Here is a 144,179-nt window from a genome sequence, read left to right on the forward strand (position 1 = left end):
CTGTGGCCAGCGCCATGTGACTCTTTGTTTCTGGAGTGGCGGGCTTTCTTGGTCAGGGCTCTTAAAAAAACAGGGGGTTCCACAAGTGTAACACTTTGAGCAGTGACCCTAAATAAGAAAGAATAGGAATAACAACGAATGGGCCTCATTATAAGTATGCCGGTCCCGTAACAACGGTGTGGGTAAGCTAGCGGCACCGTTGCTACCGGACCGGCATACTCCGAGTTCTGCGAGCGGGTGCCTTTCAGCGCGCCAAGTCTGACCCCGCGGGTGGAACAGGACCCGCTCGCAGACTTTGACGGATGCACCGGCACCATTCATTAATGGTGCCGGTGCATCCGTCCTCCCCATTCCCATTGAGTCCAATGGGACTCAAATGGGAATGGGGAGTAATTATTTCTGGCTCCCGGCAATAGGGAATTACTGGAACCACCGTAGCTTTAATGCCCCGGTGAGTCCCTTATGCCTGCCGCCGGAAATAAAAATACTCCAGCAGCAGCCGTGCCAGTATTTACTGGCACGGCAACCGCCGGACTCATAATGAGGCCCACTGTGTCTTTCTGCAATTCTATACAATACTTGCTAGACTCATTAAAGGTTTATTTCAGGCACACTTCAGGGGGTAAGTCACTGATTTAGTCTGTTCCTAACCACCTCGAATTCACAATGCAGAATTGTGCCCCAATTAATGCTTTGTTGTAATGTGTCTATCTTTCCTATCTCAATGTCATGCAGGTCAGTATGTTTGTTTGCATGTATGAGGTAACGAGTGCCCAGAGAATGGGAGACCGTGTGAGTGTGCTGCTTTCCCTGCGCTACTCTAATTTCTTTAATACACAGTTATGAACCCTCCCAATGGTATGTATTTTGCCAACCTCTGAAGATTAAAAAGTAGATCCACGCAGGCTTGACGTGTGGCCAACTTCATGCCAGACCTGCAGATGAACTGGCCTGATGTTAAATCCCAGTTACCAGTTTAATGGTATCCACTACAGAGTGTAGTTTGCTTTCTCACTTTGAGAACATTCAGACATGTAATTGCTAATTTTACTATAGCTGGTCAGATAGCTGTAGCCGGTAAGATAGCTCAGTGGGTTGAGCGTTTGCTGCTAGGATGTGTGTGTGATCTGTAGGTGACAGGTTCGAATCCCTGATAAAGCAAACTCAGCCTTTCATCCTTCTGAGGTTGAAAAATTAGTACCAACACAGGTTGGGTGATATTGTATGCATATTTGGTCTATATAAAGTGCTTAAAGGTGCTGCATAATAACACATCATTATCATTTGGCCTTGGAGGTCTGCTTGCGTTCACAGTAATTTGGTAATATGGGCCTATGCACAGTGATATTAACGATAGATGTGGTGATCCATTCTTGTATGAAATGTGTATCACATTACAGTGATATCATAACCATATATTTCGTAGTGCACGTAGGACCGATGCTATGTGATGGCACTTCCTGTTTTGTCAAGGGCAGAAAGGTGTGTTCTATAGCTTCCACAGCTGTCACTTCAGGGTGGGATCAAATTACATCACTTCCTGTGTTGTCATCAGAGGCCAAGGGCCGTGTGATGTCACTTCCGCTACCCCTGGTATTTGGGGAAAATTAGTTCCCTGCTAGGGGTGTGGGATTGGAAGTATAAAACATCTCTGCTTGTCACATAATGAGTAACCATGCAGCAAGATGGCCTTGCCTGTGGACATGTTCGAAGAAATATTGTCAGTTTTAAGTCAGGCAGAAAGTCTGCTCTTCTCCGCCTCTGCCCGGCCCATCATCGTCTTTTTGCAACTTTTCAATAATTAAGAACTGCAGGCTGGTGTTTGTTTTGGTACTGGGTGGAGGGTCTTGGTGGGTGGTGGTATCATAGCGACCTCCCCCATCCAGTGGTCGTAGTGGGCGGGAGTGGTTGGGAGTGGTGCTACTTCTTTGAATTAAGTTTTACTGTTCCCATTCTTTTATTTTAAAACCGGAATAGTTTCGTTTTAAAATAAAAGTGTAGGAAGAAATTGAAACTTGCTCTTTCAGCTGAGCATTCCCTTAAACTGCAGGAGCATGCGTTTGGGGTTTGTATTGTGTGTGAGAGGGGGCTTGGCGATGGGGTTTGTGGGGAGTGGAAGCAGGACAGTAGGGAACATAGTTACAATACTTCTTTCTGTGCACTTCGACCACTGCCCCATCAGATCTGAATTGGTAGTAGTCCCTGTCCTGCTCCAATCCCGAACTTGGGGACACCAAAGCAATTCCTAGGTGCACATGTTGCCGGCAGGGTGTCAGCTGTAGGATGGCACTGCCCACTGGTCAGTAGAAGCCAGTCGGTGGTGCAAGCACTTCAACCACCCTTATTACATCCTCTGGCAAGATATTGGCGGGCTTTGGATTTCAAATAAAGTGTTTGCACATTCCCCAAGTCTGGAGTGCCCTACAAATAATTGACTTGTGGTTCAAGGTAGAGGGCAAGTAATACTGGAACTGTAGCATGGGCAAATAGATATTTTCTACAACTGACCTTCCAATTAGGAGTCTCAAAATCAAGGAGAGTTCGACGTCAGGTTGGGAAGGGAGGGTCCCTTACTCTAGGGAGGGTCCCCTACTCTTGGCACTCATAATGGTAAACAAACAACCACTAATTTTTAAAGAGAGAGGTAATGGTTTCCGCCAGTCCTCACGATCTGGCCTTCCCTTGCAGACTCGGACTGGCCTATAAGGCAATGGGCTCATGGCTGAAACAAAAACACAAAATGCTTTCGTGGGCCCGTTTTTTGGGCAAAAGTGCGCCACTTTTGTGGTCAACGTAGGCCAGTTTGATGACTTACTTCACCATGCGGCTAGTAGTTTTGACCAGTGTTTCCGAATAACTATTCTTTAAACCGCACACATCACATTTCATCAAAAAACTCCCCCGTGGGTACTATTCAAACTGCGTCACAAAAGGAATGAATTACCATCTGCAATGGTGCCCGAGACAGTTTTATGGCCCAGTCTGACGCCGCCTTCCTGTGCAGAAACAACGAACAGAATAAAACAGCAACATCGTACCGGCAAGTCATTCACTGCACACGATACGTCGTCATTTTTGCATTTTTGTGTTCAGTATTTCAAGCACATTTGGTAATAAATGCATGGCAGCAATTGAGACGACCCACAGGGGAATTGGATTTGCGCGTTAACTTACATAGGAATGAGGGGTCTTTTAGGAGGAAGAAAGGAAGCATATTTGTGTCAATAATTTGGTCTAAAAAATCCGAAGACTCACCCATAAATATGGAGGGGCGGCATAAGTGAATAGAACAGATCATAGGTAGATTAATGTCTGTTGCCTTGTTGGGGATATTGCACACCGTGTTGTAAATTTACCACGGCACGCAGTTAAGTCTAGTGAAGATTGCTGGGCGATTATGTTGTGAATGCGCAGGTTGTAAAAGGTTCTGCCTGACAGCCCTGAATAGTGAAATCCTTCATTTCGATGCAGAACAGCTTAGGCGAGGCCCTTAAACTGTCAGCTCCCCTTCTGCTGACACTGAAAGAGTGCAGTAGCCTTCATCAACACTGCACGAGATGACTTTACATACGGGTCTCTGAAGTAAAGCCTGTCATGGTGGATACATATTGAGCAGCAGTCTCTTGTGCACCTTCTGGCAACCCCCATGCAGCTTTTTGTTTTATAGATCTGCGCCCCTACATTGATCTGCACACTCTTGATGTGCTGAATATCGACTGTGCATTTTTTTTATAGTAGGGGAGCCCTGTCCATCTCACCCTTACCCACATAGCACCCACTACCGTGCCCAGTCCCTTGGGGCTCAGTAGATATTTTGCACTTTTGTGTATCATCATGTGTCCTATCAGAACAATGCAGATTGGTGATTCTGCATTCTGCATTTCGCCGAAGCTGCAGAAATCTATTTCTTGCAAGTGGCAAGCTTCCTGATTGTTTGATGATGTGCACATTATGGAGATATCCACCGGGTCAGTTTTTCGGCCTACCCAATAACAACTACTGCTAAACTGCAGATGAAATCTAGGCTAGCCCTGGACACCATGCTGGATTCGAATGAAAAATGGCAGAAGAGAGGATAACAGCAAGAACTTCACCAATCAGTGTGGTAAACACTGTGAGCATGATTCCGGAGGGGCAACATCAAAAGCCGACAAATGGTGCTACTAATTGGGGAATATAGCCGAATATATGGGAAATAGTGCCAGAAATTATAGCACACGTGATACAGTAAATATGTCTACCTGATCAGAAGCTCTAGCCAAGTGGGAAATAAGACGTCTCTCCTGGAATACGAGGGGATACAACTCTTTCTCCAAGGATGCTCAAAACAATGTATCTTTCCCAATTTTGATCTGATCTCATTTCAAGAAACCTGGCTAACGGACATATTGGGTATTGAGGGTTTCTCTATATTTCAGCAACTTGCCAATTACAGAGGGTGATGTCACCCTAGTGGCGGACTGTTGTTGGCCTGCAGGAAAGACATTTTGTGACTGCTCCCCGATTTCAAACACAATTCAAGGTCTGTTGGGAGTTAGAATGCAGATCAGAGAACAAAGGACTATTACACATTGGGTTGTGGTAACATCATACTGGAACCCGTCAATGACTGAACTAGTGGTCTTTCTTCAGTCTCTATCTGATCTATGAGTGACAATTGCATCCTATTTCCATCTGATGAATTGCTAATATTGCACAATGTATTACAACAAAAAAAGGAGATTACGAAATATGGACATATGTGGGTTGACTTTATGAAGGAATGGAATATGACAATGTTAAATGACAATGTGAAGGAGGATATTCCAGGCGCCCCCACATGGCGGAGAGGATCTGCCTTTTCAACAATTGATTACGTCTTTGCATCAAGTAATCTTTTTGATAAATGTCTAAAACTGAATTTACTACAAAACAAACACAGTGATCATATAATGTTGAATTTGGTCATATATATGGAAAATGTTGTACGCAGTCCCCGATATATCCAATTGTTAGAGGGGAAGTGTGAGGAATGGGGAGAAATGGAAAGTGCAGAGCATAAGGAGAACAGAATAAATAAAAATGAATAATAGATACGTGCAGGAAGAAAAAGAAGGGGGGGCTGTATGGGTACAGATACAGACCCCAGTGCAAGGGGTGGCTCGGAGGCAGTGCTGGGGGGTGGCAGGGTGAGCAGAAACCTGGGACCAGAGGACAGAGGGTGGCCAGGTGCACAGTGCCAAGAGAGAACAGATCAGCAGGGGAGAGGGGGGCCAAGGCAGAGGCAAAGGTGAAGGTCTTGAGGTGCTTCCGGAACTGCAGATGGTTCTCCTCAACTTTTAGGGGTCAGGGAGGCTGTTCCAGAGGGAGGCCCCAGCTCGAAGACAGAGATCTACCCCCAGCTCGTTTCTTTGAAAAATTACTGACCGTGAGGGAGTCAGAGGTAGAGGAGCGAAGGTAGAGGAGCGAAGAGCTCGAGATGGGAGGTATTTGCGGAGGGATAGCTGAAGATATTTTGGACCCAGGCCCTAGAAATCCTTTTGGATAATGAAGAGGGTTTTGAATTTAATCCTTGCATCCACTGGGAGCCAATGGAGCGATTTCAGAGCTGGAGAGATACAATCCCAGGCTTGAGGCCAAAGACAAGTCTCGCAGTCTTGTTCTGGATTAGTTGCAGAGGGCGGAGAGTAGAGGCAGGTAGATTTAGAAAGAGGCTGTTACACTAGCCCAACCTAGAGAGAACCAGAGCTTGGGAGACAGTGAGCTTCTGGGGGAAGGAGAGGACGCGCAGAGTACCTCTGAGGAGGTGCAATAGGAAGTTTGACTTTTTAGAGACATCAGAGATGTGGGTGGAGAAGTAGAGTGTAGAATCAAGGATGACCCTGAGGTTCTTAGCCTCGCAGGTGGGGGTAGGAGGAGGGCCAAGGGAGGCCGGCCAGAGAGTGAGGGGAAATGATGGAGAAGGTTTGCCGATGAGGAGGATTTCAATCTTGCTGGCATTCAAAGATCATTGGCAGAACACCAATCTTGAATGACAGTAAGGCAATCTGAGATGAGAGAGGGAGAGGAGGTGGCCGAAGGCAGCCTGAAATGAGTTAAGTGTTATCAGCGGGGCACTGGAAATTTGAGCAGAAAATGGCAATGCAGTGGGCGAGAGCTGCCAGGTATTGGTTGAAAAGCCAGGGCGAGAGGTTAGACCCCTGGGGAACCCCACAGATAAAGAGGGAGACAGATGATAGGAAGGACCCCAATATGACCTGGTATAGAGTTTCCTTAATTCCCTATAATAGTACAAAAGCACTGAGCACTTTAATATAATGTGGATATGGGGTTTACAATAATGAGTCGGTTGACCAATTAATGAGGTACATCACAGGTAGTATCTCTATAGCAACAATATTCACAGTCATATGTAAAATTATCACTATGTGTGCATAGGCATCTAGATACTTAGAGAGATGTTAATAAAAAAGTGAATTAAAAAAGAGGGACAGGAATTATATCAACAAATGAAAGCAAATTTACCCAGTCCCTTTACTGTTTCCACTGTACCATATTCCATTTATAACACATTTGTTCAGTGTATTGTCTTTTGATGGATTTTTTTTAATCTATAGTTTTATACAAAATGAGGAATATAATTAAGTATGAGTGAATAAAGTATGAGTGAGAAAGAATAGTATAAATAATATACAACAATTGGATTTTAACATAAGATGAATGTAATACATATTTGTCTACCATCCTTAATTACCACTGCAGTCATTGACTGGTTTTCTGAAGATACATTAGAAAAGTGCATTAGCCACGAGGAGTAACATATAAAGTTCCTCATGTGTTGAATCAGTGTTGGTTTCATATAGAGTTGCCCTACTGCATGCTCCGCTATTACTAAAACCTACCCAATCTGTGGTAGATAGTACGTCCGCCTTCTTCATCAATAAGCTCAAATGGATTCAGTCCACTGTCACTGCCCAGACTACCAGGCTAGAGACACTTTCTTTGCATTGCATCCACCGGTCATTGGTCCTGCCTCTGCTTCGCAGTCTTTAATCTTTTCTCACCTAATAACATAATAACCTCTGTGAGTAAAAGTCCTCTTTCTTTTCCCACTAACCATGTTCTTTAGACAACCTGCTGTTCTCTCCCTCTTCCATAAATGTGCCGGAGAGAATGCCTGAGCAGGAGTTGGGAGGTGAGGCTGCTCCCTAGTCGGGACTGCCACTTAAAGCCACTCGTTTTAGACTTCTGTTTTACTTATTGTTAATTGTTGAAATAGATTAACTGTTTTATTCATTGATTTTAGACTGTTAAAAGTATATTTCCTTGCCTCTTACTCTACCTTTATTGAATCGTTGACTGAGGCTTCCCCCTTCCTCTGCCAACTTGCTTGCCGCAACGCGAGTCCTCTTTCTGTGCCCAATAACGGCGTTCTGTAAACGCCCTGCTGTTCTCTTCCTCTGGCATAAATGTGCCTGAGAGAATGCCGATGCAGGAGTTGAGAGATGAGGCTGCTCCCTAGTCGGGACTGCCTTTTAACACCTTAAGTGCCAAGGACGAGATGTCAGTCTTTCAAGTGCTCAAGTATTTGTTTCCACAATAAAGACAATAAAGTGCAATGTGCATCGATTCAGAGTCTGTATTTAAGCAGTAGTTCCAAAATTCATTTGTTTTGATGGAATCATAGTGGCTTACAATTTGGCCCAGTTTGCAAATGTAGATTGATCCCAGCTCTCTGCATTCAGTAAACACATGTCGAGCGTTTTCCTGTGTGTCTTTCAGCCTACATATTCGGGAATTTTAATTCTCTTTACTATATCACTATTCGCACCTTGTATTGCCAATAGTAGTAATTGGTGTATACGCAGCCGAAGTATCACATTTCGAACAGTAGTATTTGGGCTACGCAATAAATAGACTTGTGTTTTCAGATAAATATGTGTCACACATGCCACTAATTCTCTAAAGAATTCAGCTGTACATAAATGTTTCCCAGTCTCATCTTTCTACTTTACTAATAAAGATAGTTTTTATTACTTCAAAGCTGGTACCCCTTTCAAAATCAGTGGTCCACTCGATACATGCAAAGAAAATCCAGATTGAGCTGCACAAAACCAGTGGTGCTTTAGGACTCTAAATCATAAGTGTCTGCCAGCATATTAAGTATGCGACTATGGTTGGGTTCTTGATTTAATATGCAATAACTCTCTACCATATAAGCCATACAATCAAGTGAGATCTGACCTAGTCTAAGCGTAGAAATGCCATTGAGGTAGATGGGGTCGATTTAGTATTGTTCTCCAAAAATTACCCTCCAGTACATTCAACCATTCCAGGGCCTCTGATCCGTACAAAATGGCCGGACAGAAGCATTGCCAATGCAATTTGAGAATTCCATTAATGGAAAAACTTGTGGTTTGCCTTGCGAATTTACTTATCATGTGTGTTCATTGGCTGGGTTTATTGTTCTTGCATTCTATAATGCTGGAGTAGGACCCATTTGTCATCAGTTCCAAGCCCAAATAGCAGTATTTCTCCACGTATTCAATCTTTCCAATTTGGGTGTCCAACACCACTCGATTTATTTTGTGGCCAGCAATATCCATTGCTTTGGTTTTGCTCATACTAATAACCAGATCATTACTCAGGGCATACTCCAAAAGGGCTTGAAACGTAGCTCGGACCCCTCTAACTGTACGGTCCAGAAGGACCAGGACATCTGCATAAAGTAGAGAAGAGACTGATTGAATTCCCAATCTAACACAGTACCCCACAGTGTTTAACAGAACCAGTTAGTCTAACAGATAGAGATTGAACAACAGGGGAGCCAGCACGCATCCTTGCTTGACTCCCCTGTCTATCTTTAGATCCTCTGTTAGCGAATATGCGTCGCCAAGTCTTACCCGCACTCCTGTATTGGTGTGCAAACCTACCAACATTTCAAGCAGGCACCCTGGACAGTCCATCCCTCGCAGTTTCTGCCATTGGATAGATCTATTTACTGCATCGAACGCTGCGCTAAAGTCTATGAAAATCAGATACATGGTAGGGTTACCCCTCACTACAACCTCCTTAATCAGCTTATCTGTCAACCTGATGTTATGAACGGTGGCACAACCTGGCCAAAAACCTATCTGCATAGGGTCTAAAAAGAAAATCCCAGTCACCCACCTTTGGAGGGCGGCCAAGACAAAAACAGAAAAAGCAAACAATTTACCGGTCACATCTAATAATGAGAGCAATCTGTAATTTGTCAGATTCTCTCTGTCACCTTTCTTATAGACGGGTAGCAATATGACTTGTTGATAAGATTCTGGAATTGATGCTTCTTAACACACTTTCACAAATAAAATGTCTAGCACTCTAGACCATGACCCAGGCTCGGCTTTTAAAACTGCATTTGATGAGCCATTAGACCAAGGTGCCCTGGAGCTTTTTAATCGGAGTATAGCAGCATAGATCTTACCTGTGCCCGTTTCTAGCACCCAGCCGCACCTGTACAAGTACACTGGCAGACCTCACTGATTTTTGAAGATGATCGAGCCACTTCTGCGCACAAATGGGATCGGCTGTATTCGTTTTTCTATCACCCTTAGTGGCTGAGAGCATTTTCCATATTGCCCTGGGTTTTTTACTACAAAGGGCTGTGAACATCTGCTGCCACCATAAGTTTTATCTGAAAGCCGGTGGCGCTTCAACTTGGATCTATGCACTCTCCACTGGCCTGCGGATCCTTTAATTCTCCTAATCTGTCTTCTCATCTCCTGCTTGGCATCCCTGATCTCTATGTTTAATGCATGTTCATATTTAGCTGAGGGGTGGGATGGTCCTCTGCACACCTCTCTACCGTAACTGTAAAATACTTTAGGCGACCTTCCAGCTCATTCCCAGTTAGCTGGCGGAACCATGTCAACTCAGAATCAGTAATCTGCCTTATTGTTTTAGTTGCCTGTACAGTATTTCTTTGGGTCCAACACAAAGAATTACCTGCATGGTTGGCTACAACTCCCTCCACCCCTTTAATCCCAGAGAGTACATTACACAGGTTAGTGCAATTATGGAATGATCGCTATAAACTGTTTCATGCACTCCTAGCTATTCCACCCACTCTGCACATACATTAATACCAATGAAATAATCTAATGTGGAAGTCTTTTTCCATAGGCACCACGTGCTCTTTCCTGGACAATCTCTTGTAGTTCTTCCATTGAATATCAACACGTACCAGTCCTTAAAAAATGTCATCCATTGGGTGCCCTTTCAATTCCCACACTTCTTAACCATTGTACTGATAGCTTTTATATTCCTATATTTAGCACACTGTTTGGTATCTCTACATTCTGCATTCAGGTACCCCCCCCCTATTAAGACAATTAATTACCTGGGATTGCCTTCTAGGTTATACTTTTACAAGCAATGCACTCCCTTATAAAATCTGGGTCAGAGACATCAGGGGGAACATGAACATTGATCAACAGCATCTCTGTTGACATCTCTACCCTTTTAGCACACACCTCAATAGCCAAGATATTTCGGTTATGGAAGAAAAGTCTCGAGCAATACGAATGTAATGACTGCTTTATCCCGATAATTATCCCGATACACTTGTTAACAGCTAAACCTGACAACGTGCGAATAAGGCAACCCTCTCTGGTTGCACAAACACTGACCGCACACTGTGATGTAATCTCTTCAGGCGCTGTTAAGCTACCTCCTTCTACCATTTCCACAAAGGAGCTAATGACCGATTAAGCTCATTAAAAGCAGCAGTTGACACTTATCTATTTAACAGAATTTCTGAGGTATTGCCCGAAGCTGTAAATGTTAGTAATCAACCTTCTCACACACTTAACATTCAACATATCACTGAAAACGAAATTTCACTCCCAAAATCCCACATAGACACTTGCATAAAACCACCTTATTGTAATAGCCGTCACAATCAAGATCTTCCAAAACAAAACAGCAGGAAGAACTCAGAATCTTGCAATGGTGGATCCAAACCTCGTACAAATGATGCCAGCGTTGCACTGTCAAAAAAATGTAATTTGTTACACAGTCTGATTCTAAAGTGTCGAGATGGGCCGTTCCCAAAATATGACTTATGCTGTGCTAGTGTTCTTAACATTTTTGGGGACATAGAAGGACTGGATGCCATTTCCTCTACTGATTTAGATCGAATTGAGTTTCTATGTGATCAGAACCTCTCCATTGTTAGACTATGGATAAAGTCTGGAATTGTACGTAACACCTTATGGAATGCCAGAATGGATTTATTCAATCTTGGCTTTCTAGTAGCACAAGATCCGGCACGTCAGCAAATCAAGAAGGTTGACATTAATGAATCCACTGCAGGTACTCTCTAGGTTGGTGCTTAGAGACTTTAATGCCTGGTCAATAACGGCTAGTCAACGAGATCCAGCCCAAACAGGTTTTGTGGCTGGCTCCGGCACGGGTGTCAATTTAATTACCTTAAATGCCATAAGACAACAAGCACAGAATAAGAGACAACCCAGATATTTTGCATTTGTGGATATTCATTCCGCCTTTGATTCGGTATCAAGACCGAAACTTATAGATAAACTAATCAGGGCGGGATGTCCCTCCACTCTTGTTGATATCATTTACGCTCTCCACTCAAAAACTAAGGTCTATATAAGACTAAATGCTGAGGGCCTCTTATCTACCCCAATTTGCACTTACAGAGGGTTAAAACAGGGGTGCATTTTAGCGTCAGCCTTGTTTAATTTTTTTATTAATGATGTGCGCTGGATCTTTGATAAAATCATAACTGATGCACCCAAACGAAATGGCGTGAAAATTAGTGCCTTGTGGTATGCTGACGATCTTGTCTTAGTATCAAAAACACCTAGTGGCTTACGTAACCTTCTGTCAGCTCTTTGACATTACTTTAAAGAAAATGAATTGATAGTAAACACCGGTAAAACACAGATTGTCACGTTTGTTCCTAAAGGTCTACACAAGCATTTGTTAGATTGGCAAATTGAGGGCATCCCCATAAAGATGGTTCCAAATTATGTTTATTTGGGTCTCATTTTTGATGGCTGTCCTGCATTAGAATCGCATCTGAAAAAAATTAAACAGAAGTTAACTATGGCAATTTGTCAAACACGCTTGATTGTTTCAAAATATGGTACATTTTCAATCAAGGCTGCCATTACATACTGAAACCAGAATGTTGTAGCAACTATTCTTTATGGTCTTGAAACGCAAATCATTCCCATAGGTTTTCTAAATTTATTAGAAGCCAAGTTCTGGCGAGCAATTTTACATATACCACAATGTGTCCCTGGTGCGTTGCTGCGCTATGAACTAGGCTTAATATCCTTAATGGCCCTCCACAATTGGTGACTTTGTGCCTTATTTCGTAAATGCTTGCTATCCATATGTGACAACTCTACATTATCCTCTATTTCCAGTTATCTACTTAATTCATCAGAAACATTTCCTAAAAATTGGTCCACAAGTATTTTGAGGATTATGGTGAACGCTGATATATCACTTGATCTTCTCGTGTTCCATCCGGAACAAGCAAAGAAGAAAGTGTATATGATGGACTGGATTGACACTAGAGCTCAATGCTTAACTTACAAAGACTTTGATTCCGCAATATTTGGCCCTAAACGGTACAGACAAATTGCATCCTATCTATGTTTGGCTCCATCTGCTGCTATCAGAACTGCTACCTTACGGTTGCGACTCAACATCTGGCCCACTCGTGAGGTCAAAACAAGAAGGAAGCAAATTTCCTCAGATCTCAATTGGTGCAGATTTTGTAAAAATGCCGCTATTGTCGAAACTCTGCAACATATAATATTGGACTGCCCGGCCCTCATGAGCATGAGAAGTGTTCATTTTGTGAATCATTTTGCGTATTTTGCACAAATTGACCCAAGAAACAGATGGGCCGCCTTGGCAGCAACTGAATGTATGAGCATAAGAATTGCCACTATTAATTTTTTAAAGGCTTTGAACATGGAATGAATTCGGTGCTACACTATCTGTTTTATAATGACGAACTTGTCTGTAGATATTTAATCATATCATGAAAATATTTTATCAATTCTGTCAATTCATGAATTTAACTGGCTGATTCTTTTCTATTGTGAATTTGATGTATTTTTCTTTGTTATTGACTATGTTTATGAATTTTTCTATGTAAAAATTGAAAAAGTTGATATAAATTCAACTATATTCAATAATAAATAAAAAATAAAAAATGATCCCGATAATTAGACCACCGAATGGTCAACCTTTCATGCCCTTTTCAGCTGGTACTTAGAACGGGAGGTACCCCTCTAATTGTATGCCGGCGATAAACCAGGACTCTTGTGAAAATATATTGTTTTCCACCAATAATTTAAGAGACCCTTTATCTCCCAAGAGGTGGCTATGGCCATGAATATTCAAGCTAGCAATCTTCCAATTGCACTTACATTCGGTTAGTTGCTTAACCGGAAACCTCTTGAGCCATTCCCAACCCTGGGCAACCTCTGGTAGCACCTCTGACTTCTGCACCTAGACCTTACCATTTTCAAATGACCTACCGGGTGGTGGTTTTACCATAACTTTTTGACACACATGCCCCAGGTTATCCAACTCATAGCCAATTTTTTTCATTTCAGCTCGATGGGCACGGCATTGAACCTCTGCAAAGTTAACCCCGTTAAATTTCATGGGTCCAACAAAGCTGAAGTCGCTTGAGGACAAAACTCTCAGAGCCAAGACTTTTTGAAACAAAGGCATTCAATTTGATCTATTTGTCCAGTTATTAGTAAATGTCAGTGGCCCTCAGCCAAGTGTTAAAACAAGTGCATCTACTTCTTGTTGCCCATGGTTCTGCTCCACTCGGTTAGTTGTTAATTTGGTGTCGAGGTCAGGTCCGCCCCCTCGCATTGTGCCTTGGACAGCATCTGATTCAATTGCTGTCTGTCGTGTTTGTTTTTTGGCTTCTGACTCTGCGGGCAATGCTTCACCGACTTTCACCAACCAGCTAGTTAATGTCCCTGGTACCTATGCAGCCGCTTTTGGCGTTGGGTGGGTTTCTTTTTTGCTTTCTTTATTTTGGGCACTTGGACTTCAATGGTAGTTGAATTAAGTGGCTCAGGGACTAGTGGAAAAGGGCCCACCACTGCAGGATTGCTATTGGTAGTCAATACGCTCTGTATCCTCCTTTGTTTTGCTAATCACCTCTCCCTTCAGGTCAAGAAAATCGAAATTGTACGGAAAGTCCATTCAAGTAGCACGAAAACTCAACAACCTTCCTAAATATTTTAGGCTGTTCCCTAACTGGTTTTGTAAAGATCAGTTTATGAGATTTAGGCTGAACTTATTACCAACAAAGGAGTTACTCAGCCGAAGAAAGGGCAATGAAGGTACAACAACCTGTAGACTGTACAAGAAAGAGGACTCGTATGAACATCTGAAACATCTTGCATTATTCTGCCCAGAAACGAGTAGAATTAGATTGTCTTTATTTACTGAATTTACCATGAAATATGGCTCCCACATGATGGAAGAGTGGTGGGCAGAACTGTTGTGAGGAAACCATATTCCACTGACTGTGGCACTGGTAAAATTACTTTAAAAACTTTTTTCGGACATAAATGACGTGAAGTAAAATATTTAATGGTTAATTTGAGAATACAAAAATGTAATGGAGTTTGTATGCTTTAAGTTTTCTAAAAGGTTTGATAAAAAGGTTATCTTTATTGTGTAACCATAAAAAAACCAAAAAAGAAAAAAAAAGGTCGTGTTCAGAGTTTTGCACCTCCACTACTTGACAATCTGCTGGGTCATTGCCAACCGTTTTGCTCTTGTCCATAGTTCTAGATGACACTATTGTGTCAGATACCGCACTCAACATGTCATTACGTGGGGCCCCTACTCCCTGTAATCGGTGCTACAGAGAGAAGAGGCTCCACCTTCAACGTGTAACACCCCCGAAGCAGTTTTGGATGCATTGCTCATTCCAGTGGTTGTGCTACTAATTTAACGATTAGATTAGATCCCATTCTCAGCGCCCAGTTCTTCCCCTTGATTAACGTCAGGGAACAGATTTGGGGATGCAGATAGACGTGTTCACTGTCCCTGGGAGTGTACCAAGTTCTCCTCCCCTAGCTACAGTAATTCTCCATGTAGAGACAATATTTTCTCTGTGCCGGGTACGATTAGTGCATTCCCTGGTCCACCGGAAACAGTATCATGAAGTATGTAGCAGAGATCTAAAAGGGAATTATTGTCAATAGCCCCAAAATGTGATGAGGATCCTCTGTTGTCCAAAGGCTGAACTGGGTTGCTCACAGATGGTGTTTTTCCTGTGCATTTTCCCTCTTGTTGTGGTACATAGAAATCAGTGATTGGTGCCGATGTGGGGGGTGGCTTGATCACATGCTCCCTTGGAACGTTCATATGTGGTTGTGCTGTTTCGGAGGTCCGCTTTCGCATGTGGTTTCCCTTTTCTGAGATTGTAGTTACGGACTTTGTTCATGACTTTGCCGGGCATATTTTAGCTACAACTGATTAGAGTTGCAGCGCTCCAATTGTTCTCAGATAAAATGATATGCTACAATCGTACCTTGTTACTGCTTGCCGCAGGGTAAAAAATGATCACACATGCCTAACCGTGGTTGTGTCCTGCTAGCCTCCGGACAACAAAATACACACTGCGCACACCGCACGCTCTATGTAGGAGGGGGTTCTTAAGCCTACTCCTCCTCCAGACAGCAGTAAGCAGGGAAGAAAGACTTGCAATGCAGCTGGTCAGCAAAGTTGCACCTCCAACTACGGTATACTGAAACACACTGCACATGCCACTCGCTCTGCATAGGAGAGGGTTCTTACGCCTCCTGCTCCAGGCAGCAGTAAGCAGGGAAGAAAGACTTGCAATGCAGCAGATTAGCAAAGTTGGACCTCGAACTACGATACACCGAAACACACTGCACACACCTTGCAATAAACAATGTGTGACACTCTGCTACAAAAAACAAAAAAGCAATAGAATGTTTCTTTTATCAGCTAGCAGTAAAAATAAAACACTAGATAGGTGTTACAGAAATCTTCTGCATGAGATCAACGCAATTACTTGAGTACATCAATGTACACATTATTTAAGTGCGCTAGAAGAGTTTGCATATAATGCTTTCTTCCTATCTTGTGTTTATACATTATGTCCAGTGACACCAAGAAATTAACAGACACAGCTACTTTTCTGAAATCATACAAGGAAAAATGTTTCCCCAGCAAAACCTTAATTCAGCACATTAAACACTGAACTCAACTTCCTAGCTGCTGTCCCTTTCCAAGTACATTGCACCTGAAGGGTTGACAGGACACATCCTCTCCCAGCACAGATCTGACATGATGATGCTTCCACATTCTATTGTTGCATAGCTGTCCCAACCCTTAAAGGCCTTTCCTCAAATGCAGGTCTTTTGGCCAGGTGCGTATGCCACCCGACCTCTCGGCTCTCCTGTAGTACCCTGTAGGCCACACACCCTCAACTCCCCATGCTACCGAAGACTGGGTGATCCGCTCTCCACTGTTTCCTCCCCTAGTTGATTGCAGATTCCTGGCTGCCACATTGCCCGTCATCCCTATCCTCTGTTGTTAGCTCCCACCTCACTTATCCCCTGCTTCCCACACTGTGTTCTTCCCCGTATGATTGCAAAGTGCTCCATTGCTCCTCAAAGGTAGGTCCACGCTCAATAAATACCCTAATAATAATAATAATAATAATAATAATAATAATAATAATAATAATAATAATAATAATATGCAGATGTGTGCACAGATACAAACATTCTTTACTCTATGGCTGCACTAACCAGCATTGTGCTCAAACATGCAGTCCATGCCAAATGGACTAGTCTGTCAAATAATGGACTGTCAAATGGAATAGTCTGCCTGTAGATCTAAGACTAGAAACCAACCATCTGAGCTTCAGGAAAAAGCTGAAAACCTTCCTCTTCAAACAACTCCCAGAAACGACTTCATTCATAGTTCCCAGCCATTGTGTTCCTTTATATGCTGTCCCGTCTCCAATTAGTCTCTTTATGTCTGTTGAGTCTTCATATTGCGCACTGATACCTGCGGTCGACCGGCGCAATATAAATACATCAATAAATAAATGCAGACTCCCCCACAGACTGCACAATAGGAAGCTACGAGAGGCAGAAGACCTGACAACACACACCACTATGCCTAGTCTGCATTATGGGCAAGGCCCTTTATGGCAGGTGGTTGAATAATCAGTGACCGTGTGGTCTATGTGCGCATTTCAGGTGGTTATGGTCATGTTCCAGTAGGTATCACAGATTCCTTTTCGGATCCACCGTTTGATTCCTATTTATTATTTAATCTATTTGCTGCTCTTATATATTTTTAATTATATCTTGTTAATATCCTGTTAATGCCCTATCATGTGTTTCCGGTGTACAGTGATTACAATATACGTCTTTACCTTTTCTCTTATGTCGATCGCTCCCAGGAATTGGAATGAACCTGATGAAGATGGTGTCCTTGGATTAGAATATAGTAACATCACTCAAGGAACAGACATGAGAAGTCCCCAATGCTTGAAACTGTGGAGATAATGAAAAATAAATTAATGGGGAGAGGAAGTAAAAGTAACAAGAATAGAAGGAGAACACAATAGTAGTTGTGTGGATAAGGAATGGAAAAAGGTAACCCAACGCAAATGGTAAAAAACATGCAATCCCAAGAAGCAAGGATTCAATTCCTAAGTGTACTAGCTCAGAAGACAAAGTCATACTTTAAAACAGTGCCGGCTGAATAAGTGAAGGTGTGGTGTTAAACAGTTAAGGCTAAAAGAGTACAGGTGTATTTCTAACTCCTGCCATCTCAGGAAATAAAATATGTCAAGCAATACAGTTACACTAGTAAATAGTGCCATCTCTGGAAACAATGCCAGATCAAGCAATAAGTCTATATTACTAAATAGTGCTATCCCTGCTAATGACGACAAACCAAGCAATACGGCTATACTACTAAATAATGCTATCTCTGGTTATGATGACAAAGCAAGCAATAAGGCTACAATATTGTGTTAACACCCTGTTCCAAGGGCTGGAACAGGTTTAACAGCCTGGCAGCCCGAGTTATAGGCAAAAGTGAACCGAGGGCCTATAACCAGGGCTCCAGGATCTTACCCTCCTGCCCCCCACTCCAGCTTTCGGAACGGGTGTTAACTCTACTACCACCTGGGGTTACCAAAGCGGTAGCCCAAGGTGTTAAAAAAAATCATTTTCATTTATTGAACAGGACGCCGTGCGTGTCCCGTTCAATGAATGAAACTACTGTTTCAAGATGGCTGCCATGGTTATGGGAGGCGTGGCTCCATATGGAGCCCCTCTTCCATTACCAGGGCAGCCTGGAAAAACAAGCTGAAGGGAAGCTGCTGTGGCAGTGGTGCAACAATCAGGTAAGTGTGGCAGGGGGTGGGGGAATCGTTTTTAAAAAACGGCAAGGTAGGAGTAAGGTGGGGGCCGTGGCGGGGGAGGCTGCCTGCGGGTTCCATGGAATGTGGGCTGAGATCAGAGATTTCCACCTGCAAACCGTGGAACCTGATTGGATGTGCCTCCCACCTCGGGTGCTAATACTGAATAGTGTTATCTCTGGTAATGACAGATCAAGCAATAAGGCTATATTACTAAATACTAGTGCTATCTCTTGGAGGAGAGCTGCAAAAACGGTTGTGACATAAGAAATCACACAATCGCAATGTAACAGTCAGCAATTACCTGAAATAGGAAATGTCAGCACATACAGGGGCACTCCTTTTATGTGTACATCTCTCATTAAAGCAAAGCAACTGGATAGGATAGGAATTGTATAGGCATTTCTGAAGTTGATTAAGAGTCACTGTAGTCCCAATTGAAATTACACTAATTTAAAACGGTGACATTATTCTGAGCCTTTTCTTGGAATTATCAATGTTAACATTTAGACATTTCTAATTAAATGTCAATATCGATAGCTTTTGGTAATGCTTTGAATCTGTAGATAACATTTCCTAACATAAAAGCTGTGCTTGTCATGCCTTGCTATATGTAGCTTGATTGTGTTTGTCCCTCGCTAACCTGCTCAAAATTCCTCTTTCAACCTTATACTGCACTGCTTCCAGGTGCACCACTATAGTCTGCCCACTGAGATTTGCCCACAAGTGTAACTTGACTCCAGTGGCCCACTGGAATTATGACCCTGTGAGGTTTTGCTCTCGGGTGCCCCTCTGATTTCGCCCCTTGGTGTCATATGCAGTTAGTTCCCTACTATGTTTTGCTCTCTGCTGCCCAATGCACTTTGCAAGTCTGGCTCCTAGATTTCACAATTTACACTCAAGAATATTGAGTTGTTCCAATGTACCAAATGAGGACTCTGCCCTCTCTGGATTCCCTACCACTCTCAGGAATTATTCTATCCATTCTAATACCCTGCCTACTTGGTACCCACTGCTGCATGCTCCTTATGTCTTCCACTCCTCACTGTGTTCCCCACCTTTTATAAAGGACCAGCCTCTGCACTGTACATTGTCCACTGCCAAAGATACCAGCCCACTTATGAGTGTCTGAGAACATATCCACACATATGCCTTATCTCAAGGGCACCACTACAGGGTGGTTACCATCTCTACACCAGATGGATGCTGCAGGTTGCTCACCAGGCCATCCGCTAACCTCCCGCTAACAACCTTCTCAACCTCTAAGCTCTGATATACAATACAGATACCAACTAAGCCACTTACACACAGCAGTTAAATAGCCCATCCAAAAGACACCAATCAAGATAGCACTACACCTCTACAATCAATTTATCCAACGCGGTTCCGGCAAATACTTCCTTGCAACACAGGCATGCATGGCTCCTCCCTGGACACAAATGCCTCTATATTCCTTTGACGAAATGACTATTGCTCCACAGGAGTAAAAAGATGTATAAAACTGCTACCCACCCCATACTATTAATAAACCAGCAGCAAAACAAATCGTAAAGGGGAAACAGGGACAGGCCAAGGACAGGCTATAGTCATCAGGTGGGGCGTGAGCAGGCAAAGATGCATTCAAACAATTGTACAGTGATAACCAAAATAAAGAAAATGTTCAATCAATGTTCTATAACAAAAGAAAATTGGAATTGTTAATAAAAATGAAAATGCAAAACACGTGAATAAAAACAGAAACAACCCAAAAGTAAGATACAGAATATGCAGACTATAAAAGTGGCACTCTGAGTCAGAAGACAGGCGTAGAGAGGCAAAAGTCTCAAATTCCAATAGTCTCCAATTCCAATAGTTTTCGAATTCAAAGGATATGCTTTTTAAAACGTAAAGAGTGGAGTCTTAAATGTATCTCAGGTCTTTAAAGCCAGGCCAGGAGCACACACCCACTATCTGTATGTTTACCCTCTTCTTGACTAGCTCAACCACACTGAGTCTGTCTTCTAGGCATTTTCCATTGGGTCTAGTTGGTATTGAGATGGTCAAGTTGGCTGTTCCCAATGGATCGAGTTGTCATTGAGTTCCTTTGATGTGACTCAGCAATTCAATGGCATCACGTGACACACCATTGAGTAGATGATATCGGGGTTAACCAGGCTCTCAACATATATGTACATTTAAACAGAAAAAAGAAAAGAGACTAACATGAAGGAAATATGAGTATTCTCTTAATTGTGAGATTACATACTAACAAATTAGGTCACATGAGTTATTGCTCAGGAAGTTTGAAACTTTGCATAATAAGCTACAAACAGAATTCACCCATTTTAAAGTGTACAGCCTTGAAAAAGCCCATTTTGGAGCACAACACATGTTGGCATACAACGTTGTACAACTCATGAGGAGTACAATCTGCACTAAAGAACCTGATAAATAAATGACATTTGTGATTTCACAAGAATCAAAAGGGGATGTAGAAAAATAAATGCAGGAGGAAAATTGGATAGATAGGGAAAAGCAATTCTCCCAGGAAAACTATTAACTAAATGCTCTTTAACTGCCTTATTACCACCTTGCTCCTTAAGTGAATGCAAGTGTGGCAGTGGGATGTTGCGGTGAGAGGTGGGACTAGTCGTGTTGGTTTGATCAGATTTGCTCGTTGACCCATGCAATGTTTAGAGCAGGTGGAATAGGTAGTAATTCAGTGAGATGCTCCTTGATGAAAGTGACACAAGGTTCACTTTCTTCTCTAGAGAACCTAGGCTGCTAATTGTACTTGATGTGCTGGGATTGGACCACCTATGTCCTTTAATATGGGCCTGTCTATCAACACTTCAAAATTATAAACAATTATAGCCATCACCTGTTCAATGTCCACTCTCCGGATGTTTTTATGTCTGGATTCTGCCAGCTTCAGTGCACCCTCCAAACCTAGTAAAGCATCATATTTATTCTGGGTCTCTATGTCAGGTTGTGCACGGTTCACGGGCCTCATCAAAGGAACGTTCCACTGCCAGAATATCTGTAGTAGTTAATTTATCATTTGCATTAGATTTCTGGTTAGCACAAAATGTATCAAGCAATATTGAGATGTGCAAAGTCCCATGGGTCATTTACTAGTAGCATTTCTGTTGAAAGAGCAACCAGGACCATGTCTTAGTGAGTTGTAATGGCAGGGCTCTAAGAATGTTTGTTTTCTTATTATTTCCTTTTCAAGCAGACGAGACTGTTTTACCTGATGATAGAATAGTTGAATGCTCCCAATGGATCGAGTTGGCATTGAGTCACTTCGATGTGACTAAGCAATTCAATGCTGTCACACGGCACACCATTTTGTAGATGATACCAGGGGGAGAAGCAGGCTCTCAACATATACAGTACATTTATACAGAAAAAGAAAAGAGACTAACATGGAGGAAATATGAGCAACTCATAAAATTGTGAGATTACATACTAACAAATTAGGGCACAGGAGTTAGTGCTCAGGAAGTTTGAACCTTTGCATAATAAGCACACAAACAGAATTCAAAGATTTTAAAGTTCACAACCTTGAAAAAGCCCAGTGCAAACTACTTGGAAGTGTTGAGAATTTGATTAGCAAAAATATACTATTATGTTTTAATGGTATCACCAAGTCATTGACGTGCCAGACACTGAAACCCAACTGAATATCAATTAAGGGGTGGCGCAAACAGATAGGTTCAAGCCTGTTAACGATTGCACAATGCCGTCCTGCAGCTGTGATCATCTCAAATCAGTTGAAGGGCAGGCAGTCGATGGTTGAGTCGGCATCTCAAAGTGGTTAAATCGGGTCAAGGTTGTCCAGTGATGCAATGTCCGTTCTGCAGCTCAGATGGCTGGATCACAGACAGGTAAGGGTCCACTCACCGGTACAATGGCTCAAAGAAGATAAAAAATGCACTGTGTGTCCAAGCATCTCTGGGTGTACTGCAGCTGCTAAATAAAACTCAAAATTGGTCAAGTGAGCTCAAAATCAATAAAAGGCAGGAAAAAGAGTCCATAAGAAGAAATCAGTTTTATACGACGATAGCGATTAACAATTAATGTTACAACATAAAAGCTAGACGGACAATATTACAATTTAAAACCAGATCCTATTTTAAACACCTATAGTGTTTTCTAGAAAGATCTTCCTGGACTGTTAAATGCAGCTTTTACAAACATGCAACATAAAATACAAAATTCATATAATTAATATTCATAACCATAACTAGGCACATTGATTCCCTGGTCTCCCTAATCCCATTATTAATAAAAATGTTTTTTGAGCCATTGCCTTATAAGGTCATGCAGAGCCCAGAGATGTTCCCTACCTGGCCGGTTGTTGGGGAACCCCATCCAGACTCATTAGGTATAAATTGAACAATTATTCTGCCCTTCCAAGTCAGTTGGGTTGTCAAAGAGCAGTTGCCGGAGCTATCATCTCCAGGGAGTAGAATCGTGGTTCCAGTGTTCAGGCAGCATCAGAACTTGTCCAAAATGTAGTTCACCGCAAATGGCCCCCTGAGATGGGTGAGGCAAGGGTCTTGCTTAATCCTTGGAGTATTTATCTTCACTTCTATGGCAGACGAAGTTAGTTTTACTGTACCCCAATTAAGTTGCACATTAAACCTTCATTGTCTGATGTCCAAAGAAGATTGAACTAAAAGGGTGGTGGTTTTCAAGCTGCATATAGTCAGTTCGCCACAGTGGATTGATTCATTTCTAGCCTGCTGGAAGGGTCTTATCCTGGCTGCTGTGACAAAAGTATGTTCCTTGTGATGTCAGTCCCAGAGCGCTTTGTCTGCAGGAAGTGGGGAGGAGCTAAGGAAATAAGGGTGGCTGTAAAATCCCAAGTTGGGGGAATCCTCTATAGCCGACAACTACTTTGCTGAGCCACTCTAACTCCTCCTTCTCCCCTCTGTGTCCTGCATCATATGTACGCTAGTCATTGCTGCTATGGTGTGATCTCTTATTGTCTGGTAGGATCCGCTTTGAAACACTGGTTGCCAGATAACCCTCTGGAAAAGGTGAGCTACTGGGAGTGGACAGTCCCAGCAGAGAGAGACATGCTTGCTCTATACATTTGAGCCTGGAGAATTATGAACAATAGGTCTAATCAGAAAATCTCACTTCTGAGATAGAATTACCAGCATAATGCTGTATTAAAAATCAAAATAGCTCAGGCTTGTACACCCTCACTGATAGCATTCTGAAAAGGTTATCGATATAGGACACCTAGATGCAGTGCTCCTGATATATCTGGTCTGCACACTTCAATACAACAGCAAAGTTATCTTGCATTTCCCCACTCCCCCCACTAACTTCCCCAAACACTCTCCTTTAGATCTGCCATACACCGAGTTCAAATGAGAGAGGTGCACATTACAAATCCCTATTCCATACCATAAAATAACCAATGCCTCGGTTTTGATCAACCAATTTAAGATAGGTAGTTACTTTTGTTTAGCGAATACACTATGCAATAATTCTCCACTTGTAATAATTTTCTTGTTTCCATTAATTACTTATATTTAAAATATTGGCAATGTTCTGTGAATCTGTGACTGAGAAGTAGATTTAGGAAGACATTTTACTCTCCAGGTTGCCAAGTGACATTTTCATTTGTTCCATTTACCAGAGACATTATCCTAAAGCTCAAATCTGCCGAATCTCTCACTTGAGCTAAGTATGACTTGGTCTATAAAAACCTTTTTATTTTCATAAAATATAGACAAAGAATAACAGCTAAAACAGCTTTGAAGAGGAGGGTCTGCAAGTCCTTCCTGAAGTGTAGGCTGGAGGGATAAGTCTTAACTATTCAAGTCCGGAAAAAATGTCCAGAGAGCAAAACTGAGTTGCTTACAAAAATGTATCAAATTTTGATTTACTGTGATACAAAAATGTACATAATAGTCAATTAATGACATAATACTTTAGAGAACATTATATTACATGACACGACAACATGGGTAAACATAACACATGGCTCAAAATTATCCATCAACAAAACCAATCATAGTGCAGCATTCAAACCATACATCATTCATAGTGACATTCATCCAAACAACAATAGCTAAAAATGACACAATTATTTAACAATCGGGAGTGGGGTTCACAATCTCCGTATCCCGTCTGATTATTTTAATATTTAGAAGTAGAATAACATACAGCAATAGGAATAATGAAAACTGTCTATCACAAGGTTGGATCTGAAGAGAAAGATGTTGTATAGATCACATCCCTGGAGAAGAAACTCAACCGGTTTCGAAGAGAATGTATATTGCACAACGTCTTCATTAGGAGATATGGGACGAAAGACTGGTATGCTAAACCAATCGCATACACAATGAAAGAGAAGGGTCAATAAGCTGGAATCTGACCCGACATGGAACTGCATCTATTGAAGAGCTGCAAATGGAGGAGAGCTGTTCTCAGTAGCACCCTACAGTGGTGTATGGAGTTGCCTGCTAGATGGTGGATGCAGCACAGAAGGTCGTGTCAGCAGAAAAAATGCCAAATAAGTTGGTCGTCAATACGTGGGTGAAAAAAGCAGCTGCTACCAGTGTGGCAGTGGGAAATTGCAGTGAGAGGTGGGACCAGTTGTGTTGTTCCACTCGGATTTGCTCATTGACCCTCGCAATGTTTAGAGCAGGTGGAATAGATAGTAATTCAGTGAGATGCTCATTGATGAAACTGACCTGTTGTTCATCTTCCATAAAGTCTTTAAGCAGTGGTTCACTTTCTTCTCTGGAGTACCAAAGGCTGCTAATTGTACTTGATTAGCTGGGATTGGACCACCTATTTTCTTTCATATGGGCCTGTTTATCAACGCGTGAAGATCACAGACAGTTATAGCCATCGCCTGTTCAATGTCCACTCTCTAGATGTTTTTATGTCTGGATTCTGCCAGCTTCAGTGCACCCCCTAAACCTAGTAAAGCATCATATTTATTATGGGTCTCTATGTCAGGTTGTGCACAGTTCACGGGTTCATCAAGGGAAAGTTCAATTTCCAAAATATTTGGTTAGAACAAAATCTATCAAGCTATGTTGAGATGTGCGAAGGTCTGAAATGTATTTATTATCATTCAGTCTTGTCAATAAGTAAAGCCTACATTGCCCTCCAACCATACTGCCTCCTATGGTGACTGACCCATAGCAATGACCTTGAAGAAAGTGGTTATACTTTGACACACCACTGAAACCGGTCGGTCCAGTTTGTGGTTCCTGTGGTTTTCCCAGTATTAAGGAGACCAGCTTGTAGGAACATTAGTTTGCAGCAAATGGTGTACACAGCTCTCCAATTTTTTTTGCTGTGTTTTAGTTATTCTTTTTTAACTTAATCTGAGGTTGCTAAACATAATAATTAAAAGCAATTAAATCTATCCTGTATGTATGTAGCGCCTTCAAAGTGTTTTTAACTTTGCCATCTGGCAATTTCCTCTTTGCTCAAAATAGTTAGGGGAAGCCTCTTTTTGTCCCCTAACCCTAACCCTAGATAAGCGGCACACCACAGCAACCTAGGGTCTAGTCACTGAAGGATGGCATAGTTAATATGGTTGGAGGGCAACATAGGCTGTACTCATTGAAAAGACTGAATGATAATAAATACATTTCAGACCTGTTCGCTTCTTTGTGAGAATACGTTAGAGTATAGTTACAGGTCAGTTACCTATACACAGTGTGTTTATCGAGATGTGCAAAGGCGCATGGGTAATTTACAAGTAGCATTTCCGTTGAGAGAGCTACCAGGACCATGGGCCTCATTAAGAGTATGCCGGTCCGGTAACAACAGTGCCAGTAAGCTACAAGCCCCGTTGTTACCGGACCAGCATACTCCGAGTTCTGCGTGAGGATGCCTTTCAAATGGGAATGGGGAGTAATTTTCCCCAGTGCCTGGCTATGGGGAATTACGGAGACTGCCGGGGCTGTAAAGCCCTGGTAATTCCCCATTCCCAGGCGCCGGAAAAAAGACGACTCCGGCGGCAGCCGTGCTGTTTTTACCTGCATGGCTACCGCCAGGGTCGTAATGAAGCACCATGTCTTAGTGAGTTATAAAGACGAGGCTCTAAGAATTTTTCTTTTTCTTATTATCCTTTTCAAGCATAGGAGACCATGTTACTTCGGAAGATAGAAAAGTTTGAGATGAACCATATAATACAGGAATAGTTACCCAAAGGAATGCCCGAATGGCTTTAGAAATGCATTTAGCCCAAAAACAAACGCTGTGATACCAGTCAGCCAAAGTTAAGTACAATCAGACTCACTTTGAGGTACACTCTTAGTGGCACATACTGCTATAATGGTGAGTGATTCAACCAGGCTGGCGATACAGGTCTCCCGGTTCTCTGGGACAGAGTCAGTCACTTGTAAAGTGTTCCCGATGTAGCAATTCATCCTGCTGAGATGGCACAAATGAGAACCACTAAAGTTGAAAATATTACTGTAAGGATAATAAACAGCCGACATTAACAGCTAAAAAAGTCTGACGGGCGCTAAAAAGGGAAACCTCAGAGATGTTTGCTTTTGACAGGCACTTTGCATCTTCACGTAAACAACATCTGTGTTGAAGCGATGACAATTTAGGATTTCTCGTTCCCAGTTTGAATAACTGATCAAGTTGGCTACAGGAAAATCGAAATCAGCCACTCATACAGTCGCTTCAAGAACAAGTGCCAAGTTGATTTATGCACCTACATATTAGCTAATCACTTCATGCTTAAGGATGACTGTGCAACATAGCACTGTAGGCTTACTTAAAAATGGCTACATATCAATCTTCTGCGGTAGAGACCCATCTAATTTATAATTGCATTTTCTGTAAGCGTAACTGGAGATAGGAGCATCGTATGTAGTTATGTGCTGCCACAGCCTAAGGGTAGAGGGGCTGATCATAAAATGTTTCACCAAACTTTGCACCTCACAGTAGTACTTACTGTGCATCACCATGCAGTGGGCCAGTCCACACAGAACGCCGCGCACCAGCGCATGCAATCCTCCAGCATACACATTATGACAGTAATCCATATCTGCATTTACCAAAGGGCCAGAGTAAAAGCCCGAGCTTGCTTTGGGAATTAACAGGGCATTTTACAAGTCATTTGGGGGAAGTACGCAGTGAGATTGCAAGGGGTAATTTGCCTTTACACTCAGTATCACGTGTAGCATGATGTAAAGTGGCCTGTATAGTACCTTTCTGCCAATAATGTTCTAGATGACTCTATAAGACTGGTGGGTAGGGTGGGCTAGTCGCATAGTATGAATGCGGATGTGTAAACATGCTGTGTTTGTGGATGCTGGTCAGAAGTGCATGTTAACTGTGTGCCGATATGAAAATCTCTATGTTGTTTGTGATTGGTACGGGTTGGGGCAGGCTAACCATATGAGCATCGCTGAGGTTGTGGATGCAGAAATTTACATAATGTTTGTTTATAGAAGATGGGTAGGGTTTAAGTCTGCTAAATACACTAGACCTGTTCGGTCATCTGAAGGGGCATGGGAAGTGTAAAGTCCCACGGCTTTACCAGTAAGGTGTTAGTTGATGGATGCGAAGGGTGGATGAATAGGGGGAGGAAAGTTAGGGCGTTGTGGTTTCCTGACCCTTGGTTGTAGATTTACTGAGATTCAGGAATGGACCAGTTTCATGCAGCAGAGGGTCCATGAATCATATTGATTTCCCAGGGATGGTAGTGCTAACAGTTTCACAATTGCATCTCATAAAGTACTTCCAGTGTCTTGTGAACCGTATTAAGTAAACTGCTATTATCTTTCAGTGGCTGGTTGGAGAGTAAAGTCTTAAACTGCTTCCTGAAAGTCAGGTGGTTCACTTCTAGATACAGATGTTTGGGCAGGGTGTTACAGATTTTCATGGACAGAACTGAAAAAGAGGCTCCTTCTGTTTATTTTGAAGGTAGGGCCTAGTACTAGTGCAGTGTTGCTGAACCAAAGTGTTCTGGAAGGCGTGTACTGTTGAAACATACTTCTGAAGGAGAAAGAGTCCCTTACATGGGATGAACAATGGTTGATGCACAAGGTGATGAACGTTGCCCTTTTTTTAAGAGAAGCCAGTGGAAAATACTGAATGCTGGTGTTATATGTTTGAATTAATTCTTTCTGAGAAGTAGTAGCATTTTTAACTCGTTGCGGTTTCGTAAGTAATCTGGGTGTCTGAGATAGTGACTGATAGCATAATCTAGTTTGGATAGTTTTAGAGAAATGATGTCTATGGCCCTCTAGGTAAATTAAGTCAGATAAGATGCAGCGTAGCATGCATAGCTGGGAGAGACCGCTTCTGATGATGGCTCTCAGCTGCAATCAAGAGCAAGAGTATTCTCTATTATGGTTCCAAGATTCCTTACTGTAGTCTGAGGGATTGGGCAAGGGCCGATCTCGTCAGGCCTAGGTATTGTGGTGGACTTAGAACTTGTAAGATTGCAGAGCATTAGATCCATTTTGCTGGGATGCAGTACGTTTGCTGTCATCGATGCATCTGTTTGTAGAAGGCAATTTTTAATGTCTGGAGCATTTGGTGACAGGTGGATCACAAATGTGTAGATTATTTGTGCAGCATCCACGTAGTTGAAGCAGGAAATACCATATCTGTTGGTGAGGTCTAGCAGGGGTGTCATGATGATATTGAAAAGTGAAGGTGAGATTCTGGATCATTGGGGGACTTCAGAGGTAGGTGCGTGAGTCTAAGAATTGTGGGTCCCAAGATAGTGGTCTCTATTCTGCCCTTGAGGAAGTAGGTGATCAAGGGTACAGCTGTTTCATCAATAGCAATATCTTTCTGTCTTTTTAGAAGGATCTTGTAGCTGATAGTGTCCAAAGTGGCTGATATGTCCAGCAGGATGAGCACACCCCCTAAGTTTTCATCCACATTAAGTGTATCCCAGAACAGATTATGTACTCCTTGAACATATACATCTTTGCTGTGCCTCATCCAGGAGGTAATTTATTTTGATGAAATCCCTCAATTGTCCATATATGAATTTTTCCAGTTTCACAGACATTTCCTAATGAAAGGGGTGCTTTGAGTGGTGATAGCTAGCTGGGTCTTATGGATCAGCAATGGCCTTTTTGAGCAGAGGTCTAATATATTCAGATTTCAACTGAGCTGGGTCTCTTTCTGGTGCTGATGGATTCGTTGAGAAGGTATAGAAAGATGGAAGTTAAGTCTGGAGATTCCCTGATGGGTTTGTAAAGATTCTTGGGGACATGGATTCTCAGGAGACCATGATGGGTTGCATAAGTCAATGGTCAGTTGCAGATCCCCCATAGACCGAAGGTGGAAAGATGATAGAGAAGAGGTAGGAGGAGGTGTTGGTGGATTCTCGTGGTGGTGTGCGAGTGTGATAATCCTTTATTGTTAGGGTGATCCTGGATGTCAATGATATTTTGGTTCAAGTGTGCAGCAATCTCATCGCAGAGCTCTTGCGTACGGGTAGGGTTTGCATTACAGGATGTTGCATTTTTGAACTCTTGGATGATATTATACATTTGCTTTTCACTCTTGATGGTAGGTTGATTTGCATGTGTGTAGATTTGTTTTCCTCTAGATTTTCTCCAGTTTTTATTTTCCTTTTTTAAATAATTTTGTCTGGATGAGAACCATTAAGCTTGTTTCTTTTTTTGAGACTTTTTGAACGATTTCTTATGGGCAATGTAGTCCAATGCGGAAATAATGCAGTTGTGAATATTGTGGTGGTTCAGATCGAGTGTGGTTGGTTGTCTGTAGGGACGGTAGATGTGATTGCTTTTGCTATTTCTACTAGGGCGATATGTATTTCTTTCCATGTTCTGGTCATGCTGGATGATTCTTTAGAATGTTCTGCAAGGCACAGTGTCACTGTGAATATTGGGAAAGGAAAATATACATGTTCTCCCCAGTGGAGGTGAAATGGGGGCAGAGGGTGGCTATATTTTGATTATGGAAATGCCCTCCAGAGTGGGTCTGGCTATGTCGGTGGAACCCTTAACCATCTGTTTGTGGTTTAAAGCATCAAAGTTCACTGAGAAGGACTTTGAAATAGTAGATACATACACAAAGCATTAATTAGGAACTTCTTCTTGTACTACATGCCCGCAAAGAGTGCATGTATGTTTCCACATGTATGAAATCTGGAAGATTTCATTCATAGGTATGTTTTTGTTTTCTAGTACTTGTAGCAAGTAAATTAGAAATTCTTGTGGATCTTATTGTGAGTTTATAGTGAATTTGACCATTCCAGCACAGTGGTCTAATTAATGTCTTATTCCATGAACACTGTAAGTGTTGTCAGGATTGTTGGTTGCATTTCTATGAAGGACTTACATTTGGAAACACAATTGGCCTGTACCGTGTACCTTGTGATTTGATAAGACGTTGTGATTTGTGAATGGTGACTGCGTATGCTAGAATTACAGAAAATTGTTCTCTGCGTACATAAGCCGGTCAAGTGGCACAGCGAGTAGAGCGCTCGCTTTGACATCAGTGCAGAGCCTGCGAACGCAGGTTCGAATCCCGGCAGCGCCAAACTCAGCCTTTCATCCTTCCGAGGTCGATAAATGAGCACCACACACCGTGGGTAATAATAAGCAGCGCTCAGATACCTAAGGGTTTGTAGCGCTATATAAATGCCAAATTATTATTATTATTATACATGTCTTTGAAAAGAAGGAAGCGGGCAGTTGAGCATCCTATCCTTTTAACTTCATATAGTTTGTCAAAGAAAATATTGACAAATTGAATATTGTTGTCACGTGGGTATGTTTGAAAGCCAACAACTGTACCAAGTGCTCCATTAAATAGTCCTTGGTCCATGTCAAGGTCACGTTTAAGCATTACTCTACAGTTTAGAGATAATTTTAATATTATCTCTAAACCAGCTGTGTTAGAGATAGAGTTTTCCAAGGAGTTTAGCCTTGTTGTGGCTTGTTAACACATGGGCTTTGTCATACCATGTACGTCCAGTTTGTCTGTGGAGGCAATTTTAACTATTGGTTGCTTTTCTTTTTGTAGCATTGTTTCATTACATTTTGAACAGCTTGCAAGAGTTGGCATCAAGGACATACAAGTGACATTTTTGTGTGCTAATTGTGTGCTAATTGTTCCATGACATCAGTAGCACATGAGTTATGGCCATAGATCGCATGGATGTGCCTGGTTTTTAATATAGTTTGTGCTTCTTGAGAAAGTACACCAACTCTCATACTTTTTAAAATGTTGGCGTATGTCAGGTCTGCAGACTGCTGCATATCATCAGTTCATTCTCTGTATTGGAAATGTTGCCAACGGTTGCATTTCCTATGCTGCCAAGAGTTCTATGGCACAGTTTGTGCCCTAAGGTTTTAAAAATAGGTTCAGCTTTCACTGGTGTTAACTGAAGAAGATTCTCTGAAAACAATAATGTGTTTTCCTCCAAGGAGCTCTTCGTAGTCTGTTTTGAAGACATCTTGTAGTCTGAGGTGAATTAAAGCCAACATTAGATTGGAGGCCATGCTCAACTCATCTATTAGCAGCATTTTTATTTGTTTGAAAACTCTGCTTTGGTCCATTGCAGCTTCTGTAGAAAGTTTGTAATAGTCTAATTTTTTTTGGTGCTCTACTGGAAGGAGTAGTAATCAGTGTAAAGTCACACTGCCTATGTTGTAGGCAGCTAGACCTGTGGGGGCAGTTACAACAGCTGACAGTTTGTTGTTTGTCAATTGTTGGAGGAACTTGCTGATGATTTTGATTAAGAATGTTTTACCTGAACCAGATTGACCACTCACGTATAGCAGTATAGGTTTGTAATCATGGCAGGTACAGTTTTTATTTTCATGTTAAACACTGTGTTCAGTTTGTTTTGTTATTTCTTGGAAAATGCTATGATGCTCAGTGTTTAGTTGTGATTTCAGTACAGCAAAGTCTTCTGTAGATTGCTCATACTGACACATGGTGTTTTCTACTTCTGTCGTGGCTAATTCTGCCTCATTTGCTATTAGTGGCTTTTCAAGTGGTTATTGGCTTCTTGCTACAGAAGGCTGACTATTGTCAGGAGTGTCCACATCTAGTTGGGCCTGGAGTTCTTCTTCCTGTTGCTGTTCATTGTGCAACATTGTTTGGTACTGTGTAAAGTTTACGTTTCTTATAGTACTTTCATTTGCTTTGAAAGCGTCTTCATAGGAGTCATACGTATCCAGTAACTCTTCTTCTTTTCTCCATGGTTTAAAAAGTTGTAGCAGGGACATGTAATACAGTTCTTTATGTTGAGTAGTTTTTAATGACATTTTGATATGATTAATTAAGCTGCGCTTGGTAAGGTTCACTAAGCTGCCTTCACAATTTGCTACTCTGTATCTACCTTTCTTTTCATCTGGTTTAATATTATTTTTGTATGTGAGATTTTGGGCAATATGGTAGAGACACATGGTTTCCAAAGTGGTACACCTGTTTGTGTAGTATGTCTCTAGTAAATCGTTTTTCAAAATGTCTTGGGTGTTGGGGTCCATTTTGGCTATTGGTTCTATGTCCTCATATGATTTGAGAACTCTTTTTCTAGATTTAGCAGGACCAAGACTTAGCCATACTATATTGTCAGATTTTCCATACAAGGCAGTACCGTTTAAACGGTCTGCAGCTTCATAGCAGCCACATTCTCTATGAGAGAGCATTTTTATTCCTAAACTGTATAATTTCTGTGATAGTGTTTTATCAGATGATATGGCATCCCAGAGGTCCTGAAGCTCTGTTTTCTCTGCTTTGGTTAAGTAGGTTGTGACATATCGTGCAACTGCAATGGAATTGTCTGCAATGTACTGCACATCTATGTTTGCATTCCATAGGAGGGCAAGGATTGCATTGTAATCATTGATGTATTTTGATTCTTCTGTTCTTTTTATGTAATAAGGTGATTTACCTTTGACACTATGTGTAACTGAAGACATGAAGTTGTTTACTTGACCTTTTGTTGAAAATGGTCTAGGGAAACCAAAGCGGCATTTGGTGTAGTATTTCCCTTTGTTTTTATATTTGCATACAACACTATTTTCCACATTTGTGTCTTTGAAATTGTAAAATTTGTGCATGAAGGTCACTATGTGTTGTTTGTGAAGGGATTTCACAATTTACATATTTTTGGATGAACTACAAAACAGTGGCATCACTATCCTGACCAAATTTAGGAGCATCTTTAATCCACAAAAGCATGTAGATGTGTGGTGCTCCTCTGGCTTGGTATTCTTTTCTCTGAGGGGAGGAAAAGTTTTATTACAAATGAAGTGTTGCATAGCAATGAAGCGATGATGGAAATATCTTGATACATTCACAGGATCTAGAGAGCAGAGTTCTCCTGGTGTTTTTCTATCTATGTTTTGGTTGTTTTACAGGCCGATTCATGGAATTAATGTGTGCCGAAAATCGTCGCGCAAGCGCGAAAATCGCAGCGCAAGCGCGAGAAAGCCGTGCGTGTCGCATGCGGGCGCACACGTCATCAAACGCACATGGCGCGGCGCACACAACAAAAGTGGGTGTAACACGGGGCGTAACACGCGGAATGGGGAACAATGCGTGAAAATGTGGCCGTTACGGGGGAATTACACGAGGTAAATGCGCGGAAGGTCCACACGGGTACCTACAACACGTATTCATGGAATCGAACAGGGGAAACGCGTGCGCCATAAAAGATGCGCTAATCCGGAAACACGTACGCCAGCAGGAAGCAGGCGTACGCGGCCCCGTGCAGCATAAAAGTGCGCGCAAACAACAAACAAGCTCAGACGCTACCATGAATATACCGTTCCTCGCAGCAGTGGTCGTGGGACACCACAGGAGAAGGAGGATAGCCAGGCCCCACATTTTTACACCCAGGACCAGCCTTTTTGGGATGCCTGATGACCAGGTGTATGGGAGGTACAGGTTTCCACCACACATAATACTGGACCTGGTGAGTGAGTGGGAGGATGACCTCACATCACACACCCTATGCTCCCAAGCACTGAGCCCCTTGGAAAAGGTGCTCAATGTACTGCACTTTTTGGCCACTGGTTCATTTCAGTAGACAAGTGCCATAGTAGGGGGTTGTCACAGGCCACGCAGTCACGCTACCTACACCAGGTGTTGGCCATCATGACTGCACGCTCTTCAGTCCGCAGGCACATATTCATGCCCAGAACACCTGCAGAAAGGCAGGCTGCTGTCCAGAATTTTTACGGGGTGGCACACTTCCCCAAAGTACTAGGTGCCATTGATTGCACCCATGTGGCTCTACGTCCTCCCAGGGCAACTGAGCACATCTATAGAAACCGCAAGCACTGGCATTCCATCAACGTTCAGGTAGTATGTGATGCCAAGGGAATCATCACCTCAGTATATTCCAACTATCCAGGGTCCACCCATGACAGTTTCATTTTCAGAATGTCACCCCAAAACCGGGACCTAGAAGCTGGGTGCCATGGCGATACATGGCTGCTTGGTGAGTATAAATGCCTCTGCACATGCATGCATGTCAGATACTGAGTAATGTCACAACCCAACTAATGATACCCATCATCACCTCCCCAGCAGACAGTACCTACCCTTTGAGCACCCACATGATGATGCCAATTCGGAACCCCACCACACCATCCGAGGTAAGATACAACACAGCCCGTATTGCAACCCGGGGCATAGTGGAGCGCACATTGGGAGTGCTCAAGTCACACTTTTGCTCCCTTGACCGCTCTGGTGGGCATCTGCTATACGCTCCCCCAGTAGTGTGCAGGATCATAGTGGCAGCATGCGTCCTGCACAATGTTGCAACCCGCTGGGGCCTGCCGGTGGACATGGTGGTGCCCCCACATCCCCACCCACATGCATGGCCGCTGCGCATGGGAGGGGAAAGGGCACGTGGTGAGGCAGCCCGTACGCAGCTGGTGGCTGATTACTTCACCTAAAATCACACCCCTGTGGAGTGCACACAGCCCTGGCACATACCAGCTGACAATCAATGATGATGACATAAGGGACAGTCAACTATCACAACCATACCAGCCTGAGATTGGTCACCTAGAAGTGTTACATTGTGTGCATCCCTACCTACTGCAAGAAAACCAATGCTGTGTCACAAAAAGACACACATTTATGCTGCATGAATGACTACCCCCTTGCAAAATATAACATGAAAATAGTGCCATGTCACCAAACCCCTCCCCATCTCAGCTAACCAACACACCATGGCATGTCATGCAATGTGAAAGCAACCAAATGAATGCACAACACATGACACAAGTGTCACAAAGTGCACTGCCCCAAATGTAAACAGGCCACAGACAATATGCTCCCAGTAATCAATAACAAACAGCACACATGAACAAATACTTACCAGCAACACAATACAGCAACACAGGATGAAACAGTGGCAAAATATGACAGTACAAAATCAAAATAGTACCAGTCTTACAACCTGAATAAGCCAGCACATCGACCCCTTCCAACTGCAGAGTGTTGCTGTCAGGCAAATGTGTCAGTTTACTGCATACAAAATGAACTGCATCTGCAAAGGAGACGGCCTTGTGAAGACATGAAGAAGGTACCTGTGAATAAGGAGGAAGACATGGATGCATAAGCACATATCAATACACCATGCAGTGTTCAATACAACAACATTCCCCACTAGGGATGAACACAAAGTTTTGACTACAGACTGCCCACACAGCTCATGGGAGCCCAATGTCACTGTGTAAGTCACTGTCACTTGGTCACACCCTTTGCAAGCCCATGGAAAGGGGAAGCAGGAGGGGTGTGTGTGTCATGAACCCAAGCATCTAACCCAAAGACAGGACAAGCCTGCATGTGCCCAGCTGGAATACACAGTGGATGCCCACGGGAGCCACACAAGGCAACACACTGTAAAAAAAAAATACAAAAATCAGAAATGGCCATGTGTGGACCGGGGGGGGGGGGGGCACCCAGGAGGTTCGAGGACAGGGTGCACCACAACACCCACCTGCGTGGATGTTGGGAAAAAAATACCTCCATGGGCTCATGGCCTGCACAGCTACGCCAATGTGGGAGAACTGCTGTCGCTCTCTTCACCCTCTGCTGCTACATCAGGAGGTGGCGGTGCTATGGGAGGCAGCCCAGGCAAAGCCCTGGTATGGTCCTCCATGGCAGCAAGCATGCGGGTGTGGAATGTCTGGTTCTGGAGGATGATAGTACGGAGATCCCCATGCAGCACCTCATGGGTTGCCTGCATTTCTGCACGCATGGCCTCGCGTGATGCCCGGATCTCCTCACGAGTTGCCTGCAGCTCAGCTGAGAGCGAACGTGTGAGCTGCACCAGCTGCTGTTCTGACCTAAAATTTCGGAAAGCCTCAAGTTCACCCAGAGTCTCCCTGAGGAAATGGAGTTCTAACCTCAGGGCTTCCCTGTGGCCCTGTGACTCTACAAATATGGCTTCGCGCAGAGTCTACAGTGCCGCCCATCGGTCCCTGTTGGACGCCAACATGTCTTCCCTGTGTGATTCGCAAATGGAGTCTGTTGCCTGCTGTTGTTGCTCCATCTGCCTTTCAGGGGGGAGAATGGAAGTGGCCACCCTCTCCATTGCCTGAGCCATCATTTCAACCGATGCTCCCTGTTGTGCTGCTATACTGTAAATGGAGTTTTCCCATACAGTATTGCCTGGTGGCGTATGGTCACCGTGTCGGTGGGCACCAAACCTGTTTGGGGCAAGGTAATCTGCACCTTGCTGTGCTGGCACTGCCTGAGGCTGCAGGACTGAATTCCCCCTCTGATCAGCTGGCCCAGGAACAGGATCAGATGTAGTGGAGTGTGACCCGCATCCGTAACCGCCAAAGGCGGATTTACCATAGAGGGGCCTACCCCCGGTGCAGGTGGGTTGGACAGAACAGCATCCCTGCCAGAAACACTCACCTGCGACAGCACATAACTTCCACTGTCCGATTCAGCACCTGAATCATATAGGTCTGGGGAGGTGCACCCAGAGACACCCGTGGACAGTATGGTCTGCAGGAGGATAGGGTTTTCACCCACCACCACACCACGTCCTCCACTGGTGCCCGGTCATGGCTGAGATTCCTCCTGGGTCTGCACCATCTCCTCCAACTCAACAGCATCAAGTGCGTCATCACCTGCAAAACATGAAAGGCAACAAATGGAAACAGGCATGAGCACCATAGCACACACATAGGCGTGACAAGGCAGAGATCCAGTACATGAATAACACAGGTCCCACATGACTAAAACCCTGGCATGCATGCACTGTCAATGAGTTGGAAGGGGAGGCAAAAAGCAGACACTGAGGACTCCAAGATGGAAAAGCAACACATGTGCTGCATGCTGGATAGCACTGGCATCACAAATTAGCCTGTGAGTGGCATGGGCAATCCACATACATGACACATGCCCGCACAACGATGGTACGTAGCATAGCCATGGTACATTTGACAAGTACAGCCATATGTCAGTGAATGAGTACTGTCACCCATCCATGTGAGATGGACATGATGAGATGAAAAATGCAAAATAGTGTGACAAAATACGCATGTGCCACACACTGCAACACATCCAGTGTGCAATAACACAGTGATGGCAGGCAGATGGATACATCAATGGTTGGTCACCTCAACATGACAGGAAACAACAATCATGTTCCACATTCAAACAGGCCCCAAAAATTAATGTGAGCAGGCCCTTACTCAATCAGCCTGAATGATCAAATCATTCCCACAACAAGGTAATAAATGTGGGCCAATGTGGGTTGTAATCTATGACAGAAGCATCTCACATATGTGGCATTAGGGCAGAAAAATATGCTGCAAAAATGGGAGGATTGAAACAATCAGGCTGAATGAACACTGGAAAATCAGAACAATGTTGTTGCAAGATGACAGTTCAAGGGCAACTGCAGTAATGTGGCGCTAATTGGCCACTGTGGTCAGAAGGGATACTGTCATACCCAAACCCAAAGCCGGTGAATGGTTTGGAGGAAGCACATGGGTAACCCATACCACTCAGGAGTACACACCCTCACCTGGCACTCAATCATTACACATCACCCAAGAAACATACACATGGATTACACACACTTGCATGGGCACTCACCGGACAATGCCCCATAATCTGGTAGGTCTCCCACGCCTTGGATCTGTTCCTCTGTGACGAAGGTTCCAGCAACGGATTCATGTTCAGTGAGTTGGTCGTCGTCTGGTGGAGACCCACCGCCAGTCACCAGAGTAGAGGCATGATTGGAAGCCAGCTTGTTCTTTGCTCTGCGGTTAAGGTCATTCCACCGCTTGTAGCAATTATTAGCTGTGCGCCTCACAAATCCAAGGGCACTAATGTGGTCTGCGATGGTCTGCCAATGGGCCCTACGTTGAGCAGTCTTAGTCTTACAGCCTGCAGTCACCAACATTTCGCGGCTATGTGCCGACACATAGGCCACAAGTGCATCAAGGTCGGGGTCATGGAAGCTAGGCTTCCTTGACTTGCCGGAGTGTGTAGCCGTGTCTGGGGTCTCAGTGTCAGGATTAGTCAGGCGAGTACAAAGGCAGCGAATAGGGCAAGGGAAATGTGCACCCAGGAACTACGACTCAGGTATGCTAGAACCCAGGAGTGCAAATAGAGTGTGACATCAAAACCAATATATGAAAAGGGATGTGGGGTAAGCACCTGACCGCGAGGAAAGTCGGCAAGCGCCTTACCCCCAATTGCTGTTACAGGTACTGACAGCGCTAAACCCACGTGGAGGGCAAGCAATGACAGGATCTGTGTACTAACACTCTTGATGGTATTACAGAAGGGAACTTAAGAACTGTACTCACGAGGACGAGATAAACCTCTTGAATGTCAGCTAGCCCACGAATCCTGTTGAAGAAACTGGGACCCCGAAAGGCTAGAACAGCAATGGAAGGAAAACTAAATACCTAAGTGGGAATAGTGTCTACAAAATAGTGAGGAAAACATAAGCATTCACACAGGGGCTAGCTACTACCGCACACCACACCTAATAATCAAAGGGAAAATAAATGCAGAAGTGCAGTGGAAAACATGGAATGGATCCTCTAGAAAGTAAGGATCAGGAGCAGGGAAAAACGAAATAACCTATGCAAACTTCTCCCTACCCCTCCAAGGAAAAGACAGGAAACTAAACTAAGAGGAAGGCTAAGGCAAATGGGTAACAGCAGCAAAGGACAGAGTCAAAGAAATATAGAACACAGACAAACTGGGCTGCATCTAAAAGGGGAAAGCACTGAGAATTGCTGCCTGCAAACAGAGGAAGACAAAAAGGGAAATCAAGGGAGCAGAAATCAATTAGCTCATGAATCCGAAATTCAGGGCGGAGGAAACAAGGAAACAGGAACAAGGAAGAAGGTACAAAGGCAAGGAACCAGGAACCAGGGACTAGTCAAAAACAGGAACACTGCAATCGATGACCAGCGCTGGACTGAAGTGAGACTGAGGCTTTTAAAGCTGTTTAACGAGCACACGCCTCAGGTGTGCTGACTGCTGCACCTGCAGCCACAGGTGTTGCCTATCCTCCACCCAACCTTGTCCTGCAAGGGTGGAGGTGGAGCAGTGGGCCAGGCATTCTGGGAAGCACAGTCATTTGGTTAAAGAAGCATGCTGGCTGCCAAAAACCTGGAATGGATCCGGAAGGGAAGTAGTTTGGAAAATAGGGATTTAGCGCTCCCAATTCATTACAGCACTGTGGCATTAGGTTCGGAGGAAATGTCCAGCAAGGAATAAGCCCCAAAACATGCCCCCAAGTGGCGGGAACGGGAGCGAAGGGAGCGAGTCGTGACAGTATACCCCCTCCTACGGCCCTCTTCGGGTGCCCGCCACCCGTACGAGACTTCTTCTTTCCATGATGGGAGTGCTTTTTCTTTGGAGGTGGCACTGATGGAAATGGTGGCTTGTGGGCAAAGGCAGATGGGCTTCCATGATAGGAGTGTGTTGTCTTTGGAGGTGATACTGATGGAAACGGTGACTTCTGGTGAGGAAGAGACTCATGGTTCGAAGAAAGGCATGAAGAACTTGCAGGACCTGGAGCAGAGTTGGAAGGTCCAGGAAGCTCAGTCACTGGGAGTGGACCCTTGTAAGTCTTTGAGGAGGGAGGCAGGCTGGTGCAACTTGCCTTAGACGATGGTAGAAGTTCTGTTAGCCTTTCTGCCGAGAGCGGACCTGCGGGAGGTGAGGAAGTTGCTGGCTTCAGGAAATGTTCATGTTCAGCCATTAGAGAAGGTGGCGGCTGAGGTAGAGGTTCAGATCTTTTTCTGTCATCCATCTGGGAAAAGGCTTGTGGTTGAAAATGATTAAGGTTTGACTGCACATATTCTACGCCTTGGATGCCTGGAAGTCCCATGGGTTGTACGAGGCTGGTACTCCTGGTGACAGTCGTGTAGCCACTTTGTTGCACGTTGGATACAACAGCAGGGACGTTTGGCATACCGATAGGAGTGATAGACACAGTACTTGGTATTTCAGGCACACTCGCAGAAGGAGCAATAACAGACACATCTTGAACTGCAGCAGTCATTCCCTTCCTTTGGCTACTAGCACCCAACTGGTGCTTCTTGGCGGAATTCTGTTGCACAAGTTCTGTAGGTAATACGCCGGTCTGCACCACCCCCTGTGCACACCCAGGTGAGTGGTTCTGACTCACCACTTGGTCCAGCTTGATGACTCTGAAGCGGGAGCTGGAAAAAGTCTCAAACTCTGATGCTGCATTTTTAGGAGGCTCTGATGCTAAAGTGAAGCAGTTGGGAGAATCGTCTTGTGGAAAAGGCAGGCATTCTGGTGCTCCTCCTGAAGCAAAAGAAAGGCAATCTAAACGTTCATCGACAGTAAATGTTTGGGATTCAGGAGGACTGTCTGGAGCAGTAGAAAATATAGCAGGATCTGATGGTGTAGACAGGTATACCTCTGATGTTGGAAGCGAAGCTAAGCAGGATACCGGTGTATCATGAACTGAAGGCAAACAAGCAATAAATTCTGGAACTGAAGACATGCACATATGATGGACTACCGGAGGCTCTCTGGCTGAAGGATGATCTTCTGGATGAGTCACTGTAGCTGAAGACAGGCAGGCTAGAGGAAACTTTGAAGCTGAAGGCATGCGAGTTGGAGCCATCTCGGTAGCTGAATCCAAACATGTCAGGGTCTTTGGGACTAACCCCGTGCATGGTGGAGGCTCTTGATTAAATGGCAGACATGGCAGCGGTTCATTGATTGAAGACACGTGTACCAAAGATGACTGCAGGGCTGTGGATTGGATCATAGAAGAGTCAATGGTTGTAGGAGGACACACAGAAGTCTCAGAAGTTGATAGACACATTAGTGGCTCAGGAATGGAGGGCACCTTTAGGGCATTAGACTCCTTGGCTCCAGTAACCAAGGACTGAACTGTACCCTTGCAGTCCTTTTCTTTAGTGGGTGACACAGAGTCTCTTTCTTTGTGGAAGTCAAAATCAACCAGTGGAATCACCATAGTAAAGTCTCTGTTAATCAGGATTTCGTCAATTGTCCATTCCTCTGTCTTAGCTTCTGAAAGAGGCAGATTAACAATCAACAGTTCAGGAATCGCCTGCTGGTCTTTTGGTTCTGTATACTGTGGAATGAGTTCATCAGAACATGAAATCTGTACTGTCTCTGACTGTTCATATTGATCAGAATTGGCAGAAGGAAGAGTGAACCCAGAGGTAAGATCGTCTTCCACATCAGCTTTAACATCTACTTCAGTCTCAGCAGCTGTATCAAGAGCAGGACCTAAGCCTACTGTAGTGACTGAATCTGTGTATGCCACCTTTGTGTATTGTGTTTGGAGATCAGAAGCTTGTATGTGTGCTAGCTCAGAATTATGACAGACTGCTACACAGGAAACTTTAGGTAAAGGAGTGGCTTGTAAATCTTCAGCTAACTGCAATCCCTGACAATCAGCAGAACAATTGTTAGAAACTGTGCCCAGATTGAGCGCTGTGCTAGAAGAAAGACTTTCACTTCCAATAGATCTAACATATTGGCAATTATCATGGTTTACCAAAGTCTCTGCACTCAGGGGCTGAACTGTGTTCACTTCATCAACATCAATGGATAAAGTCTGAGGTGTATTCAGGAATGCGTGCAAGATCTTATTCTCCTCTTGTAAAGAAATGAATTCTTGTGTTAACTCCTCAAGCTTAGCTCTTAGCATGCCCTGCATTAACTGTACATCACTATCAGTAGGCACAGGGGGAGGCATAGTGGCATCAGGGCTGGATCCTGCACTAGCAATCTGGATGTGCACCGATTGTGCATTGTCCTCAACTGCTTTCAGGTTCTGAGATTTATACTTTCTCATACTAACTTGGTCTGTATTACCCTTAAGCAATCTATTGACCTTAGACCTCTTGACATTAGGCACTACCGTATGTACTTGTGCAAAGAAGTATTTGGACTGAGGGTAGAAAACTGAAGTTATGCAAGGAACCCCTCCATTCGTTATGTTTGTACCATGAAACTGTTCTATCTGAGGTGAAGCACAACTGGAATCATGGGGTTCAACAACAGAGGTACTCTTGTATAATAAGTCTAACAGTGTGTTGTTTTCTGCGGCTAAGGCTTGCGCTGACATAGAATCGGGATCAGAACAAAAGATCGAACTAGGATCAGGCAATGTAGGATGTGCCATCCTATGGGAAAAATACTTTGCTCGTAAATGCCCATTCGTGACAAGGAGTTCATTTAAGCCAAGACTAGTGATTTGATTGTCACAGGTAAATGTAGGGGAAGCTTTCTGTACTAACTTGTTAGAGGCCTTGCTGCCTTTCTTTCTTAAACTTGCCATATTCAATGGGAATTTTGGGCTGGTCATACTGTCAGGATTAGTCAGGCGAGTACAAAGGCAGCGAATAGGGCAAGGGAAATGTGCACCCAGGAACTACGACTCAGGTATGCTAGAACCCAGGAGTGCAAATAGAGTGTGACATCAAAACCAATATATGAAAAGGGATGTGGGGTAAGCACCTGACCGCGAGGAAAGTCGGCAAGCGCCTTACCCCCAATTGCTGTTACAGGTACTGACAGCGCTAAACCCACGTGGAGGGCAAGCAATGACAGGATCTGTGTACTAACACTCTTGATGGTATTACAGAAGGGAACTTAAGAACTGTACTCACGAGGACGAGATAAACCTCTTGAATGTCAGCTAGCCCACGAATCCTGTTGAAGAAACTGGGACCCCGAAAGGCTAGAACAGCAATGGAAGGAAAACTAAATACCTAAGTGGGAATAGTGTCTACAAAATAGTGAGGAAAACATAAGCATTCACACAGGGGCTAGCTACTACCGCACACCACACCTAATAATCAAAGGGAAAATAAATGCAGAAGTGCAGTGGAAAACATGGAATGGATCCTCTAGAAAGTAAGGATCAGGAGCAGGGAAAAACGAAATAACCTATGCAAACTTCTCCCTACCCCTCCAAGGAAAAGACAGGAAACTAAACTAAGAGGAAGGCTAAGGCAAATGGGTAACAGCAGCAAAGGACAGAGTCAAAGAAATATAGAACACAGACAAACTGGGCTGCATCTAAAAGGGGAAAGCACTGAGAATTGCTGCCTGCAAACAGAGGAAGACAAAAAGGGAAATCAAGGGAGCAGAAATCAATTAGCTCATGAATCCGAAATTCAGGGCGGAGGAAACAAGGAAACAGGAACAAGGAAGAAGGTACAAAGGCAAGGAACCAGGAACCAGGGACTAGTCAAAAACAGGAACACTGCAATCGATGACCAGCGCTGGACTGAAGTGAGACTGAGGCTTTTAAAGCTGTTTAACGAGCACACGCCTCAGGTGTGCTGACTGCTGCACCTGCAGCCACAGGTGTTGCCTATCCTCCACCCAACCTTGTCCTGCAAGGGTGGAGGTGGAGCAGTGGGCCAGGCATTCTGGGAAGCACAGTCATTTGGTTAAAGAAGCATGCTGGCTGCCAAAAACCTGGAATGGATCCGGAAGGGAAGTAGTTTGGAAAATAGGGATTTAGCGCTCCCAATTCATTACAGCACTGTGGCATTAGGTTCGGAGGAAATGTCCAGCAAGGAATAAGCCCCAAAACATGCCCCCAAGTGGCGGGAACGGGAGCGAAGGGAGCGAGTCGTGACACTCAGCCTGTAGTGCAAGAGCACCCTTCTACTTCTTCTTGGAAGGTGGTGTGGATCCTGAGTGGCTTACGCCGCTCTGGTCAGTAGGGGCAGAAGCGCAGGTGGACTGTGTACTAGAAGCCTGTAAAGGCACAATGACCATAGGTCTTGGTGCAGGCATTTGCTGCAGGGTGATGTTGGCAAGGCCAACGTCGGTGTGATGGACCTGGACTGACACTTTCCCGGCTGGGAGACTCAGAGCTGGGGTGGATTGAGCTGCAGCTGCCCCTGCAGCCTCCCCACCCTGGCTACTTGGGGCAGCAGATGACATTGCTGCCCCAGATCCACATGGCCTGGTGACAGCAACTTTCACCGCCACACGTGGATTAGACTTGCTGACCTGGAAGTCAGCCTGGGAGTCATCCTGTGCTGGTTCAGGTGACAAAATGGGCCGGTCCAACAAGGGCTGAGCTGGGATGGTGTCAGCTACGTTTCCCACAACCATTGGGAGGGGCATAGGTGGCCCCGATTGATCCTCCACACACTGGGCTCTAGGTGCACCCTGCAAATCCTGGCCACGTCCCCTACTGCGCCCACCACGCCCACCTTTTGGAGGTCGGCCACCTTTGCCTCCCTTACTGCTTGGTCACCTCCCAACCAGGGCACTGATGTTGTTGTGCATATGGGAGTTGCAGTAAACAATTGTCCTGGGCAATTGGGGTGAAAGGGGTAGGGTACTAGATGGAATTCGTACCCTAGTGCTCTAGCAAGGCTGTATGTGAGCCCTGGTCACGCAACGCACAGGCACCCCAAAAACAAAAGTACATGTGCACGCAACCCCTGGGGGAAAAATAAACCCGCACTATGCTGTGGCACCCAGAAACACAAAAATAAGCGTATGCGTGTTACACGCAGCCTACAATGAAGTCTGAAGGGGTACGCGGCACACGGGGGCAACCACAGTTGGAAAATAAGTGCGCGACTCACCGTCTGCCTTGAAAAAGAACGTGAAAAAGACATGCATGTGCGCATTGGCAACACCCACGCCAAAAGAAGAAAAGAACGCAGTCTGAGGAAACAGGGAGTACGAACGGGAAACGTTGTGAAGTAATCGTATGTGAACCGACAAGAAGTACAAGAAACACCCGCTCGCTCTCCACAAAAAGCATGTACAAGAAAATAGCATGATACTCGTACCTTTTAAGCCAGCACACACATGCAACGTCACTTATGCGCTTACGCGTTAAAGCCCTTTCCTCCAATAGCACGGTGACATGCAGTTTTCTCACGTGCTGATTCACAATGCACCTGTGTTGTGGGGAACACCCACGCGCTTAACGTCACTTACGCGTTTATGCGCTAAGGGTCTTTCCTCGGATTTCACGCTGACGTGCACTTTGTTCACGTGCAAAATCACTCCGTATCAAGCTGGCTACGCGAAAACACACGGAAGACCATGCTCCTGCCCAAAAGGCCATTTTCCTGCCCCCAAGAGCCCCGAACATGCTCCCACCAGCCATCTGCAGCTGCCTGCTGCCCACGTGCCCTGCTATTTGGTGCCTGGATGTCAGCCATCTGCAGTGGTCCAGTTTCTGTGTCCACCCCTGCTAGAACAGAAGACTCCCGACTGGGATACCATCGCTCCACAGCCCAGCCCTAGGACCCAGTTGCCCACCCACGCCTGCCTCAGGGGTCGCCATGTCGGGGCAAACACCATCTGAGACCACTGGCGACCCCCAGCCAGAGAGGCAGAGGGCCACCAGCTTCAGTGAGAAGGAAGTTGGTGTCCGGGTGGAGCATGTCCTGGGGCATTATGATGCCCTCTTCGGAACATCACGCGCCAACAAGGAAGGACGGGAGAGGATCTGGGAGGACGCAGTGGTTGCCATCAACGCGGAGGGAGTGGCAACCCTTGACATCTAGCACGTCTGGAAGCACTTGGAGGACTTCAGGTCCAGGACCCTCTACAAGGCCCGCAAGGCAGAGGATGCAGAGGGGTGCCAGATCAGCATGAGCAACATCCAGATGAGGGTCCTGGAACGCGTAGGCCCAGCGCTCCACGCCCAGATCCTTTTGGAGGCAGACCCGTCTGGAGTTGAGAGATGAGCGGTAAGTGGCCAAGCATTGCTGTGTGAGACAGTGCATGTTGCAGTGTGCTGATAGTCTGATACTTGCCTGTATGTGTGACATAGGCCATGTATGGATGTGTGTGTGCAGGGACATCATGGTCATGCATGTGAGACCAGTAATGTGTGAACCACATGGATGGTGCATGTGTTCCAATGCAACATGGGGAGCTGTATGCGGAATGCACACATGAATGCATGCCAGTCTATGTTCTTGGACATGGAGGGGGGTGAGGGATGGGTGCTGCTCTCATGTACATGTATGGTGCACATATGTGTGTGTCTGAGAAGTGTGTGTGTGACTTTGAAACGCCATGGATGCATGACACATGTCCGTGTTCATGTGTAGATTCACTCATGCAGTGTGGTCACCGTTGTATCCACTGTGTCTATCCACTGTGTCTGTGGTGTACAAGCCATGATGCATGATCCTCCGGTGATGTGTGTGCATGGGATCAGTGTGAGCCATGATGCATGTGAGTTTGAAGGCAACTTTTTGGTTGAAAGAGGCCCTTGTACATGGATGCTGATGTTGATTGCAGGTGCTGTGCCTGTTTCTGCATGTGTGTTGCGTGCATTCACCCATGTATTGTGGAGGGACAGGATGGAAGTGACATTTGACAGTGCCACTCATGTGTTATTGCTTCCTGTCTAAGGGAATATTGTACTGTACCCTGATGCTTGTGTTCTATGTCTCCCTCTACGCAGTGAAGAAGAGGGCGGAGACAGTGCTGTGGAGCCATCATCTGGGAGCGAGGTGACTGGTGCTGCGTCTGCCACTACGGCTGTAGCGGAAGGGCCAGGTGAGCCCCCACAGGGGCTTGCAATGGCAGAAGACGGTGTGGAGACATCCAGGTTGGTGGTCTCCACAGAGGAGGAGGAGCCCGCTACTGAGCCACACTTGGGGCCTGGTGGGGGTAGTACCACTGGTGCAGTCCAGGGCCATGGTCAGGAGGCAGCACAGGTCACTGCGGAGGGGCCTGTGCATGTCGCTGTCCTTGACCCTGTGACTGCACCACCATGCACCAGCAGGGATGCCCCATCCCAGGCCCCTCCGCAGGTAGGGGGGGGGTGCCACATCATCTGCCTCTCCACTACCTGCAGACGAGGGGTCCCATGAACGTATGGGCTCCGTCCTGATTGGTGTCGCGTTGCACGCGCGTGACATTAGTGATGACGTGCATGCTTCCGGGGTGGAGCACGCACGCCATCACGAAGAGCAGCGTTGCAACGTGGCACTGTTGGGAGGGGCCCTGGTCGGTGGGTTCCTACATGTGTCGCGCACTCTGGCGGAACTCTCCTCCTCTGTGGAGACTATGCACCAGTCGTTCTCCCTACCGTCTTCCACCCCAGATTCCACCAGGGCCCCCTATGGACCTGGCCTGACCAACACAGCCAGCTTGGTGGAGATCCCATCCCTGCCACAGTCGGGAGTCGGCGGTCCAGCAGGAGTGGACACCATAACAACTGGAGACCAGCTGATGGAGGATGTGCAGGCATCATTGGACAGGGCACATGGACAGCAGCAGCAGCAGCCTCTAGGTGGGAGCAATGATGGCTCGGGCCATCGACATCAGAGGGGCAGACATCGGCCAGAGGGCAGGAGGACCCTGGAATGGGTGTGTCTTCCGTGTGGCTGCGGTTGGGCCGACGTATAGATGCGGAGCAGCGGCGGGCAGAAGAGGCACGACTCACAATGGTCAGGGCGGAGAACTCCATGCAGAGGGCACTGAGGCGGGCCGAGTGCCTCGAGGCTATTCGCAGAGAGTTGGAGTCCAATATGGCATCGTCCCTGTGAACCCTCGGGGCCATGAAAGAGGTCCGCCTCCAGGACATTGAGCAGGAGTTCGATGATGCCCTGGCCCGGTAAATCGGAAAGTGAGCCGTCGGACTAGCCCGCCGCCATTGTATATAGTTTTTAGTGTTAGGTTTCATTTTTGTTTTCCTTTATTTTGGTCTGTTTGGACTTTGCCCCACACATTTGTATATAGTTTTTTTATTAGTTAGTTTTTTTCATAGGTTTCTGTTCTTTCGTTGGGCTCATGGACCCTTGACAATGGATTGTACATAGTTGGACAATGGATTTATTAGAACTTTTTCTTTGGATTGTGTGTGTGTGAAGGACATGTGTTGACTTTTGGTTTGTGTCTTGAGATAGGCATGTCAGTGTGGGGTGAATTGGGAAATCATTGCGTCTCAAGACTGGGGTGGCGTGCTGTGGTATTTTGGTGGAGATGTGGGCCATGATTGTGCATCTTTATGTCATGTAGGGGGGACATGAGTCAGGGCCTGAGGCTCACTGCTGGGGGTGGGGGTGCTGGGGGACATGAGTCAGGGCCTGAGGCTCACTGCTGGGGGGTGGGGATGCTGGGGGACATGAGTCGGGGCCTGCTGGCAGGTGCCCCTCAATGCTGGGTGGGTGGGGATGCCGGGGGACATGAGTCAGGGCCTGAGGCTCACTGCTGGGGGCGTGGGGGTGCTGGGGGACATGAGTCAGGGCCTGAGGCTAACTACTGGGTGGGGCTGCTGGGGGACATGAGTCAGGGCCTGCTGACAGGTGCCCCTCACTGCTGGGTGGGTGGGGGTGCTGGGGGACATGAGTCAGGGCCTGAGGCTCACTACTGGGTGGGTGGGGCTGCTGGGGGACATGAGTGGGGGCCTGCTGACAGGTGCCCCTCACTGCTGGGGGGTGGGGGTGCTGGGGGACATGAGTTGGTGATCACTAGTGCAAGGTGACATGTGGGCTGGCTGGGGGGCATGCCCATGGTGGATGGGCGGCGTGCGGGACATGACCTGGGGTACTGGGTAGTCCCCTGTGGTGTGGGCTGCCTGAAAAGGCCGTGGGGGGGGTAGAGGGCACACCTGGGAGGACCCACACTGCCAATTCACGTGTGGGACTCCCTGCGCACCCCACTGGATACATGTACCCCGCTCTGACAGCAAAATCGCATGTGAAACTGCCCGCGAACCCCCGAAATACACGTACCCCGCTCCCACAGGTCCAATCGCGTGTGAAACTTCCCGCGCACCCCCAAAATACACGTACACTGCTCGCACAGGGCCAATTGTGTGTGAAACTTCCCGTGCACCCCCGAAATACACGTACCCCGCTCGCACAGGGCCAATCGCGTGTGAAACTTCCCACACACCCCCAAAATACACGTACCCCGCTTGCACAGGGCCAATCGCGTGTGAAACTTCCCGCGCACCCCCGAAATACACGTACCCCGCTCGCACAGGGCCAATTGCGTGTGGAACTCCGTGCGAACCCCAGTAATACACGTACCCCGCTCACACAGGGCCAATCGCGTGTGATTCTCCCCGCGCAGCGGGGTACGTGTATTCGGAGGGGTGCACAGGGAGTTTTACAGGTGTTTTCATGGTTGGGGGCCTATGTGCTGGTCCACTGGCCTGTGCACCATGTACGGGATTTGTGCACTGTACATGGCGCACAGGCAGGGTTTGGGGGCGTAACTGGCACTGCTGCAGGGTCGCTGCGCCACTCTGTGCTACGGCTGGTAATGGATGTTAAAATCCATGAATACGCTGTGTGCTGAAATGGATTTTGGCGCAGGCGGCTGGCGCAGACTGTTGCACGCGCACACTGTGCGCCAGCCGCGTGTGCCACTTGTGCTCTGAATTCTATGAATTACCCCCTTGGTTTGCTCTACGTAGGAAATCGTGTCAATCTTCCCATGCATATTCTGCACAACTTAATGTCACAAACCAAGTGGGTGGGCCAAGGTTTCTTATTATACAGCGTACATCTGCATAGAGTCAGAACCAGTATTCTTTTGTACCACGCATGTTTGCTAAAAGATTTGTAATGCTTGACTGTAAAATCTCATCCTTTTCTTTCACTTTTTGTAGTAATTCCGTAGCTGACATATTTTGAAAATGGGTACCTGATTTCAATGTGTGTGAACCTCCGTAGCATAGAGTTGCTAGTTAACTTTCAAAGAGAAGGTGGAATATGTATTCCACCTTTTGAATCTGGGGTCTTCGGAATACATTCATAAAGAGCAGTATTCTGATGCTGTTATTTGTGTGGGTCTATCATCGTACCTTCCTCTTTTTCCAGTAGGAAGAATAGAGGAAAGCGACATGCTTCTATACTTTTTTCCCATATGCTGATTGGAGATCCTTTGGCTTGTCACATTTGGTACATTTCCAGTGCATCATCTATGGTGTCTTTGGAGTGTAATGGGTGAATTGTATGATGGTGTTACACTTCGGGCTTCGCCGCGGGCCTCCTTGCTGAATACAACTTCTTTACAAGCTCCTATGTGGACCAGATACAGGCTGCCATGGCGTCTGTACAAACTACGACGGACTCCGGGTCAGCTGACACGTCTTGGAAGACGTACAGCAAGACACGCCCCCTTACGACTATAAAACCACCGTCTTTCAAGAGGCTCGTTGCTGCTAATTAGCGTTACAAGCTACAAGCGGTTACGTCCGTTACTTCTACTTCTTCGTGTTTTCTCCACACGATTCCTCATCTGAATTCCTGGTTTCGACCCTTGTCTCCTCCTTCATTCTTGTCGTGCTCGTCTGGTTTTTTGACTCGGAACGTTACTAGATCCGGCTCCCTTCTGTCTCTTGTGGTACTTCAGTTCAGGTTGCTGCTTCTGCATACGGAACCAAAGCGGAGGACTTGCTGTCTTCTATCAGCACTTTTCAACTTCTATTTTGAATGCATGTGTGCTCAGGTACATACTTAATTGGCAAATCCCGTCTCTGCTACTATTTTCTCTCCACAACTTGTTTGGATATTTGACTTCTGTTGGATTCTGGGACATTGAGTGACTGTCTTTTGAACTTGTCTTCAAGTGCATATAAACGCTCTGCTGAAACTGCACCAACCCGGCACTAGTGCGACCCTCGTGCTGTCCAGGGCTACTTCCCTACACTAACATTCCTGATTGTTATTTTCTCCTTTCGTTGTTGTCAGTCTCCTGGATTCCTTTCCTCAAAATATCCTTATTCAGGTTAGTTCTACCAATTCGATATATATATATTTAAGTTGGGACTGATACTTCAAAGGCTCTTAAGAACATCCCACTCATTATGTTATATTTCTTGTAGATCCACCCCGGGGAAGCTCCACTCCAATACTTACCTAGGCAGTTTCCTGTAATAAACAACTGTTCTGATTACTTGGTTTAATTTCAACACTGTCTAATATCTTTGTATTCCTTTGCAGCATTGGTATTGGCTGTGTGTGTTCTCCCCGCTCTTTTATTCAATTGACACCTCTGTCTGTCCCAACTGAAACAGCAGAGAGGTAGATTGTAAAAAAAGAGCCCCTCTTTGAGGAAGCCTGAGTCTTGTACTCAGGGGAGCTAGGATGGAAGGCTGACTATCGATTCTTGACCACCATCATCTCCAAGGTCACTCATCCGCATCTTTGGCCTATTCAGAGTGGTGAGTAACAGAATTAGCAGCCATGAAAATGTCTACGGAGGCCAGTGATGCTTTGACTCAAATCGTGCAAATGGTCACAGATCTACGAACCGACTTGACCAATGCACAAGAGGCACTGCGCCAACGTATGGACGCCATTCAGGCCTTGGTTACCACACCAGCGCCACAGATGGCCGGTGCTGGTGCTACAGCATCAGGTTCAGGGATTCCACCTTCACAGCAGGAATCAAGCCTGATCATGCTTACAACACAGTTCCCTCTAGCTCCTCCTGAACGCTTCCTAGGCGATCCTAAACAATACCGAACATTCATTAACCAATGCAAACTGCATTTTTTGTGCCGTCCCGCTTAATTTCCAACCTCTACAACTAAAGCAGCTTTTGTCTTGTCACATTTAGGAGGCACTGCAGCCGCATGGGCTAACCCATTGTTAGAATCCAATAGTCATGTTCTCTATAATTGTGATGCCCTTCTTGCTATGATGAGTAAAGTATTTGATACACGTTACACTACTCAAGCTACTGACCTGGAACTCTTAAAGCATCGACAAGGGAACAACTCTTTATTGGTCTATTTGGCCTGTTTCAATCAGTTGGCAGCAGAAACTGACTGGCCTGAAGAAAAGAAAACAGCCGTCTTCTATCAAGGCCTCTCAGATGAACTAAAGGACATCCTCTCCACTGTTCCTGTTGTCCCCAAGGCATTCGGGGAACTGTTAGATTTAGTACTTCAGATTAATGCCCGTAAATCCGAAAGACGTGGCGAAAAGAAACCAGCAATGTTCAGCACAGTTTCAGCAGAGGCCTCGTCTTCTTCACTTCCTGCACCAGAACCTATGCAGATTGGTATGGTTAGGGGACCACTTACCCCTGCTCAACGAGAATATCGTAGGTCACACAATCTTTGCATGCACTGTGGGGCCTCTGACCACTTACTGCCTGAATGTCCCAAAAAAACCAAAAGAAAGGCGGGAAACGTCAAATCCCGACAGTAGACAGAGTCCGCATGTCGGGAAACTCATCTTTGGACTCTACATTACAGAATCCGAGTCACCTAGTCCGCCTACCTGTTACATTTTCCTTAAATCATGGTGTTTCATTCCAGACTACAGCCGTGATTGATTCAAGTGCAACAGGTAATTATGTTGATCAATGCTTTGCTTCTATGTCAAGAATACCACTGGTTCGCAAAGCCATACCTGAAACAGTGAATGCAGTGAACGATTCAATTCTTGTACAAGGAATGGTAACTCACCAAACGGTTCCACTACATAGGAGTACCGATGAAGGCCATACTGAAGAGATATCATTCGATATCATGAAAGCACCAGCCTACAAAGTCATTCTGGGTATCCCATGGTTGAAGCTTCATAATCCTGCCATTGACTGGTCGACATTGCAGATTCAGTTCCCTTCCAATATATGCAATACCCGATGTACAACATTACTTGGGATTACCCAGGATAGTCCGGTCAGGGCACTGGTTTCTCCTACTATGCATATTGGAGCTGTTTCTAAAAATGTTGTCTCTGTAATACCTTCCTAATATGCAGATTATGCAGATGTCTTTGATAAAGGGATGGTGGAGACTCTACCTCCACATAGAGCCTATGATTGCCCAATAGACCTAATACCGGGAGTAAAGATACAATCCGCCAGAGTGTATTCCATCACTCTCAAAGAAGATAAAGTCCTTAAGGACTCTATAGACAAGGCCTCGGCCATGGGATTCATTCGTCCATCCAAATCACCAATTGCATCACCACTTTTCTTTGTTCCTAAGAAGGAAGGGGATTTACGTCCCTGTATTGATTATCGTGCCTTGAATGCAGCAACCATAAAAAACCAATACCCTCTTCCTCTGATCTCTGTTCTCCTTGTTCAATTGGGATCTTCCAAAGTATTTACTAAGCTCGATTTCAGAGGAGCTTATAATCTCGTCCGTATGAGAGAGGGGGACGAATGGAAGACCGCTTTCAAAACATGTTACGGTCTATTTGAATACCTTGTCATGCCCTTTGAGTTTTGTAATGCCCCGGCCACCCATCAGGCATTCATGAACAATTTGTTTTATGACATCCTCGATCAGTTTCTTGTTGTCTACCTAGATGACATTTTGATATATTCACAAAACCAGGAAGACCACGAAATACATGTAAAAACAGTGCTCCAATGTCTGAGAGACCACAAATTGTTTGTAAAAGCCGTAAAATGCATATTTCACGCCTCAGAGGTGCAATTTTAGGGATATGATCTTACTAACAATGGGGTGCGCATGAGTCAGTCCAAAATTAGTGCTATCCTAGAATGGCCTGTGCCCAACTCAGTCAAATCTTTACAATCATTCCTGGGATTTGCAAACTTTTATAGACGCTTCATCAATAGCTTTTCTGAAATCTCTGCACCTCTTACCTCTCTGACAAGTGCCAAGGTGCCATTTGTATGGTCTTCAGAAGCTCAGAAAGCTTTTGATCAATTAAAATCAGCCTTAACTTCCGCCCTGTCCTCAACATCCTGATCCCGAGCTTCCTTTTTTTGTTGAAGCCGACGCTTCGGATTATGCTCTTGGGGTGGTGTTGTCACAAACCTGTCCTCATTCAGGCGAAATTCATCCTGTTGCCTACTTCTCTCGTAAATTGACAACTTACGAAAGGAACTATTCCATCACGGAACGCGAACTCTTAGCCATCAGAGACGCATTCTTGGAATGGACACATCACCTTCTGGGGGCCAAACACCTTGTAACGGTATACTCGGATCACCGCAGTTTGTTAGCCTTCAAATCTATGAAATGCGTTACAGCTAGACAGGCGCGGTGGCATTTATTTTTTTCACAGTATCAATTTGTTATCACATACCATCCTGCTAAATCCCAAGTTTCGGCTGATACTCTTTCTCGCCTACATGCGGATGGCCAGTCCCAACAGGTTGAAGCACTTCCTCTCCTACCGAACAAAGTTGTTTGTGGTTGTTCGGTTCAGCCCTCTTTGCGCTCAATCATCCTTGATTGGGTTTCTACCCATCCAAAAGAGATCATTGACTTCAACCTGGAAGTAATACAGGGTATGCCATTCATTCAAGGATGCGTCTATATACCCTCAGGTCAAGCTAGAGCTTTAGCGCTCCAGTGGTCTCACGATTCTTTGATTGCTGCACATCCAGGAAGTCAAAAGACTATTGAAGCCTTATGGCGTTGGGCTTGGTAGCCTTCCATGGTTTGTGATGTAAAGGACTACATTTTGACTTGTTCCATATGCACTCAGTGTAAAACCTCTAGAACCAAACCAGTGGGCTTGTTACAACCTCTTCCTGTTCCGTACAAACCTTGGCAGATGCTGTCAATGGATTTCATTGTGGAACTTCCTGACGTTCAGGGTCATGACACCATTTGGGTGATTGTTGATTATTTCACAAAATATGCATTGTTCATACCTTGCCCGTGCTTGCCTGCGGCTCCGGAATTGGCGAGACTGTTCTTGACGAATTTGTTTCGTTTCTTTGGATTACCCTCGGTTATTGTTTCTGACCATGGTACACAATGTACGTCACGATTCTGGAAGGCCCTTACAGCTTCTCTGGGTATTGAGGACAGGTACTCCTCGGCTTACCATCCTCAGACAGATGGGCAGACTGACAGAACTAACGCCACTATCGAACAGTACCTATGCTGTTTATGCCTTCAGTTGCAACAGTCTTGGTTTACTTCTCTGCCTTATGCGGAGTTTGCATATAATAACTGTATGCATTCATCAACTGGGGTTTCTCCCTTTTTTGCCCTGTATGGGGGTCACCCCAGAACACTCCCACTTGATCCGGTATTGCCGGCCGTCAATCCAGCAGCAAGAGACTGCATAAGAGATCTCGATAAGATCCATCGGTATGTACGCTATCATTTACTCCGAGCTCAAGATCGTGCCAAGAAGTATGCCGATGCGCATCGATCCCCTGCATGAGTCTATCGGAGTGGCATGAAGGTGTGGTTGTTGTCCCGTAATTTACGAATTGCGGGCAAACGCTCAATTCTGCCTAAATATGTGGGACCCTATGCCATTACTGATGTTATCAATCCAGTGGCGGTCAAGCTCTCCCTGCCACGCTCATGGCGGATACATCCAGTCTTTCATGTCTCCCTGATCAAGCCTTTCATCCAGGGGACTCGTTTGCCTACATGTCCTTCGCCAATCTTGGTGGATGGAGAAGAGGAGTATGAGGTCTCTCGTAGCCTGGACGGCAGGGTGTCTAGGGGTACGTTGTTCTACCTTGTGGATTGGAAAGGTTATGGGCCTGAGGACTGGACCTGGGAGCCTCTCTCCAATTTACATTGTCCGGATCTTCTGAGGAGTTTCCATTCCGCCAGAGGGTTGCCGGAGTCTTTGGGGGGAGGATGCTGTTACACTTCGGGCTTCCCCACGGGCCTCCTTGCAGAATACAACTTCTTTACAAGATCCTCTGTTGACCAGATACAGGCTGCCATGGCGTCTGTACAAACTACGACGGACTCCGGGTCAGCTGACACGTCCTGTACGTGGAAGACGTACGGAAAGACACGCCCCCTTACTACTATAAAACCACCGTCTTTCAAGGGGCTTGTTGCTGCTAATTAGCGTTACAAGCTACAAGCGGTTACGTCCGTTACTTCTACGTCTTTGTGTTTTCTCCACACGATTCCTCATCTAAATTCCTGGTTTCGACCCTTGCCTGACTACTGGATTGCCTTGTCTCCTTCTTCATTCTTGTCGTGCTCGTCTGGTTTTTTGACTCGGAACATTACTGGATCCGGCTCCCTTCTGTCTCTTGCGGTACTTCAGTTCAGGTTGCCGCTTCTGCATACAGAACCAAAGCGGAGGACTTGCTGTCTTCTATCCGGAACTTTTCAACTTCGACTTTGGATGCATGTGTACTCAGGTACATACTTAATTGGCAAATCCCGTCTCTGCTACTATTTTCTCTCCACAACTTGTTTGGATATTTGTCTTCTGTTGGATTCTGGGACATTGAGTGACTGTCTTGTGAACTTTTCTTCAAGTGCATATAAACGCTCTGCTGAAACTGCACCAACCCGGCACTAGTGCGACCCTCGTGCCGTTCAGGGCTACTTCCCTATACTAACATTCCTGTTTGTTATTTTCTCCTTTCGTTGTTTTCAGTCTACTGGATTCCTTTCCTCAAAATATCCTTATTCAGATTAGTTCTACCAATTCGATATATACATATTTAAGTTGGGACTGATACTTCAAAGGCTCTTTAGAACATCCCACTCATTATGTTATATTTCATAATAGGGGTAGCTCCACTCCAATACTTACCTAGGTAGTTTCCCGTAATATACAACTGTTCTGATTACTTGGTTTAATTTCAACAGTGTCTAATATCTTTGTATTCCTTTGCAGCATTGGTATTGGCGGTGTGTGTTCTCCCCTCTCTTTTATTCAATTGACACCTCTGTATGTCCCAACTGAAACAGCAGAGAGGTACATTGTAGAAAAGAGCCCCTCTTTGAGAAAGCCTGAGTCTTGTACTCAGGGGAGCTGGGATGGAAGGCTGACTATCGATTCTTGACCACCATCATCTCCAAGGTCACTCCTCTGCATCTTCGGCCTATTCGGAGTGGTGAGTAACAGATGGTCTCAAATATTGGATTCTGTAGCAGGATCTAGAAGTTGAAATTGACCATTTTCTGATGACTCTTGAATTATTTCAGTGGTTTCCCACAGGTTTTCTTCAATATTAATTTCTCTGTAGTATTCATTGTTGTCTTTTAGATATTGTAGGGCTTGTCTAACTTTATGTAAGGCCACGAGTTGTTGCCAAATGTTTTTGTCTTTTGTAGGTATGCCATTTACTAATATAATTAAAGATTGATCTATTGAGCGTTGCACTCCCACAGTGTGTACATTTTCTTTGAGATCTAATGGCAAATATACTACTTTGCCACAAATGTCTTTGACTAATTCAGAGGGAGGTAGTTTTGCTGTTTTCGATTGAAGGCGTATTATTGCTTGAAATTGGTGGACTGTTTGAATTATGATGATCTCATATAATTTAAGTTGTTGCAGGGGTTTTGGTAATGGGAATAATTCCAAGCTATTTGTGATAGCACATGAAGGTGTTTGGTTGTTGTCAAGTTTTGCAGTGCAGTAACTGCAAAGTATTAAGGGGTCAGTAATATCGTATTTGTTTTCTGCTATAAGATAGAGAGTTAATTGGAACAATTTGGAATCTTCATTGTTTTCTATTTTTTACATTATGTCTATAGTGTTTGTGCTATTTTTATAAAAAAAATCCTGCGACAACACACACACACACACATGGTTTAGTACTTCAGCAGATTTACTTTTAAACTTTAATATTTCTTTTTTTGTATGGGTGTAAAAGAAGGTTGCCATCTGTACAGTTGTTGCAAGTCTGTTGTAAATCTATTGCATTTTGTAAGTAGCTTTGAATTCCAAAATGTTTTTTCTGGATATGCTCTAATTCTTCGACTAGTTTTTTGCTGTACCATGTAGAAGATTGTTATTTAAATTGGCTAGTGCTAAAGCAGGACTTTTGGCATAGTACAGTTTATGGACCAGATTTCTTATAGTTGAATGATGTGTTGATATCATTTTGATATGGTGGAAGGTGCGTTTGCAAACAGGTCCACAAATGCAGGCTAATGAATGTCCTTGTAGTCCTGTGTATTTGCACACTGGACAGGGGGTCCATATTTTGTAGTAGTTTAATTTTGAATTTGTCTTTGCCTTTCACATACTGATTGAGGAACTGGCGTAAAGATTTAAAAGATTTTTTGGCAATGTTACACATTGATGTGCACGGCCATTTGTAGACTGGACGTATTGGCTTAGTGGAATGGACAGGTGATACTGAGTTTTCTGGGGATATTTTTGTGAGCAGCGTTTCTTGTTCCATAAGAGTATTGTTAAGTTTTTCATACCCTCGTCCACTGCTATGTATGTCAATTGGGTTTGTTTGCTTTTCTTTGTATGCTTCTTCATTGAAATATGGTTCTGTGCTCGTGGTGTGACTCCATTGACCTCCACAGATGTTTGTGAAGTTTTCTTTGTTGATATTCCGTTTATTCAGAATACTTTTTTGTAGTTTAGTACTAAGTTTTGTTAGTGGTTTCATTCTGTTTAAAACTAAAATAAATAATTTGCCTTTGAGAAGGATTGCACTGTCTATAAGAGTTTCTAGGATTCATTTTTTACGGTAGGTTTTAAGGGTTGTGCGTGATTTCTGTCCTGTTTTTATAAGGTTCTGAAGAACTATGTGGCGGAACATTTTTTGTAAAAGAATTTTTTTGGGATGCTTACTTGCCGCTACATCAAGATTTATAGGTGTAGTGTTAGCACTAGTGGTAGCTGCCGTCTTGTTAATCACTTTCTGTATCGTTTTACATTTTGAAAGAGTAGGCAAAGTTTCTATATTGGAAGCTTGTTTTGTTTCACTTAATAACTGTATTAGCTGTTTTGTTTGAACTTTTTGTACACATTCTGCTAGTGGTGGATGCTTATTTTGGAGAGTTTTAGATTTAATTTACTTTTGCGTTGCTTTCGAATGAGTTGCTTTTTAGTAGGCATTCTTTGGGGTCTGTTGGAGAAAAAAGGAAAGTGTGGGTTGGAATTTCGTGCAGTGTGTGTGTGCTTTGTGCAGGAGTGTCTGAGTATGATGGTAAGGGTGTATGTAGAGGTGTGTGATTGTGCAATGGGTTGCTACACCAGGTTGGGAAGGTTAATCTTGTATTTGTATGTTAATATTCTGCTGTTTGGATTGCAATAGAAAATATGGAGCTGGTGAGGGGAAGCACTAATATTGAATCTTATGTTGCAGGGTTAATACAATTGTTTCTTAGACTACTAGAATTCCACAGTGTTTGAGGAACAGTTAGAACATATGGCAGTATTGCACTTACTTTTTTGGATGGAAAGAGTAGGGTTCTTCTGAGTTCTCGTTCGTACTTCAGATGCTGCTGCTTTTCAGGATGGTGGTCATCACTGCAATTGTGAAAGAAAGAATTTAGTAAATATGTGGGTTAATAGCACAGCTGTTAATGTAGACATGGATAGCTTTGTTTTTGCAGTAGTAGTGGTTTCTGATAACTGTGCATAGCATGTAAATGCACTTTTCTTTGCCTATGCGCATTCTGTATATTTGATTTAGAATCTGTTAGATGAATGTGCTTTAGAAATGAGTACAATAGTAAGCGCACAGAGCACACTTGGCTTTGTAAGGCAGTGTTATTGGATGTTAGGAGACACTAGAAGTAATTGTATGCTTTGTTTGCTATTTTTACAGGGGAAATGGCATGAACTGTTTGGAAAAGTATGCAATGTATGTATTTGTGAAGGTGTGGGAAATAAATCAGAAGGATTTGATGGGGTCAGCAGCTTATTACTCATTAGGTGATTACTAAAGTACTGGGTGATTCTGTGGTGCATGGAGATGGGAGAGTCTGACATAAAGTAAGGGTTGCAAGGAAGGCCCTGGTGCTAGTGTTGCAGACTGAAGGGAAGGGGGAGATGTTGTATGTCTTGCTTTACAACACTGTACATAGTTGTAGATGATGTGATAGATATGACTGCACCTGTGCATAGTTGAATGCTATTGTGAAATCTAGAACGGAATGGACAACCAGCTGGAATGAGAGAGCTGTGTAGATTGGAAGACGAGTTGTATAGGCAGTGATATTGTTTCAGCTGGGAGGCTTTCAAATGATATTGGCTATCTGTGTGCATAAATAAAGATGCATGTAACTCTTGACCTGGCTGCGTGTAATTTTATAACACACTAGAAAGCCTTTTTCCATAATTATACTGTTATTTCTCCCATCTTTTAACATGAAATGGCACTTTGATAGATAGCTGTGTGTGTTGTGTCTGATTACTATTATAGTCATTTGTAAAGGAAGCTGAAATGATAGAATGTATGTGAAGTATGCAGAATGTATAGAAAGGAAAATGTATGTACATCTTATGCACTATAATGCATTAAATGCTATCATGGTTGAAATGTGGTTAAATACGTGGCAGTGGTTACAGAAATGATAGAATGAATGAAGAAAATAACAGTTTGCCCATTGCAGTTAATAATATGTGTAAATACAAATTTGGAGAGCAGATAACTTTGCAAGTGACATAGCAGATGGGAGAAATGACAGTAAGCTTGTTTTATCAGTTACACAGGGTAAGTGGCAGTTACTCTGTTTATATGCATTCATACAAGAGATGGACATTTTCCATACATGCCAATCCTCCTGATTTCGTCAGGAGACTCCCCATTTTTCTGTGAAAAATATAGTTATTTTTCACGTTCTACCGCCGAAAATACATCTTTGCCCAATGCATTCTTATGACACAAATGTTTGTCTCCCGATTTTTCTGAGGAAATGTGCCTCCAAGGTGGGTCGGAATGTTGGCATGTATGATGTACAGTACAAAAAATATTCATACCTGTACTTTGTGTTCATGCATGTGGATGTGCATGAATCTGCAAGTAGAAATGTTGGAGAGTTTACTAGTAGTTGCTGTAGGTGCTTTGCAGTCACAGCTCAATTGTACTCAGAGTAATAAACAGTACATCTAAAGTGCTGAATTGTGATGATCGAGTTAGCTGTAGAGGTCTTGCATGTGATTGGTGGATGGTTGTGTGACTGCTTAGCAGTAGCCAATGAGGGAATGGTACAGAGAGTGAAGTGGAAAGGGTAGATAGGCTGCCCCAGTGTTATTTACGCACTTCACTGACAGCGCGGCTGTTCGCAGAGAGGACAGGTGACATCCGGGTCTTCCGAGCATGAAATGGGAGTGTATTTTGAGGATTAGCCAATCAGGTGTTGTGGTTCTGCTTCGTATTGAGAGAGGCTGTGTTTAATGAAGATGGGGAGGTGGAAAAAGTCATTGTGGTGGTGCTTGGAGATATGTTTGTGAATGGCTTGGAGCAGTATGCAAAATGTGAGAATGCGGGAAAGAATTTTGATGTAAAAGGAGTGGAGGTGGTAGGGGGCACTTTGCCTGGTTTGAATTTGCAGGCAATGGTAGAAGTTTGCCAAGATATGGCTAGGGTTAACAGTCCACATGTGGTTGTCCTGCACTGAGGTGCTTTGCATTTGGGCTATGTCAGTACCCCTACTTTGTTAAAAGATCTAGAAAACTTGGTTCAGGCAGTAATGAAACTACTTCCAAATGCCACGGTCATTTTTTCTGGTTTGGTACCCAGGGCAATATGGGACAATAGTTCTGTTTTCTGTCCTCATTAAAATATAAAATATTGGTAGGTGCTTTTATGACTAGACCTGGCATGTTCTTTTGCAACAATGAGAACATTGACTATGGTTATGTTGATTACTTTAAAGAAGATGGCATGTCTTTATCTTTTATGGGAAATGCCATGCTGTTTTGGAACATACGGGTTGCTTTGGAGAAGCTAATTTGAAGATTTTTGGAGGAAAATAAGGAGGAAAAAAACAAATAATATACAAAATAAAAGGTGTTTCTGAAGAATCTGCAAAAAAAACCAAAAAAAGGCTCTTTTCAGAGCCAACCTCAAGGGGGACATGGGGCACACTATTTAAATGTTCATTCCCCATGCTCAGATTTTACGATTTGTCTGCGGACACCGCGTTTGTCCGCAGAGAGCGCGTATTACATACAGGGATTTTGAGGCTGAGAGGCATGCACATGAGACTGTGCAGAGCGAGGGATTAGTCAATAGGTTTTACTGGGTGTGATGTGTGAGCAAAGAGTTTGTCAGAAAGTATTTTTCCTGAGAGGAGAGGAGATATCTATGGCTGTGTGTTTCAGAAAGCAGATTGTCTGTTTTTGAGAGACTCGTGGATAAATTGGTTGGAGGTGCATGCAGATCGCTGTGGAGTGGCTGCACATCTTGGATTCCCTCTTGTGGAAGTGCACTGGCATGGAGTGAGTGGAATGAAGTGGCATGATTTGGTACCTCTTTGTGCTACTTTGGTGACACAGTGTCATCCAGACATTATTATTATTCATTGTGGAGGGAACAGTTTAGGACATGTCTCTCGAATCTCTTTGCAATTTGCAACGAAAGAAGGATTTGGGAAAGTCATGGACATGTTTCCAAAGTCCAGAGTAATATTTTATCATATTGCGCAGAGACAAATGTGGCCGCGTTCTTCTTAATTTGGTCCACAAATGGAGAAAGCAAGGCACAATGTCAACAAGGTTGTTTCTGCCTTTTTGAGAGATGTTGGCATATCCTCTTTTCACAATGAAAATATTATGGTTCGTAGTACACACATTTTTCACAGAGATGGAGTACATCTTACTTATGCCGGCAATCAGATTTTTCTGTGAAATACACAAAATGCATTGCAACCCTTTTTGGAATTATAGCAATCCATGTTGCAGTATGTGTTGACCATTTGAAGTTTTCGAAATACAAAAAAAAACACAAAAAGGCTCTTTTCAGAGCCACCACTTCCTCCAGAGAAAAATGCAATGGTTGTTACAGGGCAGCACTGCACAGATTTTAGATGTCCGCGGACAGTCCGCGGACTTCTAAAAATGCACAGGCCCCTGCGCATTTCATTGACACTTCTCTTTTTGAACTGTGAAAGGCGGCTCTGAAAAGAGCCTTTTTATTTTGTGTTTTTAAACACCACACACAAGGAAAGGAAGGGAAAGGAGGGTAAGGAAAGGGCACCCACCACAGGGATAAGAAAGGGCAGGTGGAGAGAGGAAATGTAGGGTGGGCCTTATTCAGGTAGCTAGCAGGTCTTCTGATGCTCCTTGACCACAGTCTCGAAAGCAAAATTCGGAGGTTCTCCCCTGCAGAATACTGTATCGCAGTCCATGCACAATACTGTGACCCTTGAAAGGTAATGATCAACAGCATCATGTATGGCCTGCGAGGCAGCTGGAGGAATGCACTGCCCCACAGGAGTGTCTCTTGTGGTAGCAGGTGCAGAAACGGAGGATGCTGCAGAGGAACTCAACCTGTTATGTTTATTGCAAGGTACAACCTTACGAGTAGCGCCACCGTGGAACGATTTTAGGTGACATTTCGTTGAGGTAGTACCATAGCTGTACAAACCCAGTTTCCCACGACTCAGCACCATCTTGCACGCAGGTCACCTTGTGTTCACATGCTTTTTGTACTCCATCAACTGTGGTAAATAACCCCCACACCCAAGATTCATGGTGAGAACTAGTAGTAGAGACTTCCACTACCTCATCCTCTTCATCCTCTTCATCACTCTCCTCTGTATCCTGACACCTGTTCCCCTCTGCAGGCCCTCGGGGAGGTGATGGTGGTGGAGGGGTTGGGTGTGTTGCTGAGACAGCAGTAGCACCAACACAAGCCATGGATGCAATCAGGATAGCTGTTTCAAAGAGCAAGAGCAATCCAATGCAACAAGGAGCAGTCTCTGTCCTGGAAGCCCAAAAAACAGGTTAAGGAGCAGCTCCCGGGTGTGGCCTTTTATAGGGGTGCTGGGGTGCGCATCGTGGACATCCGCGCTATCCCAGGACACTTTGAACACTAAGAAAGGGCTCAAAAAATTCCAAAAAGTATGCAGTTCGCCAGGGACATAGGGCCTCATTACACGGATGGCAGTGGACCAAGGTGCTATTAGCACCTTGGTCCATGCCGGTAAAATACCGGCACCGCCTTGGTGGAAAGGTGAATTACCGCCCTATTCCAAGGTTGGTGGGGCGGTAATTCCCCCTTCTCCCATTGCCCTTCCCCATTCCCATTTTTGCCCCATAAGGTATAATGGGAATGGGGAAGGTGCTAATTATGGCACCGCAAATTGCGGTACCGTAATTAGCTCCCTGTTCCCTTTGCGGGTTGGTTCTTAACGCCTGCAAAAAGCAGGCGTTAAATTCTCCAACCCGCAAAGGGACCTCGTAGTAAGGCGGTAAGGGTTTACCGGTACCAGTAAAATACTGGTACCGGTAAACCCTTACCGCCTACCGTGTAATGAGGCCCACAATGTGGGACAGGTGCAAGGGAGAACTTTCCCAGGAAAATACCTTGGATTGCTGAAAAAACCCCTTTTTAGGTGTTTGGGGGCCCGGACAGTGTTCGTTGCGCTTAGCGCAGGTGCAGTCACATGATGACGTTGAGGACACGTTGGCGAATGAGATGGCTGTCTGTAGGACACCAAATGCACGCGGTCTGATCTACGCATGTGTGCGGCTGTTCTACAGACATTGTTCCAGTCCCCAAACTAATTAAAAGTGTGACACAATTGCGACGGACAGTTGCGCACAGGCACGATGTTCGTAGGGACAAGGGTGTGCTACGCATGCACGTGGGTGTTCTACGGACAATGTTCAGATCCCAGAACAAAATAAATGTGCATCACAACTTTGCAGACAGGTGGACAGGCTCTGTGCTCTACGGACATATTAATTCTGGTTACAGACAATGCGAACAGGGGGAATATTCTTAGGACACTTTGTTTTGCATAACTATGAGCATGCGGACGTCTTTAGTGTTCTGCAGACACCCCCATTTTGACTACGGCCAATTGGAACATGTATAGTGTCCTTAGGACACTTCCATTTTAGTTCATTACGGACAGGCAGACATCTTACATTTTTCATTAACAGATCCATGTTTATCTCCATTCGCTGCAGTGGATTTTCTAATATCTCTCTTGGTATATTATTCTTAATGTCTGTATGGTCTGTTAAAAAATAATTTGTTAAGTACATATAAAGTAATGGTTATTAATTGGCTTATATAGAGAAGTGTAGTGTCTACCATTAGTATCACTGTCTTCACTCATTTCATCCCGAGGAACATTTTCTTCCAGCCATTCCAAAGTACTGGACATTTCTGTGTAAAAAACAATTATATTAGTTTTAGTGTATCTAATACAGAAAATGTATAAATATATACAATAAATGTAGTGTACTCACTAGTTTCTTCCTAAGTTTTGCTATTACTGCTACGTAGGTGTCCTGTTGATTTTTGCTGTGCAGTTTCTGAGAGGTAATTCTGTTGGAGACATATTTATTGTGCCTTGGTATATTCCACTATGTTGCATATGTTATGTAATTGGACTGTTAGTGTCTTACATACACAGTTTCATTTCTTATTTATTATTGAATGTAATTTATTTATGTGCTGCTTTTTCAACATGTTTAGTGATTTTTTTGGATGATATAACAATGTAAGATACCCCCTGAGTTTTTGGATAGTGTTGATGTTGTCTGAGTCTGTCCGCAAACAGGCGCATGATCTGCGGATATCAGACCCACTAGTGCAGGTAGGGGGTTCAATATGTTCTATGTTATATGTATATAAACTAAGGGCATCCTAGTAAACATTTATCAAATTTATATTATTTATATATCTATATTCAGTGAAATATCTTTGTTACAGGAACCTTATGGTTAATTTGCGCTACTAAAAACCTATGAAATTCAGTGAAAAAAACTTTGTTAAAGGGGCGTTATGGTTCCAAGTAAAACAGAAAAACCCCTGAAATTCACCAGTTATGGTAAGCTAAGCAAACATAAATCGCGCCACCACTGTGCACTGCTAAGACTAACACCCAGGACATCAAAGATGACATCACAAATGGCATTGATGACATCACTGATGACATCACATGTCTGGCTCCCTTTCTTTCCTATCTAGGCCAGTAACAGTCAGAAACAAAACATTTAAAAAGTACTATAGTTGTAGACTTATAATTCGAATATGTTCTTACAGTAATTTACTTGGGTTTCACTCACAGCATATGAAACATAAACATAGGGGAAAACACAGACTTGGAAGACAGCAATGCTTTCTATGTATGAAGATGATTAGTAAGGTTATCAACACTTTCTTATAGTTTTGCTGTTTTTTATTACTGTACTTTCTGTGGATTTGCTCATATTTGTATATATTGTACTCACACTACTTTCCTTAGGGTCCAGTCACATTATGTGATAGTTAAACATGGGGAAGTAGTAGCTTTGAAGCAGAGCAATCATTTCTGTGCATGAAGATAATCAGTAAGGGTATGAAGATTGTCTGGTAATACTGCTGTTTTTTTGTTTACTTCATTTTCCCTGTATCTGCTCATAATTGTATGTGTTGTTGTCTATTTGTGTTTTGTTTGCAATAATGCAATTGATATGATATGATATGGTATTTGTAACGCGCCTATACACAAGTGTTTCAAGGCGCGAAATTATGTAGTAAGTGGGTTTTATTAGGTACTTATTAAATGATTACAGTATGCAGAACTCTAATAAGAAAGCATTTATAATTTTAGTATTTAACATGGTAAGATTATTAATATTGCACTTCCATCATGTTTGCTGCACACTATACCTATGTTTCTACATATGTATCTTAGTATACTGGAAAAAACGTCATAATAGAATGCTATTTGGATGAATGCATTGCTTAATGCACTATGTACCTCATGATATTTCTTCCAATGATCCTTGAGACTTTTTTATTAACATTAGAATAAGAATCCCTTGTACAGACTTTTCATGAAAAGTAAATGCACATGTGATGTCATCAGTGATGTCACCAATGACATTTGTGATGTCATCTTTGATGTCCTGGTTGTTAGTCTTAGCAGTGCACGGTGGTGGTGCGAGTTATGGTTGCTTAGCTTACCATAACTGGCGAATTTCAGGGTTTTTTCTGTTTTACTTTTAACCATAACATCCCTTTAACAAAGTTTTTTTACTGAATATATATATATATATATATATATATATATATATATATATATATATATATATAAACATTCCTTTCCAATCCTAAATATTATAAACCCACCTCTAAGCTATATTCTCAATCCTATAACCACATTGCCGCTTATCAGCCAATGTATTAAAACTCTTTTCCATTAACATTTACATAAAACCAGTTTCGGTAGATAAATAGTAGATTAAAACTTGGATTTTTGTCATAACCATAAATAATTATTGGTATTAGAGGAAAATTGCATAGAAAAATGGCATTTGTATACAGACATTTACATACATACCCCCCTCCCTCAGTGTGACAGTGGGGTTGTAGATTTCTAACATATGTATGTATTTTGAATGTAGACTATAATGAGTTTCATCTAATTATGCAGTTTTGGGTTAGAAAAACATAACTATGAATTCAGAATACAAAGGATTTTGGTTCATTTAACCAATATAGAACAATTATTTTATAATGTCCTAATAGAAGGATAAGTACCCCTTCCACTTCATGAAGCAGATCCCACAGGTGCAGAGTCCTTCCCTACTGTAATGTCATGAGAGAGGAGGATATATTAATAGGTTGGTATAATTTTCTATCTATGACTTGCAAACTATCAAGCAATTCTGTATTTAGACTATGAAGCATGGCAACTGATTCACAGACCAACGTTTTAGACTATACCTGTGAATACCGCAGAATTCAATTTAATTATCAATGTTCCTGTTTCACACAGCAGGCACAACACAGAGAAAGCATTGTAATCTCCCTCATCTTTGGTGCAGTGGAGGCAAGACATAACTCACACTAGTAAACTGCAATATTCTATTCCTATTCTGTTAATATTGATAAGCCCCTGTTGGCTGTCGCAGAACAAGTTAAATCTCACTTGGCTTTAAAGATAATTTATTTATTTTTATTTATTTGCATTTTTAAAGCGCTCACACATCCCGCGGGCATTGAGGCTCTGTTACAGGAATTGTTTGTTTTTTAGCTGCGTAAATTTTTTTGTCTTAGTTGCGTATTTATAACGCACTTAAATACCCAGAGGTTTCTAAGCGCGAATCCGGGGATCGAACCTGTGTTGCTTCGTGTCGCCTTGCTTCCGAGGCGAACACGTTGCCACTGAGCTATCATCCTGGGACTGGGATAATGAGAAAGTACTGTTGTATGTCACACAAAATCTCAAGATATTCTATTTCGAATGAGCACCCCCTAGTAGAAACTACCACCCCAATTGCCCCCCACTCCATGGACTTAGCAGGGAAATTATTCTAGGGGACTTTTATAATTACATTAGAGGGAATCTGTATACCCACTTTGAAGTATGATTTAAAGTGCTGAGTCTGAATGATCCTGCATGCATTTTCAGTGAACTCCCAGTCACCTTCTCCTCCCTCTACAAAGCTGTCCTGCCCCAGGTAATATCCTCCTCATGGGTAATGCCCAATTCTACAGATAATGTCCAGGTTCAGCACTCATCTCTTTGGAACAGGTGATATCCCTTTTGTGTAGCATTTGATTCCAGAGTCAGATCCCTATTATCTGTTTATTTCTGCTTTTACAATAACTCATATTCCCATGATTATGTCACTCTTTTTGATTGGCCAAGTCTTTACATTTGCTTTCTTAATCGACAGACACCCAGCGAATACGCACCTCCAAATTCCATAGGCTAATCTTAATTTTGGCATGACAAGGTTGGGATAATCACCTCTCTCTCACTTTGAAATGCAAACATCCATTTTCTAGGATTTCTAGGATCAGCTGGCCTATTAATCTTTCAGTTTCAGATTCAAGTTTTGTTTCTTTGGATTTTTAAGCCATGATCTTAGAAGGCCTGTCAGCCAATGATTAACCTGGATCTGCTGACCAAGGGCCTTCATTGTTTGAGTGTTCATTAGGCTGACCATCTGGTTGTATTTTATGAGCGGCCACTGTCTAAAAGTAACACTTTAAATGCAGTTAAGTTTCTTTACAGCCCAGCCATAAACGAAAAGGCGATATTTGTTTCAGCCAGCGCACTGTATTTCGACCTCTGCTAGTATTTTAAGATGTATTTATAAGAATATCTTCTCCTTGGATGAGTTCACAAAGGTGGAGGCGGCTCATTAACTCAGAGGGCCTGTTCCTCAGGCCCTTTTGTTGTTCTGTGAACATGTATGTAGTGAATATATGAGTTTGTCAGAGATTTCACTGTAAACTAACCAGCATTACCTACGCCATCTCAGAACATCCTATGCTTTTGTGTGCATGTTGGGCTCATTGACTTCTCAAAGTGTAAGCCATTCTTATCAAATAACAGTTCGCTGATTTGATTCCTTTGTGTTCGACATATTCTAACTATGAATAATTTTGCAGTTTAAACATTGCCAAGAAAAAAAAACTTGGTACACTGTGAGGCTTCATTTTGAACATATACCAGCATTTTACTTTACAAAATATCAAATGAATGCATAGGCTATTGTTGTCTTCAACATTAATGTTTTTCCGGTTTGCAGCTGGAGTCGGTTTTCATTAGGTTTCGGTATGTTGTTCAAATGTGATAAGGCACCACTTTACATGAATGCAGACAGTTTTATTTTATTCATGTTTTCAGCACTTCTGGCTGTAAGTTTAATATTCAGTTCCAAATGTGGCTAACTCTGTGCGATTGGGAAGCAAAGTGAGTGGGCACCACTACGGAGTGAATCCACTTATTTCTGGTCTTCAAAATTTGTAATAGGAGAAAATCCTTTCAAAAAATATTTGTGCATAAAACTTATAAAGGAGCAGGCTGTAAAAAGGTTTGGAGACACCCAAGCCAAGAAAACAAATGAAGCAAAAGACAAGGTAAACTACCAAGTCATACAGCCACTCTCTAGTGTACCCAACCTGGGTAGTGGTAACTTTCAAGATTTGTGCTAGTTCAAATTGAATCTCTGTATCAAGTCTCAAAAAAATTTGAAGAATCCGTTATTTTTTTCAAAATCATATTTATCTGCAACAATGATAAACGTCAAAAAAATGAGTAGTCACTAATAATTTCTTAGTGAGGAAGAGTTTGCCACAATTGACTAATCAATCAGACCAAGTTATGCCAATGCATTTCGGAAAAAAATCCTTCATCGGGGCCAGTCTAATCATGATTCATACCAAAACATGCATTAAGTTAACAGTGCAGAATAATAACAATGCAGGAAAAACAATTCTGAGGAAACAATTGTAAGAAATTATGGTAGTAAAGTACATACAATGAAAATAAAAATAAAAATAGAAATAAAAACATACCAACAATTTGTGGTCGCAGTAGCAGAAGAGTGCAGCAGAAGAAAACAAAAAGAGAAAGCGAAAATAACTCATCAATCGCTATAGCCCAACAGTATGTGTGTATATAACCATAAGTATGGTGCCAAGAAGTAATGAATTACCTGGGGCAGGTGGATATCAGGTAACACGTGGCAAACTAAAGTGCGGCTTGTCAGATGGTGACCAAATGAGCTGTCCGAAATAAATCAGCACAGTTTGTAAGCCTGCAACGCAATGGCTGTAAGCAGGAAAAAACCTATTAGTGTCAGTAAATGACATCCGTGGTTAAACAGAGCTAGGAGGAGTAAATGGGCTTACCGTATGGAAAGCGGGAGCGGAGCAGTTCTCTCAAGGTCTGCAAGCAGCAGACTGCCGTCCTCGCATCGGCGCGTTGCCAAGGCAATGTGCATAAATACGACACGTGACGCGCTCGAAGGGCACGCTAGAAACTAAGGCAGCATTACGGCCCTAGGGCTAGGATTAAGAGCTAAAATTAAATTGTCAGGTCTCCTAGTGTGTTAACAGAAAAATAGGTGATGAAAATAACATTAAGTGTTAAATATCATAGGGAATGGAAAGAGAAGAAATACTGTATTGTGCACAGGCCAAAGGGCTAAAGCATTGCTAGATAAAATAATTATAGGGCCTCTCCAGGAAAAAATAGGAATAATCAGAGAGAAAAAATACAAAAATTAAACAATGAACACAAAAGATGTGCTGTTCCTCATGAAAGTAACCACCTGCATCTCGCAGGTGCACCCTTGTCATGATAAATGAAACAACACACCAGTCTCTATTTGTCTTTGGTTTTCACCTACATATTTCAGGGTTCGAAAATATGATTGGATAAGCAGGAGCTGAAAGAAGCTCTAGGATAGTCAGCATTAACCAGTGACCAAGATCTGCCACTGGGGAATGAGGCGCTAGCACATAGTGTTCTGCAAATCAAACCTCCATATACGTTGTAAACATCATTGTGTCCATTATTTATGAGCCCTTAAATGCCACATAGATGCATCCTAATGTGTATGTATAGACTGTCCTAAATGTACAAAGTTCACGTATCATTAGTGTGTTTGTTTGTTCATTGTCAGTTGTCCTGGTGAGCTAAAAGTAGCTCTTCTAGTCTAAATTCAGGATCTAAGCACCCGCCAGCTCCCCTCAATATATTTTGAACCCTAAGGTCTTTGTGAATCAGCATGTGTGGGAAATCGGTGTGTGGCCAGAGAAGCAGTTTGAACCTACTGCACTTTAAACTTGCAAGTACATTTCTAGAATTGGCCCCTACATTGGGAATGTTTTTTTTAAACAAAGAACGACAATCGTTACCTTGTCAGCACTTGTGCCTGCTAGTATCCCCTCAGAGTGTATAAGAATACCACGTAATGGCAGCAATCATGTGTTGATAACTGTATTATATTATAACGAAGAATAATACTGCAGCTGCAATTACCCCAGAGCCTAAAAAAACGTAACACCAAAGGAAGGATGCAATTGGTGATTGTCTGTTAGATGATACATCATTGGCCTCTACTGTTCACACCTGTGCTTACATCTGCCAAAGTTGGCAGTTTATCGCACACTATATTGCACCACCATCATCCATTAAACCGCATAGGATGAGAGAAAGAAAAGCAAAATAGACACCTGCTCAACAGAAACATGCTGATCATGTGAAACGAGTTATTTGCCACAAACTTGGATAAATACTAGGAATTACACACCTATTAATTACTGTAAAACACGTAGGTTATGTAGGAGAAAACGTGGAGTGCTGTTTTAAAATCAAATTCAGTTGTTATTGTTAGAAAGAGATATTTCTTAATCGCTCCTATTAAAGTAAATCGCAAATTTTGAGGTTAAATCCGTTTTCCTCTTTCTTTTGAGGATGCCCTAAAAAAGCAATGAGTGGAGGTCTAACAATCTGACCAAGTCCAAATATTTCAGAAACTCTGCATCAAAGTTATTGCTCATAGCAGTGTGCTTCCTATTCCACCAAGAGAAAAGTCTTGCGTGGTTTCCAGAATATCGACAAGAAGTATGTAAAGGAAAAAATGAACTTAAATGCAATTTTTTTTTGTGGTCATTCATTCTGAAAATTGAAATACATTTATTTATTCAATGATTCAGCAAATCCAGTCCTACTTCTATCTCCTTTCTTCTTCAAGGAAAGTGAAATGCATTAGCAATGTTTGGATGCTTTTCTCAGCTCCTTGTTACTAAATAGAAACTCCCACAGCATGTCATTGTGAAGGAGGTTAATTGTACACTTTGGTAAGAGCTACTGCGTCTGATTTTGCAATCCAGTATTTGCGCTGAAGCTGCATTAGGTGCCAAAGACACTTATGATGTCAACCACTATGCTAGGCCCTGTCTTTAACAAACTTTGTCAAAGCCAACAGTTTGGGCTTTTGTGTAGACATCTGATTTGCCAGTTACTGCCTAATGGTTCAATTTAGCGATAAAATACTAACAGCTGCAAAATGGTGTGAGTGCGTGGGCATTATGATAGCAGTGCCTGGCAAATGCCTACAGAAGCCAAAACACTTTACCAATCCCTGTTTTGAACACAACTTCAGTGGAAGGCCACAGATAATGCCTACTAGTCAAATGCCTGAAGACATTTTTATTACCCCAGTAGAGCATTTTTTACTGCAATAAAGTTATTCATCCTCTCGAAGACTGCTTAGAAATAACACTGGCAGACACTTATGGTAGAATGTTTGATTTTATTACTTAAATAATCTATCTCAAGGAGATCACAGAAGAATAGGCCGCATTGCAAGTTTGGCAGTATTCCAGTGCTAAATCCACTGAAATGCTGCCAAACGGAATTACTGTTACAGCCATTTGGTCTGGTAGAATTACCGCCAGATTTCAAGTGGTGGTATAGCCGTTTTAGTGCCCATTTATGAAATCCATAGGACTCCATGGGGAGTAAGGCGGTGGAATTGCCTTCAGGATTTTGCTGGAGGTTTTTACTCCCCCTCGCCACCAAAGTTGTAGTATGGCGGTGCCTTAATGCAATGGTAACAGCATCTGTTTGATTTTAACGAATAAAGCCACCTGTTTCCCTTTGTTTAAAAACCCATCCCACCAGATTTAACCCTTTACCCTACCCCCACATATATTTGTAATACAGAATTCTGTATTGTGTTGTTTTTATTTGTTAAAAAAAAGCATTCTTTGGTTTGTATTAACTAAAATCACTGGATGCCCATTACTACAATTTTTTAATGGTAGTCAATGAGTGGATAAAAAAGGAAACAACACATGCACTGTACTCAAATGCAATAGTTTGCACCACCTAATAGCTTAACGAACAATTATAGCATCTGCATTTACGAATAACCCTCTCTTCTGGCTCCTACTTTGTTCCCACAGTGTCCTGCAGAGGCTGGGTGTCTGCTGACACCAAAAAATGGGGCGCCACCGTGGAATGGCAAATTCTACTGTAATTGTTATTACTTTGCAAAGGGATACTGAAGAACAGTTATAGCTACAACATTATATAACATTGTAACCAAATACAGTAATTATTTACATCAATTCTAAAACACCTGCACCCAGATCAATCATTTTTACAGCAGTATTTACACTAAAAGCAGATCTTCAACATTTTAAAGAAAATCACACTACCTGCTCTGAGCAAGCAACAGCATGAAGAATGGAGAGTCTTTGCAGGAGATAAGGCAACTCTGCATGTTTTAAGTATGTTAGCTTAAATGTTACAATTATGTGTTCCTCAATGGATTGAGGAAAAGACCTGGGCACTCAATTTCTCAAACGCCTAAAAAATCTTAGCCAAGCTGATTGAGGTGGTATTTAATGAAAAACTTCATGTGCATAACACGTTGTTTCATATGAACCACACAAATAGCATGAATTGTTTTTTGCACAAAACAAATACTTTAGGAAATATACAATGTATTCACAGTATGAAGCGATGTACATTAACAGAAAAGAATAAAGTTTTGATACAATTCACAAAAACTTCTCAAGGAAAGTAAATAGTTTTTTAGAAATGAACAGATACAAGCAACAAGAAAAATGCATTCCAACATGGGATTAGTGTCTCCTCTGGTGTCTTCTTGTGCATTAACTAAGCGTTTCGGGCAAAGGGGCCCTTCGTCAGGTAAATGATATCTGACTTCCTGAGTGAAATACCAATAATATTGTGTGTAGATGTCAAAACCATAAGAATGAGTCACGCAAAACCTGTAAGGGAAGCGGACTAACCAGTCAGGGGAATGACGCCATGTTGAATCTGTCTGTCATAAACAGAATTCGGATGACCACTGGAAGTATCTGGGACTTCGAAAGGAAAGATACTTGCTGAAAAAACTGTGGGTAGAGTGAAAAAAGAGAGTCTCATTTAAACATGGGGTAGACACGTGAAGGACAACGTGTCTTGATATTAAATCCCAGGCATGGGACGGTCGCTAGGAGAAAGCACTTTATCCCACGCCAGGTGATGCTAACAATATGACAGCAGGGCAACTGTGAAAGTGAACCAATTTGATTATGTTACGAAAATTATGTGAAAAATGTAAAGTGGTCTTCTATAGTGCAGGCCTGCCATTTTGGGGATATTGCTGCGCATAATTCAAAAATATAAAAGGATGGGGGTGGTGTTAATGAGAAAGGGGGAGAGGCAGGTGTGAATTATGTGGTGATGATGCTTACAAGCTACAAGTTCCTGACTCTTGAGTCCCGGGTATGATTCTAGGTGAGTAGTGGTCAAAAGAACCTTGAGATTTTGTTTAATGGTGATGGGAGAGCCCAGCGTTGAAACAGCTGAAATCCGCACTGCAAAAACCATGGCACCTGTATGGGACCGTGATAGTGCCAGAGCTGTAATGTTGCTCCATTATATGCAGTTGCTGCTTGTTGTGAGTGTTTGTTGTGTGAATAGTGTAAGGAAGAGAATTATGAAGATGAGCTACTGTTCAATGGGGACATGGGGGTTAACTAGGGGAAAGGGATCCATTTGGTTCTGGACTATTCATCCAGTGTTGTAGAGGCGTTTGGTTATCATCTCCGATTTTGCTCGTCTGGTTTGTCTTAAAGGGCGATGGGAGACTGGTCTGAATGAATCCCATCTCCTGTACTTATTGGTTTGGGCCTTTTATGGTGGCCGACTGCATCATCAGAAACATCTGGATGATTATTTTTTAGGGGTTTAGACGAGACTGACCCAATAGAGTCTCATCTCCTGTAGTCCCTCGCAGATGAGTTATGTGTGGATGTGTCACATGTTAATGCTAGGCAGAGGAGCTTCATTCTGATCAATGCTACCGAGAATGAGTCATTTTTATTTTAGGGTGTTGTGCTGTTCTTGTGCAGGTTTATTTTAATAGGCAGATTTTCGGGGATTTTCTGAAGGCCAGTTGGATTTCCTCTGTGCACAGATGTTTGTGCATAAAGTTACATTGTCTGGTAGGGAGGAGGGAGAAAGGAGATTCTCTGCAGCATTTCCATTTGAAGCTTGGCACCATTACTAGTGAAGCTTTGATAGGTATGGTGTTCTGTCTTTCCCGCATCCCTGTTTGAGTAAGGAGGATGCAGGGAGTTAGCAGAGAATGGGCATTTGGGGGTGGGGAGATCAGTGCAGCTGCTTAGGTAGAGGAAGGGGAATGGCACAGAAGCAGCAGGTAATTTTTTGTAGGAGTCTTTTGAGTGGGGGAAGGTTAGGCGGTGGATGGAAGGGGTGGAGCCCCCCTTCGTGGGTGCAACGGGAAGGGTATCAGAGGTGTAGGGCAGGACTCACCTTCCAGGTGGTGGGTTGGGATGGGACTGGTGGAGGGAAGGAGCATCAATGTGTAGATGAGCAGACGTACACATCCGAAGGCGATCCTACCCCCATATCACTGCTGTATTGGAGACATGAGACCGTGCCCTGTCTAACATCAGCTATTGTACCAATACTGCAGTGAGTATTTGGAAGAAAGTATCCATTAAGACAACCATATTGCATGTACTCTTAAACTGATGACAGCCTCCGGGAGGAGATTCCTGAAGGAATATGAGAAAGAGTTAAGAGAATTAACTGATGATGTCATAAGAAAGTGTGCGCACCGTCCTGAAATACTGAATGAAGACGATGTATGGATCATAGAGAGGAAATGACGAAGTAAAGAATCAAGTGAACCTTAAAAGTGTAAAAGAAGAAGATTACACATTAACAAATGCTGCAGAAATCAGAAGTATAATGAATGTAAATACTCAGAAACGCAAGATAGATCAAGTCATCGTATAGTCTAGTTACAAGTAGTAAATAGAATGCAGACGGAGCCACCATTGTACAGAAACTGGACATTGGTATCATGAAATAATTAAGGCAAAGAACCATGGAGAGACATTTAAAGGCTGTGTTGCTGTAGAATAGCAGGTTGGTAGAGCTACATTGGGAGGCTGTCTGGCCTGAAGTCAAGAACTGAGAAGTTGCGGTTAGCTATCTACACTGAAGAGAACCATGTTCGCAGAGTATGAATCTTCTCACGTTAAGGTGCAAGAAAGAACACAAAGGATGCCAAGTCTTAATTCATTTTAAACATTTTAAATCTTGGTCTCTTGTCATGTGAGTCCTGGCTGGAAATAGGGCTTGAACTTGGAGTTCCAGACACAATAGTAAGTGCCCTCACTCCCGCTGCATTGCTAGGACAAGAATACTCTGCAAGCCCAAGTACAAAGAGATTTTCATGGCAGAAGGCATGGGTGATGAGAGATGTTGGGCAAATTGGTTGGTAGGGCAGCTTCATGTCCTATCTACTTGCACCTGGGTCTTGTCTTATGTGCTGTTAATTGAACCGAATGTTGCAGATATGGCACAAACATGCCAGAGCAATTGTATTAGTCCATATAACGAAGGACCTTATAGCTTGAGAAATCAATGAAACACTGTGTAACTGATTTTTCTTAAAATTACACGTTTGAAGAGGTAGTCATGAGTTGTCCACCTGATATCGGACAACCAATAACAGACCTAGCTCCTATAAGATTTTATATCTAGATGTGTCCCTTAACCAATCTCAACCCTTGATAGGTTTTTCACTATTGCCACATAGCATGATGTCATTCTGATGCACGAAGAGAGCATATCATTGTTTTTCATGTGGAAATCCCTCAGAATGAGCGTACGTCCGTTGATGTTCGTTGTAACTCCCTGTTTTAGATAATTGCTAATAAAACGGCAACTTGCCATCTTCTTGAGTTTGTCCGGTTATTTGGACTCAGCGTTATTCTGGTGTAATCCTATCCAGTAACAGATGCATGTTCTAAGGGCCATAAACGCGAATGTATTAACTGTGCAGGAAAGACCTGTTCAGTAAATACAGGTGAAGTGAAGACATGGAACTCTAGCTGGAAGTTTTCTGTATGGTTTGTAGAGAATTAACTTCTTTGCTGTGGATTCTGGATCCATGCCATGGAAGGTGCAACGGGAAGGGTATCAGAGGTGTAGGGCAGGACTCACCTTCCAGGTGGTGGGTTGGGATGGGACTGGTGGAGGGAAGGAGCATCAATGTGTAGATGAGCAGACGTACACATCCGAAGGCGATCCTACCCCCATATCACTGCTGTATTGGAGACATGAGACCGTGCCCTGTCTAACATCAGCTATTGTACCAATACTGCAGTGAGTATTTGGAAGAAAGTATCCATTAAGACAACCATATTGCATGTACTCTTAAACTGATGACAGCCTCCGGGAGGAGATTCCTGAAGGAATATGAGAAAGAGTTAAGAGAATTAACTGATGATGTCATAAGAAAGTGTGCGCACCGTCCTGAAATACTGAATGAAGACGATGTATGGATCATAGAGAGGAAATGACGAAGTAAAGAATCAAGTGAACCTTAAAAGTGTAAAAGAAGAAGATTACACATTAACAAATGCTGCAGAAATCAGAAGTATAATGAATGTAAATACTCAGAAACGCAAGATAGATCAAGTCATCGTATAGTCTAGTTACAAGTAGTAAATAGAATGCAGACGGAGCCACCATTGTACAGAAACTGGACATTGGTATCATGAAATAATTAAGGCAAAGAACCATGGAGAGACATTTAAAGGCTGTGTTGCTGTAGAATAGCAGGTTGGTAGAGCTACATTGGGAGGCTGTCTGGCCTGAAGTCAAGAACTGAGAAGTTGCGGTTAGCTATCTACACTGAAGAGAACCATGTTCGCAGAGTATGAATCTTCTCACGTTAAGGTGCAAGAAAGAACACAAAGGATGCCAAGTCTTAATTCATTTTAAACATTTTAAATCTTGGTCTCTTGTCATGTGACTCCTGGCTGGAAATAGGGCTTGAACTTGGAGTTCCAGACACAATAGTAAGTGCCCTCACTCCCGTTGCATTGCTAGGACAAGAATACTCTGCAAGCCCAAGTACAAAGAGATTTTCATGGCAGAAGGCATGGGTGATGAGAGATGTTGGGCAAATTGGTTGGTAGGGCAGCTTCATGTCCTATCTACTTGCACCTGGGTCTTGTCTTATGTGCTGTTAATTGAACCGAATGTTGCAGATATGGCACAAACATGCCAGAGCAATTGTATGAGTCCATATAACGAAGGACCTTATAGCTTGAGAAATCAATGAAACACTGTGTAACTGATTTTTCTTAAAATTACACGTTTGAAGAGGTAGTCATGAGTTGTCCACCTGATATCGGACAACCAATAACAGACCTAGCTCCTATAAGATTTTATATCTAGATGTGTCCCTTAACCAATCTCAACCCTTGATAGGTTTTTCACTATTGCCACATAGCATGATGTCATTCTGATGCACGAAGAGAGCATATCATTGTTTTTCATGTGGAAATCCCTCAGAATGAGCGTACGTCCGTTGATGTTCGTTGTAACTCCCTGTTTTAGATAATTGCTAATAAAACGGCAACTTGCCATCTTCTTGAGTTTGTCCGGTTATTTGGACTCAGCGTTATTCTGGTGTAATCCCATCCAGTAACAGATGCATGTTCCAAGGGCCATAAACGCGAATGTATTAACTGTGCAGGAAAGACCTGTTCAGTAAATACAGGTGAAGTGAAGACATGGAACTCTAGCTGGAAGTTTTCTGTATGGTTTGTAGAGAATTAACTTCTTTGCTGTGGATTCTGGATCCATGCCATGGAAGGTGCAATGGGCAATTGTAAGGCAGACAATCAGACAGTGAAACACACTCCTTTAAGGAAAAAAGCTGACTGCATCTCATTGCAAGGAAAACAATGTTTATTTTGTATACAAAAAGGAAAAGGGGACAGAATGTCCTGTAGAAACAAACTGCAACACAGCTCCCTGTTAGTTCAAGGCAAACATTTTAAGTGAGAACAGCGCAGCTCGTGATGTAAGCAATGTACAGTGTTAACCCCCACCCTCATTGGCTCATACCTATATACCTACTACCAGTCCCCTATACCCCCTTGACTGATTGGCCACATCCTAATCTACCCCCAACCCTCAAATACATGGCCCCCCTACTCCGTCATCTTTGTTTGCTGATACCTGATTGGCGAAGTACCTGGAATGTTACCCTCCCCTTCGGCTTAGTCACGTGGATTGCACCTGGTTGTTAAAATGAGCTCAGTGGATAACTCCTAGTTCAAATTGGCTCCTTAGAATAATGGTGCACTTCTGTTGATGCCAGACATGCGAGCACTCCCACCATGCCTCCCCGTCGGTGATCTAAATTTGTTGGCACAACCTCCTGCTCTGCATATCAGAAATCATGGGGTGTTTTATTCCCAGCTCCCCCCTTATAAGCTACCCCTCCCTGGAGCTTTTCCTGGGCCTTTCAAGGACCACACTAATCAGCCAAATTCATATAGATTTAGGTATTTGGTTTTAGGACATCTGGCAGTTCAAATAGGATGGCCATTATCCCAGAAGGTGCTAGTGCCCTAAATCTAGACTGGACATTTTGGAAGCTCAAGACCTCTACCATGGGTTTGGCCTTCGGGACCGGTGCAGCCCTGCCCATGCTCAGCCATTCACATTCCTTTCTGGTTTCTCAGGCCTGCAGCTAGATACAATAACTTTTTTGTCTGTTCAGCCTGAGGGCTTCTATGTTCGGTTTCACATGTTTTCCTGGGGTACTGCAAGCCCACGTGCCACAGTGCCAAAGACCTATTGGGGATGGTGAGATCCTGGCCCTAATTCAAGGCAGGAAGCAGGATTTAGGGAGAGCTGGTTATTTATTTATTTATTTATTTATGTATTTATTTATTTAATGTGTGTTTGTACTACATGACAAAAATGCAACTACTTCAGAGTGCACATGTCACAAAGAGTAAATGAAATGTAAAGTGAAATCAAATAATACATTTTCCCATCACAACACCTGGTGGGGATTTCCTCCAGGGAGATAGGTCTTAATAGTTTATAATGCTTCTGAGGTCCTTAGAGGGGGTGTGAGTGACTGATTGCTGCCCCCCTGCTTCCTGACTGTAGTGTGCCTGGGGGGTCAGGGGATGTGTGTGTGTGTGTGTGTGTGTGTGTGTGTGTGTGTGTGTGTGTGTGTGTGTGTGTGTGTGTGTGTGTGTGTATGAATGTGGTGCATGGGAGGGGGGAGTATAAAGAACGGTTGTCAAAGTCGGAGCACAAGATACATGTTGGCATGTATGGGTATTGCCAGTTTGACAATGTCATCCTACAGTGAGAGTATAGGCATTAGTGGGTAAAGCCGAAATGAATGTGCATTTAAAATAGCAGTACTGGCACTATTGTGCAACGTCAACACAAGTGTGTACCTACAGTGGTAGAACTGCTAGTATTGGCTAAAAGCCAACACAAGTATGTCCTTACAATGACACTAACTACATTATTGTGCAAAGCTATCATGAGTGAGTTCTTACAGTAGCAGTACTGATATTATTGGGCAAAGTCATCACAAGTGTGTACAAACAGTGTCAACTGTGCTATAAGATTTGTGTTGTGATAAACCAGAGCACCAGCAAGTGAAACCAGATGGTTGCATGAGTTAGCATAAAATCATAAAGATTACATGATTTTTTCATGCAAGAAGTTACAATCACACAGTGTAAGCCTTAATGAAGGAACATACAATCTCAGAGAGTGACGTGTTTTTATGAGATGACATAAAATCATAAAGAGCAATATATATTTTCATGAGAAGGTAGAAAATCAGAAAGAGATACATGCAGTGCATAGTTTGAGGGGGTGTTTGAGCCCCAGCACTTATTTTCTCTGACTCTGTATGATTATGATGTGGTGTTTTTGCAACTTCATTATTTTAAATATCATTCTATAGTTGTCACACAACAAGCAAATGTGAACTGAGCACAGTCTGCTCATCCTAGGCCGTCTCATTGTTATTCATGAGTTTTGATGACACAGGTGGGCAGGACAGCGCTAGTTATCTATTTCCATGGAAAACAATGAGTGGGAAAGTGACAAGGCTGGGTGTTTGTGCTGGCCATGCCCACACACTGCTCTGGCCATCCTGAAAAACATTGGCGTAACTCAGCTACTGCAATAACCAGTAACACTATCACAATAGTTTGGGTTGACAAGAGGACATTCACTAGCCAGCAGCACCCACAAAGGGGCAATGCCAAGTAACCACTGCCTAACAGGAGTGTCTGTCATTAGTGCCAATTTATACAAAATGATTTTGCTGCAAGGTTTGGCAGGCAAGTTGAACAAGTTCAGGAATTTTTGTCATGCATTTGTCAATCAATTTACCACAGGAGTAAAGCAAGTTTGCTTATATTTCTCTGTTGATAGATGGTCAACATGTTCTACTTGCCCTATAGAATCCGTGCAAAATGTTAACAATGATGATGCGTATAATGAAGCACTCAAACATTTGCCTTCAACTAGTGTGTTATTTTATGTTACTTGGTTTCTGAAAAGTGCACATCTGCTATGGGTAGTGCAACTATCACCCACAATAGGCAGCGGGAGTTGCAGCTTTAATCCTGAACATCTGTAATGTGGAGGAACTTTTTGGTATGGAGATATCTTTGAGGTGTACCTTCGCGACCTGTTTCTGATTGCTTTTTTGGTCCAATTATGTCTTCTTTCTATAATATTTGCTTATTTTTTTATCATCTTTTAATGTTGGGTTGTCGCATGGGTGTAGGTCAACACGGAGACACAGTGGCCCTCATTACGACCCTGGCGGAAAGTGACTGACCTGACCGCCATAGCGTAAATAGCGTTTCCGCCATCGCACGACGGAGCAAAGTGCGGCCAATTCCGACCCATTGGGCACGAGCACTACGCCATGGCGGAAGTGCAAAGTCTGCGATGGCGGAAATGTCCCCAAAACGCGCCTCACCGCCGTCGTACGGCACCCTAGGTGCAATTCCGCCACCCATTTTAGCGGTCACCGTAATGAGCGGCAACCGGAAAGTACGGTGACCGTAAACATACGGAAACGGAAGTAAAAACATGGGCCCGGAACGGGAAACAGCACGCCGTACACCTATAAAATCAGAATTCCCACACAACCATTAAAAATACTACCCTGAGACACATCCCAACCCGTCATCCACCCCAGTGAAAGCAATAGAAATGGGAAAAGTAGCGAAAAAAGCGTGCGACCGCAAGCGGCAGGTCCACTTCTCCCGTGAGAAACTCACCGTGCTTACAGAGACCCTCCAGGAGAATGCTGCCGTCGTCTTCTCCACGCAAATGACCAGGACGGCACTTGCGAACAAGAAGGCCATATGGGCCCTGGTGGCACAGCGGGTAAGTGCGGTGGGGACCGCACCCCGCAACCCACTGCAATGCAGAAAGCGATGGGACGACCTGCGGATACGCGTACGGAGCATACTATCCGCCAATCGCAACATTGCCACAGCTACCGGGGGAGGATCGGAATCACCCATCAAGTTGACCCCCTGGGAAGAAATCTGTGCCTCCACCATTGGAATGGAGAGTATAGAGGGAGTCGGAGGGATGGAGAAAGGAGTGCAGACATCCGAAGAATCCGGTAGGTGGGCCAACTAATACAATGCCAAATCCACAATGTCCAATCATGTGAAGTACCATGTGTCCACATAGTGCAACAGTAACACATGTCCAGGAGAACGTCCACATACATTGGCCTGACAGCGCACTTTAAAACTCACATTAAATACATAAATAATTAAAAACCCTAAAAACACCCTCTACACGTGCAGCAGGCACACCCTAACTGCAGGCTGCAAAACAACTGCATCCTCAATCCACACAAAAATGAAACCACCTCCAAGGCCCCGACCCAAATCACCCTCAGGTACCACCCCAATGCATGTGATACATTGCCATTCCAATTTCCACAGACCCATAAATAACGCTCGCCCTCCTTTACTCCACCACAGGGTCCGATTCAAACAACGAGCTTCAGGACACCCCTACCAGCACACCTGCAAAGAGGGCCAAGACCAACGGCCAAAGACCCTCCACCTCAGCTGCACGCATCAAGACACGGCAGCAGCTCAAATCAAGTGGCAGCACACAGGAGGGAACATCAACAGGCACCCCAGCAGCCAGCATGCCCACAACAGCACCACCACAGGTCCCCCCAATGGATGCCACAGAAGGCACTGCCTCTGGTGGCAGCACCACCATAGGTGACACCCCATTAATGGCAGCATGCTCCGACACAGAAGACGGGGATGTCGAAGTAAGATCCATCCATGACCTGTCTCAATCCCCCGGTTTGTTTCATCCCATACACCATGAGGATACCACGCAGGAGCACCCACAAGACGACGACTGGCCATCCCCCACAAGCCCTGTGGCAAGGCAACATGAGGTGACCAGCCCCTCTGTGACACCACCGCAAATGGCCATGGCACAGCAGAGGCAACAGTCCCTCGACCAGGTCATCGTGCAACAGCAGCAACTGGCCACGCTCCTCAAGGACCATGCTGATGAATGTGGGGGTACTAAGGCAGCCATAGAAACATCAACTGAGACGCTTAGGGCAGAAATGGAGAGAAGCACCGAGAGCCTGAGAGTACAAATGGAGAGAAGCACCGAGAGCCTGAGGGGGGAACTGCATGCGACGTCCAAAGACGTATGGGCTGAACTTGCCGCTGTGCGCCGTGTGCTCACTGAGCTCTCACAAACCCTTAGGGACATGCATGGACGTGAGCAGGCAGAGACATCATCCGTTGCAAGTTCCGTCCAGGGCAGCCCCCAACGTAGATCTGGGAGGAACCTGCGCTCCACAGGCAGGGGTGCCCCTGATACCCGGAGAGGGGGCTTGCAATAGCGTCTGCCCACTGACAATGAGCATCTGCGGACACTGGTGTTCGGGGGGGAGGTAGGAGGGTGGAGGGGGTGTGTTGGGCTTACTTGGGTGGCGGGTCGATGGGGTGTGTAACATAATTTCACATATGCTATAAACATTTCACAATCATCCAATGAGATGTGTGGACATGGATCTTTGTGTACGAGGCCTTCATAGGCGTACAGTCCATATTGTGCATGTTCCAGACACACACAGTGCCACAAGTCCCGTGTCCATGTATCAGCCACCAGGCGTGAGTGCTAGAAGCATGAATCTATGAGCATCTGACGAATGTCACGGCCCTCCTGTGCCTCGCGGACTCCTTGAAGTGCTGCCACATCCCCACCCTCATCATGACCATCTTCAGGTGCTTGCAGTTCTGCGTCAGGGGGCATGGGCACATTTCTACGTACGCACATGTTGTGTAGCATGACACATGCCATGATCATCTTTGCAACCTTCTCATGGCGGTACAGGAGTGCCCCGCCAGACCTGCTGAGGCAGCGGAAACGAGTCTTCAGTAGGCCGAATGCCTGTTCTATGACTACACGGGTACGTGAGTGGGCATGGTTGTAGTCCTCCTCATGCTGGTACTGTGGGTTCCGGAGTGGTGTAAGGAGCCATCTCTTCAGTGGATACCCGGCATCACCTGTATGTGGACAATAAAGGACGTTTGTGGAATGACATTGCTACGTACGCACCCCCCCCCCCTTCCTGCCAGGTCATTGCCGCATCACATACCCCACATTATCATGCATGAAATGAGACTCACCGAGTAGCCAGGATCTGTTCCCTGCGTGTCGCTCCATGTAGCGTGGTATTGTAGAGTTCCTCAAGACCATAGAATCATGGGTTGATCCAGGAAATCGGGCACAACAATGTGTAATGATCCTGTTGGAGTCAGACACCATTTGTACATTAAGAGAATGAAATTGTTTTCGGTTGCGGTACTGGGCCTCCATGGCATGTGGGACGACCAATTCCACATGGGTGCAGTCGATGGCACCAATGCAACCCGGTATGCCGCCAAGTGCATGGAATCCCACTTTTGTGTTCGTAATTTCCTGCTCCGAGCGTGGTAGAGAGATGTAGTCGTCTGCGTGCTTCAGGAGGGCATCGAGCACTTGCAATAGTGTCCGTGAAAACAGTGGCTGTGAAATGCCATGCAACTGTCCGACTGTGTGCTGGTAGGTGCCTGTGGCCAGGAAGTGGAGTACAGACACCACCTTCAGTAGGGGTGGGATGGCGGTTGGGCTATCTATCATGCTGACAAGGTCAGCCTGTGTCATGTCCACAATGGCGGTTATGGTGTCCCGGTCCAAACGGTAGAGGGTGTGGATCTGCTCAGCAGTGAGGTTGAACGGATGAGCTCGGAGGCGTGGGATTGCGGGCTGCCTGCGTGGTGGTAGTGGCTGTGCTGGTGGGCCTTGCTGGCCCTGCCTTGCCCTCCTCCTCCTCCTGCGTCTCCTCTGTGCGGCCGGTTGTTGTAGTAGTTGGTGTTCGTCTTCTTCTTGGAGTTGGAGTACTTGCAGTGCTATCAGGTCCCCCAGGGCCAACATCGCTAGTCCTGCCGGTAGCATTTTGGAGTGGTTGTGGTTGTGGGAGGGGGTTGGGTGTGCAATTTATGTGTTTTCAGGCTGTATAGCCTCCACCTGTGGTGATTCATTCCACCTGTGCCAGCTGCAATCCCCTTTGGGCGAGCACCGTACCGAGGTTCACCGACGGGCGGGGCGTCCCATTTGTGAGTGAAGCCAGTTGCCATTTACACACACTGCCGCACTACATGGATGAATTTGTGATTTCAAGCGGTCACAGATGCCTTTTCGACGTGATGTTGCAAATGAGGAATTCGAAGGACAGCGCTTTCGGTTTTCAGCTAGCGGCGAGGAGACGCCCACAGGTCTGACTGCAAATATAACGTTCTATTGTTTAATGTCCTTGGGGCAGGGGCCATGGCGAGTATGCTATGATTGATATGGATAGTATGGGATGCGCAATGGCGTAGTGGACAAAAAGGCAGGACGTTCCCAAATACATGTTACTTCACAACACTAGGATTCCGGGCTGGAGAACAGTGGATTTTGCAGACTGCATTACGCACAGACTCAATGGAAGTTTCAAATGTGATGTGAGTAAATAATCAGGCGTTTTCATACCGGGATGAGGGAATGATGTATGGATGCATGGACAGATGATTTGATGGAGAGTTTGCCATGTACAGGGCTTTTTGGAATCTATCCACCTCCCCTGCGCTATGTCATGCAGAGCTGCCATAGTGGGACCATCGTCTTTCTGCCCTTGTTGGACCCTCCCTGTCTCGACGCGCCTTCAGGCACTTGTGTCTATGCACGTTACTAATCCCATCTGATGGATTCTGTCTTCACAGACGCATGCACACAAACACTCGTTTGTAATGCTGTTTTCACCTCGATTTTTATGGTTGTGATTCGCAAGTGATTTTTGGGTGGGTATATTCCTTTTGAGTGGGCTAGCATGCATATGGCTGTAGATTTTGTGTGATCATTGAAGTGAGTTATACAATTGTAGTTCTGATGCCCATACTATTCTTTTTCATTTCATTTGGGTGACAGGTATCTCCTCCCCTTTTGCCGCTGCCATCTGTACGCCACTCCTGCAGATGGCTTTTACTCCCGACACCTGCTGCTTCGTGTCAATCAGTGGAGCACCATTACGATTTTAAGGGACGATCGCCAATGGGCCACATGCCCTTACGCAGTGCTAGTGGCTAGGAGCAACATATCGTCCTTTCTGCTGGACTAGTGCCTACCTGATGGGACGGCCCTGCGGTTCTAGGCGCTTCCGTGTTGCCTTTTTGGACGTGAATGTAGCCCCTGTGTACCATGATGGAACAGGGCGTCACACAGGCAGAAGCTGGTCATTTCTTGCGGATGCAGCCCACAATACTGGAATGTATTTAGGAGTTCATGACCTAATGGCTGTATGGCCCTTGGTGGTTTTGTGGTGCATTAAATTTCTATTCTGTTTTTGTTTGTCTCATTTTTCTGCTCATGTTGCTGTACTTGGACCTTCATATGCCTGTGCTGCATCAGTGCGGCAATGGTGCCATGGCAGATATGGATGCCCACTCACAAGGCACCTGGAGCCCCTGGATTCATTTGTTTGTTGGCATGCATGGGTGACTTGTTCATTTCACTGGTTGCATAGTGTGACTTCATTGCACCTACGAGGAGTTGTGCAATGTGGCCAGGGAGTGGTGTACAGGCACTCAGTAGGGCCGTTTACGGTTGATTCGCGATGCCGTACTTCTCACCATGGCGGAATGGTACTTTCCGCCATGCTTGATGGCGTTAGGTACATGTCCGCTAGGGTCGGAATTCGCGTACCGTTGCGCCATGGTGGTAATTACGGTTTGGCATGGCGCGCGTGCGCATACTTGGTGCAGTTAGCGTTGGCGTACGCTACGGTGTCGCTAATGGCATCGTACTTTACGGTGACGGGTCGTAATCGCACCGAGCGCTATTCGATGGCGGTATTGCATTTCCGCCATCGTTTTTCGATTTCCGCCAGGGTCGTAATGAGGGCCACTGAGTTCCCCAACTCCGTTTGAGAAATATGAGAAAAAGACAGTTTGTGCCTGCACCTCTTTTCGCCAATTATAACACGTAGTAAGAAGTCACAAAAGTCGGTTCACTTGAAAAAGGTTTTCTTAATTTATTTGACTTGTCGTTTAGCCCTTGTTGGATGACACGTGTTTCGGCGTGTATCTCGCGCCTTTTTCAAATCCGGGCTGTTTATATAAGTAAAAAGTAAAACAAAACCAAATACAGTTTTTGAGTGATTTGTTGAGTAACATCTTCTTCAATTCCTTTTAACATTGTACAAATGGTGACTCTCATTGGTGCCGCAATACCCTCTATAGCAATTGCCCAAAAAAGTTCAAGCAAAATGACACCTTTGCCATTCACCTCGTGCATTCCTGTGTGTACTAATCAAAATAGATAAAATGAAAGTATTTGAATAGATTGTATCCGTTACAGAGAAAAAGGAGGATAAGTAGGATTTATATTAAATCTTGTTGGCTGAGCCAGTCCTTACCCTTTCTATTCCGGTTTTAATTCCCCCTCTGGGATAAGTCTCTCATAATTGATCAATTAACCGAAGTCTTAGGGCTCAATCCCTCCTAAACACATAAATTGGTATAATGTTGTCAGTTTGTGCTTGTCATTACATAGTATCCAATATTGTTGTACTGAGTCCCAATTCATTAATGTTATCATTGAGCCCATGATTAATCCTTCATGCATAAGCTACTTTACTTAATTATCCAAAGTCACTCATAACAATCCCTCTATCATTTGTTTGTATATTTCATATCATTCCCGTAATTCTGAGGCTTGGTTTAGATTACCCACTTCATCATAAGGACTCCGTGTGGTACAATATGATGTTTCTCCCCACTGCTCCGGGAGAAATAAACATGCTGAGCACGCGTATTTAAACGTTTGCCTCCTTCGCGACTTCATTTTTTTCCCGTACTTTATGAGGCTTGGTTAAATTACTCACATCGTTAAAGAGACTCCGTGTGATACAGAAAACATGGTGTTTCTCCCCACTGATCCGGGAGAAATAAACATGCTGTTAACGCGTACTGCCAACATTAGCCTCCTTCGCGACTTTGTTTAACCCAATAACAAATTAATTGAAGCACTTCTGAGAACGTGCGCTTGTTTAGTGTGGGCTTCCCACCCAGATTTAGGGCTTACCTGAAAACTATAGTGCTCACTCCTCACACGTCAGGGGTCCCATCTTACCTGAAATGGACTCCTTGTTAATATGGAGTCTTTTCCTCTAGTCCCTCTTCACTCTCAATCCATGTTTTTTGGCGGCCATGTTTTGGGATACCTGCCTGTATTTCCTTATATTTCACGTTACGTATACTTCTATTTACTCCTGTTAGTTCCTATTTTGAGTCTGTGTGTTTAACTAAAGTTGGTTTACTAAATTGCAGTGATATTGTGTTTACAATTTTGTTATTTTGATGTTTTATAAAAAGACGGGGACCTTTCATTTGGAAGATGCCCCACGTGAGAGTAACTCCACACTGGGTGTGGAGGATTCTGGTTATAGTAGTCCCATTATCTATTGCGTATTAAGGGGGACTTCTCATTTATAAGTTGCCTTACATAAATACACCTCCACGTTGGGTGTGGAGGATTCTAGTTATCGTAGTCCCTTGACTGTTACGTATTATAATTTCTTTCGAATCGTTACATTTACAAGGACTGTCTTATTATTTTTCGTTCCATATTCTCACAGTAAGTAGCGCTTTGATATTCATTTTGTGTGAACCCTGATACTTGATGATATTGCAAAGAAATCTAAAACGATGTGTATTCATGGGAAAACATAGGTCTTGTGTTGGTCATAAACATATCTGAGGATTAAGATCTCACAATGATACTTAAAGCAGTTACAGAGACAATAACATTTTTAAATAAAAATATCTCTAGATTGAGTTCCAATTCCCATTTCCTTCAAAGAAAATGGACCATTTCATTGTCTGAGTTTAACCCTTGTTCCGCAGTTTTGAAACGGCAGATTAATCTGGCTTCTTCCTGTCGTAGGCATTGTTCTTTATTTCCTCCTAGTTTCCCCAGCTTTATTCTTTTCAGAACAATGTACCTTATATCTTTTTTGTTCTGCATCTGGTGATATTTTTGCCAATGTAGGGATAGCGGGAGGTTCTTATCTTGGCTTCCAATAGCCGAAATATGTTCCCTGATCCTGGTTCTCAACTCTCGAATGGTGCTACCAATGTATATCATGTTGCAAACACATATCACCGCATAAATGACATATTTGGATCTACAGTTGATTTGCTCTTTCATCCTTGTTTTCACACCCTCTTGGTTTGCAAAGACATCTGTTTCTGGTACCGCACATAGTGACGCATTGAACAAAAGCCACATTTTCTAAAACCTAGCTGTGGTCGATGTAACCATGCCTGTGGTCTTATTTCTTCTTCTTTGTCTGGCAAAAATGACGGATTTAGCATGTTTTTTAAAGTTTTTGCTTTTCTATATACTATTGTTGGGTAATCTCGTATATATTCACATATATGTGCGTCCAGCTTTAATAAGTACCATTTCCTCTTTAGTACTCTCTTAATTTCTTTGTTATTAGCGCAATACGCAGTAATACATTGAATCGTGCTATCTTGTTGTACATCTTTGATATTTTGAGATAATGTTGATTGTCTGGTCATGCTTTTGGCTTTCTTCTTTGCATTTGTGATTGATTTTCTTGGGTATCCTCTGACTGTAAATCTATTTGATAGCAAGTTGCACTCTTTCTCAAAGTGTGATGATTCTGTACAGTTTCGTCTAGCTCTGATGAACTTCCCTTTAGGAATATTCTGAAAAACTGGGTTGTGGTGGCAACTGGTTGCATAAAGTGTCAAGTTTACTTCTGTTTCTTTTCTGAATGTTTTTGTGTGTAGTTTGTCTCTGGATACATAGATGGTTAGATCCAAAAAATTGATTTCTGACCGACTACTCTGTCCAATGAACTCCAAACCAAATTGGTTCTCATTTACTTGATGTAGTAGGGACTCTAGTTCTTCTGGTGTTCCATTCCAAATAATCAGTACATCATCAATGTATCTTAGCCACTTGATTATCTTGGTTTGAAAATCTTGCAATTGATATATAAATAGGTCTTCAAACATTCCCATCACGATGTTTGCGAGGGCCGAGGCGTATTTAACCCCCATTGCAACTCCATGAATCTGGCGGAAGAATTGATTGTTGAAGATGAAGATGTTATTTTCCAAAGTTGCCATAAGCATTTCTTTCAGCATGCACGCGTGGTTAGAATAAGAGGCAGATCTGTCTTTGAACGTGTAGTCAATTGCATCTAGTGCCAATTTATATTCAATAGATGTATATAAGGCTTTCACATCCCAAATTGCCAGCAGATAGGTATCTTGCCACTGGATTTCTTCTACAATTTTTATAGCAGCTGTAGAAGTATACGTAACGTGAAATATAAGGAAATACAGGCAGGTATCCCAAAACATGGCCGCCAAAAAACGTGGATTGAGAGTGAAGAGGGACTAGAGGAAAAGACTCCATATTAACAAGGAGTCAATTTCAGGTAAGATGGGACCCCTGACGCGTGAGGCGTGAGCACTATAGTTTTCAGGTAAGCCCTAAATCTGGGTGGGAAGCCCACCTTAAACAAGCGCGCATGTTCTCAGACGTGCTTCAATTAATTTGTTATTGGGTTAAAGGAAGTCGCGAAGGAGGCTAATGTTGGCAGTACGCGTTAACAGCATGTTTATTTGTCCCGGATCAGTGGGGAGAAACACCATGTTTTCCGTATCACACAGAGTCCCTATAACGATGTGGGTAATTTAACCAAGCCTCATAAAGTACAGGAAAAAAATGAAGTTGCGAAGGAGGCAAACGTTTAAATACGCGTGCTCAGCATGTTTATTTCTCCTGGAGCAGTGGGGAGAAACATCATATTGTACCACACAGAGTCCTTATGACGAAGTGGGTAATCTAAACCAAGCCTCAGAATTATGGGAATTATATGAAATATACAAACAAATGATAGAGGGATTGTTATGAGTGACTTTGGATAATTAAGTAAAGTAGGGAATGCATGAAGGATTAATCGTGGACTCAATGATAACATTAATGAATTGGGACTCAGTATAAAAATATTGGATACTATGTAATGACAAGCACAAACTGACAAAATTATACCGATTTTTGTGTTTAGGAGGGATTGAGCCCTAAGACTTCGGTTAATTGATCAATTATGAGAGACTTATCCCAGAGGGGGAATTAAAACTGGAATAGAAAGGGTAAGGACTGGCTCAGCCAACAAGATTTAATATAAATCCTACTTATCCTCCTTTTTCTCTGTAACGGATACAATCTATTCAAATACTTTCATTTTATCTATTTTGATTAGTACACACAGGAATGAACGAGGTGAATGGCAAAGGTGTCATTTTGCTTCAACTTTTTTGGGCAATTGCTATAGAGGGTTTTGCGGCACCAATGAGAGTCACCATTTGTACAATGTTAAAAAGAATTGAAGAAGATGTTACTCAACAAATCACTCAAAAACTGTATTTTGTTTTGTTTTACTTTTTACTTACATGAACAGCCCGGATTTGAAAAAGGCGCGAGATACACGGCGAAACACGTTTCATCCAACAAGGGCTAAACAACAAGTCAAATAAATTAAGAAAAACTTTTTCAAGTGAACCGACTTTTGTGACTTCTTACTACGTGTTATAATTGGCGCAAAGAGGTGCAGGCACAAACTGTCTTTTTCTCTTAATCCTGAACATGCTGACACTGTGGGACACAGCTGTGAGTTGTGGCACTATTCGACGGCGAGTTGCTTCCCTGATATGACCCAGATGTGCTAGAAAATATTTGGGCCCTGCCACTTTTTTGTGTTGCAAATTAAGCATTGGATACATGCTTTTTTGTGCGAGAACATACAATTACAGAGGGGGGGCGCATTTTCTTTTTTTCAAGCAGGCATTAAATAACCAGTGAGTGAGGCCTGGTTGTAACCCTCTTGTTTTTTCTGGTGTATGAAGCTGGCGAATTATATAGACCTCCATCGATTTTACCCTTGCATGAGTATGCCAAACTGGTGTAAAAACATGTGGTTTTGGAGGATGAGTGGAAAAGTGAGGCCGAAAGGTAACTCCCATTCTGCACATCCAAAAATCATGAGCATGCAACGGAGTGGGGGGAAAAGGTTTTAAGTCAGGAGTAGCACCTTTACACCTTCTTTCAGCACATTTTTTAAGCAGCATGGACTTGGAACATGCGCCTCCGGTGAATGAAATGATTGGCACACATTGCACAGCAAGTTCCAGACAGTTCTCTACCTGTGTTTTCAGTCTCTTCACTCTGAGCAAGCAATGGCTGCATGTTGCCACCTGCACTCTGTGCGAGCCAAGGGTGGAACCAACTTGGGTATCTCACATATCCTGGCACATATGAAATGACAAGTAGTACATGTTTGGAGCTGAATCCAAGGACAATAAACAGCATTCCTCTCCTGATATGTAGTCACTGGAAGAAAAGTCAATTTCACTACAGACATGTGGACAAGCTGGCAAAACACTGATTACAAGTTCACCATTGCACACTGGGCCACCGTCCCTTTTTCTTGCTAATCTTAAGAAATCCCTAGTGCTGCAGACTGGGTATGCTATTCTCGAATAGCTTACTATGTGCAACGATGGTTTTGACAGCAATTGCCACTATGGAGTGGACCTTTGGAGGAAGAAGGAAGCGATAGTGAAGCAAAGGCCTGCATTAAACAATAAGAGGACCCATGGCACACAACCTAGACAGTGGCCTGCTCCCAATACTTACAACTGTGCTTACTTGCAGCTGACAATTTGTCCTAAGTCCTTCTTTCACTAATGTGGGTTCAAGCCATTCATGTCACTTTGTATGCCCTTATCTTCTAACTTGTGGTGGAGCATTTATTCAGCCATTGGCAACCCCAAGAGGCCATGATCGCACAACGCAGGAGACCTGCTCTCATTTCAGCTGGTAATAGAGTGCAAGAAATGTAATTTGCACTTTTCAGGTCCTCCACGGGTTATCATGCCATCAACAAAGACACTGATGCTGAAACGGTGTCATTTCAAACTACACGTGCCGGAGCCACCACTTGATCAGAGCAATTCAGTGAGAGACTTTTGCTACAGTCCAGCATAGCAACAAACATTCCTTACACAGACTCAGTGGCAGCGTCTAAGTAATGTCGAATCTCTGACACAGTATGCAGTAAGGGCAAAAGAACCCTCTTTTTTGATGGGGCCTGACTCCGGAGGGTTTAGGCAAATATATCGAAAGAAAATGGAGTCAAATGCTACCCTTGTCAGTGACTCTAAGGTGGTTTGTCTAAAAGGGTGCAGTGGAGCTTTGGATAACGTATATCAATATGCTCTTCCAGAAAAAGAGAGACAGTTAAGTTCTGCAATTTATTAGTTCACATCCAATAAAAGAATATTTAAAACAATGACATATGCCGTCCTGGGCACAGAAAGATATTGTATATAGATCACAATACTTTGTACATATTTCAGTGGGTTTGTACAATTCAAGTGACTGTGATTTTATGTATTGTTAACAATAATGCAATACACAAGCGTATGTCATTGTTTTAAATATTCTTCTATTGGATGTGAACTAATAAATTGCAGAACTTAACTGTCTCTCTTTTTCTGGAAGAGCATATTGATATACGTTATCCAAAGCTCCACTGCACCCTTTTAGACAATGTGTGATGGGTAGACGATGACACCAAGGTTACGAGCAGAAGCAAATTAAGCAAGGTATGAGAGAGGAGAAGAAGAGGAGGAGAGGAAGAGATATCCTGTTTGGCTGGGAAGTAGAGAACATCAGTCTTAGTGGAGTTGAGCATGAGCGAATGAGAAGCCATCCAATATTTGATGGTGAAGAGACAGTTTGAAATTATTGACAACAGCTCATCGGATAAGGAGTGAAAGGAGAAGATCTGGTGCCACCAGTGAAGAGTTGATAAGAGAAGCCGTAATAGGATATCAGGGGGCCAAGAGCTGAAGTATAGAGATTAAAGAGAAGTGGACCAAGGACAGGCTCTTTTGGGAACTCCAACAGTAAGTGGGTGTGTGGGGAGGTATGGTTGTTTCAGGACACCTGAAAGTGCCTGGGGGCAAGGTATGAAGCAAACCATGTGAGGGCCATATCTCTGATGCCAAGGAGGGACAATGTGGAGACAGTATCGAAAGCAGCAGAGAGGTCGAGAAGAATAAGAATGGATGAAAGGTTTGTATGCGAGCCGAAGATATGCAGTTGCTGACATTGAGGAGAGATGTCTTAGTAGAATGCAGAGGTTAGAAGCCAGATTGAAGAGGGTCCCAGAGTTTCTGAGTATCAAGGAACTCAGTAAGTCGATTGAATACTACTAATTTTAGGATTTTGGAATAGAGTGGTAAAAGAGAGACAGGGTGAAAGTTGGCAGGACAGTTATGATCTAGATCAGGGTTCTTAAGGAGAGGGATGACATTAGTTGTCTTATAGGATGAGGGAAAAGTGGCATTGTCAAGAGAGGAGTTGATGAGGAAAGTAAGATATGGAGCAAAACTGGGAGCTATGTGCTTCACATTGTTTGAGGACAGTGGGTAAGTGGTGGCACAGGAAAGGTTAGCCTTCAGGACTAGGGCAATCATTTCATCAGGGTTGGTGTGGGCAAAGGAAGACATAGTAGAGGGAGAGGAGGGTAGGAGTGGTGGAGAAAGGTGAGCAGGAGGAGGGGTACAAGGTAATTAGCGAGGGTATTATGAATGGTAGAAATGTTAGAGGCAAAGTAGAGAGCAAAATAATTTGCAGAAAGAGTTCAGGAGATGGAGGTGGGTTTAGGTGTTGAGAGAATGTTGGAGGCGTCTAGGTTAGGAAGAATGAGATGAAATAAGAGAGAAATAGAAGTCATATTTGGCATAGTCAACAGTAGAGGAATAGTTTGGAAGAGCCGTGATACAGAGTTGGAGATCAGATTGGCAAGTTTTTTCTGTATTGTTGTTGTCAGGGTGTGGATTAAATGTATAATCCAGAGCCGTGGTGCGGAGGATTTATGAGTGAGTGGTGTAAGAGGGTAGTGAGAGGAAAAGGGAGCAAAAAGAGCAGTGTTAAAGTTAGCAAAGGCTTCTTCAGTGGATGGAAAGCTGAGTTCAGAATAGGAGGAGGGAGAGCGATGATAGTCAGAGGGCTAATCAGAGTGTTTGGAGGAGGGAAACCTGCGCTTAGTAATAGTTGTAGTAGATGGAGAGAGCAAGGAAAAAGCAGGAGTGGAGATTGAGGCAATGGTGATAGAGTGATTCGAAGGAGAAAGCGCTTTGGAGATATTAGAGGTGGAGAGTGGGGAGGAGATGAAAATAAGGTTGTCAGATTCTCCCTTTGAATGGGTGGGCAGAGAGTGGACAGAAGAGAGTGATTAAGTAAAAGCGTGTTAAAGTAAGTGGATAGAGCTGGAATGAGAGTGGGGAGGTTGACGTCATCAATGACAATGAGGTGTTGATCGGGAGCAATGGCTTGTAGGCAAATAGGCTTGTCAACGGCTGTTCTTCACCCTTCACTGTTCCACCCTTAACTGTGACACCCCCATCTGGACACCCCTAGGGAGTTCAGAAAGTATCAGACATGCTCTTGTCACCTGATCACCTACTCCATCAGTGGTTGGTCTCTCTCATATTGTCTTGTTGTTGCTGGTATGAGGCAATTTCTTCCTGATTGGTGTTCCCAGAGGAGCATATCATGGCCTTCAGCTGGCGATAAGGCTGATCCAATAATTCCTTCCCTAGTTAGTCATGATCTATGCACTTGTGCCTTGAACAACCTACTTCATTGGTCCTAGATCTGCATGGCGAGTGGAAAGTATCTGCTTGACACATTCCATCTGAGAAGGGATGATGATACACTACGCCTCTGCCCAGAAGCGCTTGTCCAAATTGTTGTTTTGGAAGCCTAAGCTGCCACCTGCTATTCTACAGTGCAAAGGCGTTGTTGTTGCCACATGTGCTACTATATCTGAGCAAAAGAGACACTGTGCATTAATGCTGACCATGATTTCAAGAAAACATACTCCACATTTGATTAGTCTCATGCATTCCCATTAGTGTACATCTATCATTTATTTTGCACAGTGATCACCATTTGGAGTGGACCTCTTTACCTCTTTGAGTCCCATTTGAAACAATTGTCATTCATTAAAATGAATGAGCAGCATAACCTGCCAATTTAGATTACCTTTTTATTTTATTTCAAGGTAGAAACAAATTGTATAGGGGTAATGGGTGGTGGTAGTGAGCTTGACACTGATAGCAGTGAAGAAGCATAAGAGAAGAACAAATGTCATGATGATGACATTAACTTGGGTAATGTTGACTAGAGTGAAACGTGAGCTATATTAGAAACCAAAGCACATGACATTTTCCAAGGAGTCACACCTGCAATTTTCCTGGCTCTCCCACAGAGATGAGCCACTTGCAGAAATGTTCAAACATTCCCACAGTGTAGCCACACTTGTGCTATTTTTCAAGCTCTCCCACAGCGATGATCCACCAATGTAAAGTTTTCAACTTCCCAAAGAGTGGATCCACTCCTAAACGTTTATATGGTTCTCGATCAGAGGTCAGTTACTCCCTTAGAACTGGCAATTTTTCTTCCTCTTTCCTTCTGCCTTGCTCAGCCACCTGAAAAGGGAAGGATTTATCATCTTTCTGGGCTAACTAGTACAGAGAACAATTTTGTTGGAGCATGTGACTCTCCACAGCATCACTCATGGCTGTGTGATCTAGCTCTCCCTGACTTCACCAGCACGAGACAATACAGTTAATGCACAAATGTCTCCTCCCATATTCATAGTAGCCTCAGAACTTACTCACTCTTCCTGCCCTCCCAACATGGTAAGCAGCATTAGCTCTTCCTCCATTAACAGATCAACTACCCCATGCCTAGGACAAACATATCGGTCGTGCTTAAGCACTAGAACCCAGATGCACATCCCCTCACTCATCAGACCCTTACTCGGTGCATCCAGGAGATTGAGACTCTCTTCACAGAGCACCGCTTCTCACCATGGAAACTGAGCAGGACACCATCCACTCTCTGCCTTCACCCATCAACATCACATCCCGTATAAATAAACCCCTGACCCACAAGCAAACCACAATTTTTAACTCTCATCAATGTAAACCCCAGAACGCCCACCCCAAAGTACAGCCCGCCGGCTTAGCCCACATAGACATGCCCTAACCACCTATACCGCAAAACTCTTCCCCAACACGTCCCTGAAAAGTGCACTTCTTAATGTGCGCTCTTTAGGTGCACACGCCATCGACACACATGGCCTAATCCTAGAACACCAACTAGATTTCTTAGTCACAAATGAAACCTCAGGTCCTTTAGTATCACTAGCTATCCCGCTGGATTACTCCATTCTGAGAACCGACCATCTAGATGCCACGGGAGGAGGAGTAGCCATTATTGCTAAAACCGCTTTAGAATTCAGAGCTTGCAAAACTGACCAAATAGAAGGATATGCGATTCTAGCCCTCAAACTCACCACCGACCCTAAAACTACTATCAATTTCCTTATAGTCTACAGAGCGCCCAATTCCACCAATCCTCCTGACATAGACATTCCTCTACTCATCACTCCTTTACTGAAGCCTAAAACTCAATTCATCCTACTTGGAGACAACAATTTGGGTTTTAACGATGAGCGCGACCGCAAAGCCACAGCCTTCCACACTGCACTACAAGAAATGCAGTTCTCACAAATTTGCAATGCTCCCACGCATGATAAAGGCAGAATCCTAGATTGGATCCTCTCCCTAAATATCTAAATATCCCTTGAAGGCATCATCAATATCTCCTGGTCTGATCACCTACTAGTTTGCTTTAATGTCTTAACCACAGAAGTCTACGACCCACCCACACTACCACCTATTCCTACTATGGTGAGAAATACTCGTAAGCTCACCTTAGACAACCTGGCCCCTGTCCTCGTAAAACTATTTGAAGCACAACCTATATTGAATACCAACCCTGACAGTATTGCCCTCTGCTATCACACCTGCCTAAATTCAGCTATTGATGAAGTAGCGTCACTCAAGTCCAAATTAGTCGGACCTAATAAACGCAGGAACTCTTGGTTTAATGATGAACTGATCGATTTTAGAAGAAACACAAGAGCCCTAGAACACCTAACTACAAACAATGTGTCCACAGAGTTGATAAATGAACTACAGGCAATCTAAAAAAAATGCAAACTCGCAGTCATTACCCACAAAGCCAATACTTTGAATCATCGTATCACGAATGCCGCTTCCACCAGTAAAGAACTGTTCTCAATTCTCAGAGAACTGGAAACACCCATCACACCTCCTAGCCACATTATCGCTAGTAAAGCATGGTGCACCACCATCCAGAACACTTTAGCATCCAAAATCAACTCCCTCCAAGGCAAAATCTCATCTAAAAGAAAACAGCTAACTCTTCGGAGCCCTCCCCTAACAATACAACAGACAATATAGCTACATCAACCCAATTTAATTTCACCCTAGTTACACAAAACCAGGTACTTAAGACCATCGCCTCTCTCAAACCCTCTAATTCCAAAGGAGACAATTGTTCTGCCAAACTAGTCAAGAACTGTGCACCCACGCTAACACCTATTACTACTAAATGTATTAACTCTGCATTCAGTACTAATTCTATCACATCAACTATCAAAGAATCATAGGTTATCCCATTACTGAAAAAACCCACACTCGACCCAACCTTACCCACAAACTACAGGCCTGTCACCACAGTGCCTTCCTTCTAAAAATCATTGATAAAATTGCATACACCAAGTACAAGCACACCTTGAAAACAAGCACTTGTTAGGAGATAGACAATCTGGCTTCTGCCCTAAACACAGTACAGAGACAGCATTACTAGATCTAAAAATCAGATGGATGTTATCAGAGATTCAGGGAATCTTTGCTTACTCCTAATACTAGATGTATCCACCGTGTTTGACTTGGTGGCCAATGACAAACTTTGCCTAGCATTTTTCAATAATTTTCCGTTCTCAAATGAATGAAGCAACATCCTGGATTAAATCCTTCTTATTTGACCACACTTCCAGAGTTGCCATTGGTGAGGTAGCGTCCGACCCAATTCCAGTTCCTCTGGGTGTACTGCAAGGATGGTGCCTTTCCCCTACACCATACAATGCCTACATGAAACTGCTTTTTGCCTCATTAGGCAATATGGGTGTTATCTACACAAACTTTGCAGATGATTCACAGATATTCATCCCAATCACCGGCAACCAAGACCAGGATTCCATCCTCATAAACAAAATGTACTCTTTTATCCAAAACTGATGGCAACTAACAGCCTATGCCTTAACGGTGAAAAGACTGAGATCCTCATTGTAGGTTCTGCAGCTCAATTGAAAACATTACACCCAGACTACACTTCTATTACTATAGATGGTACTCCTATTCCTATCGTAAAACAAGTCAAAACTCTAGGTGTGTACTTAGACTCACACCTCACCATGAGTAAACACGTCAACTCTCTAGCATCTTCTACTGCCTACACAGCAAACTCATCTTCCTCAGTCGATAATTTCTCACCCCCCAGAATTGTGTTACCTTAGCAACAGCCCTTATTCTGAATAAGTTAGATTATTGCAACTTACTTTAGCTAGGCACCACCAAGAAGAACCTAACTAAATTACAATTACTGCAAAATAAAGCACTAAGAGCAGCATTTGGTATCCAGAAAAGGGACCTTATCTCACAGACTCGGAGAGAGGTGCACTGGCTACCTCTAGCACTCACTTACTCATACCTTGCTTAAAGACTTCAAGAGCAAGTGGCTTCAGTTTTACTGTAGCAGCCACCAGAATTTGGAGCTCTCTCCCACTAAACATAAACAATGAGCCTTCCCACACTCACTTCAAGAAACTGTTAAAAACCTGGCTATTCAACAAATTCTAATCTGTCCACCTCTCAAATACATCCATAAATGCACTGCCCACCACTTTAGTGGAACTATGGTTAGCCCATTCTATTACTGTCACTGTGTACTTACACTGTAATGTTGTTAATGTTGTTCATCTCATCTGTCCTTACTTCCCATGTAACTAGTAAGCTTCATAGTAACCTTATAACCTACGCCGTGATACCTATGGATGTGGGCATATTATGAGATGCAATAAATAAATACAAAATATATAAGGCACATACACCGGACCCACCAATTAATGCCAAATGGAGGCATGGGCACACCCTCTCCCAAAGGGTGTTCGGCATGCAACACATCTCTGCTCATGCTTGATGACAGTTGATGTGCTCAGGGCAGTGGGGGTCAAGTCTCCCTGCGTCATCATGATCACTGACATGTTACTTGTCCAACATCCTGAGACATGCTCTTATTTGCCTCACTTCTGCCACTGGGAGTGTGTATTGGAGATGCAATCAATGGGGAGAAGGACGCATATTTGAAATGTGGTTACACATGGCCTTTGTGCCCACTGCAGAGTCTTCAGATCTCTGAGCCTCCAGACTGTCTTCATTTGCAGTATTCACAGCATGATGCAGCATGATGCAGTCCTTCCCCTGGACAGTGTTCAGCTCAGGTAGGAAGAAATACTTTGGCACCTAGGTTCTTGTTATTTTTTACCGATGTGCGGGGACCTTCCAATACTCACATATACATAGGTGCCTGTTGCAGATGCTAAAATGGGAACTAGAAGTCTACCTGTGCAGGATGTGCTGGCTTAACACTGAAGTAAGAAGTGTATTACATATTGGAAAGGGATGTGAAGTCAATATGAAGATTTAAGGGGGCATTAAGGACTTTTGAAGTGTCTCATTGTTAAGATGGATTTCTAAACTCTGACCTGGTGGGCAGAAGTTTAGGAGGCCACCCTAGTTTAGTGGAACATGGAAACCTTCTGGACAAGCCAGACCAATCACGGTAGCTTGGCAGGTGGTCAAGACTAAGTCTCAGGAGGGGTGAGAGTGATCGGAAGCCCACAATGAGCACACACAGTAAAACTCCAGAGAATCTGTTTAGACAAGTTTATGTAGTTACTATATATAAAAAATACAAATACATTTATTATAGGCCTTAATAATTAAACATGAATAAACCACAGTAATATACAACAGTTACCACCCACGCCTTTCACTATTTAACTTATATACAGTTATGTTTCGCCTAATGCAGTAAAGGGGAAAACACAGCCACAACCTGCAACAGAAGGGTAGGTTAGCACAAATATAGCATTAGGCAATTCTTCAGAATCGATCCATAACTTAAGCAGTCCAGCCCTACGAAGTGGGGAGCCTTATGCTCAAAAGTACAGTAGTGTGTTGCAAACGCACGGTCATGCGTAATGAGAGAAAGCGGATCCTCTTCAGGGAGTTAGAGCAGTTCACGAAGGGGCTTGAGGTGATTAAGAACAGTGTCCTTCTATTTGAAGAGGGTCTACCCCTGCAGGTAGAGCAACTTTCAGGTTTCAGAAATAGCTATGGAGCGCAGGCTAGCCCAGCTAAGGTGAGTATCTTTTCAGGGATTCTCATGTGTAAAGAACAATGGCTGTGCCAGGGGGCCACCAGTAAGTGATGCAAGTTCTCGCCGACCCTCGACACAGTCGAGGCCAAACTTTGCCAGTCTAGGCCAAGTTGCTTGTAGGTTCAACCCCTGCAGTAACACACTACTCCACCTCTCACTGGCTGTGGGAAGGGACAATCGTCTGACAGTAGCCTTTTCTCAGCTCTCGATGAAGAAAAGAGGATGGTTCTAGTGCAGCAAATCCCAGGGCACACAGGGGGCAGGTAAGCAAGGCTCCTACAATGACTGTCACTACAACAGGGCATCACAGAGACCCCAGATACTTGTGGCATGGTGCACTCTCTTAAATCATGACTCAGAAGAGCAAGGACTATGGAATTTGGCAGGAGAGATCCCAGGACCACAAGCTGCTGATTCCCTAAGCCTCGAGTGTCACCTCGGGATGGCCGCACTCCTAGGCGATATCTCAGGTTCGAGCTGGTCAGTTTGCTGGATGGCCCAAACACACTTTCAAGGAGGCTCTATTGGAGGGTAATCAGGAGGTGCCGAGAGTAGTTGTTCCCAGGATTCCAAAGGGTCAAAGCACCCTTGCAGGCCTTCAGTGATCGATGCAAAAACAGTGGTCCAACGGAACAACAATGGGCTTTGGGAGGCGAGATTGGTTTTGCGCTCAATTCTGGGATAACCAATCAAAGATCTGCTCTTTTGCATTCACGCCACACATGGACCAATCATGGTCCACGGTGGTCCCAGTCATTCCGGAATACCAGACATACTAGCACCAGTAGTGTGGATTGGGATCAGATGGTCCCAATCCTCTTCCTGGGCACTAGCACACATGGCATGCAGGGGCCCGCAAAAAAGTTGTGTTTTTTCACAGGAGGCTTCATGCCCAAATATGCAATTCCCAGGTCTGCTCGACCTGCTGGAAGGCAAAGGGACAAAATGGCCAAAGGGCAGAACAAAAGACTTTGTGGCACAACCATTTTCGGCATCATCCCACTTCCATGTCTTCCTGTACCCCATTCAGCATAGAGATGCAATTGTATGAACACATTCTTAATTACAAAAAACAACATGATTAGAGAACATATCCACAGCACCAGACAAACCTCAATAGCTGCCTTCATCACTATACACAACATGCCAAAATGGACCCTGTTTCAGAATCTCTCAACAACCAACCTTTTCATTACATTCATATCCCTCAAAGCAAACATGTGTGAAGATGAATTCCTCCCATCACCCATCATCAAGACCCTGTATGGAGAAGCTCCAAATTGGGTGATTACTAACTAGCCACCCATCTGCCATTCCGGGGACAGATAATAGAGCGATCAGTGAAATCCTATCTGCGGCATAGAATCAACAACCACCAAATCCTACAGAATTTCCATTCTTGCTTTGTGCCATCTTCAAGCACTAACAAGGGGATGATTCCGTTCATAGACCAAAGGCTCAACATCAATGACAGGAGCAATGTCTGTCTCCTACTTGCCCCTGACCTCTCAGCTGCAGCTGCATTGAACACAGTTAATCATCAACCACTACTGAAGACACTCTAAAATATATATGGGCTTGAATTAAACTGTGCAGGTGGCCCCTACAGATCTCACCACTTACCAGCCATGTATGGAAATATACAAGGTTTATTATCCTTTCCACCATGAACTTCAATCTTTATATGTAACCCTCTGGGGAGTGCTTGCCAACCTCTGAGTCAAAATTCGCCAAAATGCAGTCAATACTCAGCAGATTCCTGCAGGTCTCAATAGGCAAGGGTATTCCACTGCTTACAGGATTCCTGACACTCACTCATGCATTTATATATAGTACCTACTATACCTGCATTTGAACACCACAAATACAATTTCTTATTTCTTTATCATTGTCAATAACACAGGTCCAGGTTAAAGCCTGGCTCACGTAATTCCATGCAGCTTTCCATCCAGGCTTGCAGACAATGCCAAATCACTAGCATTCTCCATTCATAGTGAGTTGTCCTTCAAGACCCACATTACCATATCACCATTTTATGATAGGCCCAGATATGGGTAAGATGATAGTTTTTCAAGAATGTTTCCTTTGATTTCGAAGGGCAACTCTTCGATCTTCTTTGCTGGCACCCCTTTTGTCTTTATTGAAATTGTATCTTGTATATTTCATGATTATTGTGAGGTACTTGTCCTTGCATTTATAATCTGTTGTTTATAACAGTGCCCTGAGAGCATTTGGTGCTCCTGCCAATAGCAAAGAGTCATATGCAAGTACGAGGATTTGCACCTTAGCTTCCCTCATCTTTGGAACATCCTCTGCTTTGTCATCTGGGGTGCTCAGTTTGCCATTTGTATACAGGCTGAACACTGCTGCAGGCATGAGACAATGTTGTTTTGCAGTACTCCTATGTTTATCTGAACAAGTTAATTCCTCTAATACTTAAGTGCTCGAGTGCTAGGTTTTGGTATACAGATTCATAATTGTGTGTAGAAGTGTCTGATTCAACTTATATTGTGTAGCTTGGCCCAGAACCAGCCTATATCTATTATAGCGATTGCCTAGATATAAACCAAAATTCCCACTTATAGGGATATTTTCTTTATGACGCTGCAATTTTTAATGTTGACACTTTTGACACTTTTGTGGAAATGCTATTTCAAATCCTCTATCTACAGGCAACAGGATTCTATTTTCGGTGGGCCAATACTACAGGATGTCACAAGCCCTTTACATGTAGAGCTTTTGATCAGCATTATGCGTTTGCTAAGATCTCCTTTCTTATAAATCTGCATGATGAGGCTGTTAAACATGATTTGCAGGTAAATACAGGCAAGAACACAAGAGACATGCAACTCCTGGTACAATCCCAATCTGTGATCCTCACCCCTTCTAGAATGACTCCTCTTTATACCCGTTTCACTTAATTGGTTTCAATGCAGCAAGAGAAATATTGCTATGGGCTAATTGGGGTCGGATGGTCTTCTTCAAGTAGGACTGGGGATCCCCTTAATTTTGGATTCATATCAGCTATCTGTCCCTTCTTGTTGCTTTCACGTTAATTTGCCCTTCCTACAATAAGGGTCCCTTGTTAAGCTGCTGGGTGTCAGTTTTGGAGCAAGTTCATTGTTTTTCAATTGTTTTCAAATTATATTTACTGCAAAAGAGTTCTACTGTCCAGGTGACAATGGATGTACCATTGTTGGTGCACAGGGAGCAGAATTTAACTACAGAGAGCTGTAGTGAGACCTTTGAGGATCAGGTGACTGTTAGGAAGGTGGGTAGGTAAATGTTCGTAAAGCGCATCATGGCTCTCTAATATCGATGCTCATGCCACCCATTGATTGTAACAAAAGCAGATATCTGGGGAACAAGGGTTTCAAATGACGGCTGAACTCGAGGTGGTCATCAAGAGAATGAAGAAGTTGTGGGAGTCTGAAGGGTACTTCAACGCCCCTTTTGTGGTTGAACATGCTATACATCTTGCTGCCTGAGAGTCAGTCCCTGTTTTAATCCCTGAGGCTGATGATGATGATGATGTTGTTGGGGGATATCCTGACCTTAGGTGTCATTCCTCCTGTTGTGACGTCCGTAAAGAGGGAGCAGCTATGCAAACATGTACAATAGATTTCCGCTGTATTTAACCCCTAACACGTAAATGTGGGGTAGGTGCTAATGTTGTTTTGTCCTGTCCAGCTCTACAGGGTCTGTAACCATGTTGGGAAGGATGCCTAGAGTGAGAAATTCAGATTGTGTTTCTAACTGCTTTCAACTGTAATTGGTGCATAAAACACAATTGTGAAGCCTTTGCTGATGTGGATGAGGCATGTCTTGAGATGTGAGGGCTCTTTCCTGTCCCAATAAGTGTTAGGAAAGATTTCATTTAGGTGCCATTTTCCCTCCATTTATGGACCCCCAAACTTTTTGCTTTTGTTTGCCTAACCTAACCTGACTATTTACAGTAAAGCCCAGCCTTCAGCTGCGCTTCTCTGGGCTTTTGCTCATCTGTTATGGGGAAACTGACACGTCCTTCAGACTATCAGTACTGGGAAACTATGTTTTTCTTAGTCTTTGACTATGTTGCCATTTCGTAGTAACCTTTTATCTATGTGCCAAGTACCTTACAGTAACGTGCATAGGGGTTCTTTTGTTTTATAGCACAGGCACCCTCTAAGGATTTCTTGGTGATTGTACGCCTAGGACGAACTGGTGGCAGCACTTTACTTTAAAAGTATTTTGACTTCTTTTTAATGAACTACATTGCGTTTACCGCATTTGGCTCAAAACTTGTTCAGATAAACATAGGAGTACTGCAAAACAACATTGTCTCATGCCTGCAGCAGTGTTCAGCCTGTATACAAATGGCAAACTGAGCACCCCAGATGACAAAGCAGAGGATGTTCCAAAGATGAGGGAAGCTAAGGTGCAAATCCTCGTTCTTGCATATGACTCTTTGCTATTGGCAAGAACACCAAATGCTCTCAGGGCACTGTTAAAAACAACAGATTATAAATGGAAGGACAAGTGCCTCACAATAATCATGAAATATACAAGGTACAATTTCAATAAAGACAAAAGGGGTGCCAGCAAAGAAGATCGAAGAGTTGCCGTTCGAAATCAAAGGAAACATTCTTGAAAAAGTATAATCCTACCCCTATCTGGGCCTATCATAAAATGGTGATGTGGTAATGTGGGTCTTGAAGGACAACTCACTATGAATGGAGAATGCTAGTGATTTGGCATTGTCTGCAAGCCTGGATGGAAAGCTGCATGGAATTACGTAAGCCAGGCTTTAACCTGGACATGTGTTATTGACAATGATGAAGAAATTGGATTTGTGGTGTTGAAATGCAGGTATACTAAGTACTATATATAAATGCATGAGTGAGTGTCAGGAATCCTGTAAGCAGTGGAATACCCTTGCCTACTGAGACCTGCAGGAATTTGTTGAGTATTGACTGCATTTTGGCGAATTTTGACTCAGAGGTTGGCAAGCACTCCCCAGAGGGTTACATATAAAGATTGAAGTTCATGGGGGAAAGGATAATAAACCTTGTATATTTCCATACATGGCTGGTAAGTGGTGAGATCTGTAGGTGCCACCTGCACAGTTCAATTCAAGCCCATATATATTTTAGAGTGTCTTCAGTAGTGGTTGATGATTAACTGTGTTCAATGCAGCTGCATCAAGTAGGAGACAGACATTGCTCCTGTCCATGATGTTGAGCGTTTGGTCTATGAACGTAATCATCTTGTTAGTGCTTAAAGATGGCACAAAGCATGAATGGAAATTCTGTAGGATTTGGTGGTTGTTGATTCTATGCCGCAGATAGGGTTTCACTGATCGTTCTATTATCTGTCCCCTGAATGGCAGATGGGTGGCTAGTTAGTAATCACCCAATTTGGAGCTTCTCCATACAGGGTCTTGATGATGGGTGAAGGGAGGAAGTCATCTTCACACATGTTTGCTTTGAGGGATATGAATGTAATGAAAAGTTTGGTTGTTGAGAGATTCTGAAACAGGGTCCATTTTGGCATGTTGTGTATAGTGATGAAGGCAGCTATTGAGGTTTGTCTGGTGCTGTGGATATGTTCTCTAATCATGTTGTTTTTTGTAATTAAGAATGTGTTAATACAATTGCATCTCTATGCTGAATGGGGTACAGGAAGACATGGAAGTGGGTTGATGCATTCCTTGAAAGCTTTGAAAAGTGCTCTGCTTTGTTTCATTGCTCCTGTCATGGAGAATTAATAATAAATGGCTTCAGCAGAGAGGATGAGTATTGGACCTTCAGTGTGACAGGAGGTCAGATTTGTGACATATGTCTTCTAGTTTGTGTGTGAGGCCTTTGCTATTTGTTAATTCATGTATTTACAGTACCATGATGCAGATGTTTTGGGTTTAGTGATGCGTCCTGTAGCTTCCCTGATGAAAATACTTCCTCAATAGTTTTCAGGATGCGCTTCAATGTTTCCATGAAGATGTTGACAGCAGCCTTTGTCAGGAGTGAGGCAGAGGTCTTTTTGCTCTGCTTTATTATGTTGATGGCAAAGTTCTTGATGGACCAATTTTGTTGGGTTAGGGTTTGGGATGGATGTGACTGTTTTATTTTGCATGATGCATACAGAATAATATTGGCAAGCAATCTGTCAAATCTATATTGATAGACGGAAAGCAAATGAGTGATGTAAGCGTGTTGAAGATAAGGTCAAGAGTGTTGCCCATGTGAGTTGTAGCAGTGATGCGCTTTCTGATTTTGAGTGTTCTAAGAAGGTGCTAAGAAGGCCTAGAAGTACTTTTACCGCATTCATGCATTCATGGTGGTGGAACACTGTGCAGGATGAAATCCCCAGGCAAGATTGATACAATGGTGGGTAGATGTGGAGGTAATGAGGGTAGGGATTGCCTCAGGTAATGCGCTGTTTTATCTGTAGATCAAGTGGTAGATTAGGAGTTCTGTGGAGTAAGGGGATGTCTTCATGGTCACATGTATTTGTTGATTATTATGAGGCCTCCGCTTGTCTTGTGGTTTACATTGGCTTTGTGACAATTGTGCATGAGGGTGTTTGAGGCAGTCTAATGGAGGTGGCATTGTCTGTGTGTGTCACATGGTAGAGACTTAGTTGTGTTACGTTATATTTTTAATCAAGTATTTATACTGTGCCTCTCACCACTGCAGGGGTCTTGCAGCACCTGACCTTGTCCGGGAGATAGGTGTTTTATGAGACCGCCAATGCTCCCGTCCACACCATGGTGTAATTGATGGACAAGAAGGTCTGGCTGTAGGCCCTGACAGGCCCAAATAGGTACAAAGAGGGGGGGGGGTTCTATTGTGAATTACCCTTTGCTTGTTTTCCCTTTACTTGGAATTGCAGACTAGGCACTCAAGGAATTTGGAACTCGAGGAGGTGTTCCCATAAAGTCATAAGTCACATGACATCGTGGCTCCCAGAATTCCCCCAAGCTACTTTCACATTGTCACTAGAAAATGTTCCTGATCCTTCTTTTATAATGCCCTGAACTAATTGCCCCATGCCTTCTAGTTAGGTCTTTATTGTACGTTTCCAAATACAAATAAAGAACAAAACACAATCTCCAAATGTAAGCAACTCTCAAGAGGAAGCTTTTTCCTACCAATGCTTCTAGAGCAACGATGACATAAACCAAATAAACTCCATAAGTGGTAAAATATCGTATCCTACCTGATGTATCAATTCTTGACCTCCAGAACCCTGTCATTACTTTTTATTCATGGTACTCTACTAAAAACCAACAGCCATGAGATAATAATTTCACATTGCCCCAATTACATTTCCCTGTTGCTGTTTTCATATTAACCCCGGAATTCCCTCTTCTCACTTTTGCATTGCCCCTATAACATTGCTTCATGCCACATTCACATTGGCCAAACATTTTTCCACGTGCCTCGTTCATATTCCACCAATATTTTAGTATGCCACTTTCGCATTGCCTCCAGAATTGCCCTATGCCACTTTCTGCCTGCAAAATTGACCCATATCACATTTGTGGTGGATTATAACATTGCCCCTTACCATATCTACATTATCCCCAGAATTGCCTCATGCCACATTCACATTGCCCCAATATTGGTACAAACGCTAGGTCACACCCTCAGTCGCTCCATTGCCCGATGGCCAGGCAACCCAGGCACACATATGCATTATGCACAGACATACATGAATACACATTCTATCATATTCACACACCCCACATGCAAATACACACACATGCATTGTTGCCACTAGTACCCACTAGTACCACAGCTGTCTTTCTCTAACTGTTCTGGCTGAACTCTTCCCTAGGCAGCGGTGAAATACTTACCCATCCAACAATCGGTCCTTCCCTTCACTATGCACTGCTCTGTCTGTCCTTGTGCATCAGCCTGGGTGCGGGGTCAGCTCACTATCAGGGACAGGATGTTTGATGGAGACCTGTCTCCTTCCTTCGGGACATTGTGGGGTGCTCATGACAGGGAATAGGGCAGGTATATCATCGGCTGGCTTTCTTGTCGCATGGGAGTCTTACTTTCTACTGCACTCACTCCTTAGTGTAGCTTAGGAAGGTCTCAAATTGATTTGTAATCATGGTTGGGGTAGAACCCTTGCTGCCCCTCATGATGAGTTACTCTTGATCAGAGGGGTGCACTGGGTGTGCTCCTGTTTGTAACAGTTCTTTATAGCATTCAGACACAAGTGCCTTTTCGCCAGCGCGTTAGTTAGGTCGCCCCAGTGCTTTTTACAGCTCTCAGTGATGGGCCGGAGCATTTACCCAGTTTGCAATCTACACAGACGTTTGGACTTTTAATGTGTGATGTTTTTTTGTAGCTAGTTTTCCATAAGAACACAGATTCCTTCCTAAAACCTCATCAACATGTGCATTCTGAAATCCCTTCCTCCCCCGGCCCCTAATGGCTTGTCTCCTGCTTTGTCATCATGTCATTTCTCTTTGGTAAATTTGGCCTTTTTCATTTGATAGTGATGAACTGTGATTCACTGAAACACAACTGCTGTTCGATGTTGCCTGGAAAAGCTGCATTCACCACAGTACCGCATGGCGGCCATCTGTAATTGTGCATACATTATTAGCCCAAAGACCCTGCCCTTTCTTTAAATCTGAGCGACTAATTATTAAAGCACTGTATTACTGTAAATCATCAGACTTTATAGCAACAGCACTGATGGGATGTAAGACTGCCTGCTTGAGGATTTAAACATGCTTTTTATCCTAAAAAGACAGGGCCGACTCATAAACAATTCACTCTAATTTACCTTTAATTTAAACCTGGAGTGGGCTATTGGATTCACAAAGAAGGTACTATGAATAACTATAGTTTACTTCCAGCATATTCCCACTACTCACAGTAACTTCTTTGATATATCAAATATCCCTCTCCAGATCATACTCAAGGATAAGTCACAACTACCTATAGGAACTTCTCTATGAATCGTCCCCTAAAGGTGGGTCCTAGTTTTGAAAAGGGTAACTGTGGATGTTGAACTGTGCCTATACAGTATACATCGTACAACATCATTGCTATCGCGGGGATCAGTCTTCTCTTATGTGATGGATGAACTCTATCTGTATTGCCTTATTGGTCCACATGGCTTGTCTCTAGTGCGCTTTCAATACAGACACTGGTTCTAAATCTTGGTGTGGTCCATTTATTTCCTGCCACGTGGAATCCAAATCCACTTCATTCTTCTTTGTTCTAGGAACGGTAGCGAAATGGCCGAGGCTATCCTCGTAAATCAAATCTTCTATTTGCATAATTAATATGTTTGCTCTTCTCCGCACCTTCCCAAAACCATGGAGGGCTAAATTTACATTCTCAAGAAATTACAAACACCGCTGTATTCATCACACGAACCAGGCCCTAATTTGTGATGTTTGAAATGGCCTAAATAATTTACCTCATCATAAGAACATTGAATTTGATTTTTTACAGTTGGTGCTCAGATTATAAACAAATGCGGTGTGTTAAAAAAATAGCCTTGTCATCGCAGATCTGCGGTTGCGGTTTGTAAACGAACGCCTTGCTGCTGGATCCTCTCGGAAGATACATTTGTTTTCATTTTATAAATTCAGTTCTGTCTTTGATTGATTTTTCTCTGCAAACAATAAACCCATTATCCACAATCTCTACCTACATCATCTAATCAGCGAGCAACATTTTTCAGCGTAGCTGCCGGAAGCGATTGCTGACTCAGCAAATGCTAAACAGAGAGAAATTGATTCAAGCGGCCTTTCCTCAAGCATTTGCCCGTTTCATACTTGAATGTATCCAGAATGCTCAAAGGCAGTTTGCTCTTGTACCATCTCCCGGGGATGAAGCAAACCCCTTCGCTGGCACTTTCATTACCAGCTGAAGTAGAAAAGAGCTTTGGACGCTGTTGGTGAACCATGAGAAGGCTCAGTGGCTCGGACACAATGAATCAAGAGCATGGGTTCACTGGAGCCTGAACGCTGGACGTACTACAAGAGGCGGCATGCGATAGCGAGTTCTCTCGCTCAAGGAGATTTCAACTTGATAATCAGTTCAGCTCATTGTGATGTGAGAGTTGGAAGCTGGCTCAGAGGCAATACTGATGCCACAACTTGACTTGCGTTTCACCGTAATTTATTAGTAGGGATGGCCAAATGAAAAAGGCTTCACAATCAAGCCGGTAAAGTAAGCCTAACCAGGTGACCCGTCTGGTATCTCCCTACTATGTGTGGTTGGGACACAGTTAATACAGTGTGAGCATATCTAAATCTAGAGATGTGTGGGTGTTTTCTCATTGGTTCTGTGAGTGGGCTGGCACAGTGCAAAAAAAAACTATGATGCCCAGCTGCCACTAATATGTAGGCTAACATGATGATGTCATTGGATGGCAATAATGCAGTGGCAATACCTTTTCCCAGCAATGATTCCAGCCTGGAGGGCAGAGAATGGTGCTGATCCCTCCTCTTGCTGCCTATGCCCCTTCACACAAATCATGGCCAGACCAGATGCCCGTCCCCAAGGGGGGTTCAAAGCACCATATGCGTGGAATAATAAGATGGCCGCCTCTATGATCGCTTAGCTATGTTTTCAACCTGTACAACTAAACCCTTATGTTTGTAATTTGGATGGAAATTCTAGACACAATCAGAAGAACCCAGTCACCTGCAACACATATGGAGTCATGTGGCAAGGCCTAAATATGAATCAATCCATACAAAATATATGATGATTTAAGCATGGATAAATCATAACGGGCCAAAACACTGGAGGACATCAAGCATGCCCGGTCGCTCAGCTCGGAACAAACGTTGCCTTGTACTCGATACAGCTGTTCTAGGGTCATAAACCGTTTACTTTACCTATTTGTACCACAATGCTCTCCAAAACAGAATTTGCAGGCAATGGGGTCAGACAAAGGTGGCACGTGTCAAGTTACAAAGTGAAAGGAAAATAAAGCAAATCCACCCAAGGAGTACACAACATACCCATAAAGAGAGCAAACACCATACCCAAAATATGCCGGTCTGATAGCACAACGAGTAGGGCGCTCGCTTTGACATCTGTGCAGAGCCTGCTGATGCAGGTTCAAATCCCAGCAAGGCCAAACTCAGCTCTTCATCCTTCCAAGGTCAATAAATGTGCACCACACACCGTGGGTAATAATAAGCAGCGCTCAGATGCCTGAGGGTTCGTAGCGCTAAATTATTATTATTAAAATCTAAATGAAAGACAGGTTCGCTTTCATTGGCCTATGTTCAGGGTTCTCAATAACAATTTTCCTTTTATTTTTTGGTGCACAGACAGTACAACTGATCTATAGCTTTGCATCAACTACTTATTAGAAGAAGGCAGCTGATCAATGACGAGCAGAACCAGATAGTGAAGGCCACATTAGTAATGTGACTCAACAGCCATGAATTCTGCAACGGAAGACACAAGGCAGAATTTACAGACATAGATGGCCTTAGAAAAGCACGAGCAAAGCCCTAAACTCCAAAACAAGAAACATGAGGGTGTTATGATATGGGCAGAAGTAGAATATTGCTTGCATCCAGGCTGTTAATAACATCACAGCTGTCTGTTGTAACAACTATAGGAATAATCAGAGGTGTAATGCATGGCGACGAGCAGAGGCGTTGCTAGGAGGGGCTGAGGGGGCTATAGCCCCGGGTCTTTTGGTTGTAGCCTCAGATAGAAGCTATGGGGATATAACCAAAAGGCTAGCTATCCCTGAGTCCTGACATAAGCATAGCCCCAGATCTTTTACAAACCTAGCAAACACCCCTGGCACGAGAATGCTATTATTCAAATTCATAGCTGGCTCAAGCCACAAGTCAATTATGAACCATCGGCGTAAAGTGAAATCTATGAAAGATCACAGTGTTAGAGCAATCTGCCGCCCATAGGTTGTCTTCCAGTTGGGCCCCATCTAAATGATATGATATGATAGGTTATTTATAACACGCTTAATACCCACAGGTTTCAAAGCACAGATCCAGGGATTGAACCTGCGCTGCTCCATATCGTCTTGCTTCCAAGGCGAGCACATTGCCCCTGAGCTATCCACCCAAAACAAAAATAACTTCCAAACCCATTGCCACTAGCAGAATGAGCCTCAAAAACTGAAACATTCACCCGTGTTTGAGTCAATACCCAACAAAACCCTCTGGCCAAAGCGACACACTTTAGTGAAAGCCGGAAAAGTCGAGTGCTCAGTAATTCTCGGGGCAGTTTTAGGGTGTTGGGTAATACGAAAAGACATTGCGGAACAGCCAATATCTGACTAGTACTTTCTGTCACCTGTTACAAAAAAGAGACCAAGATGGCGGCCACGTGAATTGTGCTTGAAGCCATGCGGAGAACAGACTTAGGACCAGTGGGTCCAATTAGGACATTACCACATTGGGGACCATCAAAAATGAAATATGGCATTACGAAATGTCCAGCGAAAAGAGCATTAACTAGTAATACGCGTGGGCACACGCAGAGGTGACTAATACAAATCACTCAGGTACACCGTATATTCGTATATGGAGGAAGAGATACACACCTCTTCCTCCATATACGAATATACGGTGTACCTGAGTGATTTGTACTAGTCACCTCTGCGTGTGCCCATGCGTATTACCCGTTGCTGGTGACGCAGAGGACGTGAGTGGATGTGCAGTGGTTGAGGTGATGGCTACACTTTAGTGACCCATCTGTCAAAACCCCACATTTGAAATTGGTTGTGGTTTTCTTTCGCGAATATGAAGGACGTTCCTGCGATAGGGGCTTATGGAGGAGACAGATAACCTGGGGCAAAGTTGTTTCCTGGAAAAAAGAAAGAAAGTTGTTAAATAAGTCCTCTTAATACAGGCTTGCGCAAGGCATAGTGTCCAAACATTATACCAGGCAGTATTTTAAGCTGAGTTCAATTCAAAATCCTGCTGCTCAGCCAGCGATATTTCTGACACTAAGAATGAAGAGTGGCTGCTACTATTGAAGGGAGCATGTTCTCAGGACCGGTAAACATGAACATTGAGAACAAAAATAAGAACATAAATAGGATTAGGTAACAAGCTTGCAGAGAGAATCTGATTCAGGGTTACTCTCACTGAAGATATATTGACTGTTATAAGAACAAACAGAAAACATTGGACAGCAGGGCCAGCGGAGGGAAGTGTGAGGCGAGTGAGAGGGGGCTGGACTCGGGAGAGAAGAAAATGGCTTCCTCACACCCTATTGGTAAATTGCCCAGAGGCTCTCATTTCTGAATGGCTGGCAGTAAACCAACGTTCCACTCTGGGTGCTAATCTTAAGAACTACATAGCCTAGATCTTTGCAACTGAAATATTAGTCTGTGCTGCCTATAGAACCATCAGTACTGAGTGGTGCTTCAAATACAGACGTTAATACTAGGTCAACAACTGTGGCCTTTCATTGGACATATTTGGAAGGCGACTAATTCAAGCTCAGAGGCTTCTGACCCATTGGTGATGGGTGCTGAATCCATAACGTCAACTAAAGATTAAGGGCCCGATTCATGGAATTTTTTGCACGGTTCAAAGTGACTTTGCACTGCTAAAAAGTGCCTTTGCACTGCCGATACAAACCCTGATTCATGGAACTGTGCAAAGTGTATTTTTGCAGTGCAAAGTCAATACAAAGCCATTGTTGCAGTACAAAGGGACTTTGCACTCACTTTGCACTGTAGAAATACACTTTGCACAGTTCCATGAATCAGGGTTTGTGTCGGCAGTGCAAAGTCACTTCTTAGCAGTGCAAAGTCACTTTGAACCGGGCAAAAAATTCCACGAATCGGGTTCCTAGAGTTTAAATATCTGGACTTAGAACATGGGATAAAGTGTGTGACTTCTGACGATGTAGCTACTAATGGTCATGGTTCTCAAATATTCAATACAAAAAGTAAGATAAGTATGGTTGCGCCTCATCAGTCGACCTCAGAAAATCAGAGACAAGGTTCAAAGAGGAACAAAATAATGAACCAGATAAGCCACTAGGTGAGGAAAATAATACTTATATAAGAGGGTTGGGAAAGGTTAAAGGACATCTAAAAAAGCATAGAGATGGAAAATAAAAAATTGACACTGCCACCAAAGTATTTCTTCCTTTATTTCCAGAGAGAGACGATGTAATCTGCATCAGACAGACTCCTCTCTATGCATTTGATTGCCAGGTGTTAAAGGCCCCTGTAAAACTGTGTTCCCAGAAAGACTTTAATGGTGGCCAATAACAGACATATCATCCTGGCTGAATTCTGAACTGAAATATTTGGAGTGAAAAGAACACAACATAATGGAGTCCACAGTTCATGTATGATTCATTTACCTTGCTAATATCAGAGATGAATTTATTTATTTCATAAAGCGTGCTTTACCCGTGGGCATCTAGGAGCTGGTGTCGAGGACAAAACCTAAGATCAACAAAGCTCTGTGAAGCAACAATATCCTATTTCTCCCCATTGACTCTGGAGCTCTGTAATCACCTTTTAAATCAAGACTCTTAGCCAGGAGCCCCAGCGTCTTAAGGATGAAATATTCTTTCCATGCCTGAAAAATAAGCTTGGACTTCCCTGGTGTTCATCCTTGACCAGAATTACATCTCCATGTTAGTATCTAAATGGGATTGAGTATACCCCCAACGCTAGCTAAGGACAACTATCCTCCAGAATTTAGGGGGAGGAGTGTGGATGGATCAAAGATGAACTTTCTGATATCTTCTCTAATATAAGAAGGACTGGGAATTTCCTAATCAGGGACCTCATGTTTGCCAATGTAGAAATGTGCACCAAAAGGAATCATACCACCTTCATGCGAGGATTTGTGGGAATAACACACATGCTAAGTGTGCGGATGCCATGAGAGCAAAGCTGAGGTGAACTCTGGCCATCCTCACAGCACAAGAGACTGGGGGGTGATAGGAAATGACCAAAAACTGATGGGATATCCCACAGCATAGCCCTGGTGTGATAGGCTGAGAGCTGACCTCGATCACTTACCTGCCAATCTGGTGAGCAAGCAGATAGATGGGAGATGCAACCACCTTGCCCACCACTACATCAGATACAAGGAAAAATCATCATCTCTTCAAACATCCTTCTGAGATTTCTACCCTTCACCCTGTATGAGGGAAGCATTAGGAGGGCCCTAAGTAACAATGTCCATAAGTAATCAAACATAATTAACCACAATTGATGTAAAACTAAACCAGAAAGGAGAAACAGAGCCCATTTCTCAATAATAATTCTAAATGAAAGGTGTACCGCAAAGGAATTCCCTGAAAGAAGAATCTACCTCTTTCACTAAAATGGAAGAAAGAGAGAAGATTAAGGGTGCGCTTATAAAGCACTCAGGCATGAAGGAGAGGAAGGATAGCTCAGGGGCCACGCGTTTGTCTTGGAAGCAAGACTAATGAAGGTGCCCATTCCCCAACACAACTCCCAAGAGACTAAATAATGCGCACCCCAGTAGGGAATGAGACCAGGAGATAGATTGTAAGTAGAACAAAGTTTATATAAGATAAATTGTCCACGCAGAGAACTCTGCTGCCCGGAGAGCACTTTGCCAAACATTACATGGGCAGCCCATTATAAGGGTAAAAAACATTACTAATGACACTTGACTATAGGTGTATTATTCTGCAACATGATTGGGTGAACATATGGATACATTATACAGGCACAGTACATGACCACACTGGGTTGGACGATCACTTGGGGTTCAGTCCGGCAGCACGTGGGTCAGCTGGGCTCATCTCAGTGAGGTGAAGGTAATGCCAGCAGAGTGTTACTTCGTCCCTTTCTATCCTAGCTAGAATAACAGGCTTTGAGGGCATGAGACAAATGACCAACATAAATGCTGACTCGAACAGGGGTACATTTAAAGTTCACCAACACATAATATATGTACATTGCGCCCTCTACACCTTAGTATCCATAAACCACATACCCTGACCCAGGTGCCCATCTCAGAGGTCATTGATCTACCTTATGCCTCATGATACTGTTGGACATGTGTTAGTTTAGGGGAAAATATATTGGGGTCTGGAATTTAGGGTTAGGGTGGATGTTCGTCACTTGGTCACTTGGAGGTTAGCTGTGTATCTGTATCAAAGAACAGAGAGTCCTGGGATTAGTGGGTTTTGGCTGGGTGGGTGCGAGGGTCGGGCACAGGCAGGTTAGTGGAGATGGATGTTCTCAAAGGTGGTGGCCAGCTCCTCTCACCCGTAGCGTGGTGAGATCACTTGTTTGGGGATGATACTAATGCTTGAAACAATGAATGGCTGGACCTCCTTGAGAACAGGACTTGTGCAGGGCTGGCAGGAGATGGTGGGCCCTGGGCTGGTGGAGTGAAGCACTGAGGAGAGGGAGAGGCTACTTTTAGAGATAATTTTCGGGCCTAGTAGAAAGATGGAGTTTGAGGAATCACAAAATGGAGTTTCATGGTTAATAAGAGAGGGTAATAAGGTAGTTCACACATATGCGGGGCGGGGGACATCCCCTCCAGCTTAGACGGGATATGATCATGCAGAATATCCTCCTCCAGTACCCCGATGTTCCTCTCCCCTCCTCAGAGCTTCATCCCAGGCGGGGCACCTTTTATTGGCATACAGGCACCTAACACATTCTTTAAACTCCCTGCTCTCCGTGCATATTGCTTGAGTGTACAGGTCATTTAAATACAGCCCCCATTCCCAGCCCGGTCCACCCACACCTCCTTATTGTTTTCTAGAGCCTAGGTTTCTTTGATTGTGGTGTAATAAAGGTAATCTACTACATCCCCTGTATCATATATGGCCACCATACAATATTTGTGTTCATTACGCTCTCTCCAGTTTGTACTTGAGCTTCCCTAGTATCATGAGGCACCTTCCCATCTCTATTTTGGTTGCCTATAGTCACCATCATCATCACACTATTAGATATTGCGTTTGTACAACATTGCACTCCCAGCTGGCACACACAGAATATCAGCAGTAGAAAGACGATAATGGGAATCAGTAGCTTCATTGCAGTCCTGAGCCATGAGTGTTCCCAGCCAAATGACATGCTGAACCTGTCACTGTTCTCGATGCCACCCTCATTTTGCATTCTCACACTGCAGATATTACATGTGAAAGTGTCCCGTTCTGACATCTCAAGATGGCATGAATGTGCAACGTGCACTCCCAATTTTTCAGCAAACCCCACCCTTCATTGCTGTGAGGAGGCAGAGGATGTAGCGGTTATGCATTGTCATTAACCGCAACGCTCTGAGCTCCACTTTGATAACGTTGAATTCCTCTTCTGTGTCTTTTGCTAGTTGGATCAGCTCCCATCGGACAATCTGTAACTACTTGGCATTTGCTCGTGCTTGGATGCTGGGGGGCAATGATGCAAAATGTCTCTGCTGAGTTGAATAACGTGTATTGATCAGGAATCTGTGCCAAGAGGTCAGAGGAATCTCTGGAGAGGCAATTTGATGCTCTCCTTTTGCACGACACTTGATCTTGCAATTTTTCTTCCGATAATACGTTGTAGATGGGGGGCTCTTCAGTCACGAACTTGGGTGCTGGTTGCAATTTGTTGGTCACCCCTTCCCCTTGGATGTGCTTCTCTGGAATTACCAACCGTGCAGCGTTGCCAGTGTATGGGAGGTGCAAGTATGCCTGTTTGCCACATACCCAGTAATTGTACATCAAGGCTGCAGTTCCTTTTTCCACATGTCAGGGATGATGAGGTTCTGATGCAATGTGAGTTTAAACCCATGGGTACTCTTACTTTGCCCTGGAAACACAGTTCATACTTTTCTTCATGCTGGATTTTTATTGGTTTCTCGAGTGCCATCACCCATGTTACCTTTGACATGTACTGGCACCGTATCTGGGCAATACACCACCTCATAAGGGTTGTGAAATCTTGGAGAGTTCCATCATCTGACGAAACTGCAGACATAGACTAGTTCCCCGGGCATGAGAGGTTTTATAGGGCTGTCAGTTGCAGGCGCAGAGGCGTTTGTTTCACTTTCTCTTGTGAATGGCAGGGCAATTTGTTTTGCTATGCTCCTCACTGCCCTTGTTAGTGTAAGGTATTCCTTGAATTCCTCACTGAGTACTGTGGCTGTTCTATGTGCATCTGACATCCTTCATATGGGGGATAGTGGTGGTTGCATGTGCCTGCCAGTTACTATTCTGTGGGGGGATAAATGATGGTCTTTACTTGGCTGCGTACAGAACTGGAATAGGGCCAATTGCAAGCAGTAAACCCAATTCTTTCTGAGGGTGTGACATAGCTTAGATAATCTACTTTTAAGAAGGCCATTGATTTTTTCTACAACTCCATTCGCTTGCAGGTGATAAATTGAACACATTATGTGTTTTATTCCCAGTAATGTGGTGACTTCTTTGAAGAGGTTGTTTACAAAGTACATCGCATTATCGGAGCGTATGACATCACATATGCCGCATCATGGGAACACTCCTCTCACCAAAAACTTTGCTGCACATTTTGCATCTGGGTGGGCACAGGGTCCTGCTTCCCCCCAGTGCGAAAAAGGGCAGACCACCACCATCAAGTACCTTGCCCTATCGCACCTCTCCCCCATGTCTGCATAATCTATGTGCAACTCCCGGAATGGTCTGATGGAGCGAGGCAATGTTCCTCACAATGTTCTTAGGGTAATTCCCAAATTAAACGGTTGACAAGTAATGCATTCTATCGCCATCTCTGTGATATGTTTGTGTAAGTTTGGTATGAAACAATCCTCCTGTATGTCAGTTGCTACGTGTTGTTTCGAAGTGTGTGCTGAGAAGTGTGGTTGCTGGAATGCTATTTGTAAAAGCTCTATAGGCATTACTACTTTCCCCGTTGTGTCCTGTCTCCATAAAAAATCTGTGGGTGACTGTTTGCATCCCCTTTTAACCCATAACTCTTGTTCCACAAGTGACACTCTCTTTTGGAGGTCTATTATTTGAGCTGTTGGCAGTGCACACTACCCCTCTTCTTTACGCTCTTCCTCTGTCCCTTTTAGTACACATTCTGGTGTTTGTTTATTTTGGAAGTATGCTGCTTGCTTTGCAGTGGCATCCACTGCTGCATTTCCTAATGATATTTCATCACTTTTGTTAGTATGAGCTTGACATTTTAGCAGGGCTACTACTGACGATTCCGCAAGAGCTTTCATCTATTCATTCAAAAGTTCAGCATGTTGTACTGGGAACCGTTCGCACTTCTAAACCTCTTTCTTCTCCATCTGGATAATCCAGCTTGTACCGTAGTGGTTACGTATGCTGAATCTGAATATATTGTCACTGCACAGCCTTTTGCTGCATGGAGTGCTTCTATCAATGCCACCAATTCTGCGGCTTGAGGTGAGTAATTCATTGGCAAACGTTTCTGCACCAGGATTTCATATTCTCCTCCCTCTAACCTTTCTACTGCCGTCCCTACATGTTTTTCCCGAGTTTCTGGACAAATGGATGCTGACCCGTCCACAAAATACACTTCCCCTTCACTTAATGCATTTTCATTTGCTTTGGGAATGTTGTCTCCTTCCACTTCATAAGTGGCACAATCATGATTCTGCATATCTTCTAGTCTACATGGCCCTGTTAGAAAGGTGGCAGGATTTACTGCTTGCCAATGTATATCATGGATGTTTGGGCTTCAGATGATGATCTCATAAACTGTTAATCTCTGTGTGGTGAGATTGGATTTAGATCGTTCAAGTATTGCAAACAGGGTGTGGTCCACAAACAACGTGACAGAGCATCCCATCACAATAGTAGAGCTGTTTTCAATGGTGAAGGCAGCGACTGCAACAGCCTGTTCGCAAGCAAGTGGCCCTGCATTACTGAATCAAAGGTGCCGGTGTAGTATGCTAGTGGCTTGTGACCTAATGATGTTTTCTGTGTCAATACCGCAGTCATCAGTGTTCCATTTGAACGTGAAAACAGGAATTATTCTTGTTCATAATCAGGTGTGGTGATGACTGGGGCAGTACAAATCAGTTCTTTTAATGGAGTGAAGGGAGTGTGCATTTCAGGGGTCCATATTATTATTATTCTCTTTCTGTGCTTTGTTTAGCCCTTGCAGTAATGTTCGGGTGTATGCAGCATAGTCTAGTATCCATGCTTGACAATAATTGCATATGCCAATGACCTTTTGTATGTCTTTTACTGTGTGGGGCCTAGCTGCTGCTCGCACTGTAGCAGCTCTGTCAGGTATTATTCTTTTTCCGTCTTTCGAAATGAATTGCCCCAGATACAATACTTCTGCGAGGCAATATTGGAGCTTAGTTTTGTCTACCTTGTACCCTTTGTGGCCCAATAAAGTGAGTAGTTCTACAGAATCTTTCCTACACACCTCTTCTCCCTCACTACATATTAGGAGGTCCTCAACGTATTTAATGATGGTGCTTTAAACTGCAATATTGCCAAGGGCTTCATGCAATATTCTGTTGAAGATGCTTGGACTATCACAGTACCCATGGGGCAATTGGCAATGTTCATATCTTTTCTCCCCTACGGTGAATGCTGTCAGGTATTGAGAGTCTGGATCAAGGGGTACTGAGAAAAAGGCTTTTTTCAAGTCCACTACAGTGAAGTGGGTGGCCTGTTTTGGATTGCTGCACAAGATGGACGCTGGGTTTGGGGCAAAGGGAACTCTTTTTGGACAATATTGTTAAGTGGGCGGAGATCGTGTACCGTCCCCCACGACACACCTTTTGCTTTCTTAGCTGGATACATTGCGGTATTGCATGGGGAGTTAGAGGGGACAGTGATGCCCTGGTGTAATAGTGCACGTATTGTTTCTCTTATGCCTTCCTCTGGACAAAGGGTAATGTCTAACTCTGGGTAAAACTTCCCCGGGCTTGAGTTTTATTCTTATTGAAGTCACTTCTTTTAATAGATCCACTTCTTGGGGGTTCATGGTCATAAATTCGGTGGTACTAGTCGCAAGCCCTCATCACAAAAAGATGGCGGTGCACTGACAATGGCCATGAGGGGGTTTGTTATCCGTCTGTTATGTATCATTATATCACAAGGCATGCATATTTCCCTTATTATTTCCCCATCAGTGTCATCATCAGTGCACAGCTCTTCATCTGTTAATTCACGTAATAGTACATTTGGATCAATACATAATACTGTGCACCACTCACAACCGTGTGTGTCCAGGCCAATCACCACAATGCATTTTGCAGCAACCTGAACCATGCAAAAGAGACAAAACAGTACCAGGCAATATCTCAGGGGTGGCTATTGGGCAGGAGATAAAATCGACGGGTATTCTCCATTCTTTTTGTGTGATTTCAGGCACCACACTTGCTAGCACTTGTATGCCATAAATGAACATGTCTGTGTTGGTCGTTATCCCTCTTACTGCTGTCTCATTAACTACTGTCTGTATTAGTAACGTTGCTCGGATGGAACACATGCCAGGTGTTGAACATACTATTCCTCTATTAGTAAAAGAAATTGTCATGTTAACTTTACTCAACAAGTCTCGTCCCAACAAATTTATGGGGAGTTCTCATGGTAGAGGAGGGGTGCTTGCACTGTTTTTCCCGATATCTTTACATCTAATTTACATCATTAAGGAACCATGACCATAGCCCCAGAGAATCCCTGTGTCTCAAGATTTCTGCCAGATGGCGGAAAATTGCATTCAAATAGGCATGATTTTTCCGCTCCTGAGTCCACCATAAAGATGAACTGCTTGTTCCCTATCTCTGCCCCCACCAGTGGTTCCTTGTCTGGATGTAAGGTAGTCGTAGTCGACTGGACACGCAAGTGCTCTCTGTGGGCTGTCCTAGTCTAAGTGAGTGTTCGTACCTGTGCAATTAAAAGCACTATCACCAAGTACACATGTTCCGTGGTAGGGTGCCGGCGCACCATTAGCAGTGGTGGCAAATGTGTTGCATGCATGTGGGTGACTCTGTTTTGACGGGTTGGGTGGGGCTGCATGCAGTGTGATTGTTGCCTTACTGAGTTACATCCCGGTGTGGGTCTGCTGTTGGGCTGCTCTTCTTGTCCCTGACCGCCCATGGGTAAAGCATAGGTGCTACCTGGGTTTGGGTGACCGTATTCTTGTCCATTGCGGTATCTCTGATTATTTGTATAATTGGCCATAGGTCAGGCACGACATTCCCTTGCGAAATGACCCCATATTTTGCATGACCAACATTGTGCAGGCCCACCCCCCCATGGGTCCTTGTCCTCCATACCTGTTTCCATATCCACCTCTTCCTCCTCCTCGCTGCCCTCAATACCCACCTCTTCCCCTTGCTGGTCTTCCTTGCCATTGGGGTCCTGTATACTGTTCCTCTCCACCCCATTGCTCCTGACCATTGTTTACCCAGGCTGCTGCCATCCTTGCTTGTAATGCAACCTGACCCTCCCCTTCTTCTCCCTGCCACTCTGCGGGCATTGATGTGGTTACTGTCGCGACCGTCACTAACCTGCTCTGCACAAGCTTTGCTTCATCTGCTAATCTTCTTTGAGCTATTTCTTTTTCCCTTTATCTGATCCTCTTACAGTGGTGTACTATGATACTGTGTATTTCTAGCCACCCCTTGGCTTCTATCACAGCAATTGTATCAAGGGCCTTCTGTACCTCCTTTGGGAGGCCTCTGTTAATGATAAAATAGAATTGGGAGGTGGATTTGTCCCAGGCCATGTCCGTCTCTGCAAGGCACATCTCCTGCACCTGGAGAAAGAACTGCGCAGCCTCTTCCTCGTCACCCATAGTGCATTTCATCGCAGAATGTAAATCTGGGGTGTCAGGGAAGGTTTTCCGCAGTGCATCCCACACCAATGACCTTACATTGTTAAAAGATGCCCTATCATGCATGTAATTTCCCATTGTTACACCCGGGAACCCCGCTTTGACCCACACTGAGTCTGCCTGGTCACCTATTGCCGATATCAAGAGGCTTTTAATATCTCCTACTGCTAGGGGGACCCCTGCTGTGTTCTTTTCAAATGCATATATCCATTTTCCGGCACCCCCTGAAAACAGTGAGAGTGCTTTGAGAAGATTATTCTTGTCAGTCAGTGCCCAAGCCACACAATGGGGCCGTCCTGCTCCTTTGTGGATGAGGGGCATCCTTAATTTTTATCTCACCTTTCCCCTACTTACCTTTGTCTCTTTCTTCTTTGCCACTGCTATTCTTCCTAACCTGTTTCTGAGCCTTCACTCCCATTCCTCTTCCTCTCCTGCTACCTGTGGGGTCGCTCATTGTATCTGCTGTACCCCTACCTCTGCACATTCATCCAATTCATCAAAGGCTACTGTATCATATCCTATGCTTTCTATCTCACCTTCCCGTTCCACCGAGACCACTTTAATAGGGGCACTATCTATTCTAAACAGGAAATCCCCGGATTTGCATTCATCTTCTGACAATACAGAAGAGCTCTTTGATGGGAGTGGTAACAGTGGTTGCCCTTCCCCCGGCTGTGCGTGCAGCGTCTCACACAATGTTCGTAAATGGGCTAGTTCTTCTCAGGTGGATGTCAGTGCTATCTCGAAGTCTCGAGTGGTCGGTCCCACAGGGGCAAGAGTTGTGTTTGACGGAACATATGGAGGGGGTGGTGCGGTGATTGGCGTTGCTGGTGCTCTAGCCCCTGGCACATACATCATGTCTGCATACCCTTCTGCAGGTCTTGTGAGCAACGGGTATAATTATTTAGGTTCCAACCCCTCTTTTACCATGCCTTCCCCTTCGTCAGTTGACATCACTGTGGTACCTACCTCCTTTTCTTGTTTCTTTGTAGGGGGTGCTTCTTCGAACATCCTCCACAAATCCAACACCTCTCACCTATTTTGAAGTTTCTTCCCTTTATAGTTTGCCATTAAATGAGTTGCTACATGGTCTAGTATCACTTTGTTAAAGGACCCCTCTTCTGGCCAGATATGAGGTGACCCCTCCCCTTTCTCTCCATCACCAATTGGCCATGATATTTCTTTATCCGATAACTGTATGGGGGAGGTGTTTGCATATTTGTGAAAGTGGCGTGTCTACACTCACGTTGTCAGGGGGCCTTCTGTGTTTACTCTTCTTCTTGCTAAAAACACGTGACAATTTAATCTTTAGCGTACCAAATACAATATTCAGCTTCTTACTTTTGAGCATTATTTATGCATTACCACATCAAATACATGAAACATAAAACATTAAACATTTAACAAGACCGATTGACTAATACACAGACAAAACCAAAATAGTGAACATAGACCACTTTTTACATAGACATTATGTCACTAATCCCCTTAAAATTTGGCTTTACATCCTTTTCATCTCACACCTCACATTCGCATCACCTCTGCCCCTCCAGGGCCTACTTCCAAAAAGATTAATAGAATAGTAAAGATAATAATGAGTACTATTTCCTGAGCCTACTAAATATACAAGGCTCCTACTTTTGTTCCTTTTTCCTCACTTAATTGCAGCACTGGTCGAGACAGTGCTATGCGGCGCTGCCTTACACCCGCTTTCGGAGCTAGGTTCCCGTATCTCCTCTTATTTTTTCACCATACTCTTTTATAAAATCTTATGGCCAGGAAAAGAAAAGCGCTTAATGTTCAACCAACACTTCATTCAATCACTCACAATCCCAATCTTTGCTTGTTCGCTTTATTTAATCTGTTCCACGCCACCCCTTTTCCCTCCTTTACTTCTCCTTGCAATCAATACTCATGTGGCGGTAGTCTTCTGAGAGCCTCCGTTTGCAGTCTTTCCACAAGTGGGGGCCTCCCCGTCGTGGCCCCGCCCGGCTCCGGTGAGCAGATGGGTATTCGCAAAACGGGATGCACTGAACCTTGCTCGTTGCATATGCATACTTATTTAGACTGTTTTCCATAGGTGGGGGTCGGCCTTTCCGGGGAAGCCCTGGATCTCGCTGAAGTACGGGGACGTCCACGGAAATCACATCGGACTGGTCACCAAATGAAGGTGCCCATTCCCCAACACGACCAAAACGACTCCCAAGAGACGAAATAATGGAAACCCACCAGTATGGGAATGAGACCAGGAGATAGATTGCAAGTAGAACAAAGTTTATATAAGATAAATTGTGCACGCAGAGAACTCTTCTGCCCAGAGAGCGCTCTGCCAAACATTACATGGGCAGCCCATTATAAGTTTAGCAAACGTCACTAATGACACTTCACTATAGGCGTATTATTCTACAACATGATTGGGTGAACATATGGATACATTATACAAGGACAGTACATGACCACACTGGGTTGGACGATTGCTTGGGTGTCAGTCCGGCAGCACGTGGGTCAGCTGGGCTCATCTCCATGGGGTGAGGACATGCCAGCAGAGCGTTACTTCTTCCCTCTCTATCTTAGCTAGAATAACAGGCTTTGAGGGCATGAGACAAATGACCATCATAAATGCTAACACGAACAGGGGTACATTTAAAGTTCACCAACACATAATATATGTACATTGCGCCCTCTACACCTTAGTATCCATAAACCCTGTACCCTGACCCAGGTGCCCAGCTCAGAGGTCCTTGATCTACTTAATGCCTCATGATACTGTCGGACATGTGTTATCTTAGGGGAGAATATTTTGGGGTCTGGAATTTAGGGCTTGGGTGGGTGTTCCTCACCTGGTCACTTGGAGGTTAGATGTGTATCTTTATCAAAGAACAGAGAGGTCTGTGCCTAGTGGGTTATGGCTGGGTGGGGCGAGGGTCGAGAGAGCACAGGCAGGTTAGTGGAGATGGATGTTAGCAAGGGTGAGGAATGGAGTTTCATGGCTAATAAGAGAGGGTAATAAGGTAATTCACACATATGCGGGGGGCAGGTGATGTCTCCCTCCCTCCAGTATAGGCGGGATCTGATCATGCAGAAAAGCAAGGGGAGAGGGCCAAAGCCCTTTCTCCCCGACCACTATGCAGCGCAACACATGGTTGAATCCCGATTCGGCGCTTAGAAACCACTCACTGGTATGAAGCGCATTATAAAAGAACAGTAGTAATAATTCTAATGTACCTATACATCCCTGCTACGAGCAAGGTGGTTCTGCAGGGACACATTCACTGCATCAATAAAAGTGAGTTCTCTCTGGGCACAAGGAACAAGTACATAGATGCGAACCCTCGACCAATTCTAGGTCCTCACATGTAATGCACAAGGGACACTTATGAAAGACATGTACCATTCCCACGAGCGAGGATCTTTCTGCTAAGCTGCAAGGATGTTGCATAAACAGGCACAACAAAATCCACAACAGAATACCACAGAAATATTTGTACTGAAGGGGAACTCCAACCTCAACGGTATGCAAACGACAGATGCCAAGAGCATTAGTATTCGACTAAGTGTTTTGTTCCTTAGCTAAGTTAAAACTTGGACACCTCTCTCTCCTATTTTGTTGAATGTATTTCATCCCCCTACCACTTTTCTGCATTATTTCTGACCACTTACTGGTATCACAGTGTTATGCTGAGGACACCTACATTTGCATGAATGTAACTAGTGTCCCAATCACTCAGCAGGACCTTCATACCAGAATGTGTAGGATTTAGATCTGGATGTGAAACCAAGCTTCGGGAAAATAGCACCACAATGGAGCGAGTTCTGTTTTGCTGCAAAAGCCATTATCATCTCTGTCATCGTGCGTTGCCAACCACCCTAGGCCAACCCCTTCACCGTTCCACCAAAGTAAAACAATTGGGCATCATCATTGACATGACATGGCTCTCATCAAAGAAATGTGTGCTCATGAGCACAACGAATTAGAGAGAGGCTCTGCAAAAAAGGTGTGATCAGACTATGCCAATTCCCTTTACATCACCCTTCCTTCCTACAAGACTCTTTAGCTGCAACTAATCCAGAATGCCACAAATTTGCCAATTTTCGGATTTTTTTAAACAAGACCTTGACTCATCCTAAAGAAGAGCCCTCCACTGGTTTCTGGTTCCAGAGCACACATGTTTTAAAACTGTTTGCATCGTACATGTATGCCTACCAGGGAAGCTCCTCCATAGTTGCACAGATAATTTCCCCTTACAGCAGTAGACACAAAGGCCGGATACTGTCTCCCAAATCCAAATTCAAGCTTAAAACTTGATGTTTCGGTGGACAGGTTGCCTCGACTTAGAACTCTGTTCTGATAAGCCTGCAGATGCTTGCACCCACTTCCTTCCTTAAAAGAAGCTGAATTCACTGCTGTTTCGCTGAATTGGGTTACTTCTAGGTTACTGGCACCAAAAGACCCATTGCAGACAGTTGTGGCCGTCCAATATACCCAGCAAGTCAGTCAGTCAAGCAGGTAAAATAGTCACATCAATACCAACCCTGCCCCAATGTAAAAGCCTAGTAGAAAAAGAGAGGGCATTACATTTAGCCCTAGAATATGCAAGAAAATAGACCTGCTCTAGGACTTGTAAAGAATGTTTAAAGCTAGGACGGTGCTCATGGCACAGGAGGATGATGGGGTAAAACTCCCCTGTTACACAATCTCGTAGGAAAAAAATAAAATAAAAGAGTCAAGCACATAATAAGGGCGTCCATGGCATGCCTTGTAATCCCTATGTCTGAGGCCCATTCATGTACCTATTGATTTAGGAGTTTTGCATAGTGCAGCATGGCACCATGCAGATACTTACTGAAATTGACAAGCAGTAAATGACCGGTGATGGTTATCGATGGAGAATCCTTGTGGTATCAATAGACACTGCACTGAAGTGCATTTTGGGAGTGGTTGCTAGTTGAAGTCAAGTCCATCTTCAGGCTGATCCTATATGCTTGCTATATCTTGAAAGCACCCACTGATTACGGGACCATCATACAGTAGCTATCTCAGTAAGGTACCTTCGAACCGCACCATGCTGCAACTTCCAGACAGGTCTGCAGGTCCTCGCTAACAATTGAGGGAATCTAGTTAAACTAACAGTCCACAACTAGAGGACTGGTGCTTCATTGATGACACGTGAACCCAGGTAAGTCCTGGCAGTCAGGAGATAAGGTATTTGCCGTATATGGTATTGTGCAATCAATGTTTGTTCCATTCTGCACACAGATTTGTTGTTATTTGAACAACCCTGTCTTTAGGTGGCTAAGCAGGTGCCTAAATGACTCTTGTGTTGCATTGCTGATCCACTCCAAACCCAGGAGCTCTGTTCGAAATCCCATGGACATGATGTGACTCGAGTGAGCGCTGCAGTATTGAGCATGCAATCAGTTATAATACCAATGAAGGGCAGGTATTCTAAATGCAGACGGTCGCTCTGGTGCTCCTGATTAAGGGGACCAAATCGATCCATGTGGCTCTTAGTGCACTGGTATATTTCTTCGCAGACCTACATGTTCCATAGCAGACACAGATCATGTTCTCCAAGGGTGTTTTTGTCTATGGCTGAATCAGAAATAGGAATCCGGTTCTGCAAACACAATGGGGTGTGTCCTTCAGTGTATTGTATTGTATTGTATGTGATATTTGTACAGTGCACACAGACCAGAAGGGGTGTCCAGTCAACTCGTCGAAAAAAAACTGGTCGACTGCAATTTGGTCGACGCAATTTGGTCGAAAACCAAATGGTCGAATTTTTTTTTTTATTTATATATTTATTTTGCGGGTTTTCGTTTAGTTAAAAAAGCGGTTTTTAGAGAAAAAAAGGGGGTTGGGGGGGGACCCCCCCCCAAAAAAAAAAAAAAAGGGTTAAAATAAAAATAAAAAAAAATTCGACCATTTGGTTTTCGACCAAATTGGTTCGACCATTTGTCTGGTCGACCAATTTTTTTCGACGAAATGTCTGGCAACCACCAGAAGGTATCGAGGCGCTAAGTGTGAAGTGTTTTATTTAATTGCAACCACTAATTAGCTTGCATTTTTCAGGAGTGTGTAGTAATAAGCCTATGTGTGTTGCAGATAATACTAGATTCAGAGCTAACTCTTTTGCTCCCCGCAGGTTGAGAGACCACGGCTATGAATTGGGTGCTGCATTGGGACTCAGGTCCACATGCCACTCCTGTTTTTCCTTCTAAGGAAGTTTGCCTTAGACTCATGCCTTGCCTTGTTCATGACCGAAGGGCATGCACTGGCAAAATGACCACACTCACCTGCCACTTTTGATGGTTGACCAGGCCCATGCGCCAAGAAGCCACTGAGTATGTCTGAAGACTAGCCCCATTGGCCACTTCGAGTTGCTTGGTTGGGCCAGGTAAAGTGGCATTGCACATGGATACACGCCATGCCAAATGACCACTCTTGGTGCTTTAGGGTTGCCCAGGCATTGCATTGCTACAGGTAATTCACTCTGGATGGCTTGGGGAATCCCAGGGCATAGAGGCCCAGCATAACACCCACTGGAGACACTGTCAGTGTCCTGGGGCATGGCTCAAGGTCACACCCAAGCCAAGTTGTCACACGCCATAGCTGCAGTAAGGACATGCCCATAGGCCATGCCCAGTGGCCATAGCAGTTGATATTAGGGTGCCAGGAGTATATCAAATGAACATAAAGCAGTCACAGTGTCTAGGCACGTCCCCCTGTAGGAAGGAAAATCCTTTATTTTAGCACCCCGGCTTACCGCTTTCACAGCCCGGAGTGCTAATGGCTTCATCCCCCGTTCCAGAGGCTGGCACAAAGGATAACGGCTCAGAGCCCTCGTTATCCACCCTTGCTTCGCTCGGGCCGATAACTTGGGCTGCCTAGCCGTTATCCCCTGTTCCAGCCCCTGGAAAAGGGATGAACACCACAATATTTGCATTAGCATAACACAAAATGCTAATGGAAATGTTGGAGAATCTTATTGAGTCTATTTACTTTATTGATAAATGTAAAGTAGATGGATTCTATGAGATAATGTTTTTGTTCTATTTTTGAACTGTAAAAGGCGGTTCATGAGGGAACCTATTTTTGGGTGTTTTTTGATACGAGGTTTTTTTGCAGCAGAGGTCAGAAAGTAAGGTGGGGAGGGAAATGAGGAAAGAGGCACCAACCACAAATATGGAGGGGCAAGTGGACATAGGAAGATGTTGTGCGTATGTAGGGGGCAGTGTTTCTCATGCTCCTTGATTACAGCTTCAAAAGCACTTTGAAATTATTCCCCCTTGCAGAGTGGTGTGTTGCAGTATATACAGAGTACTGTTGTCTTTGAAAGATATGGATCATAAGCCTCTTTTATCACTTGTAAGGTAGCTGGTGGGATTTTGTGTCCCACAGAAGTCAGCTGTGTGGTTACAGTATTGGTTGAGGAAGATGAGGAGGAGGATGACAGCCTACTACTTGCTAAGTAAGGAACAACCTTTCTGAGAGCATTGCGGTGATTGGATTTGATATGCCGGTGCAATGGAGGTGATCCCATAGGAGTATTGTCCAGGTAGTCCGCGACTGAGTACAATGGTGCACTCGGTGCATTTCACTTTGGTAGCTTTATCCTTTGGTACATCCCCAACAGTGTTAAAGAACTGCAACATCCATGATTCTCTCTAGGTTCTAGAGACAGGCACTTCCTCTGCCTCATCTTCTTGGTCCTCTTCATTGGGACTCATTACTACCCTGGCGTTAACCAATGGCGCTATTAGCGCCATGGTTAACGCCGGTAACTTACCAAATCCGCCATGGTGAAATGGGGAATTACCACCCCATTCCAAGGTTGGCGGGCGGTAATTCCCCATTTACCATTGGCCCTTCCCCATTCCCATTTTTGCCCCATAGGGCTCAATGGGAAAGGGGAAGGCGGTAATTACGATACCGCAAATTGCGGTACCGTAATTACCTTCAAGGTCCCTTTGCGGGTCCCTACCTTAACAGCTGTTACAGACCAGCCGTTAAGGTCGGGAGCCGCAAAGGGACCTCGTAGTAAGGCGTTAAGGGGTTAACGGCACCGTAACCTTTTACGGTGCCGTTAACTCCTTAACGCCTGGGTCGTAATGGGGCCCCTTGTCTTTTGAAGTACTGCACTTTTTTTGTTGTTTAGGTCCTCCAGCTGGTGGTGATTTTGGGTCTTGGGGAGAAGGGATGGCAATAGCTGATGCCATTTTAAAGAAAAATAGCAGTTTTGCTAATATTCTTCAAAGTTTGTGCTCTGTGCTAGATTGTTAACGGATAATGACCAAAACTAGGTTTAAGAGCTGTGCAAGGGTACATTTTGAACTTGAAAGTTCCTAGATCAGCAGAAAATGCAGTTCCGAACTGTCCACGAAGCACAAACTCTTTCATGAAGTGCGGACGCGTTCACGAACATACCATCATGCTGCGTGCATGTGTGTGGTCACATGACACTGTCCGGAAAGTCAGCGATCACATCAGACGTTTGCAAACATTGACGAACACAAAATCAGTGAAGAAAGTTGCAAAAAGTGTATAGGAGTGTTAAAAAAGATTCTAGAAAATGGGGAATGGCAGAGTGCTAAGGTGAAACTTTCTAAATTGGAAAAAGAAATTGCAATATTGGGGTAAGTATGATATTAGTAAATTGTAGGAAATTAGCGTGCACTGGTAAAAATCCATGAAATTCACTGAAAAAAAGTTGTTAAAAGGACGTTATGGTTGAGTTGTAATGATAAAAACCTATGAAATTCAATGAAAAAATGTTGTTAAAGGGACGTCATGGTTACAAGTAAAACCAGAAAACCTCTGAAATTCGCCAGTTATGATAAGCTAAGCCACCATAACTCGTGCCACCACCGTGCACTGCTAAGACTAACACCCAAGACATGAAAGAAGATCACCACATACATTTCAGCCACATACATTTCGACATGTCCAAAACATGTGTATTAAGTCTGCAGGTGGACAAAGGCATTTAGGGCAGGTGTCTATCCAGCAATCTTTGCTGGCGTATAATGACATATGTTAAGGATTTTAACCTGAATTAGGCAGTGTCTTGCCTTAAGGGACACTTCCTTAGTAAGAAGGCAGTCACTTTTCCATTTTTCATTTGGTAGCTAACAGCCCATGTTAACCTCCCACTGCACACGAATCTCAGAGTTGGTTTTAGTGGCATTGTGGTCTTAGTGGCTTGCTGTGACTTGCTATACAGTGTCAACACTAGCTTTCAACCTATCGTTTCTTGCATCATAATAGTGTCCACCAGTGTCTGTGTTTCAGTCTCATCTGGGAACGTCGGCTATGCCCGCCTAAAAGCCGTGGACATGCGAATATACTGTAAAACCACAATTGGATTGTTTCCCAGTTTAGCAATGAATTCTGGCCGAGCCACAAACTTCCCACCTGGAAACACATCTCCCATGGTAAGGGCCCCGCTGGGTCCCATCTGGTTTATACATACTTGTCCTGAGTGGGCATGACACCCAGAAATCTCTATAAAAGTGCATGCTTGCTATAGGGAGGGTTTATCTCCAAGCACTTAAACAGCATAAACCAGGCACGCACAGTTTTTCGAACAGGGTCAAATGTATGATTGTCAGCATATCGGTCATCAAAAATCACAGAACATAGGCACAGCAGACGTGCACTAAATTGTTCAATGTCAACACGTTGAGGAGTGGGAGACGAAGAGCACCAAGACTGCCACTTTTCTAATTTGCGAAAGTTTTCTTAAGCTTTAAGAAATTTAGAAAAGAAGTGCTGCAGCCAGGGAAATGTTATTTTTAAACAGGGAAATGGTAGAGTAGAGGATAATGACACCTCAGAGGTGTTGTAGTTTAGCTCCTTTTTAATGTGCATACTCTGTGCTTTTGAAAGGAGAATCCCCTTGCAGTGCCTGGCCTGTATTCCTCATGGTTTCTAAGGCTGTCAAGCAGTAAATCAGGCACATGCAAAAGTGCTGGCCTTGATGCCAGGCTGCCATTTTATCACTTTAACAGAAGATGGTGCTTTTAAGGAAAGTGTTCATCCTTCAAGGAAGAACACTTTCTCATGATTGCATGCACCTCAGAATCAGGGCCTCAGTCCCTTATATTTACTATAGGATTAAGAACAGATGTATGTGTTTTGCAGGAGGTGAATACTCCACTTTACCTCCAAACTTGGAATTTGCCAGTGCAGTAAAAATTGCGGTAATTCCCACGACTTTTTTTACTGCACCATCGAACCTGAAATGAGGACCTATATTTATAAAATACTGCTTCCTTAACGCTGTCAGAGAAAGTACAGATTTATTGAGTAGAACTATTTCGCTCTCTTTATTCTTTTATCTGAACACAGCAGTTGTGTTCTACAAGTCATTCTAATTACAATATTGATTAGAAGCTCTCTTTTCTTCATGTTAAATTTTATATCCTATAATTGAACACAGTAATAAAATGCAGGTTTTCCTCTAAACTAAGTTACTGAAGTGAGGACAATAGCAGGAACATAATGCATACCCCACATACCTTGTTGTATGTTGCATTAAATGGGGACCCCAATTGTGTAAAATATTTGTTATCATCATAGAGGTAGCCAAAGGTGGAGCAGGTTTTCCAAACTTAAATCTCCTTCCACCACATGAAGCACTACAACTGACCCATACTACCCATTTTAACCCCTCATCCATGAGTAACAATGGCACTCCAGGAACTGTGTCCTGCACCCCCGCTCTGCTGTACAGTTGAAGAGGAAGTGCCAAGTGTCATCCACACTCCACCCGCCCCTTCGTAGTACCCAGCAATTACACGCCAAAATATGTGACGTATGAAGAACAGATACACCAGCAGAGAGCCGCAGTTGGGCTCTGCGCAGTGCCTATCAGAATAACAGCACCTATTGAAGTACCAACATCTAAGCAAACCTGGACAGTAAGGTACCCACTGAGAAATCCATATCTACAGAGACGACAAAAGGACGTTTGTCAGAATGGAAAACCCGAAAAAGCCAACAAGATACTAAAAGAAGATGACTGGTGATGTCATGAGAGATCGGACTAATGCACATATAGAGTATATAATGACCTAAGAATGCTGATAAAGTGACGAAATGCCATGGATAAGTGACATCTTGAGCCTAAGGTGAAACAGTTGATTTCAAGATGAAGAAACTTATGCCATATGCACGATGAAGACATCAAGTCAGTTTAAACATGTACATACACAAGAAACCGCAAGAAACAAAGAAATTGTGAAGCTTGCTTATGCTTGGTAGTAAAATAGATTGCGGCAAGCGCCAACTATACATATATCTACCTCAAAAGCACTTTATAGATGAGTGAAAATCCACTATGCACATGAGCAGAATTGAATAGAGGTTACTAAAGGTCTCAAGAGGAGAGGGCCGCAGAAAACAAATAAAAAATTAAAGGAGATATACCCAGCCGAAGGTAACCATGCAAAGAAGCCAAGGTCGCATCAGGGTGGAACAGGCTAGCAATGCCTACAATTAAAGAGAAAAATAACAGAGTCTGCTGTTCAGCAAGGTCGAGATAAGCCACAGATGGTAAACAACTGGCAGAATTAAATCAAATACACAAAATTGCATGAAGAAGAGGCCGATTTCACAGTGTCCTAGTCACATGGCAAGGCAGGCAGAAAGGGATTAGACTTTCACACCTACGCATGGAGCCTTGCCGTACCCATACTCCTTAACTTTCTCAGAGCAAGAAGCATACTCAAGGCCAAACTACAAAGCAGTAATTGACACACGGCCACTGAGGGGATGAATGGTTGTAACATAAATTGGAGGGAAGCTGGGGTGCAGACTTAATCCGTGCACCTGGCTAATTATTCTGCATGCTGCTAAGCGCAAGTGGAAAAGTATGTGTGGGATCGATGTCAACCCAATCATAGTGGACCATGTAATCTAGGGTCTTATAGAGAGTAGAGCCAATGCGACGTCATACTTTTAGTGATGTTTACAGTGGCCAGTTTGAAGGAATGGCTTAGTTGCCCCACCTGACATTATTATCCAATCCCCTCACCCTGTTACCATATACAGATATAGTACCTATGTTAAAGTTACCTTCCTATAACCAATCAAGTTGCATGTTAGGTTTTTAAGATTACACGTCAATGATGATGAGTTTTTGGTATAAATGTTTTTTCTGAAATTAATTGGAGTTTAAGCGAGAAGGAAGATTGAGCGGTTGCTGATGTTCATTGAACTCCCTGTTTTCTGCACTTGTCATTAAACAGACTCCCTTTGCCAAACTATTGAGTTGTCATTATTATTTGATGCAAGAGTACGAATCTGCATCCCCATCTATCTCGAGGGTGCTGCTGCTCATCTTAAAGGGCTGTTTGGAGATCCCCGGTTTCATGGGCCGGCTAGCGTCCATCCAGTTCACAGTTAAGTTAGCGAGTTAAGCCTTTGCTTCCGAGGTCTGTGCAACCTGCCATAAAAGGTCTGATCACCAACAAGCCCGACCCAACCATTCTCTATTCCGAGTGCCACACAATCGGATGTAATAGCACCCATTAGTGCAGTGCTTAGGTGCTGGAAGATTGTGGTACAAAGCTCCTTATGTAAATTCATAGTATTATTTACTTGTACTGTCTGCGGCAGGGAGACAGTTGTTCAGCATGCTCATAATGGTGGAGTTATTTGCCAGTGCACGAGAGCATTCCATGCCAGCGAATAAACACATTCTCCCACTACCCACATCTTCTCTTAAGAAAAATCATACACTTACCTTTTACCATAGTCAAACTTTCATCGGAGTAACCTGGGCCATGCTTGTCCTTTTTCAATCTTCATTACAGTCATGTAAAAATGTCTGACTTGCACGGACAGCCTGGTGTAAAATCAGTAAAAGGTAAGTGGATATTTTTTCTTTTTGGGAAACCACCTTACCACCTGCATTAACTTTTCGGGAGCTCCTGGGTATTAATTAAGATAACTCCCAGTAGGTTAGGCTGCCTTGTCTGGTAAACACGCTGTGCTATCCTCACGAAGGGTCTTCAGTGCATTCTGAACATTAATGCAGGATTGCAATATTATCATCTGATTCAGCAATGGGGGGTTCCAAAACAAGCCCTTTTGCCTGGTTGGGCCACAATGCCGTATGGCGAGGTCCTTAGGGTCTGACTATGTGGCTTAATTTGGCTGGTGGCAGGACACAGTCTGGCAGTATTGCCAGTGATAAGGGACACGTCCACTAGTCCTGTAATCAGGCCAGGGTTTACAGGATGAGAGGCCATGCTTCATACTGATGACCTCCATTCCAGGGACGCCGAGTATGCAGGTGCTCCGGGGCCAGGGCACCCGCGGTAGAATAAAAACTCAGGGCTGCGCCCCCCAGGCTGGGAAGAAGAGATGCAGTATGGTTGGCCCTTTGTTTTGGGCTCCATACTGTGTCTCTCTCTGGCCCGGGTAAAAGCCACGAAACTTCCAACTAAGCCCTCCCCTCTAAGCCTCATAATGGTGGATGGTCCTGAAGGGGAGGGCTTAGTGGCCCTTTTATGGACTCTGTAAACGATTGTGAGATTCGACTCGTCTCATGCCCACATTCCTGACCTCTGAACAGCATTCCTCAATGGTGTGGCACATGAAGTTGAAGTTTAAATGGTCTATGGCACCACACACATCTTGCTTGGTAGTTTAAATATTTTCTAAGTAAATAGAAGAGTAGGATGCTTTGTATCTACTCCCTGATATTAGCAATAAGTGAACTGTGACTTGTTTGACCATACTATTCTTAATGCTTATACATTTTCTTTACAAGTTAATATATATATACATAAATTGTAAACAAAAGTGAGAGCATTTTTAATGTGTTTCTATTTGAGTATAAAAGTCACTACAATGAAAGTGGTTTACTGAAACTGTAACGAAGATACTGATAGCAACTAATGTTAATCAAAAACACTACACATGGGTAAAAATCATAATATATATATTCACACAGAACGTGGACCCAAACCAATATTGCTGCCCAATAGTAGGTCTGCCTGGTTCTCAGGGGTAGTAGTGTCTCCTGAACTTAGAGTGCAGTGACCAACTTCCAGTGGCTCCTTCTGGTACAGGAATACAGTCTAAAAACCTGCCATAGCTTCAGCTGGGCATTTAAACCACCTCTGGGGTGATGGTCATGCTGCTGTAAGAATGGTGTCATGACAAAGCACTGTTGTCCTTTTTAATCAGGAAATGTCTTTACTTATTTTTGTATTTTTGTATTTTATTAATATTTATAAAACGCTTTTTACCAAAGCACTGCACAAAAGAACATCAGCAGTACATTAAAAGAAGTATAATCAATTGTGTTCACAGTGTTAACCAATAGGAATCAGACAGGAGACTGTAGTAAATAAGATTTTAGGGAGGAGGGAAACAATGAGTAGTAGGTGATAGATCGGAGGGATAATGGAAGAACGTTCCAGTGAAGAGGACCCAACAACTGAAAAAAACGAAAATGAGATTGTGCGTAGGGGGCATGTGGAACAGTAAGTAAGAAAAGTCCAGCAGAATGGAGAGGATGAGATGGGGAGTAAAATGAAAGAAGAGAGGCAAGATAATCAGGGGCAAGACCATATAAAGATTTAAATACTAGACAAAGAAAATAGAATTTCAACTGAGAGTGAAAAGAAAGCCATCCAAGGGAGTCAAGAGAAGAGGAGATAGAGTCATAATAGGATAATGAACAAAGCAAGCGAATAGCAGAATGATGGATAGATTTGAGTGGCGCTAGTCAAGAACGAGGGAGGCCAAAAAGTAATACAGAGCAGTAGAAGAGTCCAGAGAAGATACCAGGAGCTTAGTGGCATGAAACGTGAAAAAGGGACGAATTTTACGAATATTAAAGAGGTGATAACGACAAGTGCGAGAGGTAAGTGAAATGTGATGACTAAAGGAGAAGTTAGAGTCAAGATGGAGACTGAGATAATGAGCAGTAGGAGAAATCAACAGGGAAGAGGGCGGAAAAAGGATGAAGAGAGGAGGAGAAGGAGGAGGAAGAGTAGTAGCAGGAAAGAAAAGAACTTCTGTTTTTATTTAAAGTGAGAAAATGAGAAGTCATCCATTATTCGATAGCAGTAAAACAGGAAGAGAGAGTGGCAGGTGTGAAAGACAAAAAAGAAAGAAAGAGCTGGGTGTCGTCTGCATAAAAGTGATGCGACACTCCAAAAGAAGAAATAACAGGGGCAAGGAATGAGGTATATAAAGAAAAGAGGAAAGGACCGAGAACAGACGCTTGAGGAACTGCACGATTAAGAGGAAAAGGAGAAAAAGTGTTATCATCCCAAGATGCAGAAAATGTGCGGTTGGACAGATAAGAAGAGAACCAGGAGAGGACAGAACCATGAAAGACAAGAGAAGAAACAGAGTCAAGAAGAAAGGAATGGTCCATCATGTCGAAAGCAGCCAAGAGATGAAGAAGAATAAGTACCGAGGAGTGTTTCGAATAACGAGCAGTGAGAAGAGAATTAAGCACTGAAGTCAAAGCCGTTTCTGTGGAATGACGTGGATGAAACCCAGATTGAGTAGGAGGAAGAAGGGATAGATCTGAAACAAAAGATGAAATTTGTGAGTAGACAATACCTTCCAAGAGCTTAGACAGAAAAGGTCAAAGAGAGATAGGGCGGAAATTGGAGGCGAGAGAAGGATTAGCCGTGGGTTTCTTAAGGTATAATAATCGCATGTTTGAAGGCAGAAGGAAAAGTTGAGTTGGTAAGACAAATATTGAAAAAAGAGGTGAGAAAAGAAACCAAACGTGGGTAGACAAAGTGACGAAGGAAGAGGATCAGTAGGGGCAGCTGTAGGGTGAGTTCTAGCACGAAGAAGAGCAACATCAGAGTAAGATACAAGAGTGAACTCAGAAACAGTGGTAGAGGGACAAGGAAAAGATAGATAAGAGGGGTTATATAGAGGAAATGACAAAATATCCTGATGCAGAGTATGTACTTTAGGAGTGAAAAAGTTTGCAAGGTCTGAAGCAGTTAAAGATGATATAGTGAAAGGATCGAATGTAGGAGGAGAAAGTAGACGAGTCAAAGTTTGAAAAATACGCCGAGGATGAAAAGATTGGGTAGTAAGAAGATCAGAGTAGTAAGTACACTTAGCAGATTTAAAACAGGAATCATTGAGATTGTGATACGAAAAGTATGTAGACTGATTGGTCGGAGAGAGATCTTTGCGTCATCGCCTCTCAAGACAACAGAAGAGACAGCGCATGGATGCAAGGTGAGAAGAAATCCAAGGTTGATCCACTTTCCGGGTAGGATAAAAGGAAGAAAGAGGGTAGAGTTGGTCCAGACTAGAAATTAAGGAAGGAGAAAGGATGGAGGTTGCATAGTCTGCAGTAAGAGTAGAAAATTTAGTGAGAGAAGGAAGCAAGGTAGTACAAGTGTCATAGAATAGTGTAGAATTAAAATTGCACAAATCACGTCTGAAGAAAGTAGTTGACGTGGAGGGGAGAGGAATAGGAGAGACTGAAAGAAAAAGAGAGACCAAGTGTTTCTTATTTCCCTTGAATTGGGAACTTTTTTGGGTGTTGGTGGTGGTACTCCACCTTGCAGCTGTACCTTCTGTTTAGCGAGCATTTCTTTCTCCCATCCTAGTTGTGTTGCATTGCCTTCTGAGGGCTACTACAACCCCTGGAATATTATACAGGGGAGGAGTAGGGGCAGTGCTGGCTTACTGGAATGCAACTGAAAGGCTTAAATCTCCTTCTTACTTGACTTTAGTATATGCACTACAGGCTAGCCAATATTTCCACTGTTCTGTGCCCCCCCTTGCTCCAAGTTGGCGACTATATGCAAATGCAGTCATACAACTGCCAGTGATGTCACTTCCTATGTTTGGGCGCCCCCTGGGAAATTCATAAATCGGCTCCCCTGCCCCAGACCTCACTGTGTTATGCTCCAAAGCAATCCAGCATTGCCAAATTCCCATCCTCCTGGAAGGACAATTCACTGTATTTGACTACAAGGAGCAATGCAAGGTAATAATGGATGAAATGTAACCCATGGTGGTAGGTCAGCATAATGAAATGAAAAAGCAGATGCCAATTTTATGAGGTCACTCTTGAACCTTGTACATTGGATCCTTCTTAAATTGAAATACAAACCTAATCCTCAAATAATAGTACTGCTAACATTATTCCAATAAAATTGAGATTGGCAATAACTTTGTTTTTCTTCAGACCGCAACATTCTCCTGTGTCGGAATGTTCTTTCATATTCAGATTTACCTAGTGTCCAATTTGCAGTATGCTAGGATTCTGACACCAGATATGCGAGAATATTGGAAAGACCAATATGTTTTAAAAGGGGGCTTTATGTATTGAAATAAAACACAATTTCTTCAACTAAAATTGGGACTTATGTACTGATATAAAACACAATTTTTTCAACCAAAATTGGGACCTAGCAAACTTTGCAGATTCATATCATATTTCATCTTGAACCTCTCTGATAGTGATGTATGGTCATAGGTGCCAAAAGACAACAGTATGATATGTTTGCATATCCCTATTGCTTGTGGGCTCTTAAAGAGAGGTAACATGAAAAACTGCTCTGATAGTTGCCAATTCGGCTTTAAGCTACTGTGTACCTTCGGTTTACTCAAAGCAGAAGTATGCATGTATCCACTATATGTATGTCAGTCATTATATTACACACCCACATACCCTGAAGTCTGCTCAGGTGTAACCACTGACACTACTTTTTCATGAAAAAGCATCCATCGGAAGTGTGTCCTATTTGGTAGAGTACATTGTTACAAAAATAAACAAAAAAGCTCAGATAAGTACATCACAAATGGTATTCTGTCAAGGTATGCTATTCTGTCAAAGTAAAAAGCCTGTAAGTCAAAGTTTGTTCAATAATTCCAAACACAAACTACATTTTTTATGAATCAAACAGATACATTAACCAAATGATGATATGCTAGTTTAAAAATATATGTGTAAAGTC

This window comes from Ambystoma mexicanum, chromosome 10 (assembly GCF_040938575.1).
Source record: "Ambystoma mexicanum isolate Mex_15411 chromosome 10, UKY_AmexF1_1, whole genome shotgun sequence".
NCBI classification, from domain to species: Eukaryota; Metazoa; Chordata; class Amphibia; order Caudata; family Ambystomatidae; genus Ambystoma; species Ambystoma mexicanum.